This window comes from Parasteatoda tepidariorum, chromosome 10 (assembly GCF_982258835.1).
Source record: "Parasteatoda tepidariorum strain Cologne lab strain chromosome 10, Ptep-v5.0, whole genome shotgun sequence".
Classification (NCBI taxonomy): domain Eukaryota; kingdom Metazoa; phylum Arthropoda; class Arachnida; order Araneae; family Theridiidae; genus Parasteatoda; species Parasteatoda tepidariorum.
In genome coordinates, this window is record NC_141764.1 from 13,722,314 (window position 1) to 13,866,492 (window position 144,179).

At 30.9% G+C, this 144,179-nt stretch overlaps 1 protein-coding gene and 1 long non-coding RNA gene across 3 annotated transcripts; both read left to right on the forward strand.

Moving 5' to 3' along the window:
• The first annotated feature begins 3,853 nt into the window (after nucleotides 1–3,853).
• Nucleotides 3,854–102,849, forward strand: LOC107453928 (neurotrimin). Its single transcript, XM_043043863.3, has 10 exons — nucleotides 3,854–4,063; nucleotides 63,466–63,578; nucleotides 68,568–68,775; nucleotides 72,155–72,310; nucleotides 83,379–83,507; nucleotides 86,079–86,378; nucleotides 90,959–91,015; nucleotides 95,745–95,846; nucleotides 99,362–99,424; nucleotides 102,566–102,849. The coding sequence occupies exons 1-10, from the start codon at nucleotides 3,982–3,984 to the stop codon at nucleotides 102,679–102,681; spliced, it is 1,326 nt and encodes a 441-aa protein (XP_042899797.1). The 5' UTR covers nucleotides 3,854–3,981; the 3' UTR covers nucleotides 102,682–102,849.
• On the forward strand, nucleotides 72,890–80,466 carry LOC147802165 (uncharacterized). Of its 2 annotated transcripts, XR_015429934.1 has the most exons (5): nucleotides 72,890–73,193; nucleotides 74,502–74,531; nucleotides 75,891–75,924; nucleotides 76,553–76,597; nucleotides 80,297–80,466. It is a non-coding gene; the product is annotated as an uncharacterized LOC147802165 (long non-coding RNA). The 2 variants fall into 2 exon arrangements; XR_015429935.1 differs by lacking the exon at nucleotides 74,502–74,531.
• Nucleotides 102,850–144,179: the final 41,330 nt, after the last annotated feature.

A 144,179-nucleotide genomic window follows, 5' to 3' on the forward strand; every position in this document is an offset into this window, starting at 1 on the left:
ATTAGCCTACTTTCCATACCGGGACAAATATTTGGAAGAATAATTTTGAATAGACTAAAACATGAAATTTATGGAATTTTAAGAGAAGAACAAGCAGGTTTCCGCAGTGGAAATGGAACAATGCAGCAAATCTTCACACTTAGAAATAACATTGAGCAAAGCTTAGAATTTAACACCTCTTTATATTTAAACTTTATTGATTTCAGTAAAGCCTTTGATTCAGTTAAGAGAGAGAAATTATGGGAAATTTTATCACTTTATAATATACCAGAGAAACATATTTTATTTTATTTTATAACCGTCGTTGAACAGCCGACCCAAATTCATGGGTTTACGACTACTTACGTTCAACTCCGTAGCCTTGTAATTTTGAACCAATCCAGAAGACAAGGAAACTCTTGGATCAGTACCCCCAGAGGTATTGATTTGTTGTGGGAACATGGAGGACTTTGAGACTCGACAGATTTAACGTGCATCAGTCACCATTTTACTACACGGGGAGTCTTCGGTCGGCGAGGATCGAACCCACGACCTCTTGGATATGAGCCCAGCGCCCTACCGACCAGGCTATCCCGGCCCCAGAGAAACATATTATCATAATCAAAGATATGTATGATAACAGCAAAGCATGTATAGAAGTAAATGGAGAATTAACTGAATTCTTTTTAGTAAAAACTGGCGTGAGACAGGGATGTGTTTTATCGGGATTTTTATTTATACTGGTGATAGACTGGATTATGCGAAACAGCTTGAAAGATGAAAAAAGAGGAATAAGGTGGAATTTCACAACTACTTTAGAAGACCTTGATTTTGCTGATGACATCGTACTTATTTCATCCAAATGTACAGACCTTCAGCTTAAAACAAAAAAATTCAACAAATATTCAAATAGTGTAGGTTTATTCATGAACGAGAAGAAAACTAAAGTAATGAGAATAAATCATAAGAAAAATGACAAAATTAAAATCGATAATCACGAAATAGATGACATAGAGTCATTTAGCTATTTAGGTTCTATTGTAGATAAAAAAGGTGGAAGTAGTGAAGATATTAGACAGAGAATAATCAAAGCAAGAACATGTTTTAAGGGATTACATAAATTTTGGAGAGAGTCAAATATTGAAATAAAGACAAAAATAGTTGTTTACAAAGCAATTGTTAGAGCAGTACTATTATATGGCGCAGAAACCTGGAAACAGACTAAGATCGAAATACAAAAATTAGAAACCTTTCAAAACAAATGTTTAAGATTTATTTTTAAAGTTTTCTGGCCTTACAAATTATCAAATCAAAATCTATTAAAGAAAGCTAAAATAAAAACAATCGAAGATGAAATTAAAAAACGAAGATGGAGCTGGCTCGGACATATCCTTAGAATGCCCAAAGAAAAAATTTCATCTGTTGCGCTTACATGGGCCCCTGATGGTAAAAGAACAAGAGGAAGACCCAGACTTACCATCCAGCGCATGTTTTTGGGCGAATTAAAAGAATGTAGAATATCTGGCTGGGAGGAAGCAAGATTTAGTGCTAAAGACAGGAGACGTTGGAGGGATATGCTAGACGCCTTAAGTGCCCAAGGCACGTAGAGGATAAGTAAGTAAGTAATGTTCACCATAGCAACGAATGCAATAACGACGCATGCGCACTTTTAACTATTACTCTTGAACACAGCTGATAAGTGTGATAACGTCCAAAAAAAGGTGCGCACGCCACCAAACCCAAAACACCCATTTTGAAAATGGGTAAAAACCCATACATATAGTATGACCCCATTACAGCATCCTTCTAGTTATAATTACCGATGCATAACGTCATGTTCGCTAGTTCACAAACGCAATGTTATATTAATATCCATTAGAAAGTCCACAAAGAACAGCTCCTTCCAAATACAGTGACCGAAATATAGTTAAAATTTAAATTTAAAAGTTATTTAAAAGTAACTATTTTTAATAAATGAAAAACCGAAATTAACACCTCAATTGAAGGATGAGTGACTCTTGATCCCTTAAATTCTTAAGGGGACATGATTTATGGTAATCCATAATCTTTTCAATGGGTACCACAAATTTATTCTTATTTTAAAGTTGTGTTCACACTTCTTTTATGAAATGTCACAATGTGGATTATTTTAGTGTCAAAACATGTGATTTTTACAGATGACTTGACTTGTGTTACTTCTCGAAAATGGCAGAACTAACATATTATTTTTAATGAACTTTTCCCTTTTTATTTTAAGTCTAAGAAATTGAGTTGTCTAAAGATTTTTTTGTTGGTTACAAAATTTTAATAATAGTAAAACATTGCCTTGTTAAAATGGATCGATTAATTTCTTGTTAATGATTAAGTTAATTTTCAGCACTAAGATAAAAACGACCTTACGATTTAATGCCCGTTTCCTCTCGGAATAAGACGGTCGTTATATCGAGAATTGACTGTATTTAGATTTAAATGTATAGTTAAATATTTTGTAATCATACGAACGATTCCTTAATATGTGCCCTCGATCGTTCCATTCATCAATATTGGTTCTGGGGATAGAACGTTCTTCTTCCAACGAGGTGAAACGGGTTCGAATCACAGTGATGCCAGAATGATACGAATTCCGCATCCGGCTTGAACCACTCACAGTGCTGACGTAAAAATATCCTTAGTGGTAGACGGAACATGGGTTAGATTGCCATTGCCTCAAGCTAACCATGAGAGGTTTTCGTGGTTTTCCTGTCCATGTAACGCGAATGCAGGTTAGGTCCATCGAAAAGTCCTCTACGAAAGCAAATTTCTCCCAATACTTGATCCAGGGGTTCCCTTGTCTTCTGGATCGAGTTCAAAATTACAAAGCTACGGAGTTGAACGCTAGTTGTTGTAAACCCCAAAAAATTGGGTCGGCTGTTCAGTGACTGTTATGAAAAAAACTGTAGCTACCTGAGTCAGAGTGACAGAGAGGATAGATCGTTCGTCTTTCAATGAGGTGAACCAGGTTCGATTTCCAGCGATGGCTGGTCGATATGAATTGAACATTAGCAGTCGTAAACCCAAAACATTGGGTCAACTGTTCAACGATGGTTATAAAATTGTGTCTACCTTCCATATTTTAAATGTTAGAAATCAAAATCCGTCGAAAAATTGCATGTTTATTCAGAGAAAATACGTTTAGGGACCTGATTTCGTAACTTCAAAAAACGTTATAAACGTTTTGAACATTAGTGTTCGTAAACCTAAAAATTAGGTCGGCTGTACAATGACGGTTATAAAATGAAAAAATAAAATTCATCATTAATTATTCACTTTATTATCTGACATCCCCTTTATTTAAATTGACTTGCGTCCTACGTTTAGCGGCACTTATGTCAATCAGTAGCCTTGCGATGCAAATAATTTCATTTATTTCGATTAGAATAAATCTCACGTCATTTAATCGCAAAATCCCTCTTTTAAACGTAATCTCTCATTTTTCCTCAAATTAATAACATTATTCTCTTATGCGCGGACTTAAACGCTTTCGGAAGCTCCTTCATTTCAATATTGCCCAGTCCTACTCTTTTCAAAAAGGTACTTTTCTAATCCAATTTTTATGACCCCCGTTTCACTTTCTTATTTCACGCCCGGGTATTAAGATTCTGAAGCAGGGGAAAGCTAAGCTCTTAATGTTACACCCGACGACCATTCAGAAAGTGTTCTTGTTTTCGAATTCTTTTGTTTCTCATCTGCCCTTCCCTGCCGCCTTCACTCAATCCGACATACCATGAATGTAATTAATGAGTATACGCAACACGAATGGGATTGTGGCCTATTGATTGGTCAAAGAAATAAAAAAAATATAATAAAATAAAATAGAGAGGGTAAATCGACTTGAGTGCCCTCTAGCGCACGTGAAGATGGGCCTCGTGTTGTCTAAATGACTATTCAGTCATCCTCGTCCCTGCCTCTGACGATCCCTCAATCTGCTCTCCATCCTCCCATGGAAGTGAGCGTCCCATCTCCATGACACACCACGTGTTCTTTTTGCTCTTCTGCATCCTGAGAGCGGCTCTCGCTAACTCCTTCGATTCGCTGGAATTCAAAGGTAAATATCCAATCGAAACATTTCCTTTTTCAATGATTTCTTTTTCCAACTTTATTAATGGATTTAGGAGTAAAGTTGGCGAAGAAAATAAAGTAAAGAAGTGAACGAATTTAAAAAGTCCCAACAGGTGTGTTATTTTTTTTTTCTTTTCTTTTTTCTTTTTCTTTTTTTTTCGTAGTAGGAGGAGAGATAATTTTTTTGTTGAGATCAAGATTTTAGAAATAATAATGATTTGACTTCCAATAAACGATACATTGAACACTAGGAAGTCATTTTGACTGCTTTTTAATTTAAATTGGAAAAACAATGTATATAATGGCACAATTTCTTAGAATTTTGTGACTTTTTGCATAACATATAATTTTTTTATTGTTAATATTTACTAATAACATGTTATATAACTATAAATAACATTAAAAAAATATTAAAAATTAATTTTGACCAAATTTCTCAACACATTAGTTATTCTTTCACAATCCAGCCATTTTGTCTGCTCTTGGGCAATATAGGTATATACTAAGTTTCAGTCTTTCTTGTGTTAAAGGTATTTAATGTTACTTTAAATTGTTAGTTCGCGATCGACCGCCATCTCTAAGAGTGGAATTACTGAATTAATTTGTTTGTGTATTAATTAGCAATTATAAATTACATGACATTTTAATGAATATTTTAAGCAAACACTGTAGTAAAATTAAAAACAGCTTTTAAATAGGTAATTTTCACTTTAACTAATAACTACAATGAAAATCAAACAAATAAGTTTATTCTTTGCAATGTTCACTTCGGAATCCCCTTCATTCAAATGGATTTCTCTAGAACAATATATTATCTAACATTCTGAATGTTTACTAACCACTTTATTTAATGGCCTTACATGATTAATTGTGTCAGCAATGGGATTTGGCATGGTGTGGTAGCGTTCGTTTCTTTAACTGTAATAAGAACCCCAGAGTGCAAAGATTTAAAGCATTGCATCTAAATTTCCCTATTGAGTTGTATTTAAAAAACTGTATATGTTAGATAAGTTTTAATTTAAATCTTTACATAAGCGATAATTTTGTTATCGCTTATGTAAAGCGATAATTTTCTCAGAGTTTGTATTCCTTCATGGGAAATTAAAAACGAAGCAGCTAGTCTTAGTAAAACGGCTAATATGCAAAATAGGTTTTCGGAACTCCAATCTTGGTCCTATCTTTGTAAAAAACGCTTAATCTCCAATACTTAGTACTAACGTATATATATATCGCATCGAAAATATCTCTTCATCAGCTCACACGATATATATATATATATATATATATATATATATATATATATATATATATATATATATAAGCTCAAAATGAAGAATAAAACAAAGAAAAATAATAGACATATGAAAAAAAAGGGGGGGGGGGAAATAATAAGTAAAAAAAATAACAGACAGTTTAAAAAAAAGGATGAAACTTATGTTTTTCTTAACTTTCTTCGTGTTTCCTTGCATTTATTTATATATATATATATATATATATATACATACGCTTAATCTCCAATACTTAGTACTAACGTACATATATATCGCATCGAAAATATATCTCTTCATCAGCTCACACGATTATATCTGCAGAAAAAAGGAGTTTTTTTTTTAATTTCTTCTTCTCTTTTCTTTATTATTTTCCATGTTTTCTCTATATTTTTAACTTATTTCATGAGTTCCATAAATTGAAATTTAATAATAAATAAATAATAAATAAAACTTATAATAAATAAAACTTATTAATTTCTTAATTTTCTTAATTTTTCTCTTTTTACTTTTTATCCTTTTTGTAATATATATATTTATTTAAACCATTTGTGCTGATCCTTACGTGAAATAAGCTTGAATGCAATTATAACACCACCACCTGTTTTTTTTTTTTTTCTACGAGTGTTTTCGAGACTATCCCATCTCTCATGTTATCACTTTTTTTACGTTTTTTTTTTCTAAAATGTTCATTTGAGGGAAGTTAAAGAGTTATTGTACTGTATAAAAGATAAAGAGGAAAAATTTGATGTATAAACCGTTGTAACAAAACAAGAGATTCTAGAGAAATTTCTTCCTCAATTCGTAAAAAAAAATCATTACAAATGATATTCTTCTGTAATTTTCTCTTACAATTTTTCAATTTATTTTCTGAATATTCCAGATTACAGTTATCTTACTCTTTCTGCAAATAATAAAAATATTTAGATACAATTTTGATCAAACGCTGATTAAGGTGAGAACTTCTCGGATCTTTCTCGATATTGTTTGGATGATTCCATGTAAGAGCCTCCCTCTTTCTAACATACTGCTTGTATAGAAAGTTATAGACAAATATTTTTATTGTTTGAGAAAAACAAAAGTGATGCTGAGAGCTGAGATATCTAAAAAGAAATTTAAAAAATTGATCCTCTTTAATGGTTTATTTGATTTATATGGCTTATTTTACTATTAGTTAACTCTCCCTATATCTCGCTCAAATTTTCAATAAAATACTTTTTATTTATCCATTTAAGTTCAAATACATTCTTTTAAACGTGTAGTGGATGATACTTGATTTTAACACAGTTTTTTTTAATAATAATTCATTGATTAAATAGGGATGAGCGAAAAACGAAATGGAATTTTCAGATGGGTTAAGCGTTTTAACTTTACTACAAGCGATTCAGTTTTTACATATTTTAAAGATAACATAAGTGATAATTTCTAACTTATATTTCATAACTATTTGGAAAAAAATAGTTTATTGAGCACATATAAGTATTTAATTATTTTTTAGTCACTGTGTGAGATAAATTTAACTGAGAACATTACATGGTTTCACGTGTGGTCCACGTCACCAAATGTATACTTTTGTGGTAGTCTGATACCACGCGCTTTTTTTTTCAATCCTTACTATTAGTTCACACTCTTCCTATATCTTTATATATAAGAAGAGAGTGGAATGATAACACATAGCCAATCACAGAAGACTTCTGGTTAGTTACGCACAAAACAGCCAATCAAAATTGAGAACGCATGAGTGTTTGAAAGGTGATAATTTTTAATAATGCTGTCAAAAAATACAAAATACAAACTGACCTCAAATAAAACGCAGAGGATAAATAAGAATAATTAAGAAAACTCTACTATTACGTTTATTAAAAGGAAGATTTTCAACAACAAAATTATAACATCGCCTTTCCAAAAGAAAAAAAAATAAATCTCACACGTTACGTAAAGCTATAAAAAGACCAAACGATTATTTATACGAGCGATTATATATGATTATTATCAACGAAACTTTATGCAAACGATTGTTCATGACGTCATTAGATAAAAGTTTCATTAACGCAATATTATCCAGTGTTTATTAATAATTTTGAGTGGCAATGTAAAAAGATAGTTGTTCTAAAGTTTTATTTTATATATATATATATATATATATATATATATATATATATATATATATATATATATATATATATATATATATATATATATATATATATATATATTATAAAACTTTATAAAATACAGTTTCATAGGGAAGAAAAAATTTTAAATATTTAATAAAAAGTAACTAAAATAAAAATCTTCTTTGTTGATCTAAGTAGGAATTAACTTTAAACTTTTTTTTATATATTACTTGTTTAAAGTAATAAGAGAAATTATCCCCTAAATTACTTTGTACATGTAACAGATTTAGCACTTCTCGCCTTTCTATCCTCGCATTTACAAAATATCAAAACAAAACTTTTTGGTTGTTCTACTTAACCCCTTGAAGAACCCACTGTCGAAGTTAGAGACGCTTTTCTCGGTAAACGCATTTTATTTAGGATTACTGTCAATTAGGCTAATTGTCCCAATAATTATAAAATATTGAAATGAACATTTTTTATTTTTTATTTATTTTGAATATTTATCTTGATATCTTTCCTTAGCTTTAAATTTATATTGATTTCTAACCCAGTAAAAACATGTTTTCTAGCAGTACTGCCACTTGGAGTAATATTCCCGATAATAACGAAATATCGAAAGAATTTCAGATTTTCTATTAATTGCATAAAAAACTGATGTTCTATTTTAATTAGTAATTACTAGAATTAGTAAGTGAGGGCTATTATATAAAAAGAGGTAAGAATCAGTGATGAAAAGATTATTTTTTGCACCATTATTTAAAAGCCATTCTGCTGTTCTAATTCTATTTATTATAATTCTTATTATATTTTTTCTTATTATGCTTTAATTATATTTTTTCTGATTCCTTTTATTGTTAGAAAAAAATAATTTAACCAGAAAAATGAAGCGAAAAATTAGGGTCTGCATTCATTTCTAAATCTTCATTAAATTTATTGGTACTTATTTGCTTCAATGGGTTGAAATAAACGTGCTAACAAAGTACTTGTATTAGTACAGTGCGAAAAAAAAATCAGCCTGAATAACTTTATTTATTCTTCGGTTTTTCACGTACTGAAAAAAAATGGAAGTACGAGCAAAAAATTTTCTATTTGTTATAAAAACTCTTGAAATGGCGAAGTACGCCAAAAAGTGAAATTAACATTAAGACGTCTAAATATTGAATCGATTTCCTGACCATCCTAATAAGACCATATTTCCCAGATAGCGGGCAACTTCTCATATTTTGAGGGCCGGAAATCAATATTTATTTAAAAAATGTATGCTTATTCAGAGAAAGTATGTTTTGTGTGTGATTTCGTAATTTCAAATATTGACTGCACTTATTAATTAGCATACTTGAAGTCCCCCCTTAAACAAATTATATTGATATATTGAAGATTGTCAATATTAATATTTTTAATTAAAGAAATTAAAATTATGAATAACTGTTTCTTTTAGATTGAAATAACTAATTTTGAAAAAATATTAAATTATTATAATTAATAATTATAAATAATTATAAGTTAAAACTTATAATTATTATAGTTTATAAAATATAGTTTTAAGTGTAGCGTATGTGGAGCATTTTACCTTTAGCGCAAAAAGCAAGTGTTTTGTCCTGTAATTCAGAACCAAGACTTATTAAAATGCTAAATATAATATTTTTTACTTATTTTGGGATAAGTAATTAATACGAAAAATAAAAATAAAAAAATAAATAAAATATGTAGATTAAAAATTCTGCGCCAAAGGGTTAATGAATCATCATAGGTTTAAATAATATAATTATCTTTTTTGATTATCTATCTCATTTTGATTTCATTTATTTATTCCTTATGATTACAGTACAACCTAAATTTCATTCTTCAATATTTTCTTCGATAATTTAAAATACTAAGAGGTCTTGTTTTGAAAAAACTGATGCAATAATTTATTTTTTTTCAGAAGCAAATCTACCAAATTCTACCAAAGTTTAAGTTATTCACTTAAAATATATGTACTATAAAAAAAATCTGTTTGCTTGTACCCTTACCTTTATTTAAATAATTTAAAATTTGAATCAAATTTGTTTGGCAAACAGTTGGAAAAAGTTCTCTTATGATTTTACTTCCTTAATGCAGAAGTCTGTTTAGAAGAAATTTGGGTCCGTTAACGGACCCTTCACAAAATATCTTTTCATAAAAACGGAACCTTCACAAAATATTTTAACTTAAAAACGGATCCTTCACAAAATGATTTTTCTTTTAATCGGACCCTTCACAAATTTGTTTATCTTCATTATTGTTTTGTTAATTGAATAAACCCTCTCCAGGGCAGAAAACAAGAAAGATGGATGTAAACGAATTAAGTTATGTCTTCGGCAGACGATTCTTCCATTATTCGTCCGAAATGAATATTCTGCGTTCAGCAGTATAAGCTAAATACCAAATATTTGTATGTTGCATCTCTAATTTAGAAGCAGCAATTGTTGTTTATTTTTTAAAATTTAATTTTTTTAATTACAATTTTACAGTGTTGAGCATAATCTTGTATGTCTATACAATTTAAAAACTCCTTGAAAAAACTTTTTTTTTTTGCAATAATGGACCCTATTTGCACAAATTCATAAAAGCGGACCCTGGTTGAAAGAATGCGAATAATTTTTTCACAATTTCACGAAAAACGGACCTTTCACAAAATGTCTGGACAGACCCCTGCTTAATGATACTATTAAGATCTATTTGTGAAGAATGTAAATACGTTTGCTCAGTAATTATTTTTAAATGAAATATATATTGTTATAACAAATTGGGCAAACCGTAAATTAATATTTTTGCTTTTTTGATGATATATTAATCAAATTATAAGCCCGCATCAATTTATGCATGATGTTGATCGTTAAGTTCGAAATCATTAAATGAAACTCCTTAACGGTGACTTAAACTCTGGGGAAAGACCATTAGACAATGCCAACCTTCATCTATCAGAAGGTTGCCCAAGATTGAATCAAGTTAGCATGTCTTATATACTATTGAATTGATGTTTAATAATCTTAGTTGCAGTTTCGCCACAAAACCAGCATATTAAAGAAATTGTAAAGCAATAAATAAATTTAGGAAGTCAATTTAAGCTATTGTAAAGTGTATCGAAGTAAGGTAATAAAGAAATACGTTGAAATGAAGGAAGAACTTTTTTTTTATTTTTAAACTCTTAATTTAGATAGAAATTCAACTAAACTTAGTAATAGCAGAGTAAAATAAGAAAATTAAGTATTACATTTAGAATACAAAAATATTTCAACGAGAAACAAAATCCTTTTCACTTCTATTAATTTTATACTGATGACAAACAGTAGAATATGAAAATTAATGTGAGAAATCTGAATTCCATTATGTAATTTTCCTGCAAATAAAAATGTACCGCCTGCAATAGAAAACTGCAACATCATCATCAGGTTCTTATATGCAGTTAGAAAATTGATTTGGGTTAATATTTGATACTTGGGGGCTAAGCTCCCTGTTCTCTGCGGCTCACCAACCCCCCTCCCAATAATTGTTTCTTTACACACAAAAAAAAATTTTTTTTTTTGCAAAAGATTAATTTTATATGTACTAAAAAGAATTCTGTTTGCTTACGCTTTTGCCTGCACTTCTCACTTCAAATATTAATATCTAATAATATTATAAATATTTAGATCAATTGGCGATTAGAAGTAATCTTTCAAAGTAATCATTTTTTAAAATAAGACTTAGATTGTTATAACTTTATATTGTTATAACAAGTTTGGTGAGTTCGCAACTAATTTAATATTTTCGCTTACCAAATATTAAATACTGTTTTCGCTTGCATCACATTGTGCATGAAGCTGATCCTCAATTGGGTATACCATAGCCTACGTCACAGGTTGTGTTATTACTACTAAATTTAACCCATGAACGGCATTTTCTGCGAGCCTAACTTCAAGCCACAAATAAACAAACGAAGTGTTTGATCGTTTAAATAGCTGCTCGCCAGATTTTATTGCATTATAAAGAAAAGTAATTGATATTCGATTTTTGATTAATAATTGATTTATGAGTAGTTGTGTTTTTTTATATTATACCCAATTCTAAATCATTTAACGAATTTCTATAACGGGAATTTATTGCACTATTTATGTTGTTTGCTAACAATAATAATTGTAAAACGGTCAATAAGATTAGACACTTTTTTCAATAACTTTACCTTAAAATAGAAATCAAAATTACATTTTAATAATAAATAAAAGAAAAATCCCCTTAATTTCAAACTCTTAAATCATTAATAATTGCAGTACTGGAAGATAACTTTAAATTAGAGATGCAAAAATATTTATAGAGAAATAATACCTTTTAGTTTTTATTAATTTTATGCTGATGACAACCAAAATAATATGGAAACGAATAAGGCAAAATTGGATCCTACCACTTGATTTTCCGGCTAATAAAAATCCACCGACGACAATGGAGAACTGCGCAACCATCATTAGATTCTTATACATACTTAGGCACTAACAGTAGGGGAGAGTGGGGTCAATTGTAACATTTTTTACTCAACTATTTTTAACTAACAAAAAATCCAATATATTAGTATTAATTGACAGACGAGTAAAGTAGACTATCCTCTACTGGAGAAAAAAAATAAATACCTTATTTTAAATATTATATTAGTTATTAACAATTTTTGACAGTCGCGCAGTTGTTACAATTGTTCCCACTTACGGGGTCAATTGTAACAGTTCATAAATTCAACTAAAGCATAGTTAATTATACATATTATCATAGTTGTAATATATTTTTTTATTGATCAAAATTGTAGTGATATTTTAGGAGTAAAACTAATAATGAGCAGTGAACTAAAGGGTTAAACTTTTAACTTTAAGGGGTTAAAAATTTTAATTTATGCTGTGAAAGGTGACAAATAAAATAATGCACATGCAACATAATATAAATGATATAGGAAACTATTGGTGGTTCTTAAAAAGCTAAGTAATGGTTTGTAAACATAAGATTAATTATTTTCAGCTGTTACAATCGTCCCTTTATTTATTGTTACAATTGTCCCCAAGACGCCATTTCAGCTTCATTTGTTAAAAACAATGCTAGTTAATTAGCAAAACTAATCTTTTTTTATTGAAATGTTAATTAAAGTGTCCACTTACATATTCGGTTACTAATTTTTATTTGTTTAAACAAAATTACTTTGTTACAATAGAATATTCTAATACCAAAAAAAGTACTTGCCTGGCGTCAAAATATCTTTTGTGATGTAACGCTTTCAAAAGTACATAAAAATGGTTGCCATCAGGGGTGTACATGTAGATTTATTAAATACACCTTGTGCGCCACCTAGGAACCAAATCTAGAACCCGACACTCGAAATTTTTGCTCTGTTACAATCGTACCCTGTTACAATTGACCCCACTCTCCCCTACATTTGATTAATTAAAACGATTTATCTAAATGAGAAAGCAATTTTGCTGGTCAACTCTTTCCCAAACGCTATTTTACCACGTTTATATAAACTTGCCTTCGTGTATGTCTGTCCGGGTGGAATTTTGTAATCGATTTTAAACTAACTTCCCGACTAGCTACAAACTTCAAATTTGGCTCATAGTTCAGAATTGGATGACAATGCATGAAAATGAAGGAAAAAAAGACTTACAAAGTGAAATAAAATTAAAATTTAAGAAATTTTTCTGTTATCGGATTAATGTCGATATAGAAGTGGTATGACGCTTTTACTCACACAGTCCAATCCCGTCAAAAATCAATCTTTTTTTTTTTATCACTTTTATTGTTTTCGTATTTACAATAGGTAATAATTTTATAGCTTTTTAATCTAGAACAGTTTCCACTGCTTAGTGCTTATAAATCTTTTTAAGCGGAGTTTTGATACTTTGGAAGACTACCAGACTTATGAAGTTCCCCTACTGACAATTTAGTTGACGATTCGCCAAATAATCTTGGCTAAAATTTATGTTTCAATCTATGCATTTTATGATTAATAAACTGAGAGTAAAAGAGAGATTATATTTTTTGCATACAATTGTATAGATGCCTGACTATGTAAGTTTTTAATTTATTAACTGTGTGCCAGAATTAATAGAATGCAAAAAAAATAATTAATTATTGCGATTTGATTATTTTTACATTGATTGTGTAAAGAATTTTAACAAAACTAACAAGAAAAGAACACGAAAAACAAATAGAAAAATTGTGAGCAATAAAAGGCAAAATGATTATTGTCTAATTTTTTTTACCCTTTTTATTACCCTCTTTATTCACCTGAATTAGTATTGAAAACGATCCAGTTGCAATTGTTGATTAGAATTTCTAATTCTTAATTTAAAACAATAAAAACAAAAATATTGTTCGAAGGATGAAATTCTCTTTTATTCACAACTCATATTTATGGGATCTCTCTGGTCCCATATCTCAAAAATAAACTCACCCACTTAATGCATAACAAAATTAAAAGTGAAAAAAAAAGAATTCTACAAAAACTATCAAGCAGCAACTATCTCATAACAAAAACTATCTCATAACACCCATTTTCTCAATGAGTAAAACAAATTTTGATAATTTAGTTCGGCTTATGAATTTTGTCTTTTAATGTAAAGCTTTGGTTTTAGACAACAAGCTATAAGGAAAACGCACTTCAAACTGAGTAAAACAAAACTTGTGAAAAGAATTTTACACAAAAATGAAAAGTTAAAACAAAACTAGATATTTGAAGTCACCCTACTAAAGTTTTAGTTGACGATTTGCCACATAATTTTAGGTAAAAATATGCTTTAGTCTATACATTTTTTTCATAATAAATAAAGTGTAAATGGGAGAATCTATTTTTTAAATAATATTTTATAGGAGCAGCGATAGCTAAGGGGATGGAGCGTTTGTCTTCCCATGAGGTAAACCGGGTTCGAATCCATAAATGGCTGGTCGATACGAATCCGCATCCGGCTTGCACCGACCACAGTGCTGACGTAAAATATCCTCAGTGGTGAACGGATCATGAGTTAAATTTAAATTCCCTTTGCCGTCAGGCTAACTCAAGATGTTCTCGTGGTTTTCCTCTCCAGGTAACGCAAATGCATGTTAGTTCCATCAAAAAGTCGTCCACATAGGCAAATTTCCTACAATATTTGATCCAGGAGTTCCCTTGTCTTCCGGAATGGGTTCAAAATTACGAAAGGTACGGAGATGAACATTAGTAGTCGTAAACCCGAAAATTGGGTCGACTGTTCAACGACGGTTATAAAGTAAAATACAATCGTATAGATGCCTAAATATCTAAGTTTCTTATTTAACAAACTGTGTTCCATAATTAATAGAATGTAAATAAAAACATGAATTTCGATAAATAAGTTCTGTTTATGAATTTTGTCCTTTAATGTAAAGCTCCGATTTTAGACAACGAGCTATTAGAAAAATATACTTCGAACTGAGCAAAACAAAATTTGTGAAAAAACTTTTTCCCAAAAATGAAAACAAAAAAAAAACTCCAATTTAAACAGACGGAATGAAATAACTAAAGAATTAAATTTAGTTTTTTCACAAATAAAATTTTAAATATAATTTGTTAAGCTTTAGTCCTTAATTCAGACTGAGAAATAATTTTCTACTAGTCTTAAATATAATTTGTTCAGCTTTAGTCTTCAATTCAGATTCAATTTCTAAATAAAATCTATACTTCTCTGTGTTGTTCAAATTTAGTGAAATGTTTTACAGAATCTCCTTCAACATATCTGGTTTATTTCAAGTAGTCTAAGATAAGTTCGTAAATCTAAGTTTCGTCAAGCAGTTTTCTAATAGAAGCATTTTGTAGCTTTAAATACACACAAGAATGCTCCTTATTTGTCAAACTACGTAAGATTTAAGAAGAAAAAAACTACATTAAGTGTCAGGTATAAGGCTTAAGTCACTGAGATTCTGAATAAAGTTTTAGTTTGAGTAGCTTTAAAAGACTTTTTGAAAAATATTGAACTATACATACTTTTCTAGTATCAACTCAAATGCAATTGAAAAAAAATAAGATTACCAAAAGTTGAATTATGAGCTAAAAGGAAATAAACAAAAATATGTTTATCTTCAAAAGCAAATTTCTCTTTTGAAAAATAATCTTTAAGAAATATACCTAGTACTGTAATTGTAAATGGAGGTAATAAAAATTGCGCAATAAAATATTGCAAAATGTTCCGTATTTATTTAAATATATTATAAAGACCCTGGTTTTTACGAAAAAGTTAAAAAAAATTGTTCTTAAACGTACATTTTTGATAACTTAGTCAAATTTTTCCACACATGAATATTAAAAATAAGTACAATTTTATAGATCATAAAAATTCTTTATAGTGAAACATTACTTCGACAGCAAAAATGTGGCAGAAAATAGAAAACCTTTTCAGACGTTACCCGAGATTTAAACAATAGAGAAAAAAGAACGCTTATTAATAGATTATTAAGCAATGCTAAAAGAAATTAATTCTTTCCAATTTATGAAGCAGTTTAGATTCAGAGCAGAAGATTCAAAATTCAACTTACCCCGTTCCTAATGAACCCCTCAGATTGGATATTCTCATTTTAGAAGAACTACTTGATGTTTAAGAACTATTTAAGTAGATCTTGTGTTCCTCAATATGGGGATTCCAATTCAGTTGTTACACGATTCTTTCGTTCCATTACATATTCTATCTTCACAAAGATGAGGGTTATTTCAAATTTGGTTCTAATTTTTTACTATAAGCGTTTGTGTATGGAAAAATGCCAAGCAAGTAATTAGAAAGTTCGCTTTGAATCAACAGAAACATTCGTTAAGCGCGAAATCATAATATATCAGAACATAACGTAATCAACGAAGACATGCATCTCTGTTCAACATAACTTTACTATGATCTCTCACAAACTAAATCTTATTTTAATTTACGTCACGCCTTGACTGAAATTACATACATTTGCGACCTTGTGTCATTCATTTAGGCTTATAAGCCTTTGTAAAGAAGAAGGTAGTTTACTTTATTTACGTCACACTAGATCTGAGCAATGGGCTATTGGTGACGAACTGGGAAACATCCCTGAGGATGATCCGAAGACTTGCCTTAGCAATTTCGATCCTCGGCAGTATTCAGAGAAGGGAATCACGAAGGGTTATCAAGGTTTACTGTGGGATTCGAACCAGTGACCTCCACGCTTCGAACAGATTTTAGCGAGCGATATTGACCTGCTTTATGTGTTTAAGCATGCATCGAACAACAAATCAAAAATACTTGCTTAATGAATGCAAGAAACATTCAAACAATCGATATGCAATTTATTCTAAATGTTCGAAAACGTACTTTAAACTGAAGAAATAAACAGGCAAAGAAAAAAAACTCGTTTGCTTCAAAGCACGGATTAATTTTCTCCCTATTCCAGTGGCAGAGTTGGCCAAAAATGTAATCGATTACATTTTTTTATTACAGTAATCAATTACGTGAATCATGATTACAATTTTCCAAAAATTTTGATTACAGCTGTAATCATGATTACAATATTGATTACAGTAATCAATTACTTGTAATCGTGATTAAAAAGTTTGAATACAGCTGTAATCATGATTACATAGTCGATTACAGTAATCAATTACTTGTAATCATGATTACAACTTTCAAAAAATTTTGATCACAGCTGTAATCATGGTTACAATTTTGATTACAGTAATCAATTACTTGTAATCGTGATTCCAAGTAATTGCGATTACAAATAATCACAACAAAAACGATTACGAGTAATTGCGATTGCAAGTAATCAAAATATAAGATTACATGTAATCATGATTACATGTAATTTGATTACACGTAATTTGATTACATGTAATTATGATTACATGTAATCTAAATACACGATTACAAGACTATTGTATTCTTATAAATGATTATATTTTACAGTAGATAGTAAAATGTATTTTATAATGATACATTTTGCACGTATTAACATGTACTGCATTTTGTACGTATTTTTATACGTACAAATGAATGCAACTAAAATGTATGTACATATGATTTTATCTAGTGCATATGTTCAGACATTTTAGTTTCACACACATGTACATACACTTATATTGTAGGTATAAAATATATGTACGTATGTATATAGATAATAATTACGTATGCATGTGCAAACAATGTAGACATGTACATTTATACACAATGAATATATGCATTTCATGCAAATATTTGTGTATATAAAATGTATATCTATGTTCATGTACGTATGTATATACAAGTAATTGTGTTTGTACGAACATACATACATTGTCTGTACAATGTATGTCCCATGCATGCCTGTGCAATTTATTTATGTACAGTATAATATAAGTATGCATGCACAATATAGGTATATCTGTAGGATGTAAAATATATGTATGTATACATGTACATGATATGCATGTCCAGTGTATTTATTTACATATACATAATATGTTCATGCTCAATGTATGTATCCAAATATGCATAATACATTTGTGTACGATTATACGCCTATGTGTGTTGTACGTACATTGGGTGTATTTATATTTTACATATATTCATACATACATTCGACATGCATAACGTACGTACATACACACATTTGAGATGCATATATTGTATAGATGTATATACATATAGCGTACAGATGTATATTCATATAATGTACATATGATGAAATGAACGTATAATGTTCATATAATGTACATATGTGTGTATATATACAGTACATATGTGCATAAATACATTGGGCATAATTCTTTCGTACCAATTTTACATGTGTACATGCATGCTATCCCTATCTATGCATATGGTGCAATGAATATATGTCCAATGAATGTATCCACACATGTACAATACACGTATGTTCCATGTATGCATATCCATATGTACTATATATGCACGTACAATACATGAATGTATATACATACATTGTACATGTGTACATACACTACACGTATACATATGTACATTACATTTATGTCTAAATATGTGTACAATGCAATAAATAAAATACATGTAAGTTAACTTTTAATGACTCAAGCAAGTTAAATGACAAAATCAAACGATATTTAAATTTAGTTTTCAACTTTAATTGTTCTATATCATTTTGAAATTCTCTGAAAAAAAAATTATTTTCAGGTATTTTCATGAAATGTTTGACAATATAGATTTATTTTTTTATAACATAATGCATGATTCATAGAAATTTTTCAAATGCTAAGAAAAGCGGTAAATTTTATGTGTGGAATTAATATTTAGAAATTCCAAATAAAATTATCGTTTGCTTTCTAAAAAATATGAGGTCGAGTTTCATATGCCTTAGAATAAATTTTAAAGCAAATTTTAATAACTTTACTCATTAAATGTTTTTAATGTATGCACAATGTATGTGTATATTGTAATTACATATATTTAAATGTACGCATGTATTTGTACACTACTTGTAATTATGTACATGTATACGTTGTATGTACATGTGTACATTGTGAAAAAGTTGAAATTCTCTGTTGAAATTCTCTGGAAAAAAAATTATTTTCAGGTATTTTCATGAAATGTTTGACAATATAGATTTATTTTTTTATAACATAATGCATGATTCATAGAAATTTTTCAAATGCTAAGAAAAGCGGTAAATTTTATGTGTGGAATTAATATTTAGAAATTCAAAATAAAATTATCGTTTGCTTTCTAAAAAATATGAGGTCGAGTTTCATATGCCTTAGAATAAATTTTAAAACAAATTTTAATAACTTTACTCATTAAATGTTTTTAATGTATGCACAGTGTATGTGTATATTGTAATTACATATATTTAAATCTACGCATGTATTTGTACACTACTTGTAATTATGTACATGTATACGTTGTATGTACATGTGTACATTGTGCATATAACTATTTTTTTGTACATCCATGCATTACATGGGCATAAGTATTAACAAAGTATGTAGTTATACAAGTACATACGTAAGTTGTACATAAGTACATACTTTGGTGCACATATATCGATGTACATATAAATATGCATGTATACATGTACGCATTTCATTTACGCAACTATGTGCATATATTGCACCTTTAAATAACACTCTTACATATTGTACGTAAATGCGCACAATTTTATATACATACGTACATTGTATATACGTGCCATTATCGTAAATTTATACAATATATGAACTTAAGTACATAAAAGCATGCAAACGCATAAACATTATTTTCATATACGTCCGTACATACATTGTCTATGTATACAAAGATACAAAACATTGCCTTTTTGTACAAACTAACATACATTCGTACATGTATCATAAATGCATAATTATATGTACTAAGCATATGCGCATTGCATTTAGTATATTACAATATAATTATGAATATTGTACGTACAAACAACGTTTGTGCATACATTGTATGTATAGGAATCGCAAATTGTACGTTCATGCGTGCGTACATTCCATGTACATAAAAATGTGTAAACACATGAATACTTACATAAAAAATTTGACTATAGTATACAATCGTAATAACTTGTAATCGTATAGTTTGATTACAAGTAATCACAATTACATGTAATCAAATTACATGTAATCATATATTTTGATTACTGGTAATCATAATTACTCGTAATCGTTTTTGTTGTGATTACTTGTAATCGCAATTACTTGGAATCATGATTACAAGTAATTGATTACTGTAATCAAAATTGTAATCATGATTGCAGCTGTAATCAAAATTTTTTGAAAGTTGTAATCACAATTACAAGTAATTGATTACATAGCTGTAATTATCTGCAATCAATTACAGTTGTAATCGATTACTGTAATCAACGACCAACTCTGTCCAGTGGTCTTTCGATTTTTGAGTTTCCGTTCTTCTTATTCGAACCTTGTTCCCTCAACCTTGTTTAGTATTGAGTGGATTTTTGTCTATGAAAATTTGGTAGCTTATAACTTGAAATTGTAAGATAAATTTCTCTATACAATGTATTAATATTCGTTATTTAAAGCAATGAAAGTAGAAAAAGAAAAAAAGAAGCTTTTTAAATTTCTATAAATATCAAAGAATTACGTATACTGAAGAATTACGTATACTTACGTATTCTGAATGACCGAAACCAAGAAGAGATTGTCGACGTTCACCGGTGAATGTCAACAATAGCGTAGTCCTTTTAGTGAATGTCGGAAATATTTGTTATTAATGCAAGTTCATATGTCATATTAACTTACTCTTTGATATTATTATATTTAATCGATATTTCAATATTTGCTGAGGACAGATTAGGAGAAATATCAGTATTCGGAGTACCGGTCACATGCATAATGGGCAGTGGCACTTGATCTTAAAAACATTGATGTAGGGCATACCGAACAAAAGTATACCAGATAGTGGCACTTAACTAGACCTAATACATATTTTGGACATTTACCAACCCTACTACGTGATTGTCAACATTCACAGGTGGAAGTCAACAACCAACAATTTCGGTCATTCACAGTAATATATATGCATTTTAAAGCATTCATTTTTGGATGATCCATTTTCGAATTAAGAAATGTTTTAAAATTGTTAATATGCAATTTACGAGAGGCGTTATTATGATGCAGATCAGAAAAATAAAAGTTTACGCAACCGTAATTTTAATCGTTGATATTTTTTTTATTTATTCGATATTCTAATGCAGGGGTTTCCAACTTACACGAGGCCGGGGGCCGCCATTAAAAACCCCAGTCAAATGGTGGGCCGCACCTTTATCAAAATTTTATATATAGGACTTTTTTACGTTTGGAGGAACGTTAACTATTACTGTTAGATTTACTTTCAGATGCGCACCATGCTAAATTATATTAACAAAATACAAGAAAACTAAATGAAAAAGAGCAACATACACGATTATTTTTGTATTTGAATAAAATATTTTCTTGAATGCAAAGCATGAGAAATAAATTTTTTTGCACCGTTGGTATGTTAAATTTCACAGAAACGAAAAAAATAAGTTTTTCTTAACGAAAGAAAAGTATTTTAAACCCATATAGATTTTTTACGAAAAATGTCAGCAAAAAATCACAACTAATATGTTTTAGTTCGCGGGCCGCAGAAAAGGCTTCGCAGGCCTGATGGGGCTTACGGGCAGTCAGTTGGTAACCACTGTTCTAATGTCTGCTACGAATAGATTAGGAGAAACATCAGTGTTCGGAGTACCGGGTAAATGCATACTAGGCAGTGGCACTTAACCTAAAAAAAAACATTGATGTAGGACATACCGGGCAACTGCATATATGGGATAGTGGCTGTGAACCTTAAAAAATCAGTGTAGGGTATACCGGACAAATGTATACCTGGAAGTGTCACTGAACCATAAAAAAGCATTGATGTAGGGTATACCGGGCAGTGGCACTTACCTGGTATATATTTCGGACATTTACCAAAGCGACTATGTAATAGTCAACAACCACCAATTTCGATCACTTACAATAACATATATATGTCTCGGCGAAAGACCGAAATCGGTGGTTGTTGACTTTCACCGGTGAATGTCGACAAACACCAAATACGTCGGTGAAAGATTGAATATTTCATTACATTCTTGTACATTCGGACCCTCACCGGTGTATGTCGACAATCACAGATATGCTTTGGTGAATGTCCGAAATATTTATTACGTTCGATTTGATATGAATTTTTTCGTGGGTATAATTACATTTATTCGATATTTCAACCCTACCAGGGGTTTGTCCAGACATTTTGTGAAAGGTCCGTTTTTCGTGATATTGTGACAAAAAATTACTCACATTCTTTCAACCAGGGTCCACTTTTATGAATTTGTGCAAATAGGGTCTGTTATTGCAGAAACAAAAACTTTTTCAAGGAGTTTTTAAATTGTAAAGACATACAAGATTATGCTCAACACTGTAAAATTATAATTAAAAAAATTGAATTTTAAAAAATAAACAACAATTGCTGCTTCTAAATTAGAGATGCAACATACAAATATTTGGTATTAAGCCTTTACTGCTGAACGCAGAATATTAATTTCGGACGAATAATGGAAGAATCGTCTGCCGAAGTCAAAACTTAATTCGTTTACATCCATCTTTCTTGTGTTCTGCCCTGGAAAGGGTTTATTCAATTAACAAAATAATAATGAAGATAAACAAATTTGTGAAGGGTCCGATTAAAAGCAAAATCATTTTGTGAAGGATCCGTTTTTAAGTAAAAATATGTTGTGAAGGGTCCGTTTTAAAGTTAAAATATTTTGTGAAGGGTCCGCTTTTATGAAAAGATATTTTGTGAAGAGTCCGTTAACGAACCCAAAATTCTTCTAAACAGACCCCTGCCTACACTGATGTTTTTTAAGGTTAAGTGCCACTGCCTGGTATACATTTGCCCGGTATACCCTACACTGATGTTTTTTTAAGGTTAAGTGCCGTTGCCCGGTATATATTTGCCCGATACTCCAAACACTGATGTTTCTTCTAATCTATCGTCAGTAAGTTTTAAAATATAGAATAAGTATAAATATATCAAATAAATATAATAATATTAACGAATAAATTAATATAAAATTGGATATAACAAATATTTCGGACATTCACCAAAGCGACTATGTGATTGTTGACATTCACCGGTGAGAGTCAGAAATAAGGGTATTTAGCAAATATTTCGGACATACACCAAGTGACTACGTGACTGTCGACATTCACCGGTGAATGTCGACATTCTCCAGATTTCGGTGTTTCACCGTAACAAATACAAAATAAAATTACTCTTGTCAACACGTCAAATTTCAATTATGTAATTGCATTTCTGTGATCTTCAGAGTAGTTCACATGGTTATTTCTTATATGTTTAGCAGTAAATAAATTTGCAACTAATAATAGAATGTTTAAATTCCATCTTTCTCCATTCCTAGTTTTCTACTCATCGTAATTTCAAGTTTCAAAGTTTTTGCACAGCGAAACAAAACGTAACGTAACGTAAAACAAAGAAATTTGTGAAAAAATTATTATTATTGCATTACTATGAGAAGATATTCGAAATAATTATTTTTTAGGTTCCAAACTAAAATTTTCGAGACATGAGTCAAAGTTTCATTGACTGTTGAAGTTTCACTAAAAATTAAAATGAATTTTGATGCACAACCCTACGTTGAATATATTTACATGTTCTTATAATTAATTTTTAACATGTTCGAGTACGAAAATCCCGTAATATTGCTCATTATTGCAATAGTGACACAACTTAGAAAGCACACGTTTTGGTCTAAGAAGAGGTGTAAATATGAAAATACACATTCTGTTCAGCAGCAATACTAGAACAACTCATAATTCAACTTGACGTTGTTGTTGTTGATGTTAATTTACGTCGCACTAGAGCTGCACAATGGGCTATTGGCGACGGTCTGGGAAACATCCCTGAGGATGATCCGAAGACATGCCATCACAATTTTGATCCTCTGCGGTCCCTACGCAGACTGATCCAAGTGGTCACCCACCCGCACACTGACTGCAGCCAATGATGCTTGACTTCGGTGATCTGCTGGGAACCGCGTCTTAACGATCAGTCCACTGCGGGACTCATTCAACTTGAAGGTAATCTTCGTTTCAGCAAAATAAAGCATTTCTTATGAATTTTGCTCAGCAATGAAACCTTTAAACCCGCTTATCTAAAAACTTAATTTTTTGAGTTGTGCCACTATTGTAGCCCATGAGCGATATATTACTGTTTTCCTATTTACGATAAAGTCTTTGTGTTAGATAAAAACTTCAAAATTCATTTTTATATTTTATAAGTACGTAATCCATTAAATACTTTTAATTCGTTTCTAGTTTAAGACTGTAATACAAGTAACAATGGATTCATCAGTTTCCGATTGTTTTTCTATACTAGCATTTTCTCAGGATTTTTTTCTTATATGTTTTTAGGTCACAGTCAATCAGTAAAATCGAAAATTGTACGCTCACCAAGAAAGCTAAACGCATTTTTGATGGCATATCCTTTAAATTATTGCCACGTATGTTTTATAAAACCGTAAAATGAATGTGAATGAATAATACTTTCGAATTTGTACTATTTTTATTCTTATATGATTTTTAACCATGAAAAAGAAACATACGTAGCTTCCTGAACCTAATTAATTTTTTCTTAACCCCTTTCTTCTCGCTCCCGTGAAAATGACGGGTGAGTTTTCGCCCGCTATTTCTCGCTCCCGTGATATTGACGGGCTGGAGTGTTCTGTAGTAACGCGCCAATAAGAATAAAACTAATTCATTACTTTTTCCCGAAAAACATTTTATTTCTCTTGTTGTTAATTTACGTCGCGCTAGAGCTGCACAATGGGCTATTGGCGTCGGTCTGGGAAACATTCCGGAGGATGATCCGAAGACATGCCATCACAATTTTGATCCTCTGCGGAGGGGATGGCACCCCCGCTTCGGTAGCCCGACGACCTGCGCGCGAAGTCGAGCACTTTACGGTAGCACAGTTTAACGAGGACTAATACCGCACACCCTCGGTCCCTACGCAGACTGATCCAAGTGGTCACCCACCCGCACACTGACCGTAGCCAGTGATGCTTGACTTCGGTGATCTGCTGGGAACCGTGTCTTAACGATCAGTCTACTGCAGGACGTTATTTCTCTATTTCTTTATTTACACATCTGATGGCAGTAACAGGATATTTTTAAGGTAGTTTTGGATAGTTAGTTTATTTTAAACTAGTTGCAGCAATAATCAAATACGTAATACAAATGCAAAAGCCGAGAAAAATGGGCACTTTCATGACCGTTTTCTTGAAAATTAACCGATCGTTAAGTGGTCAATTTAACTTTCCAAATTTGTTTCAGAAATATTGATTACGAATACTTTAAATAAATACAAATCCTTTTACTTTTTTCATGCATTTTCCAAAAATATAAAAAACCTTTTCTTTAATTAATTCTAAGAATTAGTTCCACTGTACCTACTAGAATACTAGCTATTTTTTTAATTATATTTTATTTTATTTAACTTGGGGGATGATCCCCTTGCTCGCTGACTCTCGCCAACCCCGATGGTTGCTTCGCAATAATTTCTATTTAAATGGCATAAAACAGTTGAAATTATTCGACTAAAAATATATGCACAAAAGAGAACACTTGTGCCGCCACTTTCCACGTCCAAATATTTTTTTTACTGTTAAGATCTATTAGTGATAGATCTATTACTGTTAAGATCTATTAGTTTACTGTTAAGATCTATTAGTGAACATAAATCATTTTACCATGTTTATATTAACTTGCCTTCGTGTATGTCTATTCGGTTGGAATTTTGTAATCGACTTTAAACTAACTTCCCTACTAGCTACAGACCTTAAATTTGGCACATAGTTCAGAATTGGATGACAATGCATGAAAATGAAGAGAAAAAAGACATACAAAGTAAAATAAAATTAAAATTAAAGAAACATTAATATTTTCGCGATTGTGTTTTGTTGTCGATTTGATTATTTCAAATTAGAGTCACATATGTCAGTTGAAAAGTTTTATGTACAGTGAGTGGAAAAATTGAGATTTTGGAAGTGAGTATAAAAAAGAATTAAAGAAAAATAATATTTTTAAAAACCACGTTTTTGTAGTGGAGAATAATAATTAAAAAACAAAAATTTGAAAAACGAAAAACGTGGGGGGCATGAAATACACAACAGTACATATACACATTTTCTTACTCATACACATGCACAACCACATACACATATACATCCACATACACATGCATATACACAAACATATTCCACATGCACATCCACATTCAGATACAATTACAGATATACATACGCATATTCTCATGAGCACACATACTGTTACTGTTATGTATTTCAAGCGCCCCACGTTTTTCGTTTTTCAAATTTTTGTTTTTTAATTATTACTCTCCACTACAAAAACGTGGTTTTTAAAAATATTATTTTTTTTTCTTCTAAATAATAATTTTTTGGATATAACATTTAAAATTCGAATTACATTCTTATAACAAATTTGGTGTGTTTACATCTGTCATTTAATATTTTTGCTTACCAAACGGACGGATGTATTTTAGATACAATTTTGGCAATCATCACTTTATAGATGAAGATGAAAGTTAAGTTCTAAATCATTTAAATCTCTTTTATCGTAATTCATTATAGCTTATTAATGTAATTTGAACTAAAAATAAAAATTGGAAAAATGGTTAATAAGATAAGACACCGATTTTTAAATAACATTATCTTAAAATGTAACGTAGAAATAGTTTTTATTATAATAATAATAAAAATTCTCTTAGACTCTTAATTCAGAAAACGAGCAAAATCAAAAACGTAATACAACCAAACAACCAAACCAAAACGTAATACAACCAAACCAAAACGTACTACAACCAAACCAAAACGTAATACAAACGTAGTACAACCAAACTAATATGAAAATTACTCTGGGAAAACTATATCCTACCATGTGATTTTCTGACCAATAAAAATGTACAGATAATGGTGGAAAATTGTGACATCATCATTAGATTTTCATACATAATTAGATAATTGGCGTTGAACAGCTGACCCATTTTTTGAGTTAACGATGGCAATTTTACACCCCATTGCTTGTTAATTTTAACTCATCCCAGATAACGAGGGAACTTCTGGGTCAAGCAGAGGGACAAAGAAATTTTGATTGAACTTACCCGCCTTTGAGTTGTATAAAGAAGAAAACTACGAAAACCTTCCATGGTTAGCAAGATAGCAAGGGGAATCTAACCTATGCTCCGCCTATCATTGAGAATATTTTACATCAAAATTGTGAGCGATGTGATCTGGGATAAAAATTCGTATTGACCAAAAACCGCTGAGATTTAAATCAAGGTCATCTATTGGGCGGCAAATGACCTATAGCCTGAGATTTTGAGTTAAAAGAACTGTAAATGCAATTCAACAAACTAATGTTTAAATAATTTATCATCTATAAACGTCGTTGAGCAGCAGACCCAATTTTATGGGTTTACGACTACAATGTTTAACGCCGTAGCCTTATGATTTTGAACCCAATTCAGAAGGAAACACCTGGATGAAGTATTGGGAAAAATTTGCCTTCATGGAGGAATTTTTGATGGAACTAACCCGCATTTGCGTTACATGGAGAGAAAGACCACGAGAAACCTCCACGATTAGTTTGATGGCAAGGGGACTCTAACCCATGATCCGTCTACCACTGAGGATATTTCACGTCAGCACTGTGATCGGTGCATGCCGGATGCGGAATTCGTATCGACCAGCCAGCGCTGGGATTCGAACCCGGTTCACCTCATTGGAAGGTGAACGCTCTTTCCCCTGAGCCATCGCGGCTCAACAAAGTAGTGCTCGTGCATAATTTATTTCAGAATTGCAGATATCTATTAATCGTACAAAAATTCAGTATTTAAAAAAAAACTAATAATTGCACATCTAATCTTTTTGTGAGTGTCTTGGACGCATGTAACTTTTAAACATTGGAAAAGAATCAAGAACTGATGGAGGCAGATTACCAAAAACAATCCGCTAAGCATTTCTTTTCTACGTATTTCTACATAATTTTGAATTGAAACAACAACAAAAAATAATAATTAATAAATATTGCTGCAAATTTCTGAATACATAACTTATCTAATAATTTAATAATTCATCCCCAATACATAATACGGATTCTCTTAAAAATTCCTTTTCGCATAGCTTTAAAAACACGTAACTACAGTGATAACGAGTTTAAACTAAAATTTTCAACTAAGAAAAAAAAATAAACTGGTTTTCTGAGTTGTTGAAAAGAAATGCAGCTACTTTCACTTATGAAAAAGATATTATAATATAAATTGATCAAACCATGTAGAAATAAGAAAAAAGCTGCTAAACGGGGATGATAACGGAGGAGTTGTTTACCGGATGCAGCGGTAATAGTTTCTTTTTTCTCGGCCATCATTTTCATCCCTGTTTCTTCCTATTAGGAAAACGGAACTCATCGTTGTTTCAGCCCATTATTTAACTAACTAGAAAGCCTTTTGGAGAAGTGGCCAGTTATCCTTCTTTATTCTACGGGGAAAACACTCGAGACTGAGAGATGCGGCCCATAAGGGTTATGGCCTCTGTCAGGGAATAAAATACTTCCTTCCATCAAAGAATGTTCGAAAATTAGCCGCTTAAGAAAACTCCACTAACTAAGGATTATATTCGGTTGACAAGAAAGTAATATCGTCGGTTTTTTAGTTTGAAATAAAACTTTTTCCACAAAAAAATTAATGACTTCGTTTTAATGGCTCAAAACCTGATCAAAATACGAAATTTTTAAAAAAGTTGAAGCAATTCGAGAAATCAATTTTTAAATATATAACCTAAACATTTGCCAACTCAATAACAATATCCGATTGATTGCTCTCAAATTCAGAATTTTGCCCCGTCTCCAAATTTAAATTTTAATAGTTGTCTGATTTTTTTCAATTATTTCTATTAGTTCACCCTCTCCCTATATCTTGTTCAAATTTTCAATAGTTAATAAAATACTTTTTATTCTTCCAGTCAAGTTCAAATACATATTTTTAAACTTGTAGTATATGACACTTGATGTTAATACAGTTTTTTTTTCAAATATTAATTAATTAATTAAATTTAATATGTTAATTAATTTTAGTTTTGTATAGGAGAAAAAGGTTTAATTATTTAATAAAAAGTAACCAAAATAAAATTTTTATTTGTTGACCTAAGCCGTAATTGACGTTAATTTTTTTTTATACATCAATTGTTTATCTTACTCACTGTTCGCTTTGCATTAATGTAAAAACTATCGTAAGGTTTATATCAATTTGAACAATTGTTTGATATGACTAAAAATCATAGCCAGAAGGCTACACAATAGTTTATTTGCGTCCAGTATCATCAACCCCTGCTCATCGGAGTTTCGTGGTTGCTGAAACTGGAGAGATACGTTGCCTAATATGCTTTACGATAAAAGCAAGTTTATAACAGTCTTTGAACTGCAAACCAAATTTTCGGGTTTACGACTACTAATGTTCTACTCCGTAGCTTCGTAATTTTGAACCCAATCCAGAAGACAAGGGGTATCCTGAATCAAGTATTGGAAGAAATTTTACCTTCCTGGAGAACTTTTTGATGAAACTAACCCGCATTTGCTTTACATCGTGAGGAAAACCATGAACATGGGTCTGTCCAGACATTTTGTGAAAGGTCCGTTTTTCGAGAAATTGTGAAAAAATTACTCACATTCTTTCAACCAGGGTCCGCTTTTATGAATTTGTGCAAATAGGGTCCGTTATTGCAAAAAAAAACTTTTTCAAGGAGTTTTTAAATTGTAAAGACATACAAGATTATGCTCAACACTGTAAAGTTATAATTAAAAAAATTAAATTTTAAAAAATAAACAACAATTGCTGTTTCTAAATTAGAGATGCAGCATACAAATATTTGGTAATTAGCCTATACTGCTGAACGCAGAATATTAATTTCGGACAAATAATGGAAGAATCGTCTGCCGAAAACAAAACTTAATTCGTTTACATCCATTTTTCTTGTTTTCTGCCCTGGAAAGGGTTTATTCGATTAACAAAATAATAATGAAGATATACAAATTTGTGAAGGGTCCGATTAAAAGAAAAATCATTTTGTGAAGGGTCCGTTTTTAAGTCAAAATATTTTGTGAAGGGTTCGTTTTTAAGTTAAAATATTTTGTGAAGGGTCCGTTTTTAAGTTAAAATATTTTGTGAAGGGTCCGTTAACGGACCCAAATTTCTTCTAAACAGACCTCTGATGAACACCTTTCATAGTTAGCCTGACTGCAAAGGGACTCGAACACATGATCCGCTGACTACTGAGGATATTTCACGTCAGCCCTGTAGTCAGTTCAATCCGGATGCGGATTTGTATCGACCAGCCATCGATGTGATTCGAACCCGGTTCACCTCATTGGAAGGCGAACGCTCTATCCCTGAGCCAAGTCCTGGTTTTCAACTCCTTATAATGAAGAGCCCCCAATAACTTCTTCTACATAAACCGGTTAAATGATTGACATTATGAATTATAAAATTTATAAAATAATTTTTAATTACAATTCCCATTTTCATAAAACATTTAAAAATTCTTAATCTCGCATGAAATTCATTTCATTTTTTTTCCTCCAATTGTTGCTTTTCAGTTTTCCCTTGTTTGAAAAGGATAAATGTAAATTACTTGAAAATTAATTCGATTATTCAAACAATACTATAATTATTAACTGCTTAAAAAATTTTTTTAAATGTTAAAATATAAAGAGTTTCTTACATTTCTTCCACTTGAAACCTATTTCTTCGACGATTTTTTAGTGTATTTTCCCACTGTAGAAAAAAAAAGCTTAACTATTCCTGTTTTCTGCTATGAGTGTATTTTTAAAAAAATGAAAGACCTTGCAGATGTCAAAAATAACTAAATAAATAAAGAAAATAAAAAAAAGTCTAATCAGTGGTGCAACAGGACAAAAAGGTGAGAGGTTGTTTTGTCACTTGTATTCTTTCCTCTGCTTAATCTCCAGTTTTTTTTTCGGGAATGAGAAAGCAAAACCTTGTATCTGTCAGCATCATCCATCTCCAGATTTTCCCCTTAAAGGACAACTTGAATCACAAGTTCTGATCTTGTCTTCGATGCTTCAATTCTTAATAGATTTGAGAAAGGGAAATACAGTGATTTAATTTCGAGAGAATAACCCTCAAGTTGTGAATGGATTTACCTTTAATTTTTCGATAAATATTTTTTTTAATCTTCTTTCCTATTTCTATAAACCTTATTGTTAGCTTTTCTATAAAAAACGAATCCTAATCTATTTTATTAGAAGCTAAAAGGAAAAACCAACACCTAAGAGATGAAGTTTTTTGTTAAAAATACAAAGCTTATTAAATTGTCTGCCAAGCAGTTGTAGTATTCCTACAGTTAATTTATTTACGAAATTGTATTAAGGGGGAGGGAGAAAGGTTATAGACAATGCCAACCTTCATGCAAGAAAAGGTATCTCACCATAGAATCTAGTTAACTAGTGAATTGGTCTAACGAAACTAGTAAACTAGTCTAGTTATAAACTAGTGAATTGGAATGGTATTTCTGTAGTGGTAGATACACTATAGTACTGCCCCACCAGAATTGTATGTGTGATAGAATTCTATGAACTGATACCACTAGTTGATTCATTTCTGTTTTGGGAGAAGTCGGGAGAGCTGTATTAAGATCAACGTAATTTTGAGTGTTGATCGTGAGAGCTGTATTAAGTTCACGGTCACGGTTACTCCTGCGTTGCCATTATCAGTCGAGTGTATACAAGCCGATGTTATGCGTGATCGAGACTGAATAGCAATAGCACGAGGAGGTGGATAGTGTCGCAGTCACAAGTAGCAAGTCAACTGTAGACAATCCATCGAAGAAGGCATCCATGCAAAAGTACCTCAACATAGAATCGAGTAAACATTTCTTATATACTAGTGAATTGGATTTGTATCTTTGTAGTGATAGATACACTGCAGTATAATTATCATGTTTTGGAGAAAATACTACTTTTGTTATTTTGATTCAAATTAGTTTTTTAACAGTCGTGTTTATAAATTTCTAGACACTTTTATATTTTTTAGATTGTCTATTTTAACTTAATTTCTTTTTTTACTTTTTATTTTAATATGTTTGAAATTTTTATTAAGTGAAAGATATGATTTTCAAATTCTTTCCCAGGTTGTAATTACACAGACGTTCATATTCAAAATATATTTCTTTAATTCTACTTAACTTAATTATGAAAAAATTTAAACCAGAAAACTGAATTGAAATTCCATTGTAAGTTAAGATAAAAAAAATAAGGTTGAGCATGTGCCTAAATTGGTAACTAATATAAGCATAACATAAATTAAACATAATAAAAAATTTTGAAGGGGATTTGTTTAGAAAATGTGATTTGCAGTTAAAAAAAATTTTACTTTTTCCTCAAAAAATGTATGAATGTAAAAAATTTATGAACTACAGCACATTTTGCTGCCAACACAACAAAACATTTTAATCTAATTTTAATGTTGGTAAGTACTTTATTTACGTCGCACTAGAACTGCACAATGGGTTATTGGCGTCGGTCTAGGAAGCATCCCTGTGGATGATCCGATGTCACAATTTTGATCCTCTGCAGAGGGATGGCTCTCGTGCTCTGGTAGCTCGACGACCTGAGCGCACGAAGTTGAGCCCTTTATAATATAAAACAAAACGAGAACCGATACCACGCACCCTCGATCCACGCAGGCTGATCAAAGCGGGAACTCTCAGATCAAGTATTGGGAGAAATTGTGCCTTAGTGGAGGACTTTTTTAAGAAACTAACGCGCATTTGCGCTACATGGAGAGGAAAATCACAAAAACCTCCCCAACTGAAAGGGGAAATATCCATACATATTTAAGACACTCCCTCAAACAAACTTCATAGTTTGTAAAGTGTATCCTATGAATCTTTAGTACTTGAAAATCCGTTCATTAAATCAAAAGTTAATGAGGGTGGGTTTTTTTCTCACTGTAAAAACATCAACAACATCAAATGTGATTTCGTGAACCACATAAATTATGATTTAATAATATGTTTGAATATTGACAAATGGAAAGAAGAATAACTGTTTCTAGGAAAATGGAAAAAAAAGGAAAAATTTCTGTTTTCGTTAATGATGTTTCACAAGAGATACGCTAATGGTTGAATATTATTTTACAATAATTCTAACGTGAACAAACAAAAAACTTGTTGTTTCAATAAGTTTTTAATAATTAATACATAAAATTTACAAAAATGAAAATACTCAGTCAATAAGTATTCAGAAATATTCGTTAGTATTTCAAAAAAATTTACAACTAAAGGTATAATTATGAGTTTAGAACAGTTATTTGTGCTCTAAACTTACAAATTAAAAATTATCTTTATTAATAACATTTCTTTTTTACGATGTTCACCATCATTTATAGTTTTAATTCAATAACATAAAATAAATCTAAAATAAACTAAATAAGAGATTATGAAAACAAGTGTCGATTTTGTCAAGTATGAAATCGAATTTCAAATATTCGACTTTAGATCTTTTAACTTTTTTTATTTACAAATGCATATTTTTTATAATTTTGAATGTTGGTAAACGTTAAATTAGAGCTAAACAAAGTTAACAAGTGTTTGCTAAATATAAGGAGGTTATCAAAATCAACAATCCATAATCACTATATTATTTTCTTTTATTTTCCTTTTAATTACTGTAATTATGAAATTTTATTTCAAAATAATTTAAAGATTTTCAAATAATTCGGCCGATATTGAAGCCGGCATAAATAGGCCTATGCGTTGATATTTAGGATATTTCGTTCGAAGAAGCATAAAGATGGCAGCACTTATTTAAAATTTTTACTCATTAAATGTTTTTTTTTTCTTTTCAAGATTTTCAATTGATTTACTTCTAAATTTTTCTCAATGACTAGGCAATTAATATTTTATTTGGATTTGGTTATTCTAACTGTAACTTCATCTTTATTTACTTTTCTTATATGCGGGCGTTTCATTATTAAGTCTTACTCAGTGTACTTTTTAATTGTGTTTGTTTGTCATTCATTTTTCATTGCATTTACATTTAAATTTTTCGATTGCTTTTTTGTATTTGTTTATCCTTTTTGGGGCATCGGGGCACAGTCAGTTTTTGGTATTACCGCTGACGACCTAAATGCTCCTGTGTGTTGGCAGTCGGTGCGTCCCCTGATGAAATGCTGTTTTGCTAACACACGTATCTTAAAATATTCTTCGTTTTCTGCTAGAATTGTATTTCTGACTTTCTAAATTATATACTAGCACACTATACTAGCACTGTTAAAATTACCGACTTTTGTTTAAAATTACCGAACTACCGCATTTACAACCAACAACAATATACAACGTGGTAATAAAAACAGTAATATATTTTTAATTTAAAGAGAAAGTCATTCATTAAGCCCATCGATAAAAATTATCTCGTTTTCTGGTGTTCCCTTAGACCAGTGTTTCCCAAACTTATGAATTTTGTGTACCCTTTCTAAATTTTAAGTAACGCTGTGTACCCCCAATAAAAAAATTAATGTATTTTTTACTATAAAAAAATGCACAAAAGTTAAAAATCACAACTGGCTGTTGACACCACGAATTATTAACTGTTAATTCTGCCAAAAATAGCCAATAGAAAAACACGTAATCGTAAATTTTCATGGCTAGTTTTGTTTTTAAATAAAAATTTTTGAAATTTTCATATGTTGCAAGATATTTCGCATAAGAACGCGTACCCCTGCTGAACTGTTCCCGTACCCCTGGGGGTACGCGTACCACACTTTGGGAAACACTGCCTTAGACCTAGAAACCCATAAAATTTGACCATATTCGTAGTTTTGACCATATTTTTTTTCTCAGTGCATTGTTACTATCGTTTTGAAGAATTAAAGTTTATTTTTATCCTTAGTTTTAAGTTTTTGAATAAGTATTTATGTAACGAATAATTTAATGGATTCACATAATATTTTATTACTGTTTGATTGTCTCAAACTTAATTATCAGTAACCTCAACACAATCAATTACTTTGTGTCAATTATTATTATATATAATGTTTAAAGGAGAAAGAAAATGACGTTTTTGAACATTACCCAGTTACAACGTTTAATAAGAGTAAAGATATGAATCAAATAATCTAAAACCAGTTTAAGGATGAAGCTTGCTAGTGGTTTTTAGGGGAAAGCCAATCGAAGAAAAGCAGAAATACTAACTGCTTTTTCTTCATTTTATACACCTGCATACCATTCCCGATTCATATTCCGAAAATGGAACCGTTTTTACCCACTGGCAAAATGGGTCTTGTTTTGGATTTAATGGCGTGCACACTTTATTTGGACGCCTTCACACTTTTCAATTGTGTTCAAGAGTAATAGTAAACAGTACGCATGCGTCGTAATTGCATGCGTTGCTATGGCGACGCTGCTGTTTGATAACTTTTTCAGAATTCTTTTTTCTTTTTATTTTCACCAGCAGTCATTCTTAATGCCTTTACATAATAATAATTCAAAGCATTTTTATATTCTTTTTATTATTAACTTATAATTACTGTCTTGACGGTGATTTCAATATAAATATGAATGCTAAAGAAGGAAAAGTATTTTGCATGTCTTGAAACACGTACATAGGCAGAATTTGAAAACCAATCCGACGACAAATATTAATTAAGACAGTTTTAACAACCCATGATTTGAAATGCTGTGGTGTTTATCGAAGTCAAACCAGAAAAAAAGCATCTGACCAATGGGTACTCAGTGATTGTAATATAGCAATCACAATTTTTTTTAATATTTATACTGTGCTATTCAATTTGTTTTGGGTTCATGACCTGTTAATATTTATTAATTACAGTTAACCCTTATGAATGGTAATATTATTCGTAAATTTAAACACAAATCACAATAATAAAACTTCCTAGAAAATTAAGCCTGTTTCCCTTTGTTTTTAAATTTGTATTTAAGAAATGATACATTAAAAAATACATCCAAATGTTTTCTTTTATCATTTTTAGTGTATCAAAATTTATCTCGTTCTGTAATTTTGTCTCTCAAAGAGAAGAAGTATATTTATTTTTGTGTAAAAATCAATTGCAGAAGTGTTCTTTTGGAGTAGGGCTTCAATTCATGGAGCTGAATTGAATAAGGAACAAAAACTGAATAAGAAGCTTCGATCGATAAGTGCATCGTTTGTTGGCATCCGCCTGTTGCCAGAAACATTTTTTAAACATTTAGAAAGAAACAGATTTTATGTTTATTCTTTGTGATCTTTTCATTACATTTTAATGACATTTTCAGTGATTCTTTTCAATCAGTCAAAAGGCACGTATTCGAATCTTCTGTCTGAAACATTCCTAAAATATTTTTTTTTTGATCAACAAACGCGTTAAGTGAGGAATACTGTACTACTGATGAATTTAAATACTGATTAGCTGTACTTAAAAATTAGTTGGTTTGAAAAATGTTTTCAAGAGTCTGTACCATCCTTTTTGAATAACTAATTATTCATCAATTACTAATTATTCATCAGTAATAAATTCTCCTAATATGCTTTAAGGTCAGCAAAAATATTCATCTTTAAATGTTTTGTATCAGTGAATATGTTTTTTACCATATCCTTTTCGACCCGACTTTTGCAGCATATTTAATTTAGAAATATTCATCTATAAATGTTTTGTATTAGTGAAATTGCTTTTTACCATATCCTTTTCGACCCGACTTTTGCAGCATATTTAATTTAGAAATATTCATCTATAAATGTTTTGTATTAGTGAAATTGCTATTTACCATATCCTTTTCGACCCGACTTTTGCAGCATATTTAATTTTAAAATATTCATCGATAAATGTTTTGTATTAGTGAAATTGCTTTTTACCATATCCTTTTCGACCCGACTTTTGCAGCATATTTAATTTAGAAATATTCATCTATAAATGTTTTGTATTAGTGAAATTGCTTTTTACCATATCCCTTTCGACCCGACTTTTGCAGCATATTTAATTTAGAAATATTCATCCTTAAATGTTTTGTATTAGTGAAATTGCTATTTACCATATCCTTTTCGACCCGACTTTTGCAGCATATTTAATTTAAAAATATTCATCTATAAATGTTTTGTATTTGTGAAATTGCTTTTTACCATATCCTTTTCGACCCGACTTTTGCAGCATATTTAATTTTAAAATATTCATCCTTAAATGTTTTGTATTAGTGAAATTGTTTTTTACCATATCCTTTTCGACCCGACTCTTGCAGCATATTTAATTTAAAAATATTCATCCTTAAATGTTTTGTATTAGTGAAATTGTTTTTTACCACATCCCTTTCGACCCGACTCTTGCAGCATATTTAATTTAAAAATATTCATCCTTAAATGTTTCGTATTAGTGTAATTGTTTTTTACCACATCCCTTTCGACCCGACTCTTGCAGCATATTTAATTTAAAAATATTCATCCTTAAATGTTTTGTATTAGTGAAATTGTTTTTTACCATATCCCTTTCGACCCGACTTTTGCAGCATATTTAATTTAAAAATATTCATCTTTAAATATTTTGTATTAGTGAATTTCTTTTAACCATATACTTTTCTACCCAAATTTTGCAGCATTAACATTTAAATATAAAAGAATTTATGTTAATGCTGACGTATTAAAACAACCCAATAAAACAAACACTTTTCCCGGAAATTTCCTGGGACAGTATGTCCCAATCGTCTTCAATATTTTCAAAATGTCTATATATTGCATGAAAATAAATTACGAAAATAACATAAATGCATCGTATTATTTATTCTTACCAGAAGTTATAGAAACCAGAAGTTGCCATTCTAAAATAATCAAGGCAAAAACTAAAATTATGCCTTTAATATTTTTTACTAATTAGATATATTGTCCCGCTGATAAGTACGATGGGGACAATATATCCCACGAAACAAAATGTGTCAAAAATTCTGAGATCTGATACTAAATAGATGCAATCATTACTAAATAAGAACAAACATAACTATTTTACACAAATTATGACAAAACTATAATTGTACTTACCTCAAAATTCAGAAAATACGTCAATTAAAACGAGATAGACTGGCGTGCACGTAAACAGATGTCCGCCATTTTGAATATGAGAGTGTTGCCAAGTTCCTTTAGTCATATTTTTATTCCCCAATGCCTAAAGAATCCTGAAAACATTAAAAAAATCATCCAAAATTAGGATCTGTTTATCCATTAGGGAATAAAGTTTAATCTTTCGGACGCATACACCCCATTCAGTAATACTTAACCCCAATGGGAAAATACTTTGGCGATTTCCGAATCGTTGAAAACAAAGTCTAAATTCTAAAAACGTATTGAAGGTTGGTACAATAAGGAATGTGTTTCTTAGAACTCCTGAAAAATTTTATAATAGGAAATTTCAACAGTTGGGGGAAAAAATCTCTGTTCAAAAAATTTCAGGAAGTTTCAATTAGTTCGTGATAGGAAAAATTTAGTAAATCTTACCTTGTAAAGGCGATGAGTACGAAAAATGGCTAAAAATAAGTTCTTTGAAATTTATTAATTTGTGAATGAGTTAAACTAGCATCATTGACGAAACATTCTTTTAAGCAATATGGACAAAACATTTTGACAAAACATTTTTACAAGCAGTGAGGAAGGAAAAGAATTGTCCCTCAGTTGACGATACACAAAGAGAAAGTGAAATCTGAAAAACGAAGTGTATTAAAACATAAAATATAACATTAATATTCAGACCTCGAAAAGATACATGCGATGAGAGTCACATGACATGAAAGTTTCAGTTCTCAAAAACTACACTTCCTTGTTGTAAAATATAGCTTCAGAGATCATTTTATCTAACAGTTCGTCCATCAGTGGCGTACACAAGGGAGGGGTTTAGGGGTTTGAACACCCCCCTTGAGCTCAGACAAAATGGCAAAAATAAAAATTTTAGTAGAAATTATGCGGGTATTATTTTTTAAGACTATATATTTTTATTTGCCTTATGCCTACCTTTTTTCTCACGGTATTTCTCAGAATACTGAAAAAAACATTTACTATAATAGGGTTGTACTTTTTTAAACCAAATTCACGTGATACTGTTATGGACTGGTTCCTTTCTGTTCTGCCAGTCGCGATAGTTTTCGAGACTGGCTGTCATTCGCGAGGTCCTTACGCGATGATTCTGGAATCTTAGACGTTCTGTCGTCTTTGAGACAATTCGAGAATTTTGGAGATGTGGTGAAAAATTATATAAAAGGGGGAACGGAGTACAATGTAAGTTTTTCTGTTGTACAGAAATGTGATACTTCCGTTGAAGAATACGCTTCTAGCATAACAAAATCTGATGAATGTGAAAGTGGCCCTCAAAGTGTTACTTCCCATCCATATGACATTGGACTTTTTTCAGAAGATATTACATGCGAGAAGATATTACATTATGTTCTTAAACTTAGAAAATCAAATCAAAATTTAACTAAACAATGTTGTCTAAATAAAAAGTCAAAACTGTCTAGCTGTCTAAATTAGGGAAATAATAGTGCTTTATTACATACTCGAATTTCTTTTAATAGCTTCAGAAAATTATGAACACCCCCCTTGAAAAAATTCTGCGTACGCCACTGTCGCCCATTACTCATTTTTGCAAAATAAACTGCAGATGATTCCATTTCTTTTTTTTCTTATTTCAAATATTTATATTATAACATCAGCATTCCTAGGCAAACTGAGAGTTTATTGCACTTTCTTTTTGTAATTATTCTTATCAGTTCATCATGCCTTATATGACTGATTAAAATCTACAGTCCTATGGCCAAATTATTAGACTCACTATAAGATTCTATGTAAAATCCTAATTATCGGGTGATACTATACAGGCTTTATTGTTCGTTATGTAACTGAAACCGATTTGTACTTATTTGCGTCCGTGTATCAACTGGTTAACAATGTAACACGTTGAAAATAAATACAAATGGGAAGTATATAAAAAAACTCCTGAATGAAACCCATTACATGTATGTTTAAATATAAAAGTATTGCACATAAATTTGTACAAGACAAGTAATTATTTAAAAACTCCAGTGCGTCAACTAATTTGTTCTAATTATAACATTATCTATATTATATAAAACGCTAATACGTATGTATCAATAAAACCGATGATATTTCTTTTCTCGTGTTGGCAACAGTTTTCATTTTAATTGATAGGCTTCGGCGCGCAAGAGCACGTATTGAGCATCATATGGCTTATCTATATTACAGTAGAGTCCCGATAATCCGAGCCCCGGTTATCCGAGTTTCCGCTTTAACCGAGCTGTCAAATATTTTAAGGATTTTTTTGTTCTAGTTTATTTTTTATTTTTAAAAATACCGCCAAAAAATTAATCTGAATTTTATCTTCCAAACACTCGGGAAAACAAAATCTAACAACTCTATCCCACGAAATGATCGTTAATATCGTCAATAATGAAAATGAACCTAGCGAAGATGATGAGGACAGTGACGATGAAAATCAACATATAAAATTTTTTTACACCGATGAACTTAAAGCTGTCGAAAATGCTACTGAATACATAGAACAACAAAAAGAGGCGACACCTGCCTTCCTGTTATCCCTAAAAAATGGCGAAGCATTGCTGCAGAAAAGCACCAAAGTTATGTAAAACAAAAAACGATTAAGGACTTTTTTTAAGTAAAAACTCTTTAAATCTCGCAAAGTATACTTTTTAAGTTTTTTAATAATAATAGGAATTGTATGTGGTATACTCGTATAAATTTTATATTTCTTAAATATATTACATTTATACCAACTCTTTTCCTTTCTTTTTTTTATACTCTTCGTTTTAACCGAGTTTTTCAGTTATCCGAGTTAGTCGTAGTCCACATTAACTCGGATAATCGGGACTCTACTGTATATAAAACGCTAATACGTTTTAATTGATAGGCTGCGGCGCGCAAGAGCACGTAGTGAGCATCATATGTCTAATCGGGTGAATTCGCACCGAATTATCAAAAAAATTCTCACAAAATTATCTTCATCGAAGCCGATGCTTTACATCCGGCGTTCAGTACTACTTCATATTGTTTTACAACACATGGTTTTACCCCTCTGGTGGGAAAGACTTTAAAACAAAACTTACAACTGTTACTTTTCTCAACAACTGAAATTTAGAATAGTGTGATTAAAAAAAATATGTGAACTGTTTGCACTTTCAAATTAATATTGAAATGCACAGGTTTAGAATTTTCTACAGTGAAAAGTTTTCGGAACTTCAGTGTTCAAAAAAGTATACAAAAGCTAGACGTTAAGAACGTATCCAATGAGCGAGCATCGGATTCCGAAGCAATCCGAAATGAACTGCGAAAGCAGTTCCGGGGGTTGGCGAACTCCTACGAGCAGGGGGCGAAGCCTCCTAGTACTAATATAATTCCTGATGTTATGAATATTATATATTTACATAATATATCGTCGAATTTATATTATATATCATCTAACTGAACCAATTGATACACGAAAGTAAACAAGTGCGAACCAGTTTCGGTCGCGTAAAAACAATAAAGCTGTATAGTATCACCTGATAATTAAGATTTTACATAGAATCTTATAGTGTGTTGAATAATTTGATCAGGACTGTAAGATTTATTTAAGTTGCATAATGCAACGTTTTTATTAACCTGCTATCTTTCAAATATCGCTTTTATTATATATATTTTTGTTGAACGTATACAACGTAACAAAACCAAATAAACACGAATCATTGTTTATTATTTTGTCCCTTGATAAAATTTCGACAGTTTCACAATTTTTCTCGCACTAACTTCAAAGGAATATTCCATCCTTCTTTTTTTTTCTTTAATAATCTTATTGCTTTGGGAAAAACTATTCTACTTCTCCAGAAGCCTTTTTTGTGTTTGTTCCTTTTTTTTTAAGAAAAGTGGAAGGAGAAAAAAATGAAAAGGATCTTTTATATGAATTCGAATAAAGGAGGTAATTACTGATTTTTCGTGCTCATTGTGATTGGATCGGAAAAGAATGCACTCCCTCCCTCTCTCTCCTGATAAAGACACGAATCTTTTCTTATCAGGAAAACTGGAGAGAGAAAAGGGAAAATACATTTTCGATGTGCGAAAGTATTTCCTGGAATTTCATTGTTATGGCCGATGATCCATTAAAATGAAAGTGAGAAATATCTTCTCATTTAATAACACCCCCCTCTCCCTGTTGTTTCGAACGAAATCATGACATCTATTTCATTCTTCTTTTTTTTTAAATATGTTCTCCTTGTTTAACTATCCATCTGATTTTGAACTTTGATAATATTATTCAGCTTTTTATTCATGTCAAAGGACTTTTAAAATCCCCTCATTTACGCACCATTTTGAAAGAGTGGCTTCTCAACAAATTGTTGAAACATATTCCATAGATTTAGCGCGAAAGAAAGGAAGGAAAAAGAGAAACACTCTAAATAACTTTTAATCTAATGATGGACGTAATAGTAATCAGGTAATAGAATGTTTACGTCACCGATCTTAATTGGGTATAATATAGCCTACGTCACAGATTGTGTTGTTCCTACTAAATTTAACCCATGAACGGCATTTTCTGCGAGCCTAACTTCAAGCCACAAATAAACAAACGAAGTGTTCGATCGTTTAAATAGCTGCTCGCCAGATTTTATTGCATTATAAAGAAAAGTTATTGAAACTAAATACAACTAAATAAACAACAACAACTAAAACAAATGACAACAACTACTAATAACAATAAATAAATAAACAACAACTAAATTCCATTCGTTTAGCATTGCGTCATATGTTGTTCCTACTAAATCGAAGTAGTTGTGTTTTTTTCATATTATACCCAATTGTTCACCGGGGGGGGGGGGAGTTTACATTTGCTAATAATTAATTAGTGCAGACGATTAATTAAGTAACAAAATCGGATACATTGACGTATTACCCATAGGCAAAATTAATCTTGATTTGGATTTAATGGCGTCCACACGCTTTTCAACTGTGTTCAAGAGTAATGGTAAACAGTGCGCATGCGTCGTCATTGTATGCGTTGCTATGGCGACCGCTGCTGTTTTTCTTTCTATTTTCACTAGCAGGCATTTTCAATGTATTTACATAATAATGATTTAAAGTATTTTTATATTCTTTTTATTATTAACGTATAATGACTGGCTTGACGGTGATTTTTATATAAATATGAATGATGAAGAAAGTAAAAGTATTTTGTGACGTCTTGAAACACGTACATAGGCAAGGATATGAAAACCAATCCGACGACCAACATCAATGGACACAGTTTTTGCAACCCATGATATGAAATGTTGTGGCGTTTAACGGAATCAATCCAGAAAGAAAAATCATTTGACCAGCATTTGACCAATGGGTAACCAGGGATCGTAACAAGGCGATCACAACTTTTTTGTTGATTTATTTATTTATTTATTTTTATTGAAAAAACATAATTCTTGACTTATTTGGATTCTAGACACTAAAACATGAGAGACAGTCGTAATCTGAGAAACCAGCTCCAATAGTTTAGTAAAGATAGTGTTCGAAAGCTTAGACCCTTTATGTTAATCTTACATTTTGTGCAGTTGCTATATATCAAGAAATAATATACTAATATACCAATATACAGTCTATGGCCAAATTATTAGACGAATCTATGTAAAATGCTAATTATCAGCAGATACTATACACCTTAATTATTTTTACTCGGATGAAACCGTCTTGCATTTGTTTACGTCCGTCTATCAATGGGTTAACATTGGAATGCAATACGCTAAAAATAAATACAAATAGGAGGTACATAAAAAATCTCGTGAATAAAAACCCATCTAATATATATAATTCTCTTACGTGGCACCTAAATTTTGGCTGTATTTCTTTTCCGCCGGTGGCAACGTTTCCTTTGTTATGTTTACGTTACTATTTCTCTTACACGGCGAATCGACCCATGATTGCCGCTAAAAATGTCACATGCCAAATCTAGCTGAGGTGGCTCAGCGTATAGCGCTTTTAAAATGGAAACTGAAATAACCAGAGAGCATCAGCTGCGGCAATCTCATACTATTAAGCTAGGCAGAAGTGAGTAGTCTTTGTCGATAGATCTCTATTTTAGTATTTTGTCAAAAGCGCTTTTTTTTCACGAATTTATGTATTACGAATTTATTTGACGATTTTTGATTTATATCACGAATTATACTATGGCACATTTCTAATAGGTTTAACGAATTACATGTCATTTATTTGAATTCAAATTTATTTTTATGACTTAGTATTTACTGAAAAAATGTAATTTTTTTTTAAAAAATTTATCTATTATTTATTTTAATTTTATCTATTATTTATTTTATTATTATTATTTAAAATTTATCTATTATATATTTATCTATCGTCTATTTTAACCAATTGATACACTAACATAAACAAGTGTAAACAGTCCAGTAAAAACAATAAATGTGTATTGTATCACCTGATAATTAATATTTTACTTAAAATTTTATAGTAAATCTAATAATTTGGGCCAGGTACTGTATACCAATTTATATTAATATATAACTCATAGATTAATTTTTTGTTCTTTAACTTAACCCACATAAAATAGCTCTAAACTGTTTGACTGCTAAGATAAATTCTAAAGGTATGTTTTATTAAAAGAATTAAAAAAAACGCAAATTTAAAATGCTTTTCAAATATTCATGCCTTCAAAAATGTTTAAAAAATGAGTAAATTGAAACATTGATTTTATTAGAACAGATATTTCTAGTCTTAAATGTAGATCTACGACTATATTCTTGTCCTCATTTTCTTACAAAACATGTTGAGTTATAGCTTTCGACAAGACCAGATAAAGAGGAGAGAAAGATATATTGAAGTTGTTATTTCCAAAGCCCAAAGTGAAACTGTCACGTGATGGTTGGCGAATCAACAGAAAGCAACAGTTATTGTACAATCGCCAACTGAGAGAGTTACTTCAAGAAAATATAAATCCAACTTAAACAAAATATCTGCATTTGAAACTGATGGGAACACAGAACAAAACGAGTTTTTTGACACACATAAAACGCAACTCAAATTAAATTTAGAAGAAAGTTTCTTTTCAAAACAATTAAACGCGTATTTTACTTCGTTTTTTTTTTTTTTTAAAAAAATCATTTATTTTTTATAAACAGGTTTGGAAAAATGATTTATTCGATTATATTTGTGTACTTGAAGATTTTTTTTAAAATTTTCTTTGCTTTTAAATTTGCTATATGTAATATTAAAAATTCTGTTGACACATTAACATTTTTGTAGAACTGTTCTCGTTGAAATATTGGATTAAAATCAAACCTTTTCTATTGATTTTCAAAGAAACATGGAATCTATTGGAATAAAAATAACAATAAACTTTAAAATTTTAAATTAAATTTAAAAAATTGCAACTCCTTTATTTCCGAAAATACTTTTTAGTATCTTAAATTAAAATTTAACTCATTAAGCGTTTTCCTGAATCTTTTACCGTTAAATAGACATAAACATACTATCTGTCAATTTTTCTGATAATTCTTCTGTAAATTTAAACAGAAATGTACAATAATATACTTGCCGATAAATTTTCGATATATTTAAAATAAATATATATATATATATATTTGCTTTATTATATACAGTAAATCATTGAATATATTTTATCAAATGCCCTTATTGATAGAAATAGCTATTTTTATTAAAATTACTCATACTGTTATGGTATAATTTTTTTGCAGGGTATCAAAAAAATTTGAAAAATTTAAAACTTTGAAAAAGCGAATATTGTTGCAATAAATTCGTTATCTTATAATCCAAGCCGCAAATAAACTGATAGCTCTTGAAAACTTGTACATTTACTGATTGATTGCTTTATTTCACCAAAAAGTTAAGACCTTAAACCTCGAGCCTATCACTATTTCACCATACTAGAAATTCTTAACTAAAAAACAAAATTCGAAGCAAAAATAGCTTCCAGCTGTTTATTTTGATGTGGAATCGGAAAATATTTAAGTGAGAGGAGGTTTAGATGTTGAAGAAAGAGGACATTTTTTCGCCAAACAGCGATAAGCTAATAAATATGAAGACTCGGGGCATTTTAAGGCGCCGCTTAGACTGTGGCTAGGAAAGTAATTGCTCCGACGGATCACTTTAATATCGTCGAAGATATTACCCATCCTCCCCCCCTGCCCTTTTTGCACACCCCCCTTCCACCCGCACAGCATTTTGCAGACAGGCTATTTGCATAACATTCACCAGAAGCTAGAACTATTCCATCAAATTCGTTTCTGTCGTCTACATTCGAAAGGCAAATAATGCTTCAAGATAAACAAAATGGCGTTAAAGTTGCGAACTGCTCGAATGAAAAATGCGATACACGTGGTAATTACTGTACATTAACCCCCTCCGCCTTGCATTTAATTCCCTTCAATGGCGGAATTCATTTCTGATTGGCTGAACATCATCAAAAAGGCGGACGTTTTCATCTCAGTCTGAACGCCCCTTTTGTTATTTACAGGATTTTTTTTTTCTTCTTCTCTTTTTTGAAAATGGAAGAAGAATATTCTCTTCTTATCCCATTTCTTCTCTTTTCTCCTTTTCTTCTTTTGGAAGAGAAATCTAATTCTTTTCTTGAAACGAAATCGTTGTTAAGAATCTGGAATAAGAGATAGAACACAAGAGGTATTCGTGAAGATATATACATACACAATCTTTTCTTTTTTATTTTCTATTAATTTTAATTTTCTTTTATGAAGTTTCTTTCTATTCTAATGCGACTGATTTCTAATGAACGTAAATGAAAATTCTTCTTCAGGCGATGGTACGTGGATATTCTTATGGAATAATTTGTCCTTTCAAACTAAAGATTTAATTGAAATACAGGTTTAAGAATTATCTTTTTTTTTTCACTCTTTTTGTTAGATCTGTAAAATTCTCCGATTCACTTTCAAAACTAAAACTCAACAATTCATTTTTAAATAACGTTAAGGGTTTGAAATCACTAATGTGCTGTCTCTGGCCAAATTATTAGACGTACTATAAGATTCTATGCAAAAAATTTAATTATCAGGTTATACTATACAGTTTACGCAACTGAAAAACTCTCTTGTTTACGCTCGTTTATCAATTGGTTAAATTAGGCGATATATAATATAAATTCAACGATTAGATAAATTAGACGATATATTATATAAATACAGAATATTTATTATACCAGGTATTATGTTAGTATATTATAATAATTAGACCAAATTATTAGACGTTCTGTAGTTCTCTAATAATGACATGTTTTGCACGAGTTTATAGGCAACACTTTTATATTTAAACACACATGTAATGGTTTTTTATTCAGGAGATTTTTTTATATACTTTCTATTTGTATTTATTTTTAACGTTTTGCATTACAGTGTTAAGTAATTGATACACGAACGTAAACAAGTGCAAATCTGTTTCAGTCGCGTAAAGACAATAAAGCTGTAAATTATCACCTGATAATTAATATTTTACATAGAACAATAACTTACATCCCTACAATTATCATTTTACATAAAGCAAAGTAGTTGTCGAAATATTAATTTATACTTCTTTTTAATTTCCAATGTAAAATTTTTATCCACTTAACGATTTAATTTTTGAACAAGAGTTAGCTTCAAATGATACATTAAAATCAATTAATATATGGCTGGAGCAATGGCAAAATTACAGTACTATCATAACCAGCTAATTCACCAGATCTTAATCCAGATGAAAATTTATGGGGGATGGTAATAAAAGAACTAAAAGAAATAATAAAAAAACTACAAGCTTTTACAAAAAAAGCTGAGCTAGAGAAAAATTATTTGTGATGCCACAATAGGTATATATTTCCTAACTTTTAATTTTTTAAATTTATTCTTTTAATCATTCTTAATCGAATTTTAATTAAATGAAACCAATTTTTTATTATATTTTATAAAATGCTAATATAAATATTTTATTCTTTTCTTAACATTCAGTGTAACGGCTGAATTTTTATTCCAATAGATATGTAAAACTCGTTAATTCACTGTAAAGGCTAAATCAAAAAGAAAATCTATTTATAACTCCTTATTCTTAAATTTCTCACAGTCAATATTGATTACAGAGTTTTGGTTTTGTTTTCTGTTATTTATCGTTCCATAAATCGTCAACCTTCGATCTCTTCCCATGCTCCTAACCGACAGTTGGGAACAATTCACTTAACTTTTATTTTTGAAATATAGATGTTCGGACTTTGGGGATTAGGCGTCTCAGTCGGAACCGTTGAATTCAGATCTTTACAGAAATTCTTGAAGTTTAGAGATTGATTCTCTCAATCATTTTGAGGTACTTTACTTTGAGAGAGTTTCTTTACATCATTATTTCTAAGTATGCTGGGTTACCGTTTGGCCTTGATCATGATTCCTTCATGATGATACTACATTACCTACCAATAAGTATTTGGACGCGTGTGATTGAAATGAAAAATAAACTTTATTCATAATCAATAGTTGGCAGAGTCTCCACGAGAGGCAATTACCGCGTGAACCCTCCGGTCCTTGCGTGACGGTATTTTCTTGGAGAGGACATGCAAGTTCCTTCACCGATTTTGGACGGGTAGTACACCCCTTAATTCGACGATCCTGTTTTCTTTATTTCTTGTTCATTTTGCGCAAACCTTCGTCATCTGTAAGTCTGATTAAAAAAATTCTTCTAGTCTCTCCGTCAATGTTCGTAATACCTGACATCATATTGGCACTCAAACATCGGTCTTCATGTACAATTTCGTAATTTTTTTTTTTAATGTTTTACTTAATTCTTGAAGTCACAGATCGACCAGAACGTTCTCATCTTCAGCAACCTCCCGACCTTCTGAAAATTATTCACAGAATTTAAAAAATTGACCATCCTTTCCAAACACCTTCTTTAACAATTTAAAACAATCATTTAAAGTATTTTTTTTTTTTTTAATTTTGCAAGGAATGTCCAAATATTGCGCTTCTCAACTTTTAAGCATATCATAATTATGGCACTTCGACAGAACAACGTATGTTTGATTCATGCACAATAACATACATGAAAGAAAATGGCGCTTTCAGCACGACGTCAAATATCTATCTATCTATCTATCTATCTATCTATCTATCTATCTATCTATATATATATATATATATATATATATATATATATATATATATATATATATATATATATATATATATATATATATATACAGGGTGATTCTAAAAAGATGGGAGAAATTTCAGGAAGTGATAGTACGCACCCAGACAAACAATTTTTATCAAAGAATGCATGGTCGAAAACAAAACGCAAAGGTGCTGGCGCATTTGGAAAGTTTTTTCATGCAAAGGAGAAAGCTCCTCTCCTATTACAAGTTACTGTGCTACGTCATTTGTCGCCAAGCTTTCGGTCGCTGCAGGGAAAGTTCGCCTACCTTTTCTTCGCCGTTGTACCAGCATAGCCGCTGCCGGCCTCTATTTTGAACACTTATTGTAGTCACATGCCATTAAATTTGCTTTTATAACTTAACTTCATCGTTCTTTGTGTGTTTTTGCCTCATATAAGAACATAAACTTTGACGCCCTCTAGCGGTTTTGGGTTTTGTTTTCGACCATGCATTCTTTGATAAAAATTGTTTGCTTGGGTGTGTACTATCACTTCCTAAAATTTTTCCCATCTTTTTAGAATTACCCTGTATATATATATATATATATATATATATATATATATATATATATATATATATATATATATATATATATATATATATATATATATATATATATATATATATATATAAAGATATAAGAAAATTGTAAACTTTATGCTGCAATAGAAATAATGAAAGGAAATCTAGAAATTAATAAATTATACTACAAGTCTGTAATGCTAAAAAATTCTTTCTGCCATCCTTAGAAACAATAATAATAATAAAATTAAAAAAAACTACCGACAGTAACGCCCCAAAATAAACAAATACTAAAAAGAGAAAAACTAAAGAAGTCGGGCAAAAAGAGAGAAGAAAGAAAAAAAAAAGGGAGGGATAGCTTCCGAGAAAGGATGCGGAATCTCTATATTTAATTAGGGGAAGATGACCTGCGGCTCATTCTATGCGGTTGACCTATCCCAGCAAATTCCAGTGGTTTTGTCCAATCAACGAATATGAGAGAGAGAGTGGAGTTGCGAACTCATGAGAAATCGGGGCCCTGAATATTTGTTCATTGTGCGTTAATGCAACACAATACAAGGATTGGGTATTATATCTGCATTAGGGCACTGTTTGAGGACGAGAACGTGAGTCAAATATTTGACGTTTATAGTCGGTTTGCCGTGCCATAAAGGAAGGCAATTAGAGATATTGAATTGGTTACCCTTCAAAGCCTCCCCTAAAAGATAAATTCCTCTAAAATGGAAATCGAGATTGGAGAGGACATTTAAGACGAAACACGTCGTTTTCATTCAAGTGAGAACAACTTTAGAGAGAAGGCGACTCGTTGTTGATCACACAAACAATGTTTTAAAATGTTTGGATCATTCGTGTCCTGAATTATGAATATTTGATGTTCATTTAAAACCCCGTACACAAAAAGTTTTACTTTATAAGAAAATGGAAGAAAAAAAATTTTCTGTTTGCTCAATATCATGGCTATGACGTTTGTTTTTATCGATTTCTTGTAAAAGAGATGAAGCTGCTTATCTTTAATTTATTGCTTAAGACAGGAAAATTCTCTATTAAAGTACGGAAATTACAAATTAAGAATTTAACTTTCTTTCTCTCTTTAAAAAAATTTTAAAATAAATTTATATTTTTTACACGCTTAAAGACTAATTTTACTTAAAATTATATATATATATATATATATATATATATATATATATATATATATATATATATATATATATATATATATATATATATATATATATATATATATATATATATATATATATATATATATATATATATATATATATATATATATATATATATATATATATATATATATATATATATATATATATATATATATATATATATATATATATATATATATATATATATATATATATATATATATATATATATATATAATCTTAATTAATTATCAGGTGATACTATACAGCTTTATTGTTTTTACACTACTGAAACCGGTTTGCACTTGTTTGCATTCGTGAACCAATCGGTTAAATTAGACGATGTAATATATAAATTCGACGATTGGATAAATTAGATGGTGTGTTATATAAGTATAAATTATTTATTATATCAGGTATAATATTATTATATTGTAATAATTAGATCAAATTATTACACGCACTGCAGTATTTCAATAATGACATGTTTTGCTCGAGTTTATATGCAATACTTTTATATTTAAACATGTATGTAGTGGGGTTTTATTCAGGAGATTTTTAACATATTTCCTATTTGTATTCATTTTATACTTATTGCATTACAATGTTAACCAATTGATACACGAACAAGTGTAAACCGGTTTCAGTCTCGTAAAAACCAATAAGGCTGTATAGTATCACCTGATAATTAAGATTTTACATAGAATCTTACATTGCGTCGAATAATTTGGTGGTCAGGGACTATATATATATGGGTCATTCTCACGAAAACTGTCATTTTTCAGTTCATAAAATCCCAAAAAAGTAAAGTGAATAAAAAGCTCTGAAACTTTTTATATTAATAGAAATATGTAGTGGCATTATAAAGAAAGTATATATCCTATAAATTATACTTAATATTTAAATTAATTAATTTTTTAAATAATTAATTTATAATTAATTAATTTATAATAATTAATAATTCATTAATTAATTTATAATAATTAATAATTCATTAATTAATTTAATAAATGAATTAATTAATTTAATAAATTAATTTATTAATTTTTTAATTTATTTTTCAAATTAATTAATAAGTAAATTAATTATTTTCACTATTTAAAGTGAGGGAATGACACTAATAGTGAGGGAATGATATTTTATTTTAATACATGTTTTTATCTAAGTTACATCTACCTAAAGTTTGAAAATGATAACATACTAAGTATATCTATTATTTATTATAATTTAGTCTTATATATTTAATAGTTTTTACAGGTTTGGGAAATAAAATTGGCTGTCACGATTGAACAAAAAAAAATTTGATAATATACTCATCTTGAATCATTCCCTCACTTCAGCGTCATTCCCTCACTTCATACACTAGTGAGGGAATGACGAATTCAATAAAATTTAAAAATAACAGTTAGGCCTAATTAATTTCGGAAGTCAATCACATACAATTATATTCATACAAGAAAGCAACAAATAATTATCCACTTTCTCGATGAAGTTGTATTTTATTTTACTCTAAAAAATGACATGAGGGAATGACAAATGTAAAACATTTTACCTGGTTTGATTCATTCAAATTCATTCCACAGCAAAGCTTCTTTAAGTTGAAAATGGAAACATCTGCAATTTTGTTCTATGATGCCAGTTGTTAACTTCTGAAGTTTTTATTAAAATATTTTTGGATTGCAGGTGATAAGAACATTGTTGTGAGGGAATGACGCGAAGCACTGGAGACAAAGTTTAAAATAGTGCTGTGTTAATATTTTTATCAGAAATTAAATATAAAATTGATTTTCTGAATTCTATATTTCAGTATTCTGAAATAAAAAACACGAATTTGTAAAAAAAAAAATTTATTTCAGAAACAATTTTTTTCTTTTTTTAAATCAGCAGTGGGGACAAGTGAGAGAATGACATATTGGTATATTTTAATTACCTAAAATAAATAAAAAATAAAAATTGATAATTTTATTTTTATTCTTTTGTTAGCATGCATTCCGAAGGACACTTTCCCTGAAATTTTTTTTTTCGTAAGCTGTAAAACAAACATAAAATATACTGCGGACATGAAAATGACTGTTTTTGTGAGAATGACCCATATATATATATATATATATATATATATATATATATATATATATATATATATATATATATATATATATATATATATATATATGTAATGTTAAAACAATTATATATTAAATATAATCCTTAAATAGAGCATTTATCCAACGCGCAAACATTTAAAAACCTTTCCCACAAGAAAGTAATAATATTGATCTAATTATCTCAAAAAATGTGATGATGTGGCTTTAGCAGCTTGGGAAATTGATCAGTCCCACGCTACTGAGACCCATTAACATTTAAATATATTGTCCAGAAAGATATAAAAACCCTCTTTCCAAGGTTAAATGTGCTATTCTCTACCTATCCACCAGCATGTAAGGTTGTCATTCTGGGGCTCTGGCCCTTACTTTAATAAAATTATATTATGATTCCTGTATTTTCCTGTATCTTTTTCAAGAAGCACCGGCCACACTACGAACTTACAATGTTTAGGCTTTCAAAGCGTAACAGATAAGTCGGCAGTGATAGTTTCCTGTCGCGAAAAATTATTATTGAAAACTGAAAATGATATTTAATTTAATAATGGAATACATCTTTTGATAATCGACTTTCGCTTCTTAAATGATTCGTAACCTTGGATTAGAAATTCGAATGCGTGGATGTGGTAAAGATGAACGAGGACTGTTATTTCTCTCTTTGTTTTGTCTTCTTCACGCTTTAATCACCGATTAGAACTTTATTTTAATGACTTTGGAATTAAGAAACAGAAAAATTAAACGAATGTCTGATTCTGAAGAAAAACAGGTGGAAGCACCAGCACGCGTTAATATTTCTCCGTGTGAGGATAAAAATAATTTCCCCAACTGGATCAAGTATTTCAATAAAAAATGTGAAATCCTACATTTGGAAAAAAGCTGGAAAATAAATAACATATCTGAATACCTGAAAAAAGACTTATTTACCTTCTACGTAAATGAATGCATAGAAATTGAAGAATAGACCTACTCCCCAGCATCGGAACAGAATGGAGCAGCCAAGGCAGTGGATTCCCCAAAATCAGTACAGAATGCAGCAGCCAAGGTTTGTGAATTCTTTTAATCGCTATGGAGTACCTCAGCATGATTCCCAGCCTCCGCAGCCCAGCAATAACAACAGCTGTCCATCAAATGACTATTTATGTGTGACATCGCGAGTGAACAATAAGAATTTACTAACTATAATGGACACAGGATCCAACATCATTATAATTCCGAAACATTTTATAGGACAATCAAAAAAACATTTGAACTCTACTAGGATTTTAATTTCGCAATTTCAAGGAAATATCAAAGGAAACCTCCAAAAGGTAAGTGTTAAAATAGGAAACATTACAAAAGTAATAACATGCGCCTTTATAGACACCCCTCATTCTGTAACTCAATTTCCTCCTGCTTATTTAATGTATGGAAAATTACCTTGTGATTCTCTTGTAAATCAAAATATTTATCCTCCAGTTGATGAAGCAAGAAAAATAGCTGTTCAAAATACCCAAGAGTTTTTTAAGAAAACCAAAATTCGTTATGACACTCATTTTTTGGAACCTAATTTTAAAGTTAATGATTTAGTAATTTACGAAGAATTTCATTATCCTAACACAAGGAAATTAAGTTCACCATATTCTGGTCCATACAAAATTTTAAAGAAATTATCTGAGGTGTCATTTGAAATTGATAAACCTAATTTTCTCACTAAGAAAGAATCAGAAATAGTACATGTAAACAAATTAAGGTAATTGTATCCAAGTCAACAGTTTCAATTGTATGTAAAAAATTCACAATAGCTTTTCAATGCTGGTAGTTTCATATGTTTTTCATTTTTATTTTCTGCCCCTATTTTTGGAGTCCCGTTATTTTTTTTTAATGCATCTATGTCTGAATTTTTTTATTACATGATGGTTGAGAGTTACTTCGGAAAATTTAGGTAAATTTCCTAAATTTTATTTTTTCAAATGAAATATATAGAAATGGTTTTTTGAACCGTGGGACTCCTCACATAGAATGTTTCTTTACTGATGTTTTCTCCTCAATTAAGGATCAAGCATGAGTAAACAAACTTAAAACCCTATTTTTTTCCGTCTAGTTGGGAATATTTTACCCAACTTAGACCATCAATTGTTTTCAATGGATAACGCTTATATTTTTATTATTTTGGAATAAAGCATATCATTTTCTACAAAGATTTATAATGCACTTTGTATGTAAATTTTTATGCTATCGAAGAATTTAATTATCATGTGGAAAAGTAAACATTTTAAATTAGATTACTTATATTATTTGTATTATTTTATTTGTATTGTTTCTTCAAGTGTATCTCATATGTTGTGAATAATTCTACACAATATTTGTGAAAATACATAATTACTAATGAGAAAGTAAGAAAAACTGTGTAAATGATAAGTGAATTTAAATGACTTCATGAATAATAATTGTTTCGAAAATGAAACAATGATGATTGAGAACATTAACTTTTTTTTCTTCTTAAATGGATGAATAACTTAATAAATTTAGGCCTGAACAATGGATCCAGTTTATTTCAAGAGAAGAACTTTTCAAAAGTTGTGAAAGTTTGGTTTGATTTATTTTTATTTTAGATATGTCATGGTATTTTTTGTTTTAGATATTCTAGAGTTGTTTTGATATTTTTTATTCTTTTCAACAGGAAAAGGAAAAATGTACATAATCATTATTATAAAGTTATTAATTATTGTTATTCAAAGTTATGCAGAAATATTTAGTTACTTTTATATAAATGTTATTGTTGTAATACTTTACTTATAAATGTATAATATTGGACAATATACCAAAAATAATAAATTTTAATTTGAAATCGCGTGAAGGGGGAAGTTCTGACCAATAGGCTAGCATATTGATCAGACCTTTCTTCAGAGGGGGGGAATATTATGTAATGTTAAAACAATTATATATTAAATATAATCCTTAAATAGAGCATTTATCCAACGCGCAAACATTTAAAAACCTTTCCCACAAGAAAGTAATAATATTGATCTAATTATCTCAAAAAATGTGATGATGTGGCTTTAGCAGCTTGGGAAATTGATCAGTCCCACGCTACTGAGACCCATTAACATTTAAATATATTGTCCAGAAAGATATAAAAACCCTCTTTCCAAGGTTAAATGTGCTATTCTCTACCTATCCACCAGCATGTAAGGTTGTCATTCTGGGGCTCTGGCCCTTACTTTAATAAAATTATATTATGATTCCTGTATTTTCCTGTATCTTTTTCAAGAAGCACCGGCCACACTACGAACTTACAATGTTTAGGCTTTCAAAGCGTAACAGATATATATATATATAGTGTTTCTTAAATGAATATTAAAAAACAACAGTTTTTTTACGAGGTTCCCGTCACGGTTGCTGTAAGTTTATAACAGTAGTTTTAAATTGTAGTTAAATTACTCAGATGATAATAAAATATACAGACAGATCAATTTATAAAAAGATTAAACGAAGATTTATAATTTCTAGGCACAAATATCTTTGCTGTGTTTCTGAAATATCTTATAGTAGGAGGTTATCGTCGAAAATAATGTGACGATACCACAATTACATTACCCATCCCTTATGTATCATTCATTATTGTAGACGAATATCCATATCATCGACGAAAGGCAACCAAAAAAGAAAAAAAATTCCAAAGAAGGAAAGAGAAATCCCCTAACGCCCCATATCTGCACTCAATCTTGTCATTTCACTGTGGACATCATGAGATAAACGGGGGTTGCACATCTTGCTACAAGGGTTCGGAGCTTAAGAAGAGGATTTGTACTTATCGAAGCAAGAGGCAACAAATTGTGACTGTGGGTGGGAAGACATTTTTCTTCTTCCGCATCTTTTGATCTAGGCGCTTTGAATTTGACTAACAACCCATAAAGAATTGTTCTAAATTCGAAGCAAAATGTTCTTGAAGTGTTGCAGATCAATCTACTCAATGAACGCTGTTTCACAACACGAAAGCGCAAATGATTATTTTTATTTATTTGCAGTGAAACAACAAATTTAAAACTCACGATCGGTGCTTAACTAAATTGGTTATTACTTAAATAGTAAATCCAAACTATCAATAATAGGACAGATTTTTTTTAAAAATTCATTTTGCTTTTTTGTGCTTTTTTCTGGTGCTTGTTTAACGATCTCTGAATTTATGATTTGTAATTTAATACGAATACTAACACGTATGTAATAAAACGTATATTTTATATTGAATTTGAATGTTAACACTAAGATTGAAAAGGATTATTAAAGACAGGAAAATTTTATTAATTTCTATTATTCCTACTTATGTTGTTCTAAAATGCGTGTTAGTCCCGCAGTGGAATAATAGTAAACCAGTACCAGTAAATAGTTACCAGTAGAACAACAAAATCAAGCATCACTGGCTGAGGTCAGTAAGCGAGTGGGTGACCACTTGAATCAGTCTGGGGAGGGACCGAGGGTGAGCGGTATGGTTCCTCGTTAAACTGTTCTATCGTAAAGTGCTCGACTTCGTGTAGATCGTCAGGCAACCAAACTGGAGGGGCTATCTCCTCTAAAGAGGATTGAAGTTGTGAAGGCAAGTCCTCGTATCCTCCTCAGGGATGTTTTCCAGACCGTCGCCAATAGCCCATTGTGAAGCTCTAGTGCTACGTAAACAAAATGCATACCATACTTATCTAAAATGCTTGTCCTAAATATTATAAGAATTTAAAAGTATAGTGTTTGTTAGTGCTTCCTAAAATGTGAACTTTTTTCGCCAGAAGTTTAGAAAATTAAGAATTTGTTATCGAGAGAACGGAAGTTGGCTTTCTTTTCTCGATAACGCTCGGTACAAATGAAATGCCTGTGTTACCCATGAAAGTGCACCAGACTCAAAACGAGGTTATAAAATGGAAGAGGAAAAGTACTCTATATTCTCTGGACTTAAGCACTCCAGGGCTGTTTTTTATTCTCCATCAATTCTTCATTATTCTGTTGAATGTTACAGAGGAAATGTTTTATAGAATATTCATTGAAGCGAAATAAATTTTATAAAAGAAGATAAATAAAATTGCGTGCAAGAAAAAGATAAACTATCCTGTAAAATCTCCAAGATTCAGTTTTTCACAATTATTTTACTATGTTTCGAATTGTTAACTTATTACTTAGAGGCTACATTCAAGCATGAGAAGTCACAAAAGCATAATTATTAAAACTCTAAAAGAAAAAGCATTTTTTTATTTGTGCAGAACATGAAATCTTCATTATTCTAATGAATGTTTATAGATGAAATATTTCATAGAATATCCAATCAAAAAAAAATTATAAAATTAAGTAAATAAAATTACGTGCAAGAAAATTATAATCTTAAAAAAAGCTTTGCTGAAACTCGATCTGTGTTTAATCCTTTGAGTACAATTTACATTTTATGAATTTATATCTTTTTGAAAACCACTAAACAATACGATTTAACTTATTTTCAATTAATTTTATTCTAAGAAAATTCTTAATGTGTCGTCTATTCTAGTTAAATACTGTCCATTGTTGAATTAATGGTTATTAAACGAGAGTATTTTAAATGAACCTTTCTGCAACCTCTTGAGAGAGAGAGTCAATCTAATTAAATTACGCCGAACAGTCCTTTAAGCCTAATTCCATTTGCAAAAGAGAATTTCACAGAAATGCACATTTATTTAAGAGTATTCTCGAAATTCCACTCATGTTTATTTGAATCCAAAAATACATTTTTAAAAAATAAAGACTTGATAAAATAATCTGTAATATTTGGTTTTAAGCCTCTCGCTGCGTATTTTTCGTAAATTCAAAATAAATTCAAAAACTAAGTAGTTTCTTTGTTGCAAATTTCAAATCAACATACAAAATATACAATTGTTTTTGCAAAAATTCTCTTTTTTCTATTTAGAATTAGATCATAAGAAATGTTGTCGGAAAATTGAAGTAGCAATCATGTAATCTTGACGATTGAATAGACTCGACGATATATTATATATATGTAGAATATTTAATATACCAGGTATTACATTAGTATATTATAATAATTAGACCAAATTATTAGACGTACTGCGGTTTTTTAATAATGACATGTTTTGCACTTTGTAGGCAATACTTTTATATTTAAACACACATGTAATGGGATTTTATTCAGGATATTTTTTATATACTTACTATTTGTATTTATTTTTAACGTATTACATTACAATGTTAAGCATTACAATGTTAATGAAACCGGTTTGCACTTGTTTACGTTAGTGCATCAATTGGTTAAATTAGTCGATATATAATATAAATTTGACGGTAGGATAAATTAGACGATATATTATATAAATATAGAACATTTATTATACCAAACATTATATTAGTATATAATAATAATTAGACAAAATGATTAGACGCACTGTAGTTTTTTAATAATCACATGTTTTGCAGGAGTTTATAGGCAATACTTTTATATTTAAACACACATGTAATGGGATTTTATTCAGGATATTTTTTATATACTTACTATTTGTATTTATTTTTAACGTAGTCCCGCAGTGGACTGATCGTTAAGACACGGTTCCCAGCAGATCACCGAAGTCAAGCATTACTGGCTACGGTCAGTGTGCGGGTAGGTGACCACTTGGATCAGTCTGCTTAGGGACCGAGGGTGTGCGATATTTTATTTTATTTTATAACCGTCGGTGAACAGCCGACCCAATTTCATGGGTTTACGACTACTTAAGTTCAACTCCGTAGCCTTGTAATTTTGAACCAATCCAGAAGACAAGGAAACTCCTGGATCAGTACCCCCAGAGGTATTGATTTGTTGTGGGAACATGGAGGACTTTGAGACTCGACAGATTTAACGTGCATCAGTCACCATTTACTACACGGGGAGTCTTCGGCCGGCGAGGATCGAACCCACGACCTCTTGGATATGGGCCCAGCGCCCTACCGACCAGGCTATCCCGGCCTAGGGTGTGCGATATTGGTCCTCGTTAAACTGTGCTACCGTAAAGTGCTCGACTTCGCGCGCAGGTCGTCGGGCTACCGAAGCGGGGGTGCCATCCCCTCCGCAGAGGATCAAAATTGTGATGGCATGTCTTCGGATCATCCTCCGGGATGCTTCCCAGACCGTCGCCAATAGCCCATTGTGCAGCTCTAGTGTGACGTAAATTAACAACATTATTTTTAACGTATTGCATTACATTGTTAAACAATTGGTACATCAACGTAAAAATATGCAAACCGATTTGAGCCTCGTAAAAACAGTAAAGCTATATAGTATCACCTCATTATTAGGATTTTATATAAAATCTTATAGTGCGTCTAATAATTTGGCCAGGGACCGTAATTGCATTAAACATTTTATCATGTAGGCATTTAGAATTTTATATAAATTTCAACGAAAAGGAATTGGGGAAATTTATTTTCTTCGATTTCATTTTTTATATTAAAATGAAATGAAATTATAACAAATTGGATTACAACTAATTCACCAAACTACTTTTGAATACTACAATATTTATGGAATCATATTAAATTTAAATAATTGTATTTTTTTTTTATTAAGAAAGGTAAATGTATTAATACATTGTCTTATAGAAGTCAATTTCATTGAGAGATACATGAAATAATTTCTTTTACCTTAAATTTGAACGACTGCTTTACACTTATATCCCACTTTGTGTTTAAGATATGCATTTGCTTAGATTTAAACTTTATAAAAAGCTTTTTTTTTTAAGTATTTCCAAGTTTTTATTTTCATCTTTAAGAAAATAACTTAAATAATAAAAGGATATTACTTAAATAAATTATCAAATTAATTTTTTGAGAAGTTTAAATTACAATTATTTAACAGAATAAGTTATTCGCAATGTTAATTCCTTTTTGGAGAAACACAGTCTATAAAATGTCTCCTAACTTTAATTTTTTTAGCATTTTTTGTAGAAATAGGATCGATAAATAAAAGAGTCTGGACCGTAAAATACAAATTCAGTGTTTAACCCTTTGTTGTCGCCATATTTTATGAGCGCGTGAATCCATTTTTGGCTCAAAGCCGAGAGGACAATACAAGAGTCAATGGACGTTTTCATTTGGTTGCCAACTTTTTCCACCATTTTAAACAAACATGATTTCTCCTATCTTTACTTTGATTAAAAGAGTTGCATTCAGAATAAGTCATATGACCCTTACGTAATAATATTTCTGTATATCACATACATAGAGAAAAACATTCTGGTAAAATAACCGTACTGTATGGTAATGGCATTTCTGGTTGAAAAAAACATAATGCTGGTATTGAAAACAATATTATACTGAATTAAAACTATTTGCTAATTTTTCCACTTATAAGTTAATGGTTTACTGGAAAATTCTTGCTTTTAAAATTATATTTCTTATTACTTCACATTCAGAAAAAAATACAAAACTAGTAACTAAATATAATCGAAAAAAATAGTTTTTATGTTTCGTATAACGAAACAATTATTTAGGTCTATTTAATATCTTTTCTAAAATGGCTGTAGAAATTTCGAACTTAAACGATTTTTATGATGCCGCATACTGTCGTATCAATTATTGATGACACAGATTCCCTTATATATATATATATAAAAGCTTATATATATAAAAGCTTATTATATATATATAAGTTTTTTTTATATATTGTACGAGATAGTTTTGTAAGGTGGTTTATGAAGGCTGCTAATAAAATTTTAAAATGTCAAATCATTATCTTTCGCTTTTATTCAAAAATAAAATATCAAAAATGGCGGAAACAACAAGAATTTTAAACATATTCGTTGCGAGAAAATTGATAACAATTTTCTACATTACTGCTGATTTTTAAAAAAATAATAATACAACACAAATATAAACAAACATAAGTTATTCTCTTTCTCGAAACCCTTTTTCAGTGAAATTTGAATTAGTTTAAAGCAAATACTGGAAGAAAATTTTAAATGTCATTGCTTTTTTATTTTTTTTTATTTGCAATTTAGATCGCAATGAAAATGTATTCATCATTCCTTTGTTTAGTCTATTTTGTTTACATATGACGCGGAATGTTTTAAAAAAATTAAACTTAGAAAATTTAGGAATGCTCTTTGAATTTTCACTAAAACAATCCACCTGTTTAATTTTCGGATTATTAAATCCTTTCACTTTGTCGAAAGATATTGCAATTTATTTTGTGCACGCTATCCTTTTGTGGATAAAAACACATCAGAGACTGTTATTTCATCAAGTATATAAGTGTTGCACAACAGAAGGTTACCTAAACGCTATCTAAAATGAATTTCCTTTTTAAACTAAAATTAAAGAGGAAGATTAATAAAATTATTTACTCGAAATATTACCTAAGAGATAGTAAAATTATTAAAATATATTACCTGAGACATAATAAATCTACCTGAGAGATTAATGAAATTAATTATTCAGGATTTCTATATGTCTAACTTTCAATTCGAGTTCCTATCCTTTCCTTAAAAGAATGAAGTTTATGCCTGTTTAGGTAGAGGGGGTGCGATTGTTCTTGTTTTCCAGTGGCGCTATCTATGACCAAGAATTCGACTTCTGTCACCATTCTGTGTTCATCGACCATACGTCACACCCGTTTATAGGGTGGACCCATTCATACATCCATTCATTCATCCACCGTTCATAATTTTGATCTGAATCAGAGAACGATCGACCTCCAATCCAGTACCCCCAGAGGTATTGATTTGTTATGGGAACATGGAGGACTTTTGCAACTCGACAGATTAAACGTGCATCAGTCACTTTACTACACAGGGAGTCTTCGGGCGGCGGGGTTCGAACCCACGAACTCTCGGACATGGGCCCAACACCCTACTGCCCAGGCTATCCCGGCCCGGCCATGAAGTTTCAAATACTAAAAAGAAAATTTTAAATATCAAAATGCAAACACATTATTGGCGGGGAACTTCCCTATTGAAAAATACTAAGTTCTCTTGTTGTAATTTTTTTTTCTCATTCTGATATTCTGTAATTTTTTTTTCATTCTGATATTCTGATATTTTCAGTATTTGAAAGTTCTTTTCTAGGTTTGTCTGAACTCATTTTTTCTATACTACAAATTTCAATCTACTTATAGGGGTGAAAGAAAATTGGCGATAAAAATTTTATCAATTTTTATAGCGTCTTCCAATATACTTTTCGTCCTTTAATACTCATACTTCGAACAAATGCTTTGCCGAATATTTCTAAATCTGTAGTTTACAATTTACTGTTGCATTTTTTTCAGGTATAATATTAGAAAATTTAATCCCTGTGAAATGTTAACACGTTCTATTGGCGATAATGTTAAGAAACATATAGTTCTTCATGAATTGAAGAAAAATCTAACTCACATGTTTCAATAAAAGTTTTTTTCTCTATTATACTTTCAACATTTCAATTTTAATGTATATATAAATACATTTTTTTATATACAATTTCAGAGCGACAGAATGCGGGAGGACCCTGGTTCTCAGAGGGAGCTGTGAATCTGACAGTTGCCGAAGGAAGGACGGCTACACTTCCATGCGTGGTAGAAAATATTGGTAACTACAAAGTAAGTACTTTTAGTTTCCAAATCCATTTAGAGACGGGTACTATAATCCAATGTTTTTGAACATAATATATTTCGATAGACGATACCTGCCTCATAGAAAATGTTCTCCGAGAAAATCAGTAAGACCGGATTCTCCATGGGTAAGATAAAAGCCGGAGTTCCACCTATTTGCGTCAAATCAGGCCATCAGACAAGAAACATGACCGAAACTTAATGATAAATAAGTAAATAAAATTAAAAATCATAGCATCCGACTGGACAACAGATTAGACTAAATAGTTGACATTAGCATTCTGGTGAGCAAGAAGAGCATCAAGGTAACAAATGTAAGATTGCCCAAAGAATTCAATAAACTAGCTACCAAGCTCCAAAATATAGCTATTTACACAAACCTGCCATGTCTTGACACACAAACCATTGCTTTCTTGAGCCTCAAACCTGTCATGTCTTGATACACAATACAAGTCTTTTCTTGAGCGTCAAACCTGTCATTTCTTGAGACACAAACCATTCTTTTCTTGAGTCTCAAATCTGTCATGTCTTGATACACAATACCAGTCTTTTCTTGCACCTCAAACCTGTCATGTCTTGACACACAAACCAGTCTTTTCTTGAGATTCAAACCTGTCATGTCTTGATGCACAATACCAGTCTTTTCTTCAGCCTCAAACCTGTCATGTCTTGATGCATAACACCAGTCTTTTCTTGAACCTCAAACCTGTCATGTCTTGACACACAAACCAGTCTTTTCTTGAGATTCAAACCTGTCATGTCTTGATACATAATACCAGTCTTTTCTTGAGCCTCAAACTTGTCATGTCTTGATACACAATACCAGTCTTTTCTGGAGCCTGAAACCTGTCATGTCTTGATACACAATACTAGTCTTTTCATGAGCCTCGAACCTGTCATGTCTTGAGACACGAACCTGTCTTTTCTTAGTCTTCCCGCTGCATGAACTCATCACTTAATCGCACAATTGGTTATGCTGTAACAAACACTTGCCAATTATCGACTATTTAGCATTACTATTGTTGGTTTGGTAAAATACCGCGATACTTACCAATTATTGAAATAAAACTTTTTTTAATCAATCCTTATAATTTGATGAGGAATTTATTATTCAATTTTGAGACTTCTACAATTATTTGAAATTGTGTTACTTCGCATTCTTGTCAGTTAGAATGATTATCCATATTTAACACAATAGTTACAAAATATCAAAATGATACTGCTTTAATTTTTCCCTTTTAGTCTGGTGAGTCACACTTTCGTCCAAAATAATTTCCGTTTCAGTACTTACCATTCCATTTTCTACTTCAACATGATTATTTTTCCTGAATAACGTCATAATAGCAATTAAATGTCCTGCACGAAACATAACTCAAATCATATGATATCTAAAAATGAAACCTATAAAATGTCAATATTCTAAAAGTTGAGCAGTTTATTTCGAACTAACATATTAACGTTAAAATTTTTTGAATATGATGCTTACCCAAGTCAAAATTTTTGATAGTTTTCCATTGATGTACCAATATAATCTTGATAGTAACCTACATAAGTAACCATCATCTCAATATAGGAATTCGGACTGATTTGTGATGGTTCAACATAAGAATAGCAACTTGTTTTGATGGTTTGTTCACGTTGAATCACCACAAATTTCCATCATAGAATCTTAGAAACCAAATGTTGGAATGATCATAAACCAACATTGTCCAAATGTAGGAATTCGGACTGATTTGTGATGGTCCAACATAAGAATAGCAACTTGTTTTGATGGTTTGTTCACGTTGAATCACCACAAATTTTCATCATAGAATCTTAGAAACCAAATGTTAGAATGATCATGAACCAACATTGTCCAAATGTAGGAATTCGGACTGATTTGTGATGGTTCAACATAAGAATAGCAACTTGTTTTGATGGTTTGTTCACGTTGAATCACCACAAATTTCCATCATAGAATCTTAGAAACCAAATGTTAGAATGATCATGAACCAACATTGTCCAAATGTAGGAATTCGGACTGATTTGTGATGGTCCAACATAAGAATAGCAACTTGTTTTGATGGTTTGTTCACGTTGAATCACCACAAATTTCCATCACAGACTCTTAGAAACCAAATGTTGGAATTAACATGAACCAACATTGTCCAAATGTAGGAATTCGGACTGATTTGTGATAGTCCAACATAAGAATAGCAACTTGTTTTGATGGTTTGTTCACGTTGAATCACCACAAATTTCCATCATAGAATCTTAGAAACCAAATGTTGGAATGATCATAAACCAACATTGTCCAAATGTAGGAATTCGGACTGATTTGTGATGGTCCAACATAAGAATAGCAACTTGTTTTGATGGTTTGTTCAGGTTGAATCACCACAAATTTTCATCATAGAATCTTAGAAACCAAATGTTAGAATGATCATGAACCAACATTGTCCAAATGTAGGAATTCGGACTGATTTGTGATGGTTCAACATAAGAATAGCAACTTGTTTTGATGGTTTGTTCACGTTGAATCACCACAAATTTCCATCATAGAATCTTAGAAACCAAATGTTGGAATGATCATAAACCAACATTGTCCAAATGTAGGAATTCGGACTGATTTGTGATGGTCCAACATAAGAATAGCAACTTGTTTTGATGGTTTGTTCACGTTGAATCACCACAAATTTCCATCATAGAATCTTAGAAACCAAATGTTAGAATGATCATGAACCAACATTGTCCAAATGTTGGAATTCGGACTGATTTGTGATGGTCCAACATAAGAATAGCAACTTGTTTTGATGGTTTGTTCACGTTGAATCACCACAAATTTCCATCACAGACTCTTAGAAACCAAATGTTGGAATTAACATGAACCAACATTGTCCAAATGTAGGAATTCGGACTGATTTGTGATGGTCCAACATAAGAATAGCAACTTGTTTTGATGTTTTGTTCACGTTGAATCACCACAAATTTCCATCACAGACTCTTAGAAACCAAATGTTGGAATGATCATGAACCAACATTGTCCAAATGTAGGAATTCGGACTGATTTGTGATGGTCCAACATAAGAATAGCAACTTGTTTTGATGGTTTGTTCACGTTGAATCACCACAAATTTCCATCATAGAATCTTAGAAACCAAATGTTAGAATGATCATGAACCAACATTGTCCAAATGTAGGAATTCGGACTGATTTGTGATGGTCCAACATAAGAATAGTAACTTGTTTTGATGGTTTGTTCACGTTGAATCACCACAAATTTCCATCGTAGTTTCTTAGAAACCAAATGTTGGAATGATCATGAACCACCATCGTCCCAATGTAGGAATTCGGACTGATTTATGATGGTCTAACATAAAAAAACTAAATTTTTTGATGGTATATTGCTAAGAATCAACAAGAATTCCCACTAAACCATCATGGAATGCATAGTTGCAACCATCATGAACCTTCACGAATCATCATTGATTGTTGGTTCATGAGAGTCAAACTTCTCTTGATGGTTAACCATCACAGTATTAAAGTATCGTTTTCGATCATAGAACGATGTAAGTTTGTTGGCATATCAAAAATCATGAATGCATAATGGAAAATGTTGGATGATGGTGGCCATCTAATGATATTGGATCATCATGAATCGCGCTGAAAACAACATAAACCATCAAAAATTTTTGATGGGACTGTCGAGAATTTTTACTTGAGTAACAATTGGTCATGTTATCCTTTTAAAAATTCGTAAACACTGTAGTCGTCTTTTCAAAGCTTGATTTTTGATGAACTGCATTACAAATAGGAGAAAAATAACAAATAAAAAAAAAGTTGAAACTCATAAAAAATTAAATAATTTTGGAATCGGAATCAAACTAAAAACAGAAAATACTAAGTAGTGTGAAATTTTAATGAATAAAAAAAAGAAATAAACCAAAGAAACTTTAGTAACTGCATTACAAGTAGGAGAAAAATAACAAATAAAAAAAAAAGTTGAAACTCATAAAAAATTAAATAATTTTGGAATCGGAATCAAACTAAAAACAGAAAATACTAAGTAGTGTAAAATTTTAATGAATAAAAAAACGAAATAAACCAAAGAAACTTTAGTAACCAAATTTTATGATAAATAAGTAACTGATTGCAATCGAACAGCTTAGTGAAAGAACATGTTTGCAAAATTCTGCTTCAGAATGTATAGAAACAAAAGGATGCTATTTGCAAATCGGGACTATTCAAGAAAACCATGCAACATAAATATTTATCAGAATGAAATGACTTTTAAAAACATAAAAAATAAAGAAATTGTGATCACCGAGAGGCGATCACTCCTTACCTATTGGCAAAATGGTTGTTGTCTAAATTTTTATTTAAAGGAATTGTGAATAAAAGAGAATAAGTTTAGGCCTTGGCATCGTTTATTTTCCTTGCTTCAATTCTAACCTTTGGGACAGTGTCGATCAGTTTGGGACCCTCTTTATTTGTCATATTCACCTGAATTAGTATTGAAAACGATCCAGTTTGAACTGTAAGTCACAATTTCTAATTCTTAATTGAAATAATAAAAACAAAAATATCGTTCAAATACTGAAATTCTTTTTTATTCACAGCTCAAGAAGTATTTATGGGATCTCTCTGGTCCCATATCTCAAAAATAAACTCACCCACTTAATGCATAACAAAATTAAAAGCGGAAAAAAGTATTCTGAAAAAAATTACAAAACAGCTGCAGTAGCCATAGCAACGCATGCAATGACGGCGCATACGCACTGTTTACTATCACTATTGAACTCTATTGTAAAGTGTGATGACGTTCAAGTAAGATTCCCTCGCCATCAAACCCTAAACAATACCCATTTTGCCAATGGCTAATAATATCATTTAAATTTCACGGTCAATCCAAACTCAAAATTCGTGCTCAATTTTTGGAATATTGGCATGTGGCACTCTTGCAAAGTCTTAATATCGTGTGATTTCTGTTTTTGTCAGCTTGTGTGGATCCACAAAGACAGGCACATCTTACTGACTCTGCATGATCAGGTGATCACGCGGAATCCCCGCATCTCCATTAATCACAACAATTTCAGAACCTGGTGGTTGGAGATCAGGGACGTCAAGTTGGAGGACAGTGGGCAGTACATGTGCCAGATCAACACTGCCCCCATGATAAGTCAGACTCGCTACTTAGAAGTGGTTGGTATGTATTCAGTTTACACTCCTCAGAAATTTTAATTTAAAGAAGCATATTACTTCTCAAGAATAGATTACAATTGTACTTGTTTAACTTTTTATGCAGAACTTATAATCTATAAATTTGAACAAGTATATGGATGTGCAAACTTTTATTTTTTACATTTGTACCAATACCGCCTCGTTAATTGTATATTAACAATTTTAAGCCATTTCTTAAGTGCGATTTTGTTTTTAATTCCAAAATGAGGGTCATCTAATAGTGAATGCTTAATATAATATATATGTTACTTTGAATGACCGAAATTGGTGGTTGTTGACTTTCCCCGGTGAATGTTGACAATCACATAGTCGCTTTGGTAAATGTCCGAAATATGCACTTGGTCTAGCTAAGTGCCACTATCTGGTATACTTTTGCTCGGTATGCCCTACATCAATGTTTTTTTCAGATCAAGTGCCACTGCCTAGTATGCATGTAACCGGTACTCCGAGCACTGATGTTTCTCCGAATCTATCCTCTGCAGATATTAAAATATTGAATATAATAATATCAAGGAATAAATTTTTAAAAAAATAGTGCGTGGAGTCCCTCCACGCGGAAGAAGTTAAACTTCGCAACCTGCGACGTTAATTGTAGAAGAATCAGCAGTCGTAGAAGGATCACTAGTTCTATTCAACGACTCTTTTTCCTGCTCGCTTCCGTGCTCTGTAATCACGGTAATATTGTGCATTTTTCCCTCTTGAACCAGTGGAAGTGCTTGTGGTTGCCTTATCGTCTCACCCTGGAAAATGTTTTTGTATTAATAATGTATGTGAATGCGTCATAATGTAATTTCAAAAGAGAAAACCTAACAATCAATTGATATTCACAAGAGACGTACTTTGACATAACCTTATAAATCCGTCGCATTGTCTGTGGGATTGTTTTCACTCATTTTTTACAATTGTTATCCACTAAATTTGAAAATAAAAAATTCTACCCTATTAAATTCAAAACAAACTAAAAAGATATTTATGGAAAAACAATACTTTTATGACTTTTATTATTTTTATACTTGTGAGAACTAAAACAATATGGAAATGAATGAGGGAAAACTGGATCCTACAACGTGATTTCCCGGTCAATAAAAATGTAGCGTTAAACGTTTAACGCAACCTTGTTGGAAGTCGCATAAGAAGTATAACTTCAATAATTAGTATTAAATCGTATATGAGAAATATTTCGGGGACATTTTTCAAAGCGACTATGACTGTTGACATTCACCGATGAAAGTCGACATTGTCTTGACATTCTTGACATTATTCACGGTAACTTATACATTTCAACTTTCTCTTTAATTTATATATTTTTGAAGCTTAATTTTGTAAAAAAACAGCCCGATATTCCTTTTTAAAAATTGTAATTCAAAATAAAATTAAATATTAAATTTAAATAAATTATTTATAACATTATTGTAGTCATTGCGCACTTAAAATGTATCAAATGTATGTTATGTATCAAATATCTATTCCATAAATAATGAAAACCTATTGCGTGTCAGATAATCAGTTTTGCTATGAGCATGTGCTGACTGGTAAGTGGACTGTTTTTCATGAAGTCTTTTTGTATCACCTTCAGCAAAGTGTGGTGTGATCCCGTAATCAATAACAGGTGTCTTATCCAACCCATTAGTGAATAAAGCATTAAGCTGATTAACCTTAAGTATGTATGAGTCGGCCAATCAGCGAGAGATATTATCCCGAACAGCATCATTAATTCCGATGCTCTCTCTCTCTCTCTTTCTCGTGTTTCCTCTACTGGAAATATTCCGAAAACTTGACATTTGTATTTTCATTCGTCATTTCACGTGCAAGTAACCTAAGTTGATGCCTCAATCAACCAAACTTTCAGCCAATTTTTTTCGAAATTACACAACTAATTAATTTAATTTATTTAAAGATGCAACACTGCTTTATTTTCCAGTTTTCGTTAACAACCAAATATATTCTGCTTCAAATAATTTTTGTTTTTCTTATTCACGTCTGACAAATCTAGAGAAAAGAAACCTGTTTTTGTGCCCACGAAACTTTTACTTCAAAATAATAGAATAAGGGAATACAGCAGAAATGGGTAAAAATTATAGAAGGATTATAAACTTTTCACATGCATTTATAATCAAGAAAAAAAATTTTTAAAAACTACATTTTCTGGTTTTTTAGTATGCGTTTTTCTACATTTTTGTCTAGACTACGTTTTTCTAAAAAAAAATAGTATTAGTTTTTAAAGCAAAAAAAAAAAAGACGTAGAGAGCAGCATTTTCAAAAAACCTTCGGGAAGATATATAACAGTATTAGAAGTTTATTTACTTAAATGATGCCCTCAACATTCGTTAAGATTTGATATGCTTTTCAAACGTATAAAAATGAAAATATTTTTTTAAAATTCAAAACATTTGAAAGGAGAATGGAATTTTTACATGCCCCGAGAATCTTGGGCTACATAATTTTTTTCAAAAGCAATGTAATTATATTTGATAGTTACCCATGACCAGAAATATTATCGTATCGGCGCATCTCTACTATGAAACTCGTGCGTATTTGAACCGGTACTTTTGTTTACTTAAACAATCTTAATTTTATATTTTCTGATAATTATTGATCTAACACTACATTAAATAGGCTCAATCAAAGCAGCTTTATCATAAATTCAGCTTCTCACCTGGAGAGTCAAGGCCTGGTTTCTTAGGACATGTCGGCGTTACACAACGTCAGCTGGAAATCAGCGCTAACACCTTATTGGTCAGTTTGTCAGCTAGACAGCATACGTCATCGAACGCTCAGCTTGAACAACGACTGACGCCCGAATCAACTGTTGTCGGATTACAACGTAGCGTTAACGACAGAAGCAATGGCGAACAACAGCCAACAGAGCATTGAAATCAGCCAAGATTTTGATTTTAACATTAAACAATGCTTCTTCTTCTTCTTCATTTAGCTAAGCTATAATGTGTTTTTTCTTGGACAAAATCATGATTTGTTCTCTAAATCACCAGTTGACGATAACAAAATCAATACAAATTCGAAATAAATACTTGTTTACGTTATTAACGCATGCGCAATGCGAGATATTGTCTGAGTTGGACCGACTGCTGACATTGAACTGACTAGGGCCTGGTTTGTTAGGACAGGTTGGCGTCAGCGGGACGTTACGGGACGTTAACGTCCCGCTGACGCCCAGATAAGGAGCTTGTCCTAAGAAACCAGACCTTCAGTCGCTAAATCATTCAATTGCGATAATGCAGATGAGCCAGAATACTTTCTGAGAATTTGTCTAGTGTAAATTGAGTGAATATGTAAGAAATGTTGCAGCAAAAGTTGATAGGCATTTTTTTCTTCTTGTTTTACAGTGCCTCCATCTATTGTCGAACTTAACACGAGTTCAGATCTGAATGTGAGAGAGGGTGCCGATGTCAATCTTCAATGTCAAGCATCCGGATCACCAAAACCAATCATCAAATGGCGAAGAGAAGAGGAGAAAGACATCATACTGGGACCAAAACGAGGTATTCCCTCCCCACCTTCCTTATTGTAAACTCTATTTTAAAAAATTAATTCAAGCACTACGTATGTAGGAATAATAATTGCAAGGAATTGTTGTTGTTGTTCATTTACGTCGCACTAGAGCTGCACAATGGGCTATTGGCGACGGTCTGGAAAACATCCCGGAGAATGATCCGAAGACATGCCATCGCAATTTTGATCCTCTGAGAGGGGATGGCACCCCTGCTTCGGTAGACTGACGACCTGCACGCGAAGTCGAGCACTTTACGGTAAAACAGTTTAACAAGGACCCACACCGCACACCTTCGGTCCCCACGCAGGCTGATCCAAGTGGTCACCCACCCTCACACTGACCGTAGCCAGTGATGCTTGACTTCGATAATCTGCTGGGAACCGTGTCTTAACGATCAGTCCACTGCGGGACATATTTGCAAGGAATTAGTGGTTTTAATTGCCTGCAACAATGTTGTTAAATGCACTGTTAAAAATTTCTCAGAAAAAATTGTTATGTAACAATTTATTTAATTGTTATTTTACCATATTCAAATAAAGCAGTCAAATAATCATAAATAGATGGTATCCCAGCAAAAACATAAGTTCTGGCCATCTTCGAAATTACTGACGGTACTGATTGAAAAGTGAAGGTGCAAATTACTGTCAGCTGGGTTGATTGCTGGGCCACCCTATGAACTTTTGCCAACATTGTAGGAAGTGTTGGGCCTGTACATTACAAACAGCCGCATCCCGTCAGTCTGTATCTACCCAATGGGCCACCAAGTTAAAGTTGTCTGCTGCCGCCAGTGAAGCGGTCGAACGAGTAACTGTAACTGTGAATTTATTGTTTAGAAAAAGAAGCACGTTGGATTCTTATAATTTTCAAAAAAGGTAAGGTTTTATTTTTTTCTATTACATTGAAGTTATTATTTTAATCATTTTTGATTTACTATTGTTCAAATATGTTTACGACGTGCAGATTTCGGTTTACAAAGAACCGCGTTTGAAGTACTGTTTTGGCGCTATGTTTTAGATTGGCAATCATCTTTATTCAATTAATACATCATAATTAACACCTTTCTAAGATAGAATAATAAAAAATATTAAATTCAATTCAATGAAAATGTACAGACAAATGTTTTATCAACACCAAGATCGCCGCCAAATTTTTAGCGACAATCGAGCAGTAGCACGCCAAGAACAAATATAAATTCTGTTGTATGATGACTCTTTAAGTGCAATTCATAATATGTTGTAGCATATGATATAAATCAGGTTTATCTAAGTATATTATGAAAATAGGTTTGTATAATAATCAAGAATTTTCATTAAAACTTATTTCTTTATGTTAAATAATATTTAGATTTTAGTTAACTAATTGCTGTTAGTAATATTAAAAATTGTTTCTGTTATATGTATTTCATTTTAATGAAATTTTTGAGCTAAATTCAAGTGTAAAAATAGGTAAAGGTTTAATAATTTATACTAAATAGTTTAAATTAAGATGAAAAATTTATTTGTACATGTTAATATAAATAATTGCGAAGAATCGTGCTGTGAATTCTTAAACAACCTAAAAAAAATATAGATTATGGAAAGTTTTTTAGCACGCAGTTGCTCATACTTAATTGTATATTGGCTAACCCCACTTATACAAAAAAAAATATTACAAAATAATTTATATTTTGAAATCAATGTTAAGTTACTTCATAATTTTTGTTAAGAGTTAAGTGAATAATGTTTTTATTGTGAATTTCAAGTTAATATTCATATAAAATAATGCCCGATTTTTATAGGGATTACAAAAATATATAAAAGTTCAATACAATATGAAAACAAAATTCATACTCAATAAAAATAACAAACAACTCTTTTTCTATTAGTTTTAAAAATGTTAGAAAACCTGTTAGCGCTCTCCATGAATTTCTATAGGTTTTCTTATTGCCGAACTTAGAAAATTTTGTTGTTTTATTGTTGACAATTCTGTTAAGAAAATTTCCTGACCTACAAGTTATTTTTCTCATTCTAATTTCTGAAAAATATTATTCTAATTTTCATTCAAACGTTTTGAGTGCCCGTTGTGTAATGCTTTTTAAATTTTTGCTGAAAGTTAAGCGAAATTTTTTTTACTGTATATCTCAAGTTAATATTCACATGAAAGTAAGACCTTTTTTTTTCTTTTACCTCTTTAAATGTTAGAAAACCTGTGCCAGTCCTCCATGAATTTCTGTAAGTTTTATTACTTAATGTATTTATTATTTATTGAATTATCTCGCTTTCATGTTTGTAACAATGGTAACTTGCAATTGAAATTTTTACTATTTTCCAACTGGGTGAAGTACTGCACCTCTGTTCTCATCAACTTCACTTTCCAAGTAGCTGAAGTGCTCCAAATTCAACTCTTATTCCATTGACAACTTACATCTTATCACTTAAAGGAATTTTTTTTTTCTTAAACTAAATATCAAATCCTTATATTGAGCTTTGTATGGAAGTGCTAGACTAATATAATTATTAATAATAGTTTATTAGACACAATATGCTTTAATATTAGATTCCATTGAACACTAATTTAAACGTAAATTTACGAGTAGTTTGAAACACGGCTTAACGAAAAAATCTAGCCGCTTTTTTTTATTGATAATTTTCTTATTTTATTTTCATAATCTGTTTTGGCTTGAGCAAGATAGTTGTTGTTTGCCTGTCTGTCTGACCACAGCAAAGTGAGGGTTTAAACGCACATATTTTAAATTATTGTACTAGGGGGCGAACCATATGGAAACGACAAAAATTTGATTATAATCAATTTGAAAAGTTTTTTTCAAAATAAATTAAATTTCAAAAATGACTTTTATGTGAAACTGTTCTATTTTACATAAATTAAATTGAGAAAAGCAACTATTACCAACCAATTCCCCTGATACAAATTTTTAAATTTATTAATAATTAAAATGATTTATCAATTAACTTTTTTTTTTTCATCATCTGCAGAATCTTTGATGTGCATAAATAATTTAATATTATTTTGAGAAGTAATATTTTAATTATTATTATTTGAATTATGATTTTAAAGAAGGATTAAGGACATTTTAATGTATTAAGCGAATTCATTTATAAAGTACAGTGAATTCTCACTTATGCACCAGTCTTTGGGACCAAGAGAAAAAGCGTATAAGATTTAAAAAACAGTAAGTTCATGCAAATAAGAAAAGCTTCAGATTCAGCAAAAGCTAAATTTACAATAATTTTTTGCCGAGAATCTATTAGTGGGAATAAAAAAATAAATTTCAATTAACTCTTAGGAAGATTTTCAATGCTAACCTTATATTTTGTGTTTTTTTTTTATTGTTGACAATTCTGTTAATAAAATTTCCTGGTCGAAAAGTTATTTTTCTCATTCTAAATTTCCTGGCCTACAAGTTATTTTTCTCATTCTAATTTCTAAAAAATATTTTAATTTTTATTTAATCTTTCTGGGTGTCCATTGGGTAATACTTTTTAAATTTCTGCTAAGAGTTTACCGTAAAATATTTTTACTGTATACAAGGTAATATTTACATAAAAATATGACCTTTTTTTTCCTTTTAGCTTTTCAACCTGTGCCAGTCCACCATGAATTTCAGTAAGTTTTTTAACTTTTATCATATGCAGAATCTTGGATGTACATAATTAATTTAATATTAGGTACTTTGAGAAATAGTATTTTAATTATTATTACTTGAATTATGATTTTAAAGAAGAATTAGGGACATTTTAATGTATAAAGCAAATTTATTTATAAAGTGCAGTGAATTCTCCCTTATGCATCAGTTTTTGGGACCAAGAGAAAAAGTGTATAAGATTTTAAAAACAGTAAGTTCATGCACATAAGAAAAGCTTCAGATTCAGCGAAAGCTAAATTTACAATAATTTTTTGTGGAGAATCTTTAAGTGGAAATAAAAAAATAAATTTCAATTAACTCTTTGGAAGATTTTAAACGCTGGCCTTATATTTTGTGATCCTAGAGGTGAACTTAGAAAATTTTGTTGTTTTATTGATGACGATTCTGTTAATAAAATTTCGTAGCCTGCAAGTTATTTTTCTCATTCAAATTTCTAAAAAATATTATTCTAATTTTTACTTAATCTTTCTGGGTGTCCGTTGTATAATGTTTTTTAAATTTCTGCTAAAAGTTTACTGAAAAAATTTTTTACTGTATATCTCAAGTTAATATTTACATAAAAATAAGACCCTTTTTTTTCCCTTTTAGCTCTTCAAATGTTGGTAAACCTGTGCCAGTCCACCATGAATTTCTGTAAGTTTTATTACTTTTATCTGCAGAATCTTTGATGTGCATAAATAATTTATTATTTTGAGAAGTATTATTTTAATTATTATTATTTGAATTATGGTTTTAAAGAAGGATTAGGGACATTTTAATGTATTAAGCGAATTCATTTATAAAATACAGTGAATTCTCATTATGCTTCAGTCTTTGGGACCAAGAGAAAAAGTCCATAAGATTTTAAAAACAGTAAGTTCATACAAATAAGAAAAGCTAGATAGAAAAGTTTCAATAGCTGAATAAAACTACAAATAGTCGTGAATAGCGGCTAAACCTTCTAATTGTTTTTAATGATTTCGAGTAATGTTTTTGTCATCTCTGTTTTCGCGTAAACTGAGTAATAGTAATCGCTATAGCTTTACATTCCTTGACCAAAAACTAACGTTTTAATTGGTGGTGGGAAAGACACTGCTAGATAAATTTTGAAAGCATATGGGTGGTATATATGGTGGTTTCAATGTGGGTGGTGTGATAGATAAGACACCTTATTCAAATTCATATAAAAAAAATGTCTTCCTAGAAACAATAAAGGTGGAAAAAAATCCCATAGGGAAGAAAAATGAACTGTATTACTAGATCCAGTAACTTATTTCCTTTTATCTGTAACGAAGATTGTTTATTTGCTTTAAACTGAAAACTTTTTCTAAAAAATGGGATTATTTTTTTCTATTTAAACAAAATATAAAATCAAAATTTTAGACTTTTAAAAAAAAATTGTGTGCTGAATTGAAATATTTATTTTCTGAATGATGCATAAAGAATTATAATTATTATTATTTTCCTATATAATGATCAAGGGCCTTTGAAAACCTTTGTATATATGCAAAAGGCACATAAAAGAGGTGGCGCAGAAGTGATTGGTCACTGTATGTAGTTTTATATTTTAATAATGGTTATTAATTTTCATTTTAATCGTTCACTTCCCTATTCAATGAAAAAAAGTGTTATATTTATAAATTTTATTGATGTATATAAAATATTTTTTTAAAAATTTTATTAAGTACAGTAAGATTTTGATTGTGAAAACACAATCATATTTAAAAACCTACCTTGTTAACATAGCTTAAAAACGTGTAGGTTAAAGAGAAAAAAAAAAGTAACGACAAAGTACTGATTTGAAGCATCTTGAAACTAACCTGTACAATATTGAATGCCTTCTAAGATATTATTTGGTAGAAAAAATTTTTGCGATAAGAACAATTTTTTAGTCCAAGCAAATAAAATGCCCCGTAAAAGTTAAAAAATTCTTAATAAAATGTGTAAGTAAATTTAATTTATGGTAACTAAGAAATAATGTTAATAACACCTACATTTCACTTATTTATCTATTCTTCAATAGTACAAAATATTTTTATTTGGCAAAAATATATACACCTACCTTTTTAAAAACAAAAAAGTTTTCTTGAAACAGAAGTTTAAAATGTAAACACATTAGGAATCTCTAAACTAACATTTAAGTGCGACAGAAGCAAAAAGATTATAGAAATCTTACGATTTTATGAGTTAAACGAGATGAAAAACATCAGAACCAGTTTAATTGCATATTGAAATGTTGAAGTTTTTAAAGATTCTTTTTTAACTTTCCGCCCTATAAACGGGTTGTGGTTGTGTGACGTGGGCGACCCTGCTTCACCACAGGTGCCCACTGGGTAACGAGAAGAAAGTAGTAGTTCTGGCATTCCTGTGGCCAATGGGACAACCCCCCAATGCCTGCAATTTAAAAAAAAAAGGGAAAAAAGTCTATAATAAGGAAACGCCCATTGTAACGCTCCTGTCCTTGGGCAATCAAACAGGTTTAAATGTTTTCAGTCTAATTTTTCTCTGAATTATTCATTAGATTTAAATAAGTTTTGTTTCTTTTTATTTGTGGCCCATAATGTGTGTATCCTATTACAGAGTTTATTTGCTAGAATTCGAAAAGTATATGTTGAAAGTGGTTAATGTGCAACTCCTGCTATTCTAATCTACAGAAAATGACAACTAATTTTTCTGTATCAAATAAAAATGCAGTGTACCTCCTCGAGAAGGGCCAACCGTCCTCACTGCCCTTTGACGACACTGTCTGATAATATTCCTTTTAAAAAATTTAATGTGTAAATGATGATTATACACTTTTAAAATTATTCGTGTTAATAAGTTTGATTCAGATACCATTACAAATATTTACTTTGTTAATTCTCAACTGGTTAAATTTTTAAAAGATTTTTTTAGTATCAATAAGTTTATTAAAAGATTTTTTAAAAAAATTTGAAATGAATATTTTTTTTAAAAATATGTACCTTTCAATATTTATTTTTAATTAATCGTTTATTAGTTAATAGTTTAAATTATGGAAAAAGCCTTCAAGTTTAACAATATTTTTTTCTATTGCACAATGATTTTCTATTAGCATGTTTTTTTTCTTTGTAAGCTACAAATTTTTCTCATTTTGATAATGGGTGAGAACTACTTTTTGAAATATACATGTAAAATAGTAGGTATAGGATGGTAATTTCAGTTGTTAAGAATCGAATTCAGCTGTTACATAATAGTACACATTTTGTTAACTATTTACGGTGTTAATTAAAAGCCCTTTAAAAACTCGGTGTACCTTTTTTTTTTTAGGAAGCACCTTTCCCTTTTTTATTCCTAGGCATAGTAATGGAGTATTTAACAAATATTTTTTGTTAAAAGAAGGAACTAAATTAATAAAAAAATTTGAAGAAAAGAAATTTCATCAGAGATGTAAACAATGTTATTAATATTTATGTAAACTTTTCATTTTTTGTCTTACATCTATACCAGTTATATAAAGACATTACGGAAATCGTGACATTGGTCAAATCTGTCGTTATTCTTATCTAGTTCTTGTGTTTTTTATATGAGGAAAACATTAATTTCACAAAGCATCACCATTAAAGTAATTTAAGAATTTATTGATTTATAAAGTTATTACAGAATTGTAAAATTATCTGCCTTTTTAACTAGCAAATTTTGAGCAACCTTTTTTCATATGGTTTCAATTCTGGTTTCAATTCAATACATATTATTGTTTTGATGCCTATTTTAATATGAAAAATGTTGTAAATTTTGAAATTTTTTTTGTCAAGGGTATACAATTAAAAATTTAATCATAAAAGTAAAGCGAAAAAGAAATACTATTGATACATTCGTGCATGTAAGTAATATATATTTAAAAGTAATTTTTCTTCTATACCTTTCCTTGAAACAATAATTTACATTAGAATATCATAATTGTTTTAAATATTAAATGCAATAAAATTGAGCACCATAAAATTAATGAAGAAAAAACTGCATGTTTTTTAAAATTAAATATTTTCTGAGAAAAGGTGAGCACAAAATTAAACACCCTGAATAACTTTTCATTTAACAGTTAGATTTTCATGTACTAGTTGTCAATCTTAATGGGTTCGTGGGTCAATATTCAATAATTTCATTCAGAAAGGAATTTTATGTTCAAAATCTTTCTAAATTATAAGACAGGTGTATGTTTTGCATGGTGTTACTAATTTGAAGACTAATTTGATGAGTCAAAATTTATCAATGAAATGATAAAAGCAAAAACTTTTCGATAGAAATTTTAGTTTTAAAAGCTCATTTTCACAAAAATACTTATGTTTTTAAAATATACGATTTGCATAATTTTTATTTTATTATCCTCTCTTTCAGGAGAACTCTTCTGTGCTATTCCAAGTGATTCTATGTAGACAAAGATATGATTTCTCTGTTGTTTTTATTATTTTTAAAATTAAATTGAAATTTGTGTAATATTTGTATTGATTAAGATTATGTCTTTGTATTTATATGTCTTTGTATAATAAAATGTTTGCAAGAGACAATGTTGATTATTCATTTAACTAATTTCAGGGTACATTCAATTCATTACATGACTATCTACATTAGTACATTTTTGTCCAATACACCTATTTTTTGTTAAATTTGCTGCAAGACTAAATATAATCAGTAAAACATGAATTCATGATCAGTATCACACTAAATGATCATCTCTGGACAGCCTCTTAATATTATCGGCTGTAGGTTGTATTTATTTTTGTATAGGGTACAATAGTATCACTAGATTCCTTAAGAACACAGCTTTTATTTTAAAACATATATATACTGACTACAAGCTATTATAGACATATATATTGACTTCAAGTTAAAACTTGAAAAATTACTTGTGAGATACAGAATTTTCATATTTCTGGACAGCAGTTTTATTATTCTGCTTTTAAGTAGAATATCACTGTAAAGAAAAGATTATTACATATGTTTACCTAGTTTAAAAATGTATTGATAAGTGGAAGCATAGATTGTGCACAGCAAATCTTTAGGACTAAGGGGTTGAACTGTGTAAAAAATATTCTTTGCATAAAACAATTTAAATGAAAAAATTAACCTAGAAATATTTTCTTAGTTCATATATTAATAATTTATTCAGAAATGTATTAGATAGCTAGATATTTATTTAGCTAATTGAATTAAATAAAAATTAGGTTTTGTGGGTTTTAATTACTCCTGTAACTAGGTCAATGACCTCTCGTAAACCTCTATAAACTAAAGGGATGCTGCTGGGTGTATATAAATTGCTGGCCCTCAATTATTGATTCATTGATTACCCTCTACTGGAAAATGTCGGGCAATCACTCACCCAGCGCGTTTTAGACAGTAACTGCTGGGTTAGGTACTACCGGCCATCGATAGGCCGGTATTGTTGGCTCGACAGAAGGCCAGCCATTCACTTTAGTACAGTTGAAAGTGACTTTTGCCGGCACAGACCCGTCGCTTTAGCTGGTGGCAAACAGCAGTTTTGTGGAGCTGGACCTACAGATTTGTTTTTGCTGGGTATTCAAACTATTAACTGTGAGAAAAATCGTTTATTAACTGCCTTCACCTAATACGGTTAAACAACAAGAATTTTAACGCACCAACTTGACTCACCTAATGAAGCCACTTACTTCCTTGTAAGTGGATGCGTTACCGTTAAAGTATATAATGCAGTTATTTCATAGAATATCTAGTTATTTCAAGAAATAACTGATCGTGTCCGTTAAAGTGTGTAATATGTTATTAATTTGTCACTTTAACTAGTTATTCTATGAAATAACTAGGTATTTTATAAATTAACTAATGAGAGACAGTTAAAGTGCAAAATAAACAATTGATCTAAAATGAAATAACTAGGTATTCTATAAATAAACTAATGATAGACAATTATAATGAAAAAGAAGCAATTTATCTAATTTATGCAGCGTATAAATGGTATTTATGGAAACGTACCATAAAATCATTTGTTACAACAAGGATTACTAAAATGACACTTGGAATTACAAAGAACATTATTTCAAAAACAGAAACATTTTTTGTTGAATAGTTCATAAATGCAGTAGGGGTGGAAGGTAAATGTATTTGTTGTGCGAGATATATGATTATGATATAGATTATTTTACACTTTAACGGGCTGCAGATCGTTATTCTATGAAATAACTAGTTAAACCGTGAAATACAAGAGAGTTTTACACTTTAACAGACACGATCAGTTATTTCATGGAATAACTAGGTATTCTATAAAATAACGGATTTCATACTTTAACGGTAACAGATATATTATAGCAGAGAGTAATCTCGTGATAGACAGAACGGGTGTACGAATCCCAGCGTTGACATCACAATATTTCATCAGCATGAAAAATTTCAAGTGGCTTGCACTCCGAAATTTGTGATCCTGGACAGTTAGAATACGATAATCAAAGAAGGCAGCACTATAAAGCTGCTGAACTATCTATGTTCATTAAAAATTCTGTTTTTGCAGTTTTAAAACCATGCTAATTGTCAATGGTTAAAAAAGCGTATAGTTTCATATTTATGGTTTTTTAACCTTACTAGTTGTAAACGGTTTCAAAACCGTTAAGTTACAATAAATGTTGCTTACCGTAAACTTTACTCTTAATTGGATGGACATTCTGCTGTCAGCTATTTCACTATTATTTGGGAATGAAAATTCAAATAGTATGTTAATTTCATAGAAAACAGTAGAGTCCAACTCAGACAGAAAAATGATTCTATTTACTCTATGGCTAGCAGTATAAACTTCAATTTCCTTGTAGTTTTGCTTCTTTGTTAACTTTGAAAAAGTATAAAATATTCTTACGATCTTAGAATTTAAAATGTGTGCTTTACTAAATTTTTTTTATAAAAATACCTGCAGAAAATCTGTTGGTATTATATCAATTTTTAAAAGCTTTCGATTATTTAAAATTTTCAATTTGTCGATGATTAAGAATAGACTCTGCTAATAAAACAAGAAGATTTTTTTATTTATTTCAAAAAGCTTTCCCTATTATCTACAACAAAAAAACAAGGAAGCAAACAGTTCTCCCAAGTAAAGCCTGGTGATCAGCCGTATTGCGCAAAACATCTTAAAATGAAGTCTTCAAAATGGCTAAAATAAATTTCTTTTAAAATCTGCAGTTATTTTAGAAAATCTCTAAAATATTTATAAAATTTGAATTTGGATGATCGGGATTCGATTCACCGCGCGTGTCTGATAGCATTCAATTTTCTTTGAACGTACCTTTCTGCCACTTTAATGTGATGTCCCTCGGCGGTTGAGGATCATTGCTGCGAAGATCGGAATACCAAGGATGAGTTCCATACCATAACTAAATAACACATTAGATGTTAATAACCAAAACTGTTGTGTGTAGATGTTAATAACAAGTGTAGCAATCTCTCTCTCTCTCTCTTGTAGTGAAGACCGTAGAAGGAGAGTACCTGAAGCTGAAGAGGACCAGCAGACTGAGCATGGGAGCATACCTGTGCATTGCCACTAATGGCGTACTGCCCTCCGTCAGCAAGAGGATCATGCTCAACGTCCTCTGTAAGGATTTCTTTTCTTTATCATACCGTAAACCGGGGCGAGTCTACCCATTTTTTCAGTTTGTCAACTTTCAAGTGGTCAAACTTTTGTAAATATTAAAGAAAAAAGGCTTTCAATAGGTGTTTCGGAATGACTATTTATCCCTCTTTAAAGCTGTGAAATCGATTTTAGAAAATATTAACAGTTACGCTGTTACTGTATATTTTTATAGAATTGCTGACAAATCTCTCATATGGGGCGAGTCTACCCATTCTACTAAAATGAATGTTAACATTGTAAATAATCAAATTTTACTATTAAATTGTTATTTTAGTTACTATATTGGATATTTATGAAGTAAAATTCACAACTTTATAATATATTCCATCTTTTTATTCATAAAATAACACAAATTGAGTATTGGATCGATTACCACATTTTGATCACAGTTTTGTTTTTATAATCATTAACATTATAAAATAACATTTTTTTCTGATTATTGTTGATAAAAATAAATTAAAATTAATATAAATTTACAATTAAATAATTAATAAATAATAATAATTAAAGATTATTAACAAAATCGAAATTCAAACATTGGGAATCATGAAAAATCCTTTTCCCATTCTTTTGGAGGTAATAATAATTTATAAATAATAATTTATTTAACTTGTATTAAATAAAAAAAGTTAATTTTGTAATATAAAAATTGAAAAAATAGGTAAAATAAACATATTTTATATTTACATTTATATTTAACCTATAAATTTTCTTATTATAATGATAAATTTATCAATGCAGAATTAAAATAATATACTCAAATTTATTTAAAATGACTTAATTTTAATAAAAACAAAGTTCTAAATTATATTATTATGCTTTATTAAAACTAAATACGAATGGGTACACTCGCCCCGCGAATTCTGGCTTTTTGTTTACAACTGCAAAACTTACATTCTTTTTGTTTTTTTTTTTTTTTCATATAAAATTAATGTAATCTTAGTCTTAGATGAGTTTATCACTTAACCAAAGTGAAAATAGTAATAATAATAATATACTTACGGAGCACCAACTAAAAGTTTGCTGATTTTCAATACAAATCTCTCAAAAGACGTTTGAACAAGCCGGTTAAAAAGACACCAAATAAATAAAAACGGATCAAACTACTACAGCGCCATCTTCCTTAGAGTTTGAACTAAGTCCTCCGTCGATAAAAAAATTTTATTTGCAATTTAAAATAGTGAAAATTAAATAAAACTAAAATGGGTAGACTCGCCCCGGTTTACGGTAGTTCTTTATTTTGTCCTTTAAAAGATTCGTGGTGAATTGTTTTTTTCTTTTTTTTTTTTTTTGCAATCCTGATTGTTAACTTTGTTACGTGATTGCAAAACTTGAAAAGTTGTTGACAGATGTAACCGAGGTGTGCTTGAAAAACTATTTATTCTATGAATAAGCCGTCACAGACCTCAACTATATTGCAGAGAGAAAGCAATCCACACCACAACAGGAAAAAGAGAAGTTCCAAAACAACACTAACGATTTCAATAATTCAATTATATTTCATAATACTTAAAATCATTAATTTTGTTAGATATTATGAGGGAATATATAATTAAAACTCTATACGGGTTGGCACAAAAAGGTTCGGGAAGATCAAGTACGTGCTGATTCATGTCTCGATAAATGACAAGATTTTCATCTGCCATTCTTCACAGATATATTAGAGAGCTTGGTTCTTTTTGGGGAGGATTCACATTCGAGTGTTCCAAAAGGGAGATTGGACCAGTGGTCGGAAAAGCTACATTTTCCAAACTACAACTACTTTCCTTTTTTTAATGCAGCGACTACAAACTACTTTCTTCGAAATGTAGTCACGACTTTAGAAAACAAACTGGAGGACTTAATTTTCACCAATATTCAAAATGGTTTTGAACAAAAAATTGGCTTGGTTGAATATGAGGAGATATTAAGTAGTTTTAATTCATGTTTACATGAATAGTTTTTTTTTTTCAATTCGAAAGCACTTTCTTACGAATTTGTACTTCTAACTTTTAAACTAAATGCTTTTCTCGACAGGGATTTAAGAAATGCTAAGAAATTTATAATGTTTTTTAGCATTACTCAGTTATTATTGAATTCGAGTTTGATAAGAGTAAATATAAGAATCAAATAATCTAAAACATGCTTAAGGGTGAAACTTGCGAGTGGTTTTTAGCGGAAAGCAAATAGAAGAAAGGCAGAAATATTGGCTGCTTTTTCTTCAGAGCACTCGCAAGCAATTACCGATTAATATTCCAAAAATGAATTTTTTTACTTATTTGATTAATTATATGTTTATTGTTGACTCCTACTGTGAATCGTTTTATCAAATTCAATTTTTTACAAGAATTCTAAATATATTTTTAGAAAATTGCTATCATGAAAATTTCATGTTATTCGTAAATAAATAAATTTTTATTGATGTTTTTTGATACCTGTATTATTTTTCATACCACACGTTATATAATGAACTTCCCGAACTAGAATGTTTATATATTTTCTGCTTTTACTTCCTCAAAACACGTTTTGTTAAATGTGTGTTCAACATTCCAGTTGCTCCAATGATACTGATTCCCAGCCAGCTGATTGGTGCAAATATAGGTGAGGACGTCACTCTGGTGTGCAACCTGGAATCCCACCCGAGGTCTGTGACTTATTGGGTGATCAGTGGTGGAATAGTCATCATCACCAATAACAAATACCGCGTGATGACAGAACCATCTGACTCACCTGCATCCTACAAAGTGAAACTGAAGCTCCTCATCAGGGATCTTAGACCCCAAGATTTTGGATCCTACACCTGTGTGGCCAAGAACTCTCTGGGGGAAACAGAGGGTGCCATTTCACTCTATGGTATGCTGCCCAGATACCAAAATAAGGTTTATTTTAACTCAGCAGAAACCTTTTAATCCCAGAAAGCATGTAACCTTGCATCTGAATTTTTCTTTTATTAACACGAAAATGTTTGTACTAAAAATCTTTTCTCAATAACGCAAAAATATTGCAGTTTCAAAGCTTTCATTCTAAAATGATTAAAAATTATTTTTAAAGCTTTTTTAAAAAGTATAACTCACTTAGGTTCATAATAGGATATAGGATCAAATTGCTTTGTTCATCAAAATTTCAAGACAAGGTGGATTTTAGGTGAGCATACAAGACTCGGAGAAAAAAAAACTTATAATTGCCGAGATTTAAGATTATTTTCACCTTGGGACTAGCTTTATTCAATGATTTTTATCATGCTTAAAAACTCTAAGTCCACCTCGATGTAAGGTTTTTATATAGAAGGTTGTTTTCCAAGGTTTCGGATTAGGGTAATGTACGTAAAATAGATCAGATTGTCTCAGATCTCGTTTAAAGGTGGATTACATGTAAGCAGCATAACAAACCTTTTTAGGTTTACATAAAAAGGTTTTTGCTGGGTGAAAATAAACCGTATTTCGCTATATGGGAATTTAAACCTAAAAAGGTTTGTAATACGGTTAAGGTTTAAGCCTGTTAACCTTAAAACGAGATCCGTGACCATCTGCTCTATTCCTCGCACATTACCCTAATCCAAAACCTTGGAAAACAACCTTCTATATAAAAACCTTACATCGAGGTTGTCTTAAGATGTTCAAGCGTGAAAAAAATCCTTTAATAAAAACTAGTCTCAAGGTGTAAAATAATCTTATATCTGGGTAATTATAAGATTTCTATTCGCAAAGTCTTGTATGCTCAGATAAAATCCACCTTGTCGTGAAATTTTAATGGAAAAATGCAATTTGATCCTATCGCTAGTGTGACGTCAGCTAATACGTCATTATGTATCCATAGTGACAATACTTTTTAATAAAGCTTTGAAAAATAATTTTTAATCCTCTTAGGATGAAAGCTTTGAAACTGCAATAATTTAGCTTTATTTTGAATAAAAGGTTTTTAGTACAAGCATTTTCTTGAGAATAAAAAAAAAATTTCCGATACAAAGGTTGCTGCAAGGTTACATGCTTTCTGTGTGTGATGTGTAGTACGTGTAAATTGTATAAAAGGAAGATTACGTTTCTATTTTGTGTGAGTAACAAGAACTGAAATATCAAAAGGAATGTCCAGCCATAAACACGAACGATTAAAAGCGTAAGTTTTACAAAATTCTGAATGAGTTTTTTTCCGTATAGATGTTACCGGCAAAGTTTGAAATTCGCTATTCTATAGAATGCCTAGGCATTGTATATAATGCCTAAAACTAGTCATCAATGTATGAAACGATTTATATTTCACACATTTCCTAGGCATTCTATAGAATACCAAATGAGAAACTGACGAAGTATGCAACACATCTCCGATTCGTCAAAATGTCGTTAAAAAATGTCAAATTCAAAATGTTATTCAAGCCTGCCATGTTGCAGCAAGTATGTTAATTTCTCCTTTTTTATATGAAAATTTTGCTTCCCTTAAAAAGAAAGGCATAAATTATGTTTTGTACAATTTCATTTTTCTTTACGCATTTTGAATAAATTTTTTAATGGCACTTTTAAAATGCACATCATTTACATAAAATACATTACATTTTGCATACTTTGTACCTCAATAACATTTGTCATTCCATAGAATGCCTAGATATTATATACAATGCCTAGGGAAAGTATGTAATACTTCTCTTAGTTCATATCTTGCCTAAAAACATCTGGCATAATATACAATGCCTAAGCATTCTATAGAATGCGTTTTTGGAGTTTCATACTTTGCGTATCATACTTTGGCGTATTTAATCGGCGTTTCATACTTTGCCGTATTATAGACAACAAAAAGTTGAAACAAGCTCAGATATAAGTTTGGTAAAAAATGAAAGGTTAAAAGGGATCAATTTGCATAAACTGACAGACTGGATCCTCTTCGAGAAGCGAGCTTGAATCAAAGAATATAGAGAAATCAAGCAAAGAACATCCCCTCTATATTCTTTGCTTGACTTACGGTTTAGAAGGTCCGAGAGCATAGAAACAGGGGTGGGACTTCGTAGTTTATGATGTTGAAATTTTAACCTCATAGTTTAATGATTAAAAAGAGAATTTAATAATGCTAAAAACTTTCATATATGAAATTCATCCTCTTTTGTCTTTGCTATTTTGGAGATAATCTAAAATTGCCAGTCGTTATAATTAATCTCATTAAATTCATCCAATAAATTTATTTCAGAGTTTTTTTGGTTCCCAGATATGTAGGAATAGTTATTTTGCTAGTTTCCCTATTCTGCTAGTTTCCCCCTTCTATTCCCTCACTGCTGTTAATGTGACAACAGCACATTACTGATAAAAATTTTAAAAATTTTAAAATCTTTTGAATTGGTATCATGTTATTTGTAAATGATATTCAAAAGATTAAAATAAAAATGAAGCGGTAAGTCCTAAAACCAGTCACCTCCCTTTTTTTTCTTGCATTTTTAAGTTTAGTACAATACAAAAAGTCAAAAGCTAAGAGTAAATACTTTTAGCTAGGATATAAAATCCTTAGGTCCTCTCACCTGGTATGGTATATTTAATGCAGCGAAATCTCAATTTAATTCCAAACTGTAACATATCCTGAAAGTGACCGTTTCTCAAACTAAATTGGAAAATAAAGTCATCTCCAAGTTCTAATTACTTTTTAAATTAAAAATATTAAGTCCCCTGGCCTGTTCATACTAACAAAATAGGTGAAAAAGATCCAGTCAAGAAACCATATTGGGTCAAAGCTCTTCTTTTGACAACAAATGGAAGACCAAAAAATTTTTTAAAAAATTATGGTTCTCTTCTGTAGAATCAAATTTTTAAGTGATTGGGATAAAAAACTGCTAGTACACGTCAAAAAAAAATAGATTGCCTGGATAAATCTTCAACAGAATACCTTGGCCTTTGAAAAGGGAAAATGAAAAAAAATAGATATGTTTTAACTTTGATGCTCGTAGCAATCAGCTTCCTCACTCAAGTACATAGTATAGTACTACTCTGTACATAGTATAGTACTTCTCTGTACATAGTATAGTACTACTGCGTAGTACTCTGTCTCAACGATAAATGTACGCGATCTCTCTTAAATGTACCTGATAAAAAATATACCTATATGGATATCAGTTCTTATAGATAAGGATATTAGTTCTTATATTATTATTAGTATATAATTTCATGTATCTGTTTCTTTAATTTTGAAACGCAAGCTTAATGGGAAAAAAACTGAACGAAAATATAGAATTTTGTAAAAAAGAACGATGGGTTATTAATAAAAATTTCGAGTTTGGGACATTTGTGAAGTATTTTAAAAAAAAGTGCAATAAAATTAAAATTAACAATCTTTGTACTACTTCATTAAATTCTGAAAAAGCATAAAATAATTTATTTCAATGATATTTTCATATAAATTAAGTTATAGTAAGTAAAAAATCATGTCGGCAGAGCATCGCCAACAACAAACAGTCATTTAAATTCTTTATTTCTGATTGAAAAATTAATGGCTAAGCTCTGTGGGATATTTTTGTTTACATTTTTGAAACTTTTGTATTTTTCTAGAATCTTCAAATGTCGATCATAAAAATACTTCAAGTATCACTAACAACAAAATCACTCTCCATTAGTAGATGCTCACAAAAGTCCATCTTATACCGGATCAATTAATTCAATTATTAACTGCAACTTTGATCATTCGAAATGACAAAAAAAATGTACCATCTTTAAAAGAAGAAACAAAAGAACTGAAAGCCTTAATTTTTATTGCGTTAATGCATTGCAAAGACAGAGAAAAGAGCGGCATTTTCTTCATCTAATGAGGCTTCGATTCTTAAATTTCGGATTTCAATGATATCTTTCTCTTTTTTTACATAATAATTTTAAAGGTATTCGTGAAATAATCATGGAGAAAACAAAATAAATTGTCTTTACATAAATGAATGTATTAAGATTTTTCTTATCAAGCATGTTTTTTTTTTTTTTTACTCCTTGCTTTAATTCATTTTCCAATATTAATTTTTGAAAGTGTAATGATATGTTTTTTTTCTGTAAATATACGAATAATGACTAAAAACTGCAATTTGTTTTTCTTTCTAGAAAAAGCACAAAAGAAACCCATTAGAGTTTATTATTTTTGAAACAATGATAACTTAAATAAAATATAAAACGTAATAATATGAGTTATTATTTTTAATTTTCGGTAACAGAAGACGGTATAGAAAAATTACCTAAGCTTCAATTATTTAAATCTCATAATCCAATCTTGTAATTAAGTAAAAATGTTTTGTCACTACGATAAAAAAAAAATTTATTCAAAATCTTTTTTGATTTTAAATTAGATTAGATTTTGATTTCTTGTTATTCGAAGGCGATTTTTATATCCAAATAATAATTTAAATGTGATGCAAATTTTAAAGAATATACAGTGAAAAGGTTTTTGTTTAATTTGTGGTTGTTTTTTCTTTCAATGCTGTTCAGCCAAACCAAGTGAGGGAACAACGAACTCAGAAGAAGAGTATCAAGTGTATGACAAAAGTGAGTGATGACTGAAAACATTTTCAAGTGTTATTTAATTTTGTAAAGCGAAAAGTTTTTGGTTTTTTAGTTTTGACTAAATCAGTTGAAAAATCTTCTATAACCATATTTAATGTTTTACTGATTATACACTGTAAAAAAATCGGTAAATATTTAACCAGTATTTGGTGCAAAGTTTCTTATTATGCTAAAGTTTAGTTAAACGAAATATCATTTTATTTCAGTTACACTATAAATTGTGAAGTATGATCGAGAAATATTTCCATGGTGCAACTGACTGCACCAAAATTTGGTAAAAGGAGCAAAACTTTGACGGTGACTCTAAACTAAACGATATTTCTTTACGACGCCATGAATACCAATTTTTGGTGCAACGTGGCTCAGAAATTTTAACAGTGCACCACGAAAAATGAAATAAATGCATTGTTTCACAAGTTCAAGACATGAATTCGGTTGAAATTAGATTTGGAAAAAAAAATTAAAAAATGCTTATGAAACATTAAATCTTGTTTTGAAATATAATATTTAATTTCGAGATTGAAATTTATATCAAGAGAACAAAATTATTTGCAAAAGTGATCTATAATAAAGTTTATTCTATATCTATATATTTACAAAAATGTGTACAAAAATATGCGATTTTTCATACTTTGCAATAAGGTTTAAAGCTTTCAGAGGTTTGACGTTCCGACAGTAAATTATGAAAGAAAACTAGTATTATTTAACACCCTATACGAGAAAATCTGCCAATAAGTTTGTAACTTGTATCGATTATTTTAATTGTCATTTACAGCAATTACATAAAACTTCGAAATTCTTGCTTAAATATTTATAGAGATATGGACATTTTTATAAAAAACTAATTTTTTTGCTTCCCATTTTTTTGCCATAACTTTAAATATATTCTGGGAAATTAAGCAAAATTTTTGTACCAATTTAAAATTAAAGACAATAATTTTGTTTTAATATTTGAATTTTTAATTCTGTTTCAAAATTCACTTATAACTACGTATTTTAAGTAGTACTGTGTGTTTAAAATTATTACCATAATTTTGCAGTGAATCGTACTTGGCAACTAATGAAAGTAAATCTTAATTGAATATCTTAAAAACGTAAAAATTTCCCAGTAATTTTTATGAAGTTTTCGTAATTTTTAAAATAAAGCTCAATATGATCAGGGGCTTTCCTTAAAATTTTATTTTATTGTAATGTGGATGACGCTGCCTTGTAAGTCAAGACATCGAGAACAAAATAAATTTGTGGAAAATCCCCAATCAGTTTGGGCTACATTTCAAAAACTGCATAGAAAATTGCTCGAAATTTTCTACATTTTTATAAAAGTATGTTGAATTGTTACTGTTGCTTAAATTTCCCTTATTATTAAAAATAAAGTTCTTAAAGTAATAAACAGCCTATTTCTCTTTTTTTTAACATACCTAATAATAAAGGGAATCTATTTCATATTTCAAGCAAAAATTATTGAGATTATTAAGAAAGTATTTTAGAATTTTATCAATTGGTACATGGTAAAAGGATCTAAGTTTTATGTCCTTCATTATTAAATTTCTTAGTTCTATATATTCTTAAATATTTGATTTACTAGTAAATAATATGTTTATGATGTATATACACAAATTCAAAATATTTCTCTTCTTCGCAGTGACATTCATAATCAAATATATTTTCCCAAAACGTTTGGTATTATCATAGTTAAAAATAATTCTACCAAGAACTGAGAAACTTTAGAAGAACTTTTTGAAAGTTATTAACAAAATGTGCATTATTCAAATTTTTATTTTTATTTTGTGGAATTTTACTTATTTTAGCTATTACAAGTGAAGTGTAAATTAGTAAATGAAAAGTTAATAAGATCTTGAAGTTCCTGGCCAAATTATTAGACGTACTGTAAGATTCTATGTAAAATCTTAATTATCAGGTAGGATAATCTACAACTTTAATGTTTTTGAGTGGCTGAAACCGGTTTGCACTTATTTATGTTCATGTATTAATTGGTTAACATTGTAATGCAATGCGTTAAAAATAAATACAAATGGGACGTATATAAAAAATCTCCTCTATAAAAACTCATTACATTTATGTTTGAATATAAGAGCATTGCTTATAAACTCGTGCTAAACATGCAATTATTAAAACACGACGGTGAGTCTAATAACTTGATCTAACTATTATAATATACTAATATAATGCCTGATATAATAAATATTCGGTATTTATATAATATATCGTCTCATTTAACCAATTTATACACTAACGTAAACAAGTGCAAACCGGTTTCAGTCATGTAAAAACCATAAAGCTGTATAGTATCACCTGATAATTAAGATTTTACATAGAATCTTATAGTGCGTATAATAATTTGGCCAACGATTGTAGGTATTAGACTGCCCTGATAAATATAGGCTGATAAATATAAGCTAACAAATATAAGACTGTCCTGAACACTTCGATACTATATTTTGTGGACAGTTATCCCATCTGCAGTCAAAATTGTTATGGCATGTCTTCAGATCATCCTCAGGGATGTTTCCCATCACGCAAAGCAACTCTAGCGTTGCACTTCCACTTTGTACAGATCTCGGGCGACGCGAAAAGCAATAATGCGGTAAGATAAACTGAATCTGGTTATCATTTAATTAAAAGCAGATACAGTCTGATGAATTTCTACCTCTTACGTGGATCATCACATCAAATTTTTAAATCGAAAATAACGTTCAAATGCAAGCTGAGTATGATACCTCAAAACCTATACTTTTATACCTGTTACAGATGCATCCACTGTTGCCAATTTTACATAAATATACTGAAAATCTAATCATTTGCACACTGTTAAAATTTTCTTTCCAAAATTATGGTAAAATAACTGGCCAGCTGTCTGTCTATCAGATCAACCGTAAAGTTTACGGTAAAGAGCATTTTTTTCCTTTATGGTTTTGAAACCATTTACAACTAGCATTTTTCAAAAATGTAAAAAAAAAAAAAAAACTTATATTTAACTAGACATAGGAGACAAGGTTAAATAACAATTTATTGAATGATTATTTTACCATATTTAATCAAAACAGTCAAATAACCATAAATAAAATGGTTATCAAACTGTTAAGTTTGAGAAAAACTGTTTATTAACTGCTTTCACCTAATACGGTTAAACAACGAGAATTTTGTCACACCCACTATAACCATCTAATGAAGCTACTTAGTTCTCTGCAACTGCGTGGATATCATATCCGAGCTGGTTTATCTGTCAGTCTCATAACCGGCAGAACAAGAGTTCGAGTCCTAGTGTTGACACCACACTATTTCCTCCATTCCCTTCAACACATGAAGAATTTACAGTGCCAGGCACTCTCCAATACCCATCACCTTAGGAAAAAACGAGCTCCCATGTCTAGTTAAATAAAATTTAAAAAAATTTTCGTTTTTGAAAAGTAGGGGAGAGTGGGGTCAATTGTAACATTTTTTACTTAACTCTTTTTAACTAACAAAAAATCCAATATATTATTAGTATTAATTGACAGACGAGTAAAGTAGACTATCGTCTACTAGAAAAAAAAATAAATACCTTATTTTGAATGTTATTATATTAGTTATTAACAATTTTTGACAGTCGTGCACTTGTTACAATTGTCCCCACTTACGGGGACAATTGTAACAGTTCATAAATTGAACTAAAACATAGTTAATTATTCATATTATCATAGTTGTGATATATTTTTTATTGATCAAAATAGTAGTGATATTTTAGGAGTAAAAATAATAATGAGCAGAAACCTAAACGGTTAAACTTTTAACTTTAAGGGGTTAAAAATTTTAATTTATGCTGTGAAAGGTGACTAATAAAATAATGCACATGCAACATAATATAAATGATATAGGAAACTATTGGTGGTTCTTAAAGAGTTAAGTAATGGTTTGTAAACATAAGATTATTTATTTTCAGCTGTTACATTCGTCCCTTTACTTATTGTTACAATCGTCCCCAAGACGCCATTTCAGCTTCATTTGTTAAAAACAATGCTAGTTAATTAGCAAAACTAATCTTTTTTTTTATTGAAATGTTAATTAAAGTGTCCACTTACATATTCGGTTAATAATTTTTATTTGTTTAAACAAAATTACTTTGTTACAATATAATATTCTAATACCCAAAAAAAGTACTTGCGTGGCGTGAAAATATCTTTTGTGATGTAATTCTTTCAAAAGTACATAAAAATCGTTGCCAGCAGGGGTGTACATGTAGATTTATTAAATACACCTTGTGCGCCACCTAGGAACCAAATCTAGAACCCGACACTCGAAATTTTTGCTCTGTTACAATCGTATCCTGTTACAATTGACCCCACTCTCCCCTACTAGTTATAAATGGTTAAAAAACTGTATAGTTTTGTATTCATTGTTTTATAATCATACTTTTTGTAATAGGTTTTATAAAGGGAATAAATGTTCTTTACCGTAAACTTTACGGTTAATCGGATGGGCAGTCAGCTGCCATTTATTTTACAATTTTTGAATGAAGATTTTAGCAGTGTATCTGACTTAAATAACCAAAGTCGTTGGTAATAATCTTCTTTTAACAAATAAACGAACTCAAAATGAGTTATAAATATCCAAATTCAACACCTGTATAATTAAAAATATTTTCTTTAAGTTTTCATTATTATGGATTTAATGATATAACAAACTAATTTTCCTCCTTCTTTTCTAAAAACAGGTGAAATTTCAACTCCTATTGAAACACTTAAAGAAGTTTCCAAACCAATAGCTGACAACATTAAGCTGGGAATGCCCAGTGTACCATTTAAACCCATTTCAGGTAACACAAGTCACACCATCTTCTTTTTTTCTTGTACGCATTACCTTGAAAGACCGACATCGGGGGAATGTCGACTTTCATCCATGAATGTCGGCAATCACATAATCACTTTGGGGAATGTCAGAAATATTTGTTATAGCCAATTTGATATTCATTGATATTTTAAAAAATCATTCGATATTTGATTATCCGATTTGGATATTTAAGGGAAAACATCAGTGTTGGCAATACCGGGCAAATATATACGGAACAGTGACAGTTAACCTTAAAAAATATCAATGAATCAGTGAAGGGAATACCGGGCAAATATACACAGGGCAAAGATTTTTCATTTTAAAAATATTTACAGGTAGAGAATACCAATTATTATCTCCACATATTTTCAATGGGGAATCGTAAAACAACATTTTAGGTCCAAAGACATGACTGATTTGAAAACCAGTCTCATTGCTGTTACGGCGGCAGCATCGATTGCAGCTTCAATCTTAGTGTAAACCACATAAAAAAAAGAGAGCATCTAACTTTTGCGAGAAAAACATTCAAAACTTGCCTAGATAAATTTGCCTTCAAGCATATAAATTTTTAAAACATACATTTATTACACTTTGCAAAGTGCATCCATGAAATAAGGGCATTCAATTTCCCTTAACTTGCATTTAAATTTAAAAATTTACTTTCCTAAAGCATCAAACATTAAAAGTCAACTTCCATAAAAATATTAATATGAAATAACAATTTTACTGCGTTTTATAATTTATCTTCAAAACCAAAGTCATAGGGGTCAAAGTCAAGTAAAATCAAAGTCATTTCTCAAATCTCCTCTTAAATTATACTCCCCTTTCCAAAACTTCACAAACATATTGGAAAAAGATTTTTTCTTTCCTCTTTCTCTCTCTGAAAATGCTCTTAACGAATAGATAAGTGTGAGTCAGTTTTCTAAATATTGCGTTTCTTTTATGTTCTTAAAAAAAGGATTTAATACTTTTAAGACAATATAAGGAAGACAATAAATTTAATCATTTTTAAGTCAATTATTCTATTTTCGTTTCAATCAGATTTACACTAATATATTTACTTATAATTTAACATTTTCGAAATTAACAGATCTGAGTTTTAAAAAAAATTATTGTATGCGTTTTACAAAAAAAAAAAAAAAAAAAAACTTTGTTATTGTAGATTAAACTGGAAATACCAGATCAATTACTTTTTATTACCGGCTATGAACAGCTTACGACTAATGTTCAACTCATCATCCTTATAAGTATGAACCTAACGCAGAAGACAAGGAACCTAGACCAAGAGTTGGAACAAACTTGGAGGACTTTCTGATGAAACTAACCAATAATTTGCGATACATGAAGAATAAAACCACGAAAAACCTCCATGGTTAGCAAGACGGCAAGGGAATTTTATCCCATGATCCATCTACCACTAAGGATATTTAACTTCAGCATTGTGGACTGTGCGAGCAGCGAACAAAATTCATGTCGACCAGCCATTCATACGGATAATTTTTTAAGCTATTGTCGTGACTCTCTAATTGAGGTTTGATATCAGAAACTCTAGTTTTATCGAACCAGTCACTACAAAAGAGTTTCAAAACATTAGAACAAAACTGACAACAATATGTCACGTAAAGTCAATTAACTAAATTGTTTTTGATGTTTCTTTTTAATTCGTTTTATTATTGTAATTAATTGAACATTTTAAAATTCACTAATGTAGATCTTTTTATCCTATAAAAATTTAAATGCATTTTAACCCTTTTAAGACCGGCAGAGGGAGAAATAAGCGCCTTCACCAGTTGCGCAAACTCCCAGTTAATACCTTCTAAAGAGTTCGCATACGTTCAGTAGTGTGTCTAACACGACAAAAAAGTACAATTCAAATAAGAAATGCTAACTCGATTCCGTGTTGGAGTACCTTTTCATACATGAATGTAGACATTGTCGATATGAATCTCCCCACATTGATGATCTTCAGACGCGATGTGCACACTCCTTACAAGACAAAAGCACCCACTTCGATTTAAACATGTCTATTTCGATGGCTGGTCCACACTAAACAGTTGACTTTCTACGTGTGACTGCCACATTATCCAGCTCCTCGCGCAGTTTCTACTCAATCTCGATCACACACAGCATTGGCCTGTATACACTCGACTGCTAATGGCTTCAGAAAAGTGACCACGATCACGAACAGCACTCAAAAGTACGTTAATCTTAATACCGCTCTCCCGTCTTCTCACGAAACAGCAGTGAATCAACCAATAGTATCCGTTCATCGAATTCTACCGCTGATTAAATTCAGCTGGAGCAGTATTGTAGTGTGTCTACCACTACAAAAAAGTACAATTCAAGACATATCAATTTGGTTCAAAGGTGGAGTATCTTTTCATACATGAATACCTTTTCATACGAACAACACTCAAAAATACGTTAACCTTAATACCGCTCTCCCGTCTTCTCACGAAACAGCAATGAATCAACCAATAGTATCCTTTCATCGAATTCAATCGCAGATTAAATTCAGCTGGGGCAGTACTGTAGTGTGTCTACCACTTCAAAAAAAAAGTACAATTCAAGACATATCAATTTGGTTCAAAGGTGGAGTATCTTTTCATACATGAATACCTTTTCATACGAACAACACTCAAAAATACGTTAACCTTAATACCGCTCTCCCGTCTTCTCACGAAACAGCAATGAATCAACCAATAGTATCCGTTCATCGAATTCTACCGCTGATTAAATTCAGCTGGAGCAGTATTGTAGTGTGTCTACCACTACAAAAAAGTACAATTCAAGACATATCAATTTGGTTCAAAGGTGGAGTATCTTTTCATACATGAATACCTTTTCATACGAACAACACTCAAAAATACGTTAACCTTAATACCGCTCTCCCGTCTTCTCACGAAACAGCAATGAATCAACCAATAGTATCCTTTCATCGAATTCAATCGCAGATTAAATTCAGCTGGGGCAGTACTGTAGTGTGTCTACCACTTCAAAAAAAAAGTACAATTCAAGACATATCAATTTGGTTCAAAGGTGTAGTACCTTTTCATACATGAATGTTGATATAATTAATTATGACTCTCTATACAGTTCTAATAAGAGAAGATCATATTGAGATATCACGTCTTAGCCGCTAGAGTCAGAAAGGCTTGTTTCATACACGATGTCGTAGACAGTGAAGAGAGAGTTACAGGATCATGTCCTAAGGAGGTTAAAGCGATTTCTTTTCATTTAAATTAATTATATTAGTTACTTTTTTTTGAAAAAAATTTGCAGAGCAAGATTATTTAGCTTTTGTAAATAATATTCGTCTTTCTAACAACAATAAAATGCGTATGCCATGTCTTAAGACAATAGAATAGCAAAAATTGCATTCTCATTTCCGTTTAAATATTGATGAAATTTTAATGTCATTTTTATTATTCTGTTGCATGCCTTTTATTGTTATTTTTTACCTTTAAGTTATTTTGTAATGAGTGTCTTATATTTTTGCAGAAAGAAAAGAAAGAAGAGATGAAAACGAACGGCAAATGATAGCAACGAATACACTTCAAAAAGGTAGCTTGGAGTCGCGTCTTTAAGAACGAAAAATTTTCTAAACTTTTTCAACCATTATTGCTCCAATTTACCAATTACACGATTTTTGAATAGTGTAATTATATTTTTTCCGCTTGATGTAATTGTTCTTTTATCGAAAAAAATTTGGTCTTGAACGTTCGTGAGAGATATTTTCTGCTGCTGATTTAAATGACCTCATATGTACAGTGAATAATAAATGAATAAATAAACGGACATCCCTGAGTAACTTTTGATGTAATAATCGTATTTTCACGTTCTAGGACTCAATCTAAATGGTTCGAGAGAGTGACCAAATTAATTAGTAGGGGAGAGTGGGGTCAATTGTAACAGGGTACGATTGTAACAGAGCAAAAATTTCGAGTGTCGGGTTCTAGATTTGGTTCCTAAGTGGCGCACAAGGTGTATTTAATAAATCTACATGTACACCCCTGATGACAATCATTTTTATGTACTTTTGAAAGAGTTAGATCACAAAAGATATTTTCACGCCACGCAAGTACTTTTTTTGGTATTAGAATATTATATTGTAACAAAGTAATTTTGTTTAAACAAATAAAAATTAGTAACCGAATATGTAAGTGGACACCTTAATTAACATTTCAATAAAAAAAAAGATTAGTTTTGTTAATTAACTAGCATTGTTTTTAACAAATGAAGCTGAAATGGCGTCTTGGGGACAATTGTAACAATAAGTAAAGGGACGATTGTAACAGCTGAAAATAAATAATCTTATGTTTACAAACCATTACTTAAGGCATGGTACATGGCAACCACCAATAGTTTCCTGTATCATTTATATTATGTTGCATGTGCATTATTTTATTTGTCACCTTTCACAGCATAAGTTAAAATTTTTAACCTTAAAGTTAAAAGCTTAACCCTTTAGGTCTCTGCTCATTATTATTTTTACTCCTAAAATATCACTACTATTTTGATCAATAAAGAAATATATCACAACTATGATAATGTGTGTAATTAACTATGTTTTAGTTGAATTTATGAACTGTTACAATTGACCCCGTAAGTGGGGACAATTGTAACAAGTGCTCGACTGTCAAAAATTGTTAATAACTAATATAATAACATTTAAAATTAGGTATTTTTTTTCTAGTAGAGGATAGTCTACTTTACTCGTCTGTCAATTAATACTAATAATATATTGGATTTTTTGTTAGTTAAAAATAGTTACGTAAAAAATGTTACAATTGACCCCACTCTCTCCTACAGACGATATTTTAAGTTACGAAATCAGGGACAAAAACATACTTTCTCTGAATAAATATACCTTTTTTAAACGGATCTTGATAGTGGATTTTTGCACAATTCGGGAGTATCTTTTGATTCATGTAAAATATGTTATCATCCGGTATTTTAGTTTCTTAATTTTAATTTTTTTAACTTATACCAATACAATTCTGCTACTAGCAAGTTTTAAAAGGTAGTTAAACTCTAAACATTTTTGTTTATATGCTTTTTTAAATATCCTTATTTGCGTGCAATTTTACGTTATAAAAATAATTTTTTGCATCCTACAAATACCATACAGTTCTCTAACCTGAAGGTTTTTAAAGGTAGTTAAGCAGTTAACATTTTTGTTTACATATATTTTTTATAAATATTTTTATTTCAGTGCAATTTACGTTATAATAATTTTTAAGCACCCTTCAGATACCAATGCAGTTCTGCAACCAGCAGGTTTTAAAAGGTAGTTAAACAGTAAACAATTTTGTCTATAAATTTTTATAAATATCTTCGTTTCAGTGCAATTTACGTTATAATAAATTTTATCATCCTTCAAATCAGGTATTTATCAACTTAAACTTTAATAAAACAAAATTTTAAGAAAAAAGTAAAACTAATAAATGTGTAGTTTTAGATCACTGACTTAAAACCTCACATCACGTACTTTTATCGCTTTAAAGGAAAACGCCATTTCAGAAAACTACCAAACATTATTTCTCCTCATGTAATAAAACGACCCCTTACTTTTCAATTTTTTTTAAAGATAATTTTCCTTCGAATTATCAAAATATTAAAAAACTATGAAATATTTTTTTAAAAAAAGTAAATCAAATATTTACCTTAAAATCTACACTGTTTAAATTTTCATTCAAAAATTATGGTAAAATAACTCTGTTTATCCGATTAACCGTAAAATTTAAGGTAGAGAACATTTTCTTTCCTTTATGGTTTTTTAACTATTCACAACTAGCATTTTTCAAAAATGTAAAAAACAAATTTATATAACTAGACATAGGACCTCAGCTTTTTGAAAAGTAATGGGCATTGGAGAGTGCTGGACACTGAGGGAGACACATGACTTCATGTGTTGAAGGGAATGGAGGAAATATTGTGGTCTCAGCACTAGGACTCGAACTCCTGTTCCATCGGTCATGAGATGGACAGATAAGTCCCCTGGGTTATGATATTTGCAAAGAACTAAGTAGTTTCATTAGGTGGTTCTAGTGGGCGCGATAAAATTCTGGTTGTTTAACCGTATAAGGTGAAAGCAGTTAATAAACAGTTTTTCTCAAACTTAACAGTTTAACTACCATTTTATTTATGGTTAGTTGACTGTTTTGATTAAATATGGTAAAATGACCATTCAATAAATTGTTATTTAACCATTTTTTTCCGAAAAATTATAACAGTGTATGATAATGTGGAAAGAAGTCTGATAAGGAGGAAAAATATTAAGGGCGATATAAAGTCTAAAAATATGAAAAAAGATAATTGGTTTACAAAAGCAGAAATAGAAGTAAAAATATTAAAAATAACGGGCTGGCATAAGCATAACTAAAATAAAATAAACACATAAGGGGATAAATTTAAAAAAATAAAATCAGACGATAAAATTAAAGTCAATTTTTAGAACGATTGAGTTGTTTGTTTTCTTTAGATTAGTTTTTGTTTGGAATTTGAGTTCCTTATATCCCGTTACGGGTTTTTCTTGTTGTTTTATGATCTTTTCATTATCCCGTTACGGGTAGTTCATATTTGTTATTGTTTGTGTTGTTTCTGAATAAAAGTTTTTTATAAAAAAAACTAAACAGTTCTTTAATATAGCTTGATACGATACAGCGATGATATGGACTTTCATTCAAATCCCATGTTTTTCAGATATTCTTCAAAAAATAGACGTGTCTGCTTCACACATCGACAGTGTCCACTCCTCCCCGCTCTTTGTCCTCTTCCTCCTCTCCTCATATCTCCTCCTAATGATGTTCTCCGAATGAATTCCAATCAGCAGCACTTTTCATTACTTTTCAACGCCGCTTCACTACTTTTTTTCTTCCTGATGTTGTTCTGCTCTAACATTTGTGTGTTGGACATCTGTGTATATATGATTATCTGTCCAATAATGTGAAATATGAAGAACAATAAAAGTGTTACATTATTCCTCACGATGGCTTTGATTATTTAATATCAAACAAATCCGGTCACTTTTACTATCATTCATTTACTTTAAAGGACCAACACCTCCTAGAAAAAGAAAAGCCCTCCTCACGGGTTACCATAAACGAGAAATACGATCCCCTTCTTTACCCCTCACAGAGCAGTTTAGTAACCCATACGTAGTGACATCTTTCGTATGCTCTCCCCACTACGCAGTTTATGTTCGCTACTTCGAACTACTAAATTTATTCGTGCAGAGGCCTTCCTTCTTCTAGGGGGTGTTGGGATAGCCCGGTTGGTAGGACGTTGGATCCATGTCCGAGAGGTCGTGTATAACTCCCGCGTACAATATGGTGACTAGTGCACTCTAAATCTGCGGAGGTCGCGAAATCCTCCAAGTTTCCATGACAAATCAATACCTCCGGAGATACTGGATCGAGATTGATCGTGATTAGGTCAAAATTACGATCTGCGGGTGGCTGAATGGTGTGTAAATGTGCCCTCTCTGTGAATATATCCTCCATATATATGTTGTCTCCAGATATATCCTCAGGAATGCTTCAAAGACCGCGATCAATAGCACATTGCGAAACTCTAGTGTAACTCACTAGTTCATCTCCAGTGGTATTTTAAAGTCTGTTCAAAAATGAGTTCAGGTTGCAGTGAATCAACGGCATACTAGGTTCAAATACCGACCCAGAAATCATGTAAACCTTACGACAACCTTGTGTCGGAATTTTCTTGTTATTGTCACAAAAATGTTTGTACTAATAACCTTTTTTCAATAAAGCAAAAATATTGCACTTTCAAACCTTTCATCCTAAAAGGATCAAAAATTATTATTTTAAAGCTTTTTATAAAAAGTATTATCAATTAGGTCCAAAATGACGTTTTAGCTGACGTCACACTAGCAATAGGATCAAATTAAATTGTCCATTAAAGTTTCACGATAAGGTGGATTTTAGCTGAGCATACAAGACTTTGCGAAAAGAAACCTTATAATTACCTAGATATAAGGTTATTTTCACCTTGAGACTAGCTTTATTAAAGGGTTTTTTTCACGCTTGAAAACCCTGAGACAACCTCGATTTAAGGTTTTTATATGGAAGGTTGATTTCCAAGGTTTAGGATTAGGGTAATGTGCGTAGAATAAAACAGATTGTCTCAGATCTCGTTTTAAGGTTAGAAGGTTTACACATAAACAGCATAACGAACCTTTCTAGGTTTACATAAAAAGGTTTTTGCTGTGTTAAAATAAACCTTATTTTGCTATCTGGGGAAGCTCCAGTGCATCTGTTGAGCCTGTAATTATCTATGCCAGACTTGAAGCGTATCCTAAAACAAACTAAGCTGAATTCAAATCAATGAAATGGGTATATATGTAATAGTATAAAAGTTTGTTCTTTTTTTTTTTACATTTTCACTTTCCCTCATGTGTCCCGCGGTGGACTGATCGTAAAGACAGGGCTCCCAATTGAACATCGAAGTCAAGCATCTCTGGCTGTGGTCAGTTGGTTGGTGTCGTATCCTCTATTGAATCATATTTCATGGTGTGCTTGTATATTTTTTGTTATAGTCTTGACTTTGCAAAAGCATTTGCATCTGCCAACGTGGTTGGAATTGAATTTTGATTTAGATCTCTGGCATTTTTAGCCAAGGAATCAGCTATTTCATTGAACTCTAGGTTCACATGGGCGGGAATCCACTGCAAGAAGCAATTTTTCCGGAGACGCTGAAGTTGTCCAAGCTGTGGTCAGTAAGCGGGTGGATGACCACTTTGATCAAAATGCGAAGGGACCTAGTTAAAAAAGGGAGAGAGGCTACCGTAAAATGCTCGACTTCGTGCACAGATTGCTTGGCTACCAAAATGGAGAGTCATCCCTTCTGTAGAGGATAAAAATTGCGATAGCATGTCTTTAGATCATCCTCAGGGATGTTTCTCAGACCGTCGACAATAATCAATTGCGCAGCTCTAGTTCAACGTAAATAAAATACCTACTTACCTTATGTTCGACGGCTCGGATCCCGTATGATATTACTTATGATTTCGTTGTTTCAGTTTAAATTTGGCACTTCTTTTTTCATCTCTGACGATTGTTACATTTCAAATGCTGATAAAATACATGCAACCTATCTCGCCAAAGACGAGTCACGTCCGGGTCACCACTTCAGACTTGGTATAGAGAATTACAATTTTGACAGTGCAACTTCGGTACTTGAACCAAGTATGTTATTGATTTTGCCATGAAATGAATCTTAACCCCTTCCTTTTCGCTCCCGTGAAAATGACGGGGTGAGGTTTCGCCCTCTATTTCTCTCTCCCGTGAAATTTCCTTGCTGGAGTGTTCAGTAGTAACGCATCAATATTATAAGACTAATTCATTTTTTTTTTTGCCCGGAAACATTTTATTTATCATTTTACACACCAGATGGCAGTACCAGGATATTTTTAATGTAATTGTAGATAGTTAGTTTATTTTAAACTAGATGTCAGCACTAATCAAATACGTGTATTTGGCAGTTTTCCTGAAAATTAACAGTTTTCTTGAAAATTAACCGTGAAAGTAAACCATGAATTTTCTAAAGCTGAAAAAAAATTTCAAAAATATCGAAATACTAAGATATTTTCCTTTCCTTACTGCGTAATCCAGACGAAATTTGGTTGCATTTTGAGGCTTTGAAGAAAAAAAAATTCACAGCATTTAAAACTTCCCAGAAATCACTTTTTCTACATTTGAAATAATAAAACTACTCTTGAAAGACAGTTTGTCATGGAGGGTTTCACGCAATGTTCTAAATAAATGAATCAATCTGTATTGAAGAAGAAATTAGCATGTCAAACTCGCAACGCCTCATTTAAAAGCGGTTCTTGCTCAATTCACACGTTGCTAAAAAAAAATCCTCTTATTTTATTTTTGGTTATTAGAATCTCATTATCACTCTCAAAAATGTTAATTAAAGTCAATATATTTACTAAAACATTTTTAATGACTTATTTGTGAATAACCAGCTATTTTTTGGGATTATTTTATGTATATGTCACCGGCAAAGTTTGAAATCCGGCATTCCATAGAATGCCTAGGCTTTGTATTTAATGCCTAAAACTAGCCGGCAATGTACGAAACGATTTATATTTCACACATTTCCTAGACATTCTATAGAATGCCAAATGAAAAACTGGCAAAGTATAAAATACATCTCCGATTCATTTCGAATATCACATGGCAAGGCAAATAGCATTTGTCATGCTGTAGAATGCCTAGGTATTATATACAATGCCTAGGGAAAGTATGTAATACTTCTCATATTTCATTCCTTACCTGAAAACATCCAGCATTATATACAATGCCTAGGAATTCTATACAATGCCGGCGTTTCATACTTTGCCGGTAACATATACATGAAGATATGAAAACTAAGCGCAAGCAAGAATGTCGCTAGCTTTGATAGTACAGTATGAGATAATGTGATAGTAAGTGCTAGCTTTCATAGTATTGAAATAGAATAGTTTTATTTCATTTCATTGATAACTCTTGAATCCGTCTTAACTTATTGGTGGTCAAATGCCTCTGCAAAATTACCGAAATAAGCACTTGTAAAAAATTTCATTTGATAAATCAAAGTAATAAATTGCCAGAGATGTCCCTCTTAATAACCCCTTTGTGATATATATTTCTGTTTAAATAGTATACTGTATATGACTTTTTTTTTCGTCATTCACTTTACATTATTATATCTATAAGAACACGTTATTTTGAAGAAGAAATTTTCTCCTATAAATGGTTGCATGTAGTTTGAAATAAATTAATGCCACTTTTGGGGGCAAAAAAGACATAGAAAACTACAAATAAACAATTATTAATAGTTTTTTGGTATTCGCTTGACGAATTAGACGTGGCCATTAACTATTAAGTGGGGAACCAGAGAGAATGGCCTTACTTGTGAACGCACATCTCCCTCCAGATCCAGATTTCACAGTAACAGGTAACGCAGACCAAAACTGATAAAACCAGGGCCGGATCATCGCCTAGGCCCAATAGGCACGGGCCTAGGACCCGAACTTTCTGGGGGTCCTCAAAAATTAGTAAGAAGTCCACAATATAACTATTTTTTAAATACTGAAAGAAACAGCTTTTCTCAAAAAAATTCATTTTCCATTTCAAATTTTCTTTATATTGTGATAAACCAAACTCGTGTAAACTTTGCACGAAAGTACAGCTGAATTTGAATTGGAGCAATTTTTACCTCAATGGCTTAAGAGAATGAACTGAATATAAATTTCAATTTTTTTTTAAAGTTATATATTTAAATAAATTATAAGTTAAATGTGTTTTCAGTTTTCTGTGGGTAGATATAATTTTGGCACTTTTGGATATTTTTTGCGTGTATTTTTTAATAAAAATTATAATTAATAACCTTAATATCTTCGCATACATACTGAACTTATCGTTAAATCTAATGAAAAGTCGGCAAGCTTAGTATTGGTTTAAGCTAAATATACGCGGTCTGGTATGTGAAGCGTGGCGCAGTTGGTAGCGCTGTGGGCAAGGTTGATATGTAGTCCCGGAAGTCCTGGGATCGAAACCCTGCAAGGGTAGACTTTAAATATTTTTTATTTAGTTTATATTCTGTTTTTTAATATACTTTTCGACAATTTAGCGTGAATGAAGTGTTCTGTGCTTAGAAATAACTATTTTTCCTTTCTGAAATAGCGAATAATAGGTAATAAATAGATAATTTTTTATTATTTTTTATTCACTTATTTATTTTATTTTATATTACTTTTTTAACTTCTTTCTCAATATTTTTAAGTGAATAAAGTGTTCTATATATGAAAGGAATTATGTTTCTTTGTTAAAGAGCGAATAATGGCTGAAAAAGGGGCAAAAGTCGTATCAGGAGGCACACACACATAACACCCCGTAACTCCCTATTATATTAACCTATAAATTTCAAACTCGGACCGAAATTAGTGTCTAATGTAAAAAGCAATTGCACCAAAGGAATTTTTTATAAATTAATTAGTGGGCCCACAATGGGCCAAAATAAATTTTGTTGACTAACCGGGAGAAGGTGCTTTAAGCTAAATATACGCGGAGCAGGTAAGTGAAGCGTGGCACAGTAGGTAGCGCTTTGGGCGGTGTTGATGTGTACTCCAGGAAATCCTGGGTTCGAAACCCTGCAAAGGTAGACTTTAAATATTTTTTATTTATTTTATATTCTGTTTTTTAATATACTTTTCGACAATTTAGCGTGAATGAAGTGTTCTGTGCATAGAAATAACTATTTTTCCTTTACGAAATAGCGAATAACAGCTAATAAATAGATAAATTTTGATTATTTTTTATTTATTTATTTATTTTATTTTATATTACTTTTTTGACTTCTTTCTCAATATTTTTAAGTGAATAAAGTGTTCTATATATGAAAAGAATTATGTTTCTTTGTAAAGAGCGAATAATGGCTGAAAAATGGGCAAAAGTCGTATTAGGAGGCACACACACATAACACCCCGTAACTCCCTATTATATAAACCTATAAATTTCAAACTCGGACCGAAATTAGTGCTTAATGTAACAAACAATTGCACCAAAGGAACTATTTATAAATTAATTAAAGGGCCCACAATGGACCAAAATAAATTTTGTTGACTAAACGTTAGAAGGTGCTTTAAGCTAAATATACGCGGAGCAGGTATGTGAAGCGTGGAACAGTAGGTAGCGCTTTGGGCAGGGTTGATATGTAGTCCAGGAAGTCCTGGGTTCGAAACCTCGCAAGAGTAGACTTTAAATTTTTTTTATTTATTTTATATTCTGTTTTTTAATATACTTTTCGACAGTTTTGCGTGAATGAAGTGTCCTGTGCTTAGAAATAACTATTTTTCCTTTCTGAAATAGCGAATAACAGCTAATAAATAGATAAATTTTGATTATTTTTTATTTATTTATTTATTTTATTTTATATTACTTTTTTAACTTCTTTCTCAATATTTTTAAGTGAATAAAGTGTTCTATATATGAAAGGAATTATGTTTCTTTGCTAAAGAGCGAATAATGGCTGAAAAAGGGGCAAAAGTCGTATCAGGAGGCACACACACACATAACACCCCGTAACTCCCTATTATATAAACCTATAAATTTAAAACTCGGGCCGAAATTAGTGTTTAATGTAACAAACAATTGCACCAAAGGAATTATTTATAAATTAATTAAAGGGCCCACAATGGACCAAAATAAATTTTGTTGACTAACCGTTAGAAGGTGCTTTAAGCTAAATATACGCGGAGCAGGTATGTGAAGCGTGGAACAGTAGGTAGCGCTTTGGGCAGGGTTGATATGTAGTCCAGGAAGTCCTGGGTTCGAAGCCCTGCAAGGGAAGACTTTAAATATTTTTTATTTATTTTATATTCTGTTTTTTAATATACTTTTCGACAATTTAGCGTGAATGAAGTGTTCTGTGCTTAGAAATAACTATTTTTCCTTTCTGAAATAGCGAATAATAGGTAATAAATAGATAAATTTTGATTCTTTTTTATTTACTTATTTAATTTATTTTATAATTTTTTTTAACTTCTTTCTCAATATTTTTAAGTGAATAAAGAGTTCTATATATGAAAGGAATTATGTTTCTTTGCTAAAGAGCGAATAATGGCTGAAAAAGGGGCAAAAGTCGTATCAGGAGGCACACACACATAGCTCCCTGAAACTCCCTATTATATTAACCTATAAATTTCAAACTCGGACCGAAATTAGTGTTTAATGTAACAAGCAATTGCACCAGAGGAATTTTTTATAAATTATTTAGTGGGCCCACAATGGGCCAAAATAAATTTTGTGGACTCACCGGGAGAAGGTGCTTTAAGCTAAATATACGCGGAGCAGGTAAGTGAAGCGTGGCACAGTAGGTAGCGCTGTGGGCAGGTTTGATATGTAGTCCCGGAAGTCCTGGGTTCGAAGCCCTGCAAGGGTAGACGTTAAATATTTTTTATTTATTTTATATTCTGTTTTTTAATGTACTTTTCGACAATTTAGCGTGAATAAATTGTTCTGTGCATAGAAATAACTATTTTTCCTATATGAAATAGCGAATAACAGCTAATAAATAGATAAATTTTCATTATTTTTTATTTATTTATTTATTTTATTTTATATTATTTTTTTAACTTCTTTCTCAATATTTTTAAGTGAATAAAGTGCTCTATATATGAAAGGAATTATGCTTCTTTGCTAAAGAGCGAATAATGGCTGAAAAAGGGGCAAAAGTCGTATCAGGAGGCACACACACATAACACCCCGTAACTCCCTATTATATTAACCTATAAATTTCAAACTCGGACCGAAATTAGTGTTTAATGTAACAAGCAATTGCACCAAAGGAATTTTTTATAAATTAATTAGTGGGCCCACAATGGGCCAAAATAAATTTTGTTGACTAACCGGGAGAAGATGCTTTAAGCTAAATATACGCGGAGCAGGTATGTGAAGCGTGGCACAGTTGGTAGCGCTTTGGGAAGGGTTGATATGTAGTTCAGGAAGTCCTGGGTTCGAAGCCCTGCAAGGGAAGACTTTCAATATTTTTTATTTATTTTATATCCTGTTTTTTAATATACTTTTGGACAATTTAGCGTGAATGAAGTGTTCTGTGCGTAGAAATAACTATTTTTCCTTTACGAAATAACGAATAACAGCTAATAAATAGATAAATTTTGATTATTTTTTATTTATTTATTTATTTTATTTTATATTACTTTTTTAACTTCTTTCTCAATATTTTTAAGTGAATAAAGTGTTCTATATATGAAAAGAATTATGTTTCTTTGTTAAGAGCGAATAATGGCTGAAAAATGGGCAAAAGTCGTATTAGGAGGCACACACACATAACACCCCGTAACTCCCTATTATATAAACCTATAAATTTCAAACTCGGGCCGAAATTAGTGCTTAATGTAACAAACAATTGCACCAAATGAACTATTTATAAATTAATTAAAGGGCCCACAATGGACCAAAATAAATTTTGTTGACTAAACGTTAGAAGGTGCTTTAAGCTAAATATACGCGGAGCAGGTATGTGAAGCGTGGAACAGTAGGTAGCGCTTTGGGCAGGGTTGATATGTAGTCCAGGAAGTCCTGGGTTCGAAACCTCGCAAGAGTAGACTTTAAATTTTTTTTATTTATTTTATATTCTGTTTTTTAATATACTTTTCGACAGTTTTGCGTGAATGAAGTGTTCTGTGCTTAGAAATAACTATTTTTCCTTTCTGAAATAGCGAATATTAGGTAATAAATAGATAAATATTGATTATTTTTTATTTACTTTTTTATTTTATTTTATGTTATTTTTTTAACTTCTTTCTCAATATTTTTAAGTGAATAAAGTGTTCTATGTATGAAAGGAATTATGTTTCTTTGCTAAAGAGCGAATAATGGCTGAAAAAGGGGCAAAAGTCGTATCAGGAGGCACACACACACATAACACCCCGTAACTCCCTATTATATTAACCTATAAATTTCAAACTCGGACCGAAATTAGTGTCTAATGTAACAAGCAATTGCACCAAAGAAATTTTTTATAAATTATATAGTGGGCCCACAATGGGCCAAAATAAATTTTGTTGACTAACCGGGAGAAGGTGCTTTAAGCTAAATATACGCGGAGCAGGTAAGTGAAGCGTGGCACAGTAGGTAGCGCTTTGGGCAGGGTTGATGTGTACTCCAGGAAATCCTGGGTTCGAAACCCTGAAAGGGTAGACTTTAAATATTTTTTATTTATTTTATATTCTGTTTTTTAATATACTTTTCGACAATTTAGCGTGAATGAAGTGTTCTGTGCATAGAAATAACTATTTTTCCTTTACGAAATAGCGAATAACAGCTAATAAATAGATAAATTTTGATTATTTTTCATTTATTTATTTATTTTATTTTATATTACTTTTTTAACTTCTTTCTCAATATTATTAAGTGAATAAAGTGTTCTATATATGAAAAGAATTATGTTTCTTTGTTAAAGAGCGAATAATGGCTGAAAAATGGGCAAAAGTCGTATTAGGAGGCACACACACATAACACCCCGTAACTCCCTATTATAAAAACCTATAAATTTCAAACTCGGGCCGAAATTAGTGTTTAATGTAACAAACAATTGCACCAAAGGAATTATTTATACATTAATTAAAGGGCCCACAATGGACCAAAATAAATTTTGTTGACTAACCGTTAGAAGGTGCTTTAAGCTAAATATACGCGGAGCAGGTAAGTGAAGCGTGGCACAGTAGGTAGCGCTTTGGGCAGGGTTGATATGTAGTCCCGGAAGTCCTGGGTTCGAAGCCCTGCAAGGGTAGACGTTAAATATTTTTTATTTATTTTATATTCTGTTTTTTAATGTACTTTTCGACAATTTAGCGTGAATAAATTGTTCTGTGCATAGAAATAACTATTTTTCCTATATGAAATAGCGAATAACAGCTAATAAATAGATAAATTTTATAATTTTTTATTTATTTATTTATTTTATTTTATATTATTTTTTTAACTTCTTTCTCAATATTTTTAAGTGAATAAAGTGCTCTATATATGAAAGGAATTATGCTTCTTTGCTAAAGAGCGAATAATGGCTGAAAAAGGGGCAAAAGTCGTATCAGGAGGCACACACACATAACACCCCGTAACTCCCTATTATATTAACCTATAAATTTCAAACTCGGACCGAAATTAGTGTTTAATGTAACAAGCAATTGCACCAAAGGAAGTTTTTATAAATTAATTAGTGGGCCCACAATGGGCCAAAATAAATTTTGTTGACTAACCGGGAGAAGATGCTTTAAGCTAAATATACGCGGAGCAGGTATGTGAAGCGTGGCACTGTTGGTAGCGCTTTGGGAAGGGTTGATATGTAGTTCAGGAAGTCCTGGGTTCGAAGCCCTGCAAGGGAAGACTTTCAATATTTTTTATTTATTTTATATCCTGTTTTTTAATATACTTTTCGACAATTTAGCGTGAATGAAGTGTTCTGTGCTTAGAAATAACTATTTTTCCTTTCTGAAATAGCGAATAATATGTAATAAATAGATAAATTTTGATTATTTTTTATTTACTTATTTATTTTATTTTATATTATTTTTTTAACTTCTTTCTCAATATTTTTAAGTGAATAAAGTGTTCTATATATGAAAGGAATTATGTTTCTTTGCTAAAGAGCGAATAATGGCTGAAAAAGGGGCAAAAGTCGTATCAGGAGGCACACACACATTACACCCCGTAACTCCCTATTATATAAACCTATAAATTTCAAACTCGGACCGAAATTAGTGTCTAATGTAACAAGCAATTGCACCAAAGGAAGTTTTTATAAATTAATTAGTGGGCCCACAATGGGCCAAAATAAATTTTGTTGACTAACCGGGAGAAGGTGCTTTAAGCTAAATATACGCGGAGCAGGTAAGTGAAGCGTGGCACAGTAGGTAGCGCTTTGGGCAGGGTTGATGTGTACTCCAGGAAATCCTGGGTTCGAAACCCTGCAAGGGTAGACTTTAAATATTTTTTATTTATTTTATATTCTGTTTTTTAATATACTTTTCGACAATTTAGCGTGAATGAAGTGTTCTGTGCATAGAAATAACTATTTTTCCTATATGAAATAGCGAATAACAGCTAATAAATAGATAAATTTTCATTATTTTTTATTTATTTATTTATTTTATTTTATATTATTTTTTTAACTTCTTTCTCAATATTTTTAAGTGAATAAAGTGCTCTATATATTAAAGGAATTATGCTTCTTTGCTAAAGAGCGAATAATGGCTGAAAAATGGGCAAAAGTCGTATTAGGAGGCACACACATAACACCCCGTAACTCCCTATTATATAAACCTATAAATTTCAAACTCGGGCCGAAATTAGTGCTTAATGTAACAAACAATTGCACCAAAGGAACTATTTATAAATTAATTAAAGGGCCCACAATGGACCAAAATAAATTTTGTTGACTAAACGTTAGAAGGTGCTTTAAGCTAAATATACGCGGAGCAGGTATGTGAAGCGTGGAACAGTAGGTAGCGCTTTGGGCAGGGTTGATATGTAGTCCAGGAAGTCCTGGGTTCGAAACCTCGCAAGAGTAGACTTTAAATTTTTTTTATTTATTTTATATTCTGTTTTTTAATATACTTTTCGACAGTTTTGCGTGAATGAAGTGTTCTGTGCTTAGAAATAACTATTTTTCCTTTCTGAAATAGCGAATAACAGCTAATAAATAGATAAATTTTGATTATTTTTTATTTATTTATTTATTTTATTTTATATTACTTTTTTAACTTCGTTCTCAATATTTTTAATTGAATAAAGTGTTCTATATATGAAAAGAATTATGTTTCTTTGTTAAGAGCGAATAATGGCTGAAAAATGGGCAAAAGTCGTATTAGGAGGCACACACACATAACACCCCGTAACTCCCTATTATATAAACCTATAAATTTCAAACTCGGGCCGAAAGTAGTGCTTAATGTAACAAACAATTGCACCAAAGGAACTATTTATAAATTAATTAAAGGGCCCACAATGGACCAAAATAAATTTTGTTGACTAAACGTTAGAAGGTGCTTTAAGCTAAATATACGCGGAGCAGGTATGTGAAGCGTGGAACAGTAGGTAGCGCTTTGGGCAGGGTTGATATGTAGTCCAGGAAGTCCTGGGTTCGAAACCTCGCAAGAGTAGACTTTAAATTTTTTTTATTTATTTTATATTCTGTTTTTTAATATACTTTTCGACAGTTTTGCGTGAATGAAGTGTTCTGTGCTTAGAAATAACTATTTTTCCTTTCTGAAATAGCGAATATTAGGTAATAAATAGATAAATATTGATTATTTTTTATTTACTTTTTTATTTTATTTTATATTATTTTTTTAACTTCTTTCTCAATATTTTTAAGTGAATAAAGTGTTCTATATATGAAAGGAATTATGTTTCTTTGCTAAAGAGCGAATAATGGCTGAAAAAGGGGCAAAAGTCGTATCAGGAGGCATACACACACATAACACCCCGTAACTCCCTATTATATTAACCTATAAATTTCAAACTCGGACCGAAATTAGTGTCCAATGTAACAAGCAATTGCACCAAAGGAATTTTTTATAAATTAATTAGTGGGCCCACAATGGGCCAAAATAAATTTTGTTGACTAACCGGGAGAAGGTGCTTTAAGCTAAATATACGCGGAGCAGGTATGTGAAGCGTGGAACAGTAGGTAGCGCTTTGGGCAGGGTTGATGTGTACTCCAGGAAATCCTGGGTTCGAAACCCTGCAAGGGTAGACTTTAAATATTTCTTATTTATTTTATATTCTGTTTTTTAATATACTTTTCGACAATTTAGCGTGAATGAAGTGTTCTGTGCATAGAAATAACTATTTTTCCTTTACGAAATAGCGAATAACAGCTAATAAATAGATAAATTTTGATTATTTTTCATTTAATTATTTATTTTATTTTATATTACTTTTTTAACTTCTATCTCAATATTATTAAGTGAATAAAGTGTTCTATATATGAAAAGAATTATGTTTCTTTGTTAAAGAGCGAATAATGGCTGAAAAATGGGCTAAAGTCGTATTAGGAGGCTCACACACATAACACCCCGTAACTCCCTATTATATAAACCTATAAATTTCAAACTCGGGCCGAAATTAGTGTTTAATGTAACAAACAATTGCACCAAAGGAATTATTTATAAATTAATTAAAGGGCCCACAATGGACCAAAATAAATTTTGTTGACTAACCGTTAGAAGGTGCTTTAAGATAAATATACGCGGAGCAGGTATGTGAAGCGTGGAACAGTAGGTAGCGCTTTGGGCTGGGTTGATATGTAGTCCAGGAAGTCCTGGGTTCGAAGCCCTGCAAGGGAAGACTTTAAATATTTTTTATTTATTTTATATTCTGTTTTTTAATATACTTTTCGACAATTTAGCGTGAATGAAGTGTTCTGTGCTTAGAAATAACTATTTTTCCTTTCTGAAATAGCGAATAATAGGTAATAAATAGATAAATTTTGATTCTTTTTTATTTACTTATTTAATTTATTTTATAATTTTTTTTTAACTTCTTTCTCAATATTTTTAAGTGAATAAAGAGTTCTATATATGAAAGGAATTATGTTTCTTTGCTAAAGAGCGAATAATGGCTGAAAAAGGGGCAAAAGTCGTATCAGGAGGCACACACACATAACTCCCCGTAACTCCCTATTATATTAACCTATAAATTTCAAACTCGGACCGAAATTAGTGTTTAATGTAACAAGCAATTGCACCAAAGGAATTTTTTATAAATTAATTAGTGGGCCCACAATGGGCCAAAATAAATTTTGTTGACTAACCGGGAGAAGATGCTTTAAGCTAAATATACGCGGAGCAGGTATGTGAAGCGTGGCATAGTTGGTAGCGCTTTGGGAAGGGTTGATATGTAGTTCAGGAAGTCCTGGGTTCGAAGCCCTGCAAGGGAAGACTTTCAATATTTTTTATTTATTTTATATCCTGTTTTTTAATATACTTTTGGACAATTTAGCGTGAATGAAGTGTTCTGTGCGTAGAAATAACTATTTTTCCTTTACGAAATAACGAATAACAGCTAATAAATAGATAAATTTTGATTATTTTTTATTTATTTATTTATTTTATTTTATATTACTTTTTTAACTTCTTTCTCAATATTTTTAAGTGAATAAAGTGTTCTATATATGAAAAGAATTATGTTTCTTTGTTAAGAGCGAATAATGGCTGAAAAATGGGCAAAAGTCGTATTAGGAGGCACACACACATAACACCCCGTAACTCCCTATTATATAAACCTATAAATTTCAAACTCGGGCCGAAATTAGTGCTTAATGTAACAAACAATTGCACCAAATGAACTATTTATAAATTAATTAAAGGGCCCACAATGGACCAAAATAAATTTTGTTGACTAAACGTTAGAAGGTGCTTTAAGCTAAATATACGCGGAGCAGGTATGTGAAGCGTGGAACAGTAGGTAGCGCTTTGGGCAGGGTTGATATGTAGTCCAGGAAGTCCTGGGTTCGAAACCTCGCAAGAGTAGACTTTAAATTTTTTTTATTTATTTTATATTCTGTTTTTTAATATACTTTTCGACAGTTTTGCGTGAATGAAGTGTTCTGTGCTTAGAAATAACTATTTTTCCTTTCTGAAATAGCGAATATTAGGTAATAAATAGATAAATATTGATTATTTTTTATTTACTTTTTTATTTTATTTTATGTTATTTTTTTAACTTCTTTCTCAATATTTTTAAGTGAATAAAGTGTTCTATGTATGAAAGGAATTATGTTTCTTTGCTAAAGAGCGAATAATGGCTGAAAAAGGGGCAAAAGTCGTATCAGGAGGCACACACACACATAACACCCCGTAACTCCCTATTATATTAACCTATAAATTTCAAACTCGGACCGAAATTAGTGTCTAATGTAACAAGCAATTGCACCAAAGAAATTTTTTATAAATTATATAGTGGGCCCACAATGGGCCAAAATAAATTTTGTTGACTAACCGGGAGAAGGTGCTTTAAGCTAAATATACGCGGAGCAGGTAAGTGAAGCGTGGCACAGTAGGTAGCGCTTTGGGCAGAGTTGATGTGTACTCCAGGAAATCCTGGGTTCGAAACCCTGAAAGGGTAGACTTTAAATATTTTTTATTTATTTTATATTCTGTTTTTTAATATACTTTTCGACAATTTAGCGTGAATGAAGTGTTCTGTGCATAGAAATAACTATTTTTCCTTTACGAAATAGCGAATAACAGCTAATAAATAGATAAATTTTGATTATTTTTCATTTATTTATTTATTTTATTTTATATTACTTTTTTAACTTCTTTCTCAATATTATTAAGTGAATAAAGTGTTCTATATATGAAAAGAATTATGTTTCTTTGTTAAAGAGCGAATAATGGCTGAAAAATGGGCAAAAGTCGTATTAGGAGGCACACACACATAACACCCCGTAACTCCCTATTATAAAAACCTATAAATTTCAAACTCGGGCCGAAATTAGTGTTTAATGTAACAAACAATTGCACCAAAGGAATTATTTATACATTAATTAAAGGGCCCACAATGGACCAAAATAAATTTTGTTGACTAACCGTTAGAAGGTGCTTTAAGCTAAATATACGCGGAGCAGGTATGTGAATCGTGGAACAGTAGGTAGCGCTTTGGGCAGGGTTGATATGTAGTCCAGGAAGTCCTGGGTTCGAAGCCCTGCAAGGGAAGACTTTCAATATTTTTTATTTATTTTTTATTCTGTTTTTTAATATACTTTTCGACAATTTAGCGTGAATGAAGTGTTCTGTGCTTAGAAATAACTATTTTTCCTTTCTGAAATAGCGAATAATAGGTAATAAATAGATAAATTTTGATTATTTTTTATTTACTTATTTATTTTATTTTATATTATTTTTTTAACTTCTTTCTCAATATTTTTAAGTGAATAAAGTGTTCTATATATGAAAGGAATTATGTTTCTTTGCTAAAGAGCGAATAATGGCTGAAAAAGGGGCAAAAGTCGTATCAGGAGGCACACACACATTACACCCCGTAACTCCCTATTATATAAACCTATAAATTTCAAACTCGGACCGAAATTAGTGTCTAATGTAACAAGCAATTGCACCAAAGGAAGTTTTTATAAATTAATTAGTGGGCCCACAATGGGCCAAAATAAATTTTGTTGACTAACCGGGAGAAGGTGCTTTAAGCTAAATATACGCGGAGCAGGTAAGTGAAGCGTGGCACAGTAGGTAGCGCTTTGGGCAGGGTTGATGTGTACTCCAGGAAATCCTGGGTTCGAAACCCTGCAAGGGTAGACTTTAAATATTTTTTATTTATTTTATATTCTGTTTTTTAATATACTTTTCGACAATTTAGCGTGAATGAAGTGTTCTGTGCATAGAAATAACTATTTTTCCTTTACGAAATAACGAATAACAGCTAATAAATAGATAAATTTTGATTATTTTTTATTTATTTATTTATTTTATTTTATATTACTTTTTTAACTTCTTTCTCAATATTTTTAAGTGAATAAAGTGTTCTATATATGAAAAGAATTATGTTTCTTTGGAAAGAGCGAATAATGGCTGAAAAATGGGCAAAAGTCGTATTAGGAGGCGCACACACATAACACCCCGTAACTCCCTATTATATAAACCTATAAATTTCAAACTCGGACCGAAATTAGTGTTTAATGTAACAAGCAATTGCACCAGAGGAATTTTTTATAAATTATTTAGTGGGCCCACAATGGGCCAAAATAAATTTTGTGGACTCACCGGGAGAAGGTGCTTTAAGCTAAATATACGCGGAGCAGGTAAGTGAAGCGTGGCACAGTAGGTAGCGCTGTGGGCAGGTTTGATATGTAGTCCCGGAAGTCCTGGGTTCGAAGCCCTGCAAGGGTAGACGTTAAATATTTTTTATTTATTTTATATTCTGTTTTTTAATGTACTTTTCGACAATTTAGCGTGAATAAAATGTTCTGTGCATAGAAATAACTATTTTTCCTATATGAAATAGCGAATAACAGCTAATAAATAGATAAATTTTCATTATTTTTTATTTATTTATTTATTTTATTTTATATTATTTTTTTAACTTCTTTCTCAATATTTTTAAGTGAATAAAGTGCTCTATATATTAAAGGAATTATGCTTCTTTGCTAAAGAGCGAATAATGGCTGAAAAATGGGCAAAAGTCGTATTAGGAGGCACACACATAACACCCCGTAACTCCCTATTATATAAACCTATAAATTTCAAACTCGGGCCGAAATTAGTGCTTAATGTAACAAACAATTGCACCAAAGGAACTATTTATAAATTAATTAAAGGGCCCACAATGGACCAAAATAAATTTTGTTGACTAAACGTTAGAAGGTGCTTTAAGCTAAATATACGCGGAGCAGGTATGTGAAGCGTGGAACAGTAGGTAGCGCTTTGGGCAGGGTTGATATGTAGTCCAGGAAGTCCTGGGTTCGAAACCTCGCAAGAGTAGACTTTAAATTTTTTTTATTTATTTTATATTCTGTTTTTTAATATACTTTTCGACAGTTTTGCGTGAATGAAGTGTTCTGTGCTTAGAAATAACTATTTTTCCTTTCTGAAATAGCGAATAACAGCTAATAAATAGATAAATTTTGATTATTTTTTATTTATTTATTTATTTTATTTTATATTACTTTTTTAACTTCGTTCTCAATATTTTTAATTGAATAAAGTGTTCTATATATGAAAAGAATTATGTTTCTTTGTTAAGAGCGAATAATGGCTGAAAAATGGGCAAAAGTCGTATTAGGAGGCACACACACATAACACCCCGTAACTCCCTATTATATAAACCTATAAATTTCAAACTCGGGCCGAAAGTAGTGCTTAATGTAACAAACATTTGCACCAAAGGAACTATTTATAAATTAATTAAAGGGCCCACAATGGACCAAAATAAATTTTGTTGACTAAACGTTAGAAGGTGCTTTAAGCTAAATATACGCGGAGCAGGTATGTGAAGCGTGGAACAGTAGGTAGCGCTTTGGGCAGGGTTGATATGTAGTCCAGGAAGTCCTGGGTTCGAAACCTCGCAAGAGTAGACTTTAAATTTTTTTTATTTATTTTATATTCTGTTTTTTAATATACTTTTCGACAGTTTTGCGTGAATGAAGTGTTCTGTGCTTAGAAATAACTATTTTTCCTTTCTGAAATAGCGAATATTAGGTAATAAATAGATAAATATTGATTATTTTTTATTTACTTTTTTATTTTATTTTATATTATTTTTTTAACTTCTTTCTCAATATTTTTAAGTGAATAAAGTGTTCTATATATGAAAGGAATTATGTTTCTTTGCTAAAGAGCGAATAATGGCTGAAAAAGGGGCAAAAGTCGTATCAGGAGGCATACACACACATAACACCCCGTAACTCCCTATTATATTAACCTATAAATTTCAAACTCGGACCGAAATTAGTGTCCAATGTAACAAGCAATTGCACCAAAGGAATTTTTTATAAATTAATTAGTGGGCCCACAATGGGCCAAAATAAATTTTGTTGACTAACCGGGAGAAGGTGCTTTAAGCTAAATATACGCGGAGCAGGTATGTGAAGCGTGGAACAGTAGGTAGCGCTTTGGGCAGGGTTGATGTGTACTCCAGGAAATCCTGGGTTCGAAACCCTGCAAGGGTAGACTTTAAATATTTCTTATTTATTTTATATTCTGTTTTTTAATATACTTTTCGACAATTTAGCGTGAATGAAGTGTTCTGTGCATAGAAATAACTATTTTTCCTTTACGAAATAGCGAATAACAGCTAATAAATAGATAAATTTTGATTATTTTTCATTTAATTATTTATTTTATTTTATATTACTTTTTTAACTTCTATCTCAATATTATTAAGTGAATAAAGTGTTCTATATATGAAAAGAATTATGTTTCTTTGTTAAAGAGCGAATAATGGCTGAAAAATGGGCTAAAGTCGTATTAGGAGGCTCACACACATAACACCCCGTAACTCCCTATTATATAAACCTATAAATTTCAAACTCGGGCCGAAATTAGTGTTTAATGTAACAAACAATTGCACCAAAGGAATTATTTATAAATTAATTAAAGGGCCCACAATGGACCAAAATAAATTTTGTTGACTAACCGTTAGAAGGTGCTTTAAGATAAATATACGCGGAGCAGGTATGTGAAGCGTGGAACAGTAGGTAGCGCTTTGGGCAGGGTTGATATGTAGTCCAGGAAGTCCTGGGTTCGAAGCCCTGCAAGGGAAGACTTTAAATATTTTTTATTTATTTTATATTCTGTTTTTTAATATACTTTTCGACAATTTAGCGTGAATGAAGTGTTCTGTGCTTAGAAATAACTATTTTTCCTTTCTGAAATAGCGAATAATAGGTAATAAATAGATAAATTTTGATTCTTTTTTATTTACTTATTTAATTTATTTTATAATTTTTTTTTAACTTCTTTCTCAATATTTTTAAGTGAATAAAGAGTTCTATATATGAAAGGAATTATGTTTCTTTGCTAAAGAGCGAATAATGGCTGAAAAAGGGGCAAAAGTCGTATCAGGAGGCACACACACATAACTCCCCGTAACTCCCTATTATATTAACCTATAAATTTCAAACTCGGACCGAAATTAGTGTTTAATGTAACAAGCAATTGCACCAAAGGAATTTTTTATAAATTAATTAGTGGGCCCACAATGGGCCAAAATAAATTTTGTTGACTAACCGGGAGAAGATGCTTTAAGCTAAATATACGCGGAGCAGGTATGTGAAGCGTGGCATAGTTGGTAGCGCTTTGGGAAGGGTTGATATGTAGTTCAGGAAGTCCTGGGTTCGAAGCCCTGCAAGGGAAGACTTTCAATATTTTTTATTTATTTTATATCCTGTTTTTTAATATACTTTTGGACAATTTAGCGTGAATGAAGTGTTCTGTGCGTAGAAATAACTATTTTTCCTTTACGAAATAACGAATAACAGCTAATAAATAGATAAATTTTGATTATTTTTTATTTATTTATTTATTTTATTTTATATTACTTTTTTAACTTCTTTCTCAATATTTTTAAGTGAATAAAGTGTTCTATATATGAAAAGAATTATGTTTCTTTGTTAAGAGCGAATAATGGCTGAAAAATGGGCAAAAGTCGTATTAGGAGGCACACACACATAACACCCCGTAACTCCCTATTATATAAACCTATAAATTTCAAACTCGGGCCGAAATTAGTGCTTAATGTAACAAACAATTGCACCAAATGAACTATTTATAAATTAATTAAAGGGCCCACAATGGACCAAAATAAATTTTGTTGACTAACCGTTAGAAGGTGCTTTAAGCTAAATATACGCGGAGCAGGTATGTGAATCGTGGAACAGTAGGTAGCGCTTTGGGCAGGGTTGATATGTAGTCCAGGAAGTCCTGGGTTCGAAGCCCTGCAAGGGAAGACTTTCAATATTTTTTATTTATTTTTTATTCTGTTTTTTAATATACTTTTCGACAATTTAGCGTGAATGAAGTGTTCTGTGCTTAGAAATAACTATTTTTCCTTTCTGAAATAGCGAATAATAGGTAATAAATAGATAAATTTTGATTATTTTTTATTTACTTATTTATTTTATTTTATATTATTTTTTTAACTTCTTTCTCAATATTTTTAAGTGAATAAAGTGTTCTATATATGAAAGGAATTATGTTTCTTTGCTAAAGAGCGAATAATGGCTGAAAAAGGGGCAAAAGTCGTATCAGGAGGCACACACACATTACACCCCGTAACTCCCTATTATATAAACCTATAAATTTCAAACTCGGACCGAAATTAGTGTCTAATGTAACAAGCAATTGCACCAAAGGAAGTTTTTATAAATTAATTAGTGGGCCCACAATGGGCCAAAATAAATTTTGTTGACTAACCGGGAGAAGGTGCTTTAAGCTAAATATACGCGGAGCAGGTAAGTGAAGCGTGGCACAGTAGGTAGCGCTTTGGGCAGGGTTGATGTGTACTCCAGGAAATCCTGGGTTCGAAACCCTGCAAGGGTAGACTTTAAATATTTTTTATTTATTTTATATTCTGTTTTTTAATATACTTTTCGACAATTTAGCGTGAATGAAGTGTTCTGTGCATAGAAATAACTATTTTTCCTTTACGAAATAACGAATAACAGCTAATAAATAGATAAATTTTGATTATTTTTTATTTATTTATTTATTTTATTTTATATTACTTTTTTAACTTCTTTCTCAATATTTTTAAGTGAATAAAGTGTTCTATATATGAAAAGAATTATGTTTCTTTGGAAAGAGCGAATAATGGCTGAAAAATGGGCAAAAGTCGTATTAGGAGGCGCACACACATAACACCCCGTAACTCCCTATTATATAAACCTATAAATTTCAAACTCGGGCCGAAATTAGTGCTTAATGTAACAAACAATTGCACCAAAGGAATTATTTATACATTAATTAAAGGGCCCACAATGGACCAAAATAAATTTTGTTGACTAACCGTTAGAAGGTGCTTTAAGCTAAATATACGCGGAGCAGGTATGTGAATCGTGGAACAGTAGGTAGCGCTTTGGGCAGGGTTGATATGTAGTCCAGGAAGTCCTGGGTTCGAAGCCCTGCAAGGGAAGACTTTAAATATTTTTTATTTATTTTTTATTCTGTTTTTTAATATACTTTTCGACAATTTAGCGTGAATGAAGTGTTCTGTGCTTAGAAATAACTATTTTTCCTTTCTGAAATAGCGAATATTAGGTAATAAATAGATAAATATTGATTATTTTTTATTTACTTTTTTATTTTATTTTATATTATTTTTTTAACTTCTTTCTCAATATTTTTAAGTGAATAAAGTGTTCTATATATGAAAGGAATTATGTTTCTTTGCTAAAGAGCGAATAATGGCTGAAAAAGGGGCAAAAGTCGTATCAGGAGGCATACACACACATAACACCCCGTAACTCCCCATTATATTAACCTATAAATTTCAAACTCGGACCGAAATTAGTGTCCAATGTAACAAGCAATTGCACCAAAGGAATTTTTTATAAATTAATTAGTGGGCCCACAATGGGCCAAAATAAATTTTGTTGACTAACCGGGAGAAGGTGCTTTAAGCTAAATATACGCGGAGCAGGTATGTGAAGCGTGGAACAGTAGGTAGCGCTTTGGGCAGGGTTGATGTGTACTCCAGGAAATCCTGGGTTCGAAACCCTGCAAGGGTAGACTTTAAATATTTCTTATTTATTTTATATTCTGTTTTTTAATATACTTTTCGACAATTTAGCGTGAATGAAGTGTTCTGTGCATAGAAATAACTATTTTTCCTTTACGAAATAGCGAATAACAGCTAATAAATAGATAAATTTTGATTATTTTTCATTTAATTATTTATTTTATTTTATATTACTTTTTTAACTTCTATCTCAATATTATTAAGTGAATAAAGTGTTCTATATATGAAAAGAATTATGTTTCTTTGTTAAAGAGCGAATAATGGCTGAAAAAGGGGCAAAAGTCGTATCAGGAGGCATACACACACATAACACCCCGTAACTCCCTATTATATTAACCTATAAATTTCAAACTCGGACCGAAATTAGTGTCCAATGTAACAAGCAATTGCACCAAAGGAATTTTTTATAAATTAATTAGTGGGCCCACAATGGGCCAAAATAAATTTTGTTGACTAACCGGGAGAAGGTGCTTTAAGCTAAATATACGCGGAGCAGGTATGTGAAGCGTGGAACAGTAGGTAGCGCTTTGGGCAGGGTTGATGTGTACTCCAGGAAATCCTGGGTTCGAAACCCTGCAAGGGTAGACTTTAAATATTTCTTATTTATTTTATATTCTGTTTTTTAATATACTTTTCGACAATTTAGCGTGAATGAAGTGTTCTGTGCATAGAAATAACTATTTTTCCTTTACGAAATAGCGAATAACAGCTAATAAATAGATAAATTTTGATTATTTTTCATTTAATTATTTATTTTATTTTATATTACTTTTTTAACTTCTATCTCAATATTATTAAGTGAATAAAGTGTTCTATATATGAAAAGAATTATGTTTCTTTGTTAAAGAGCGAATAATGGCTGAAAAATGGGCTAAATTCGTATTAGGAGGCTCACACACATAACACCCCGTAACTCCCTATTATATAAACCTATAAATTTCAAACTCGGGCCGAAATTAGTGTTTAATGTAACAAACAATTGCACCAAAGGAATTATTTATAAATTAATTAAAGGGCCCACAATGGACCAAAATAAATTTTGTTGACTAACCGTTAGAAGGTGCTTTAAGATAAATATACGCGGAGCAGGTATGTGAAGCGTGGAACAGTAGGTAGCGCTTTGGGCAGGGTTGATATGTAGTCCAGGAAGTCCTGGGTTCGAAGCCCTGCAAGGGAAGACTTTAAATATTTTTTATTTATTTTATATTCTGTTTTTTAATATACTTTTCGACAATTTAGCGTGAATGAAGTGTTCTGTGCTTAGAAATAACTATTTTTCCTTTCTGAAATAGCGAATAATAGGTAATAAATAGATAAATTTTGATTCTTTTTTATTTACTTATTTAATTTATTTTATAATTTTTTTTTAACTTCTTTCTCAATATTTTTAAGTGAATAAAGAGTTCTATATATGAAAGGAATTATGTTTCTTTGCTAAAGAGCGAATAATGGCTGAAAAAGGGGCAAAAGTCGTATCAGGAGGCACACACACATAACTCCCCGTAACTCCCTATTATATTAACCTATAAATTTCAAACTCGGACCGAAATTAGTGTTTAATGTAACAAGCAATTGCACCAAAGGAATTTTTTATAAATTAATTAGTGGGCCCACAATGGGCCAAAATAAATTTTGTTGACTAACCGGGAGAAGATGCTTTAAGCTAAATATACGCGGAGCAGGTATGTGAAGCGTGGCATAGTTGGTAGCGCTTTGGGAAGGGTTGATATGTAGTTCAGGAAGTCCTGGGTTCGAAGCCCTGCAAGGGAAGACTTTCAATATTTTTTATTTATTTTATATCCTGTTTTTTAATATACTTTTGGACAATTTAGCGTGAATGAAGTGTTCTGTGCGTAGAAATAACTATTTTTCCTTTACGAAATAACGAATAACAGCTAATAAATAGATAAATTTTGATTATTTTTTATTTATTTATTTATTTTATTTTATATTACTTTTTTAACTTCTTTCTCAATATTTTTAAGTGAATAAAGTGTTCTATATATGAAAAGAATTATGTTTCTTTGTTAAGAGCGAATAATGGCTGAAAAATGGGCAAAAGTCGTATTAGGAGGCACACACACATAACACCCCGTAACTCCCTATTATATAAACCTATAAATTTCAAACTCGGGCCGAAATTAGTGCTTAATGTAACAAACAATTGCACCAAATGAACTATTTATAAATTAATTAAAGGGCCCACAATGGACCAAAATAAATTTTGTTGACTAACCGTTAGAAGGTGCTTTAAGCTAAATATACGCGGAGCAGGTATGTGAATCGTGGAACAGTAGGTAGCGCTTTGGGCAGGGTTGATATGTAGTCCAGGAAGTCCTGGGTTCGAAGCCCTGCAAGGGAAGACTTTCAATATTTTTTATTTATTTTTTATTCTGTTTTTTAATATACTTTTCGACAATTTAGCGTGAATGAAGTGTTCTGTGCTTAGAAATAACTATTTTTCCTTTCTGAAATAGCGAATAATAGGTAATAAATAGATAAATTTTGATTATTTTTTATTTACTTATTTATTTTATTTTATATTATTTTTTTAACTTCTTTCTCAATATTTTTAAGTGAATAAAGTGTTCTATATATGAAAGGAATTATGTTTCTTTGCTAAAGAGCGAATAATGGCTGAAAAAGGGGCAAAAGTCGTATCAGGAGGCACACACACATTACACCCCGTAACTCCCTATTATATAAACCTATAAATTTCAAACTCGGACCGAAATTAGTGTCTAATGTAACAAGCAATTGCACCAAAGGAAGTTTTTATAAATTAATTAGTGGGCCCACAATGGGCCAAAATAAATTTTGTTGACTAACCGGGAGAAGGTGCTTTAAGCTAAATATACGCGGAGCAGGTAAGTGAAGCGTGGCACAGTAGGTAGCGCTTTGGGCAGGGTTGATGTGTACTCCAGGAAATCCTGGGTTCGAAACCCTGCAAGGGTAGACTTTAAATATTTTTTATTTATTTTATATTCTGTTTTTTAATATACTTTTCGACAATTTAGCGTGAATGAAGTGTTCTGTGCATAGAAATAACTATTTTTCCTTTACGAAATAACGAATAACAGCTAATAAATAGATAAATTTTGATTATTTTTTATTTATTTATTTATTTTATTTTATATTACTTTTTTAACTTCTTTCTCAATATTTTTAAGTGAATAAAGTGTTCTATATATGAAAAGAATTATGTTTCTTTGGAAAGAGCGAATAATGGCTGAAAAATGGGCAAAAGTCGTATTAGGAGGCGCACACACATAACACCCCGTAACTCCCTATTATATAAACCTATAAATTTCAAACTCGGGCCGAAATTAGTGCTTAATGTAACAAACAATTGCACCAAAGGAATTATTTATACATTAATTAAAGGGCCCACAATGGACCAAAATAAATTTTGTTGACTAACCGTTAGAAGGTGCTTTAAGCTAAATATACGCGGAGCAGGTATGTGAATCGTGGAACAGTAGGTAGCGCTTTGGGCAGGGTTGATATGTAGTCCAGGAAGTCCTGGGTTCGAAGCCCTGCAAGGGAAGACTTTAAATATTTTTTATTTATTTTTTATTCTGTTTTTTAATATACTTTTCGACAATTTAGCGTGAATGAAGTGTTCTGTGCTTAGAAATAACTATTTTTCCTTTCTGAAATAGCGAATATTAGGTAATAAATAGATAAATATTGATTATTTTTTATTTACTTTTTTATTTTATTTTATATTATTTTTTTAACTTCTTTCTCAATATTTTTAAGTGAATAAAGTGTTCTATATATGAAAGGAATTATGTTTCTTTGCTAAAGAGCGAATAATGGCTGAAAAAGGGGCAAAAGTCGTATCAGGAGGCATACACACACATAACACCCCGTAACTCCCCATTATATTAACCTATAAATTTCAAACTCGGACCGAAATTAGTGTCCAATGTAACAAGCAATTGCACCAAAGGAATTTTTTATAAATTAATTAGTGGGCCCACAATGGGCCAAAATAAATTTTGTTGACTAACCGGGAGAAGGTGCTTTAAGCTAAATATACGCGGAGCAGGTATGTGAAGCGTGGAACAGTAGGTAGCGCTTTGGGCAGGGTTGATGTGTACTCCAGGAAATCCTGGGTTCGAAACCCTGCAAGGGTAGACTTTAAATATTTCTTATTTATTTTATATTCTGTTTTTTAATATACTTTTCGACAATTTAGCGTGAATGAAGTGTTCTGTGCATAGAAATAACTATTTTTCCTTTACGAAATAGCGAATAACAGCTAATAAATAGATAAATTTTGATTATTTTTCATTTAATTATTTATTTTATTTTATATTACTTTTTTAACTTCTATCTCAATATTATTAAGTGAATAAAGTGTTCTATATATGAAAAGAATTATGTTTCTTTGTTAAAGAGCGAATAATGGCTGAAAAATGGGCTAAAGTCGTATTAGGAGGCTCACACACATAACACCCCGTAACTCCCTATTATATAAACCTATAAATTTCAAACTCGGGCCGAAATTAGTGTTTAATGTAACAAACAATTGCACCAAAGGAATTATTTATAAATTAATTAAAGGGCCCACAATGGACCAAAATAAATTTTGTTGACTAACCGTTAGAAGGTGCTTTAAGATAAATATACGCGGAGCAGGTATGTGAAGCGTGGAACAGTAGGTAGCGCTTTGGGCAGGGTTGATATGTAGTCCAGGAAGTCCTGGGTTCGAAGCCCTGCAAGGGAAGACTTTAAATATTTTTTATTTATTTTATATTCTGTTTTTTAATATACTTTTCGACAATTTAGCGTGAATGAAGTGTTCTGTGCTTAGAAATAACTATTTTTCCTTTCTGAAATAGCGAATAATAGGTAATAAATAGATAAATTTTGATTCTTTTTTATTTACTTATTTAATTTATTTTATAATTTTTTTTTAACTTCTTTCTCAATATTTTTAAGTGAATAAAGAGTTCTATATATGAAAGGAATTATGTTTCTTTGCTAAAGAGCGAATAATGGCTGAAAAAGGGGCAAAAGTCGTATCAGGAGGCACACACACATAACTCCCCGTAACTCCCTATTATATTAACCTATAAATTTCAAACTCGGACCGAAATTAGTGTTTAATGTAACAAGCAATTGCACCAAAGGAATTTTTTATAAATTAATTAGTGGGCCCACAATGGGCCAAAATAAATTTTGTTGACTAACCGGGAGAAGATGCTTTAAGCTAAATATACGCGGAGCAGGTATGTGAAGCGTGGCATAGTTGGTAGCGCTTTGGGAAGGGTTGATATGTAGTTCAGGAAGTCCTGGGTTCGAAGCCCTGCAAGGGAAGACTTTCAATATTTTTTATTTATTTTATATCCTGTTTTTTAATATACTTTTGGACAATTTAGCGTGAATGAAGTGTTCTGTGCGTAGAAATAACTATTTTTCCTTTACGAAATAACGAATAACAGCTAATAAATAGATAAATTTTGATTATTTTTTATTTATTTATTTATTTTATTTTATATTACTTTTTTAACTTCTTTCTCAATATTTTTAAGTGAATAAAGTGTTCTATATATGAAAAGAATTATGTTTCTTTGTTAAGAGCGAATAATGGCTGAAAAATGGGCAAAAGTCGTATTAGGAGGCACACACACATAACACCCCGTAACTCCCTATTATATAAACCTATAAATTTCAAACTCGGGCCGAAATTAGTGCTTAATGTAACAAACAATTGCACCAAATGAACTATTTATAAATTAATTAAAGGGCCCACAATGGACCAAAATAAATTTTGTTGACTAAACGTTAGAAGGTGCTTTAAGCTAAATATACGCGGAGCAGGTATGTGAAGCGTGGAACAGTAGGTAGCGCTTTGGGCAGGGTTGATATGTAGTCCAGGAAGTCCTGGGTTCGAAACCTCGCAAGAGTAGACTTTAAATTTTTTTTATTTATTTTATATTCTGTTTTTTAATATACTTTTCGACAGTTTTGCGTGAATGAAGTGTTCTGTGCTTAGAAATAACTATTTTTCCTTTCTGAAATAGCGAATATTAGGTAATAAATAGATAAATATTGATTATTTTTTATTTACTTTTTTATTTTATTTTATGTTATTTTTTTAACTTCTTTCTCAATATTTTTAAGTGAATAAAGTGTTCTATGTATGAAAGGAATTATGTTTCTTTGCTAAAGAGCGAATAATGGCTGAAAAAGGGGCAAAAGTCGTATCAGGAGGCACACACACACATAACACCCCGTAACTCCCTATTATATTAACCTATAAATTTCAAACTCGGACCGAAATTAGTGTCTAATGTAACAAGCAATTGCACCAAAGAAATTTTTTATAAATTATATAGTGGGCCCACAATGGGCCAAAATAAATTTTGTTGACTAACCGGGAGAAGGTGCTTTAAGCTAAATATACGCGGAGCAGGTAAGTGAAGCGTGGCACAGTAGGTAGCGCTTTGGGCAGGGTTGATGTGTACTCCAGGAAATCCTGGGTTCGAAACCCTGAAAGGGTAGACTTTAAATATTTTTTATTTATTTTATATTCTGTTTTTTAATATACTTTTCGACAATTTAGCGTGAATGAAGTGTTCTGTGCATAGAAATAACTATTTTTCCTTTACGAAATAGCGAATAACAGCTAATAAATAGATAAATTTTGATTATTTTTCATTTATTTATTTATTTTATTTTATATTACTTTTTTAACTTCTTTCTCAATATTATTAAGTGAATAAAGTGTTCTATATATGAAAAGAATTATGTTTCTTTGTTAAAGAGCGAATAATGGCTGAAAAATGGGCAAAAGTCGTATTAGGAGGCACACACACATAACACCCCGTAACTCCCTATTATAAAAACCTATAAATTTCAAACTCGGGCCGAAATTAGTGTTTAATGTAACAAACAATTGCACCAAAGGAATTATTTATACATTAATTAAAGGGCCCACAATGGACCAAAATAAATTTTGTTGACTAACCGTTAGAAGGTGCTTTAAGCTAAATATACGCGGAGCAGGTATGTGAATCGTGGAACAGTAGGTAGCGCTTTGGGCAGGGTTGATATGTAGTCCAGGAAGTCCTGGGTTCGAAGCCCTGCAAGGGAAGACTTTAAATATTTTTTATTTATTTTTTATTCTGTTTTTTAATATACTTTTCGACAATTTAGCGTGAATGAAGTGTTCTGTGCTTAGAAATAACTATTTTTCCTTTCTGAAATAGCGAATAATAGGTAATAAATAGATACATTTTGATTCTTTTTTATTTACTTATTTAATTTATTTTATAATTTTTTTTTAACTTCTTTCTCAATATTTTTAAGTGAATAAAGAGTTCTATATATGAAAGGAATTATGTTTCTTTGCTAAAGAGTGAATAATGGCTGAAAAAGGGGCAAAAGTCGTATCAGGAGGCACACACACATAACTCCCCGTAACTCCCTATTATATTAACCTATAAATTTCAAACTCGGACCGAAATTAGTGTTTAATGTAACAAGCAATTGCACCAGAGGAATTTTTTATAAATTATTTAGTGGGCCCACAATGGGCCAAAATAAATTTTGTGGACTCACCGGGAGAAGGTGCTTTAAGCTAAATATACGCGGAGCAGGTAAGTGAAGCGTGGCACAGTAGGTAGCGCTGTGGGCAGGATTGATATGTAGTCCCGGAAGTCCTGGGTTCGAAGCCCTGCAAGGGTAGACGTTAAATATTTTTTATTTATTTTATATTCTGTTTTTTAATATACTTTTCGACAATTTAGCGTGAATGAAGTGTTCTGTGCTTAGAAATAACTATTTTTCCTTTCTGAAATAGCGAATAATAGGTAATAAATAGATAAATTTTGATTATTTTTTATTTACTTATTTATTTTATTTTATATTATTTTTTTAACTTCTTTCTCAATATTTTTAAGTGAATAAAGTGTTCTATATATGAAAGGAATTATGTTTCTTTGCTAAAGAGCGAATAATGGCTGAAAAAGGGGCAAAAGTCGTATCAGGAGGCACACACACATTACACCCCGTAACTCCCTATTATATAAACCTATAAATTTCAAACTCGGACCGAAATTAGTGTCTAATGTAACAAGCAATTGCACCAAAGGAAGTTTTTATAAATTAATTAGTGGGCCCACAATGGGCCAAAATAAATTTTGTTGACTAACCGGGAGAAGGTGCTTTAAGCTAAATATACGCGGAGCAGGTAAGTGAAGCGTGGCACAGTAGGTAGCGCTTTGGGCAGGGTTGATGTGTACTCCAGGAAATCCTGGGTTCGAAACCCTGCAAGGGTAGACTTTAAATATTTTTTATTTATTTTATATTCTGTTTTTTAATATACTTTTCGACAATTTAGCGTGAATGAAGTGTTCTGTGCATAGAAATAACTATTTTTCCTTTACGAAATAACGAATAACAGCTAATAAATAGATAAATTTTGATTATTTTTTATTTATTTATTTATTTTATTTTAGATTACTTTTTTAACTTCTTTCTCAATATATTTAAGTGAATAAAGTGTTCTATATATGAAAAGAATTATGTTGCTTTGTTAAGAGCGAATAATGGCTGAAAAATGGGCAAAAGTCGTATTAGGAGGCACACACACATAACACCCCGTAACTCCCTATTATATAAACCTATAAATTTCAAACTCGGGCCGAAAGTAGTGCTTAATGTAACAAACAATTGCACCAAAGGAACTATTTATAAATTAATTAAAGGGCCCACAATGGACCAAAATAAATTTTGTTGACTAAACGTTAGAAGGTGCTTTAAGCTAAATATACGCGGAGCAGGTATGTGAAGCGTGGAACAGTAGGTAGCGCTTATGGCAGGGTTGATATGTAGTCCAGGAAGTCCTGGGTTCGAAACCTCGCAAGAGTAGACTTTAAATTTTTTTTATTTATTTTATATTCTGTTTTTTAATATACTTTTCGACAGTTTTGCGTGAATGAAGTGTTCTGTGCTTAGAAATAACTATTTTTCCTTTCTGAAATAGCGAATATTAGGTAATAAATAGATAAATATTGATTATTTTTTATTTACTTTTTTATTTTATTTTATATTATTTTTTTAACTTCTTTCTCAATATTTTTAAGTGAATAAAGTGTTCTATATATGAAAGGAATTATGTTTCTTTGCTAAAGAGCGAATAATGGCTGAAAAAGGGGCAAAAGTCGTATCAGGAGGCACACACACACATAACACCCCGTAACTCCCTATTATATTAACCTATAAATTTCAAACTCGGACCGAAATTAGTGTCTAATGTAACAAGCAATTGCACCAAAGGAATTTTTTATAAATTAATTAGTGGGCCCACAATGGGCCAAAATAAATTTTGTTGACTAACCGGGAGAAGGTGCTTTAAGCTAAATATACGCGGAGCAGGTAAGTGAAGCGTGGCACAGTAGGTAGCGCTTTGGGCAGGGTTGATGTGTACTCCAGGAAATCCTGGGTTCGAAACCCTGCAAGGGTAGACTTTAAATATTTTTTATTTATTTTATATTCTGTTTTTTAATATACTTTTCGACAATTTAGCGTGAATGAAGTGTTCTGTGCATAGAAATAACTATTTTTCCTTTACGAAATAGCGAATAACAGCTAATAAATAGATAAATTTTGATTATTTTTTATTTAATTATTTATTTTATTTTATATTACTTTTTTAACTTCTATCTCAATATTATTAAGTGAATAAAGTGTTCTATATATGAAAAGAATTATGTTTCTTTGTTAAAGAGCGAATAATGGCTGAAAAATGGGCTAAAGTCGTATTAGGAGGCACACACACATAACACCCCGTAACTCCCTATTATATAAACCTATAAATTTCAAACTCGGGCCGAAATTAGTGTTTAATGTAACAAACAATTGCACCAAAGGAATTATTTATAAATTAATTAAAGGGCCCACAATGGACCAAAATAAATTTTGTTGACTAACCGTTAGAAGGTGCTTTAAGCTAAATATACGCGGAGCAGGTATGTGAAGCGTGGAACAGTAGGTAGCGCTTTGGGCAGGGTTGATATGTAGTCCAGGAAGTCCTGGGTTCGAAGCCCTGCAAGGGAAGACTTTAAGTATTTTTTATTTATTTTATATTCTGTTTTTTAATATACTTTTCGACAATTTAGCGTGAATGAAGTGTTCTGTGCTTAGAAATAACTATTTTTCCTTTCTGAAATAGCGAATAATAGGTAATAAATAGATAAATTTTGATTCTTTTTTATTTACTTATTTAATTTATTTTATAATTTTTTTTTAACTTCTTTCTCAATATTTTTAAGTGAATAAAGAGTTCTATATATGAAAGGAATTATGTTTCTTTGCTAAAGAGCGAATAATGGCTGAAAAAGGGGCAAAAGTCGTATCAGGAGGCACACACACATAACTCCACGTAACTCCCTATTATATTAACCTATAAATTTCAAACTCGGACCGAAATTAGTGTTTAATGTAACAAGCAATTGCACCAGAGGAATTTTTTATAAATTATTTAGTGGGCCCACAATGGGCCAAAATAAATTTTGTGGACTCACCGGGAGAAGGTGCTTTAAGCTAAATATACGCGGAGCAGGAAAGTGAAGCGTGGCACAGTAGGTAGCGCTGTGGGCAGGTTTGATATGTAGTCCCGGAAGTCCTGGGTTCGAAGCCCTGCAAGGGTAGACGTTAAATATTTTTTATTTATTTTATATTCTGTTTTTTAATGTACTTTTCGACAATTTAGCGTGAATAAAATGTTCTGTGCATAGAAATAACTATTTTTCCTATATGAAATAGCGAATAACAGCTAATAAATAGATAAATTTTCATTATTTTTTATTTATTTATTTATTTTATTTTATATTACTTTTTTAACTTCGTTCTCAATATTTTTAATTGAATAAAGTGTTCTATATATGAAAAGAATTATGTTTCTTTGTTAAGAGCGAATAATGGCTGAAAAATGGGCAAAAGTCGTATTAGGAGGCACACACACATAACACCCCGTAACTCCCTATTATATAAACCTATAAATTTCAAACTCGGGCCGAAAGTAGTGCTTAATGTAACAAACAATTGCACCAAAGGAACTATTTATAAATTAATTAAAGGGCCCACAATGGACCAAAATAAATTTTGTTGACTAAACGTTAGAAGGTGCTTTAAGCTAAATATACGCGGAGCAGGTATGTGAAGCGTGGAACAGTAGGTAGCGCTTTGGGCAGGGTTGATATGTAGTCCAGGAAGACCTGGGTTCGAAACCTCGCAAGAGTAGACTTTAAATTTTTTTTATTTATTTTATATTCTGTTTTTTAATATACTTTTCGACAGTTTTGCGTGAATGAAGTGTTCTGTGCTTAGAAATAACTATTTTTCCTTTCTGAAATAGCGAATATTAGGTAATAAATAGATAAATATTGATAATTTTTTATTTACTTTTTTATTTTATTTTATATTATTTTTTTAACTTCTTTCTCAATATTTTTAAGTGAATAAAGTGTTCTATATATGAAAGGAATTATGTTTCTTTGCTAAAGAGCGAATAATGGCTGAAAAAGGGGCAAAAGTCGTATCAGGAGGCATACACACACATAACACCCCGTAACTCCCTATTATATTAACCTATAAATTTCAAACTCGGACCGAAATTAGTGTCCAATGTAACAAGCAATTGCACCAAAGGAATTTTTTATAAATTAATTAGTGGGCCCACAATGGGCCAAAATAAATTTTGTTGACTAACCGGGAGAAGGTGCTTTAAGCTAAATATACGCGGAGCAGGTATGTGAAGCGTGGAACAGTAGGTAGCGCTTTGGGCAGGGTTGATGTGTACTCCAGGAAATCCTGGGTTCGAAACCCTGCAAGGGTAGACTTTAAATATTTCTTATTTATTTTATATTCTGTTTTTTAATATACTTTTCGACAATTTAGCGTGAATGAAGTGTTCTGTGCATAGAAATAACTATTTTTCCTTTACGAAATAGCGAATAACAGCTAATAAATAGATAAATTTTGATTATTTTTCATTTAATTATTTATTTTATTTTATATTACTTTTTTAACTTCTATCTCAATATTATTAAGTGAATAAAGTGTTCTATATATGAAAAGAATTATGTTTCTTTGTTAAAGAGCGAATAATGGCTGAAAAATGGGCTAAAGTCGTATTAGGAGGCTCACACACATAACACCCCGTAACTCCCTATTATATAAACCTATAAATTTCAAACTCGGGCCGAAATTAGTGTTTAATGTAACAAACAATTGCACCAAAGGAATTATTTATAAATTAATTAAAGGGCCCACAATGGACCAAAATAAATTTTGTTGACTAACCGTTAGAAGGTGCTTTAAGATAAATATACGCGGAGCAGGTATGTGAAGCGTGGAACAGTAGGTAGCGCTTTGGGCAGGGTTGATATGTAGTCCAGGAAGTCCTGGGTTCGAAGCCCTGCAAGGGAAGACTTTAAATATTTTTTATTTATTTTATATTCTGTTTTTTAATATACTTTTCGACAATTTAGCGTGAATGAAGTGTTCTGTGCTTAGAAATAACTATTTTTCCTTTCTGAAATAGCGAATAATAGGTAATAAATAGATAAATTTTGATTCTTTTTTATTTACTTATTTAATTTATTTTATAATTTTTTTTTAACTTCTTTCTCAATATTTTTAAGTGAATAAAGAGTTCTATATATGAAAGGAATTATGTTTCTTTGCTAAAGAGCGAATAATGGCTGAAAAAGGGGCAAAAGTCGTATCAGGAGGCACACACACATAACTCCCCGTAACTCCCTATTATATTAACCTATAAATTTCAAACTCGGACCGAAATTAGTGTTTAATGTAACAAGCAATTGCACCAAAGGAATTTTTTATAAATTAATTAGTGGGCCCACAATGGGCCAAAATAAATTTTGTTGACTAACCGGGAGAAGATGCTTTAAGCTAAATATACGCGGAGCAGGTATGTGAAGCGTGGCATAGTTGGTAGCGCTTTGGGAAGGGTTGATATGTAGTTCAGGAAGTCCTGGGTTCGAAGCCCTGCAAGGGAAGACTTTCAATATTTTTTATTTATTTTATATCCTGTTTTTTAATATACTTTTCGACAATTTAGCGTGAATGAAGTGTTCTGTGCATAGAAATAACTATTTTTCCTTTACGAAATAACGAATAACAGCTAATAAATAGATAAATTTTGATTATTTTTTATTTATTTATTTATTTTATTTTATATTACTTTTTTAACTTCTTTCTCAATATTTTTAAGTGAATAAAGTGTTCTATATATGAAAAGAATTATGTTTCTTTGTTAAGAGCGAATAATGGCTGAAAAATGGGCAAAAGTCGTATTAGGAGGCACACACACATAACACCCCGTAACTCCCTATTATATAAACCTATAAATTTCAAACTCGGGCCGAAATTAGTGCTTAATGTAACAAACAATTGCACCAAAGGAACTATTTATAAATTAATTAAAGGGCCCACAATGGACCAAAATAAATTTTGTTGACTAAACATTAGAAGGTGCTTTAAGCTAAATATACGCGGAGCAGGTATGTGAAGCGTGGAACAGTAGGTAGCGCTTTGGGCAGGGTTGATATGTAGTCCAGGAAGTCCTGGGTTCGAAACCTCGCAAGAGTAGACTTTAAATTTTTTTTATTTATTTTATATTCTGTTTTTTAATATACTTTTCGACAGTTTTGCGTGAATGAAGTGTTCTGTGCTTAGAAATAACTATTTTTCCTTTCTGAAATAGCGAATAACAGCTAATAAATAGATAAATTTTGATTATTTTTTATTTATTTATTTATTTTATTTTATATTACTTTTTTAACTTCTTTCTCAATATTTTTAAGTGAATAAAGTGTTCTATATATGAAAAGAATTATGTTTCTTTGTTAAGAGCGAATAATGGCTGAAAAATGGGCAAAAGTCGTATTAGGAGGCACACACACATAACACCCCGTAACTCCCTATTATATAAACCTATAAATTTCAAACTCGGGCCGAAATTAGTGCTTAATGTAACAAACAATTGCACCAAATGAACTATTTATAAATTAATTAAAGGGCCCACAATGGACCAAAATAAATTTTGTTGACTAAACGTTAGAAGGTGCTTTAAGCTAAATATACGCGGAGCAGGTATGTGAAGCGTGGAACAGTAGGTAGCGCTTTGGGCAGGGTTGATATGTAGTCCAGGAAGTCCTGGGTTCGAAACCTCGCAAGAGTAGACTTTAAGTTTTTTTTATTTATTTTATATTCTGTTTTTTAATATACTTTTCGACAGTTTTGCGTGAATGAAGTGTTCTGTGCTTAGAAATAACTATTTTTCCTTTCTGAAATAGCGAATATTAGGTAATAAATAGATAAATATTGATTATTTTTTATTTACTTTTTTATTTTATTTTATGTTATTTTTTTAACTTCTTTCTCAATATTTTTAAGTGAATAAAGTGTTCTATATATGAAAGGAATTATGTTTCTTTGCTAAAGAGCGAATAATGGCTGAAAAAGGGGCAAAAGTCGTATCAGGAGGCACACACACACATAACACCCCGTAACTCCCTATTATATTAACCTATAAATTTCAAACTCGGACCGAAATTAGTGTCTAATGTAACAAGCAATTGCACCAAAGGAATTTTTTATAAATTAATTAGTGGGCCCACAATGGGCCAAAATAAATTTTGTTGACTAACCGGGAGAAGGTGCTTTAAGCTAAATATACGCGGAGCAGGTAAGTGAAGCGTGGCACAGTAGGTAGCGCTTTGGGCAGGGTTGATGTGTACTCCAGGAAATCCTGGGTTCGAAACCCTGAAAGGGTAGACTTTAAATATTTTTTATTTATTTTATATTCTGTTTTTTAATATACTTTTCGACAATTTAGCGTGAATGAAGTGTTCTGTGCATAGAAATAACTATTTTTCCTTTACGAAATAGCGAATAACAGCTAATAAATAGATAAATTTTGATTATTTTTCATTTATTTATTTATTATATTTTATATTACTTTTTTAACTTCTTTCTCAATATTATTAAGTGAATAAAGTGTTCTATATATGAAAAGAATTATGTTTCTTTGTTAAAGAGCGAATAATGGCTGAAAAATGGGCAAAAGTCGTATTAGGAGGCACACACACATAACACCCCGTAACTCCCTATTATATAAACCTATAAATTTCAAACTCGGGCCGAAATTAGTGTTTAATGTAACAAGCAATTGCACCAAAGGAATTATTTATAAATTAATTAAAGGGCCCACAATGGACCAAAATAAATTTTGTTGACTAACCGTTAGAAGGTGCTTTAAGCTAAATATACGCGGAGCAGGTATGTGAATCGTGGAACAGTAGGTAGCGCTTTGGGCAGGGTTGATATGTAGTCCAGGAAGTCCTGGGTTCGAAGCCCTGCAAGGGAAGACTTTAAATATTTTTTATTTATTTTATATTCTGTTTTTTAATATACTTTTCGACAATTTAGCGTGAATGAAGTGTTCCGTGCTTAGAAATAACTATTTTTCCTTTCTGAAATAGCGAATAATAGGTAATAAATAGATAAATTTTGATTCTTTTTTATTTACTTATTTAATTTATTTTATAATTTTTTTTTAACTTCTTTCTCAATATTTTTAAGTGAATAAAGAGTTCTATATATGAAAGGAATTATGTTTCTTTGCTAAAGAGTGAATAATGGCTGAAAAAGGGGCAAAAGTCGTATCAGGAGGCACACACACATAACTCCCCGTAACTCCCTATTATATTAACCTATAAATTTCAAACTCGGACCGAAATTAGTGTTTAATGTAACAAGCAATTGCACCAGAGGAATTTTTTATAAATTATTTAGTGGGCCCACAATGGGCCAAAATAAATTTTGTGGACTCACCGGGAGAAGGTGCTTTAAGCTAAATATACGCGGAGCAGGTAAGTGAAGCGTGGCACAGTAGGTAGCGCTGTGGGCAGGATTGATATGTAGTCCCGGAAGTCCTGGGTTCGAAGCCCTGCAAGGGTAGACGTTAAATATTTTTTATTTATTTTATATTCTGTTTTTTAATGTACTTTTCGACAATTTAGCGTCAATAAATTGTTCTGTGCATAGAAATAACTATTTTTCCTATATGAAATAGCGAATAATAGGTAATAAATAGATAAATTTTGATTATTTTTTATTTACTTATTTATTTTATTTTATATTATTTTTTTAACTTCTTTCTCAATATTTTTAAGTGAATAAAGTGTTCTATATATGAAAGGAATTATGTTTCTTTGCTAAAGAGCGAATAATGGCTGAAAAAGGGGCAAAAGTGGTATCAGGAGGCACACACACATAACACCCCGTAACTCCCTATTATATTAACCTATAAATTTCAAACTCGGACCGAAATTAGTGTCTAATGTAACAAGCAATTGCACCAAAGGAAGTTTTTATAAATTAATTAGTGGGCCCACAATGGGCCAAAATAAATTTTGTTGACTAACCGGGAGAAGGTGCTTTAAGCTAAATATACGCGGAGCAGGTAAGGGAAGCGTGGCACAGTAGGTAGCGCTTTGGGCAGGGTTGATGTTTACTCCAGGAAATCCTGGGTTCGAAACCCTGCAAGGGTAGACTTTAAATTTTTTTATTTATTTTATATTCTGTTTTTTAATATACTTTTCGACAATTTAGCGTGAATGAAGTGTTCTGTGCATAGAAATAACTATTTTTCCTTTACGAAATAGCGAATAATAGGTAATAAATAGATAAATTTTGATTATTTTTTATTTACTTATTTAATTTATTTTATAATTTTTTTTTAACTTCTTTCTCAAAATTTTTAGTGAATAAAGAGTTCTATATATGAAAGGAATTATGTTTCTTTGCTAAAGAGCGAATAATGGCTGAAAAAGGGGCAAAAGTCGTATCAGGAGGCACACACACATAACTCCCCATAACTCCCTATTATATTAACCTATAAATTTCAAACTCGGACCGAAATTAGTGTTTAATGTAACAAGCATTTGCACCAGAGGAATTTTTTATAAATTATTTAGTGGGCCCACAATGGGCCAAAATAAATTTTGTTGACTCACCGGGAGAAGGTGCTTTAAGCTAAATATACGCGGAGCAGGTAAGTGAAGCGTGGCACAGTAGGTAGCGCTGTGGGCAGGATTGATATGTAGTCCCGGATGTCCTGGGTTCGAAGCCCTGCAAGAGTAGACGTTAAATATTTTTTATTTATTTTATATTCTGTTTTTCTATGTACTTTTCGACAATTTAGCGTGAATAAATTGTTCTGTGCATAGAAATAACTATTTTTCCTATATGAAATAGCGAATAACAGCTAATAAATAGATAAATTTTGATTATTTTTTATTTATTTTTTTTTATTTTATATTATTTTTTCAACTTCTTTCTCAATATTTTTAAGTGAATAAAGTGTTCTATATATGAAAAGAATTATGTTTCTTTGTTAAAGAGCGAATAAAGGCTGAAAAAGGGGCAAAAGTCGTATTAGGAGGCACACACACATAACACCCCGTAACTCCCTATTATATAAACCTATAAATTTCAAACTCGGGCCGAAGTTAGTGTTTAATGTAACAAGCAATTGCACCAAAGGAATTTTTTATAAATTAATTAGTGGGCCCACAATGGGCCAAAATAAATTTTGTTGACTAACCGGGAGAAGATGCTTTAAGCTAAATATACGCGGAGCAGGTATGTGAAGCGTGGCATAGTTGGTAGCGCTTTGGGAAGGGTTGATATGTAGTTCAGGAAGTCCTGGGTTCGAACCCCTGCAAGGGAAGACTTTCAATATTTTTTATTTATTTTATATCCTGTTTTTTAATATACTTTTCGACAATTTAGCGTGAATGAAGTGTTCTGTGCATAGAAATAACTATTTTTCCTTTACGAAATAACGAATAACAGCTAATAAATAGATAAATTTTGATTATTTTTTATTTATTTATTTATTTTATTTTATATTACTTTTTTAACTTCTTTCTCAATATTTTTAAGTGAATAAAGTGTTCTATATATGAAAAGAATTATGTTTCTTTGTTAAGAGCGAATAATGGCTGAAAAATGGGCAAAAGTCGTATTAGGAGGCACACACACATAACACCCCGTAACTCCCTATTATATAAACCTATAAATTTCAAACTCGGGCCGAAATTAGTGCTTAATGTAACAAACAATTGCACCAAAGGAACTATTTATAAATTAATTAAAGGGCCCACAATGGACCGAAATAAATTTTGTTGACTAAACATTAGAAGGTGCTTTAAGCTAAATATACGCGGAGCAGGTATGTGAAGCGTGGAACAGTAGGTAGCGCTTTGGGCAGGGTTGATATGTAGTCCAGGAAGTCCTGGGTTCGAAACCTCGCAAGAGTAGACTTTAAATTTTTTTTATTTATTTTATATTCTGTTTTTTAATATACTTTTCGACAGTTTTGCGTGAATGAAGTGTTCTGTGCTTAGAAATAACTATTTTTCCTTTCTGAAATAGCGAATAACAGCTAATAAATAGATAAATTTTGATTATTTTTTATTTATTTATTTATTTTATTTTATATTACTTTTTTAACTTCTTTCTCAATATTTTTAAGTGAATAAAGTGTTCTATATATGAAAAGAATTATGTTTCTTTGTTAAGAGCGAATAATGGCTGAAAAATGGGCAAAAGTCGTATTAGGAGGCACACACACATAACACCCCGTAACTCCCTATTATATAAACCTATAAATTTCAAACTCGGGCCGAAATTAGTGCTTAATGTAACAAACAATTGCACCAAATGAACTATTTATAAATTAATTAAAGGGCCCACAATGGACCAAAATAAATTTTGTTGACTAAACGTTAGAAGGTGCTTTAAGCTAAATATACGCGGAGCAGGTATGTGAAGCGTGGAACAGTAGGTAGCGCTTTGGGCAGGGTTGATATGTAGTCCAGGAAGTCCTGGGTTCGAAACCTCGCAAGAGTAGACTTTAAGTTTTTTTTATTTATTTTATATTCTGTTTTTTAATATACTTTTCGACAGTTTTGCGTGAATGAAGTGTTCTGTGCTTAGAAATAACTATTTTTCCTTTCTGAAATAGCGAATATTAGGTAATAAATAGATAAATATTGATTATTTTTTATTTACTTTTTTATTTTATTTTATGTTATTTTTTTAACTTCTTTCTCAATATTTTTAAGTGAATAAAGTGTTCTATATATGAAAGGAATTATGTTTCTTTGCTAAAGAGCGAATAATGGCTGAAAAAGGGGCAAAAGTCGTATCAGGAGGCACACACACACATAACACCCCGTAACTCCCTATTATATTAACCTATAAATTTCAAACTCGGACCGAAATTAGTGTCTAATGTAACAAGCAATTGCACCAAAGGAATTTTTTATAAATTAATTAGTGGGCCCACAATGGGCCAAAATAAATTTTGTTGACTAACCGGGAGAAGGTGCTTTAAGCTAAATATACGCGGAGCAGGTAAGTGAAGCGTGGCACAGTAGGTAGCGCTTTGGGCAGGGTTGATGTGTACTCCAGGAAATCCT

Coding starts and splice junctions, on each gene's coding strand:
- LOC107453928 (XM_043043863.3), top strand. CDS start 3,982: ATGACACACCACGTGTTCTTTTTGCTCTTCTGCATCCTGAGAGCGGCT. Junction 63,579..68,567: donor AAAATATTGGTAACTACAAA/GTAAGTACTTTT, acceptor TGTTTTTGTCAG/CTTGTGTGGATCCACAAAGA. Junction 99,425..102,565: donor AACGAATACACTTCAAAAAG/GTAGCTTGGAGT, acceptor CATGTTTTTCAG/ATATTCTTCAAAAAATAGAC.